Genomic DNA, 144,179 nt, shown 5'->3' with positions numbered 1-144,179 from the left:
CATTTCTATTTTTTGGAACAGCTTAAGAAGGATAGGTATTAACTCTGCTTTAAATGTCTGGTAGAATTCCCCAGGGAAGCCATCCGGTCCAGGACTCTGATTTGTTGGGAGATTTTTGATAACTGATTCAATTTCTTTACTAGTTATGGGCCTGTCCACATTTTCTATTTCTTCCCATTTGAGTTTTGGTAGTTTGTGGGTGTTTAGGAATTTGTCCATTTCTTCCAGGTTGTCCAGTTTGTTGGCATAGAATTTTTCATAGAATTCCCTTATAATTGCTTGTATTTCTGAGGGATTGGTTGTAATAAATCCATTTTCATTCATGATTTTATCCACTTGGGTCCTTTCTCTTTTCTTTTTGAGAAGCCTCGCTAGCGGTTTATCAATTTTTTTTATTTTTTCAAAAAAACCAACACTTAGTTTCATTGATCTGTTCTACTGTATTTGTTTTTGTTTTTTTGGATTCTATATTGTTTATTTCTGCTCTCATCTTTATTATTTCTCTTCTTCTGTATTTGGGGTTTCTTTGTTGTTCTGCTTCTAGTTCCTTTAGATGTGCTATTAGATTTTGTATTTGGGATTTTTCTTGTTTCTTGAGATAGACCTGGATTGCAATGTATTTTCCTCCTAGGACTGTCTTTGCTGCATGCCTTTGGATTGTTGTGTTTAGTTTTCATATATTTTTAAATTTATTCTTTAATTGCCTGGTTGACCCATTTGTTCTTTAGTAGGATGTTCTTTAACCTCCATGCATTAGGAGGTTTTCCAAACTTTTTCCTGTGGTTGGTTTCAAGTTTCATACCATTGTGATTTGAAAGTGTGCATGGTATGATCTCAATTCTTTTATATTTATTGAGGGCTGTTTTGTGACCCAATATGTGATCTGTCTTGGAGAACGTTCCATGTGCACTTGAGAAGAATGCATATTCTGCTGCTTTAGGATGAAAAATTCTAAATATAACTGTCAAGTCCATCTGGTCCAATGTATAATTCAGGGCCATTGTTTCTTTATTAATTTTTCTGTCTACATGATCATCCCATTGTTGTAAGTGGAGTATTAAAGTTCCTTGCAATTACTACATTCTTACCAATAAGATTGCTTATGTTTGTGATTAATTGTTTTATATATTTGGGTGCTATCAAATTTGCTGCATAGACATTTATAATTGTTAGCTCTTCTTGGGGCGCCTGGATGGCTCAGTCGGTTAAGCGTCCAACTTCAGCTCAGGTCACGATCTCCCGGTGCATGAGTTCGAGCCCCGCGTCGGGCTCTGGGCTGATGGCTTAGAGCCTGGAGCCTGCTTCCGATTCTGTGTCTCCCTCTCTCTCTGCCCCTGTTAGCTCTTCTTGATGGATAGAGCCCATAATTATTATATAATGCCCTTCTTCATCTCTTGTTATAGCCTTTAGTTTAAAATCTAGGTTGCCTGATATAAGTATGGCTACTCCAGCTTTCTTCTGACATCCAGTAGCATGATAGATGGTTCTCCATCACCTCACTTTCAATCTGAAGGTGTATTCAGGTCTAAAATGGGTCTCTTGTAGACAGCAAATAGATGGATCTTGCTTTTTTATCCATTCTGATACCCTATGTATGTATGTATGTAATTTTGATTGGAGCATTTAGTCCATTTACATTGTGTTATTATTGAAAGATATAGATTTAGAGTCATTGTGCTATCTTTACGTTTCATGCTGGTAGTGATGTCTCTTGTCCTTTTTGGTCCTTGCAACAGTTCACTCACAGAGTCCCCCTTAGGATTCTTATAGGGCTGGTTTAGTGGTGATGAATTCCTTCAGTTTTTGTTTATTTGGGAAAACCTTTATCTCTCCTTCTATTCTCAATGACAGGCTTGTTAGATAAAGGATTCTTGGCTGCATATATTTCCTATTCAACACATTGAAAATTTCTTGCCACTCCTTTCTGGCCTGCCAGGTTTCAGTAGCTAGGTCTGCTACTACCCTTATGGGTCTACCCTTGTATGTTAGGGCCTGTTTATCCCTATATGCTTTCAGAATTCTCTCTTTATCTTTGTATTTTGCCATTTTCACTATGATATGTCATGCAGAAGATCAATTCGAGTTATGTCTGAAGGGAATTCTCTGTGCCTCCTGGATTTCAATGTTTGTTTCTTTCCCCGGATTGGGGAAGTTCTCGGCTATGATTTTTTCAAGTATACCTTTGGCCCCTTTCTCTCTCTTCTTCTTCTGGAACTCCTTTGATATGGATATTATTCCATTTCATTGAATCACTTAGTTCTCTAATTCTCCCCTCATGATCCAGAATGTTTTTCTCTCTCTTTTTCTCAGCTTCTTCTTTTTCCATAATTTTATCTTCTAACTCACCTATTCTCTCCTCTGCCTCTTCAATCCTCACTGTGACCACCTCTATTGTATTTTGCGCCTCATTTATAGCAGTTTTCAATTCATTATTACTATTTTTTAGTTTCTTGATCTCTGTAGCAATGGATTCTCTGGCTGTTTCCTATGTTTTTTTTCAAGCCCAGCAATTAATCTCATGACTATTATTCTAAATTCTTGTTCAGTTATATTTTTTATATTTGTTTTGATCAATTCTTTAGCTATCATTTCTTCTTAGAATTTCTTTTGAGGAGAATTCTTTGGTTTCATCATTTTGGCTAGTTTTTGTCCTTTATGTGTTTTAAAAGCTTGTTATGTGCCCTGCACCTGTGAGCACTAATATATTAAAGAGGGGTCATACACTGTCCAGGGCCTGGCCCTTTAGGAGATGTTTTTTGAAGAGTGTTACTTGCTCTCTCTTGTTGTGACTTTGGATATTTTATTTCCCTACTCATAGTGATGTTTTGGACCCTCCACCAGGTGTGCTTTGATTTGTTTGTTGAAGTAGCCCTGGAAAGGAAAAACAAACAAACAAACAAGCAAAAAAAAAAAAAAAAAAACCCAACCTGGGGCTCCTGGGTGGCTCAGTTGGTTGAGCGTCCGACTTCAGCTCAGGTCATGATCTCACAGTTTGTGGTTTCGAGCCCCGAGTCAGGCTCTGTGCTGACAGCTCAGAGCCTAGAGCCTGCTTCAGATTCTGTGTCTCTCCCTCTCTCTGGCCCTCCCATGTTCATGCTCTGTGTCTCTCTGTCTCTCAATAATAAATAAATGTTAAAAAAAATTAAAAAACCCCAACCAAACAGAAAACAAAAACATGCAAACACACAAATAAACAAACAAACAAACAAAAACCCCAAAAGACAAAACACCAGCTACAAGTAAACAACAAGATGGAGGCAGTGCTGATGTAAGAGGCCTTATCCCAAACAAACAAGGAAAAGACAGGGGTGGGGAAAAAGAAAGAATAAAAACTGACCAGAGAAACTATATGGCTTAATCTAGAGAGAGAAAGGAAAATAAAGGAGGCAGAGAAAAAGAAAAAGAAAATAAAGTTATCCAGACAGAGAAACTATAGGGCTTAACCCAGAGAGAGAAAGGAAAATTAAGAAGGGGGTGGGGAAAAAGAAAATAAAGTTGTCCAGACAGAGAAACTATGTAGCTTAATCCAGACAGAGAGAACAGAGAATAAAGAAGGAGGTGTGCAACATGTATCAAGAGAATGGATTAAATACGTCTGCTTAAAGAAACCAACAACCAGAGTAACCAGTTTAGAGGGTAGAGAGAAGAAGGAGAAATGGAAGGAAGAACATATCTAAATAACAAGAATTGTCCTAGAATTATTCCAGGCAATGCAGCAGTGCTGGTCTGGAGCAGAGGGCCATCTGGTTCCTCAGCGTCTATCCCGCTCTGGTAAATACGCAGTTACCCAGGGCGGAGGGGCGTGGCTTGATGTGGGCAGGTTCCGCCTCCACAGTTCCACCTCCCAGAGACCCATCCCTGAGGCCCCACCTTAGTGGTGGTGGGGAGAAAAATGGCGACGATCCAGTGTCTCCTCCACAGACCCGGTGTCCCAAACCACTCTGTTTGAGACGTCCTCACTGTGCCTCAGGCACAAATGAGGCAGTTTGTCTCGCTTGCCCACTCCTGTGCATGGCCCTTGGCTGGGATGCAAACTCTGGCTCCACGTGCCCTGGTACTGGGGAAGCACCTCTCGGCACCCCACATGTGGTCCCTGGCTGGCGGAGGCAGGCAGGCTTTGTCCTGTCCCACAGCACTCCAGGGAGGGGATCGCTTTCTCTTACTGCGGATTGTGCCCCTGACCTAGCCACTGAGACGGGGGCTGGCTCCCCTTCTGCCCAGGTGAGTGACAAGGGCAGCCGGCCCCAGTCCGGAGAAATCCCTACAGTTAGAGCTCGGATCTTTCTCCCCGTCTGAGGTTTCTGTCTTGTCCAGATACGGTCCTATGCTTCCCCAGCCACTTTCTCTTCCCTTTGTCTCTCTGCAGAAGAGGATCCCTCCCCTCCATTCATTTTATCTCTGCCAGTTTGCAATCAGGCACCCATGGTCCCTCACGTTGTCCTGGTGGGTCCCTGGAAGCGTGACTGTCTCTTTTCCTCCTGGACTCTTGGGTTTCAAAGTCCTTTGGCTTTGACACTACTTTGTTTGGGAGAAGAGGGAGTTTCGGATACCCCTACATCTCCAGCATGTTGGCTCCTCCTCTCAGCACATGTTCCAGTAACTGAGAGATTGGGTAATTTTATTTAAATTCTATATTAAACACACACACACACACACACACACACACACACACACACACACAAAGCTGCAACCTCCTTAGACATATGTATCCTTCTAAATCACACAAAATTTTCACTTGCTTTTGCTTCCAGAGAAAATACCAAGGAAAAGTGCTTCATTTTCTATAATTAGAGAGCAAGGAGAGATGAGACTAAATAACTAAATCTTGGCCAGACCCCGGAACTTATGATGCTGCAAGCTGACAATATCTTGGGTGAGTGTATCACTCCTGCTGTCTCAATTTGCTTTTCAACTCAGTACTATGGTAGACTGCCTGATACTTAATATTCTGAGCCAGCTTTACAAACTTCCTAAAATGGTAATATGGGGTGGGAAATTCTGTCTTGAACAGCCATCCATAACTATACTAGACATATTGTGGCTGCTGCCCATAATGACTCCTGGGTCGTGCTATTAAAGGCAAGGTATTACTCTGCAAAGTTTATGGTAGTAGTCTTGCTGAAACAAGCAAATACCTTCTATTACATTAATGTTCTATTTAAATAACAAATAGCTGGCCTCTGGCTCCGCTTCACCCTCTTATGTGTGTCTGGGCCTTTGGGCTTGCATGCCGGTCAATATTTTTAGGCTGCTTCAAGCAGCCAGAACACCAGTTAATGCAAGATTACTCTGACAGCCCTTTTTAGATCCTGACACCTGATGCTTTCTCTATGTGCTTTGTAAGAGCAACGTTTATAATTTCTACCTTTAATGCAGTCGTAAAAGTCTGACGGTCTTTTCAGAAGTGAACTATGCTATAAAAAGGGAAAATTGAAGTAAATTAAGTCAGGGAGCTTTCTGAGTCTTCAAGTAAGATGTTGTATACTATCATGACATTTCAACCCACAGCTTGGTGCCATAGCTTATCAACTGAGCTGATGAGCTGTGTCTGCATTAAAGAAAGGGTGTAAGCCAGTCAAATACCTTTGTAAGCAGCTTGCTATGCCACAGTCTATTTTTCCAAGCACCTAATCAAGGGCATTTATTTCTGTGGTTGCAGTAAAAATGGAAATATCAATGGAGAGCAATTATTGATCAGAATTTGTTCAATATTGAGCTGGGAACCTTGCAGAAATCTTAAGCTTCCCCCCATTCACACATTCATAAAAGCTTTATCCTTTAGCAAACTCCTTCATAATTAGAAGCTTTTTTCATTTAGACACCAATAGACACCTTTCTTTATGTGCTTCTAGAAAAAATGGATTAACTTAAGTGGATACATGAAAAAGAGTATAGTGCATAAACTAATTATTATTGTAATTGCTATGCTATAATAGTGATGAGCAATTTTTCCTTTTTCTCTAAATGCCCTTTCTAACTGTATTCACTAGGGGAAATATTTCCATGACCTTGGAGAGAAACTTGCACATTTCTCATGACTTCATCCAACATACTGAGATAAGAAATAGATTTATGACTCCCTAAAGTTGCAAATGCAGCTTTAATTTAGAGATTACATGGTCTGGTCCAAGATATTAATTAAACGTTTCAATTTGCATTCAAAGGGAGGACTCCCCCCTCACCTGCCCATGCCCCTAAAGACTGTAGTAGTCTTCAGGAATGGGAGTGTTAGTTAGCTTTCGCTTCTCTATTCCACTCACCTCTTTTGTCTTTCCCACAACAACAGGAAGCGCTAACAAGAAGAGTTAAGGGCATAAGACAGTATTAAACCACATGATATCTTCATGTGAAATCACATTCATGATAATGAATCCCAAATTTGTGTGACTAGCTTGGATTTCTCCCTTAATCTATAGATTTGTATTTCCATGTAAATATAAATCCCATGCCCATTTGGATTCCTGATACTCATCCTAAATTTAAGAAAGCAAATCTGAACTAAACTCGCCTCACAAAAAAAAAAAAAAAAAAAAAAAAAAAAATCTTCCATTTGCCGTCTACTCCAGTTCAAGAAACCACCCTTCCAGTTGTTAAGGCCAAAATCTGTGGAGTCATTCTTGATTCTTTCTTCTTTACATGCATCTGATTTGTCAGGAAATCTCATTGGTTGCTACCTTCAATGAACATCCTCTCTTCCTGTCACTATTGGAATCCAAGGCATCACCTTCTCTCACCTAGAATATCGCCTCCTATCTCACTTCCTTGCCTCTACCCTTGTTCCTTTATTCTTAATGAGCAGTCAGTGTGACTCCAGTTCAACCCTGAGACAAATCTCTGTTTTATTCACACCAAAAGCCAAAATTATTAAAATGGTTTATAAAGGCCCAACATAATCTGGACCCCATTATCTCTTTGTTTTCATCTATGATTAACTTTCCCCACTAATTTAGCAACAGCCTCCTTCACCTTTTTCTTAATCCTTAACATGCTAGAAAAATTTCCATCTTTTGGGTCTTTGTATTGACTCTTTCCTCTACTTGGAATACTGTGTCTCTTCTTTGCTCATGTCTCTGTGACTTATCTTATTACTTCCTTTACATCTTTGCTCAGATTACTACCTTCTCAATGATGCCTTCACTGTGTACCTCAGCATTCCTAATCCCCATTGCTCTTACTTTTAATTTTATACTTATCATCTCTGTGCGCCCCCCATCCCTCACTAGCACAAAAGTTCTATGATGGCAATTATTTATGGTTGTCTGGCTTACTTTGAATCCATAGCACCTTAAACGGTACTTAACTCTGTCTGGGAACTCCATAAGCATTGATGGATTCAATTAGGCAATGCACTTTCTTAGGTATATTAGAAGTTTCCCATACTAGGACTTTTCTTCAACAGTTCCTTTGGCCTAGGCGGGTGTATCGGTTTTCTGGGTGGGTAGTGTTGGCTCCTTCTCACACTCTTGACAATCCATTGTCCACTCTAGCTTTTTAGTGCTGTGATGCCTCTTTCTTTATGTAGCCCTGTTCATTAGGACCAAGATGACCTCAGTGGTACACATATGATCCATGGAAAACATTCATTTCTTGTCCCAACAAATTGTAGGTGCAGGTAAAACCAACTCTGTCCTGCTAATATAGTCTACTTTATGTTCTCAAATGTGAATCAGACCGTATTAGAGTTCCCAGAAAAACAGAACCAATAGGAAAGTGGCACTAATCTCTGCAATTCCTCCATTAATGGGGTATTGCTTGGGGTTTGCTATTTTTCTAGGTGCAGGCAGTTCTAGAGGCTTTCACTAGGCCTTTCCTACCATAACAGCACGAACTCCACAGATCAAGGAATTAATGTGGGGATTCTGTCAATTGCTATGTCCATTCCAATTATATACTCCAAAACAGGATGGATTTGGTTGGGTTTGGAGGCTGTATTAGAGTTATCCAGAGAAACAGAACCAATAGTATATAAATTATATATCTATACACACACATATATGGCTCAGGTGTTGTGGAGACAGTGATTCCAACACATGACAGGCGAGGCTGGCAGGCTGGAGACTTAGATAGGAGTTGTATTTAAGTCCAAAGGCAGTCTGAGGGCAAACCAGGAAGAGCTGATATTGCAGATAAACTCTGAAGGTAGACTACTGGCAGAATTCCCTCTTGCTCACAAGAGGTCAGCCTTTTGTTCTATTTAGGCCTTTGACTAATTGGATGAAGCCCACCCATACTGTAGGGAATAATTTGCTTTACTCAAAGTCCATGGATTTAGGGGCCTCTGGATGGCTTACAGAGTAAAGTGTCACACTCTTGATTTGGGGTCAGGTCATGATCTCATGGTTCATGACATAGACCCCCACATGTGGCTCCATGCTATCAGCACAGGATTCTCTCTCTCCCTCTCTCTCTGTCCTTCCCCTGCTTGTGTGTGCTCTCTCTCTCTCAAAATAAATAAGTAAACTTAAAAAAAAAAAAAGTCCGTGGATTTTAATGTGACTCTCATCCAAAAACACCCTCACAGAAATATCTAGAATAATGTTTGACTAGCTATCTGGGCACTGTGGCCCAACCAGGCTGTCATATAAAATTAACCATCACAGTGATTTAGCAGACCTCTGTGAAATAAACTTGAGCTAAAACGCCATTGATCACCTGAATTCCATAAGCCCTACTCTGACCAATGGATTACAGAAATATTTGGTGTCTTCTTAAATTAGTGTCAGTTCAGAGCCATGGTCCAGTAATTCCTAAAAATTCTGATTGTTTCCTATCTCCCAATGCACTACACACCTTGCTAAAACACTTTGCTTTTGGGGAAAGCTGGGAGAAAGATTAATAGTCTTCCTTTCACTCAGGGGTTCTGTATCTGTAAACTATTCATATCTGGGAATTGTTCAAATCTATTTCTATGATTCAGGTAAAGTTTTGTTTATTTGACCTTGAACTCTTCCACTTTTAGAGAACAAGTAAGAATTTCATAGACTTTCCACATATTTCACTTCTAGGGATACCATGATCAATTAACCAATGTCATAGTGTCTCTGAGTCAAACTATTCTGATTACTGCTTTGACTCTGCTGTCTATTAAAGTAACAACATCCATCTTGTCTTTTGCAATTAAATACCTCCACTTAGCCTCTGCCATGCTGGGATATAATTATCCTCATTGCATTTAGGTTTCCCAGTTCAAAACACTCATCCTTAACATTCTGGTCCTCTAGAACCACTCTGCATACCAAAATCTGTATTAGTTAAGGTTCTCAAGAGAAACAGAATGAATAGGATATAGACATGGATACAAGTATAGATAAATAGAGAAAGAGAGATTTTAAGGAATTGGCTCACGCAACTGTGGTGCCTAGCAAGTCTGAATTCCATAGGGCAAGCTGGCAAGCTAGAGATTCAGGTAAGAGTTGATGTTCTGGTATTGAGTCTGAAGACTGGTAACTCAGGCAAAATTTCTAGTGTGGAGGCAAAATTCTTTCTTTGGGAAACTTCAGTCTTTGCTCTTAAGGCCTTCAATTGATTAGATAAGACCCACTCATATTATGGAGAGTTATCTGCTTTACTCAAAATCTACTGATTTAAATGTTAGTCAAAGGAAACAAACAAACAAACAAACAAACAACTTTACAGTAAAATCTAGACTGATGTTTGATCAAACAACTTGGCTCCATAGTCTAACCAAGTTAACAAGTAAAATTAACCATCACATAGACCTAATCATATGGGGAAACTGCAAGGAATGTATTTTTGGCTCTCTAAGTGGTACCATGGGAACTCTCTTAAGTAGACTTGAGGCAAAGTAGGTACTATTCTATTCTCTTCCTCATTTGGGGATTTGGGAACTCATAGCATGCAAGAGCCTTTTCAAAAATTTGTCTTCACAAATCCTTTGTTTGGCTTTCTGGCATGGTCTCTTTTAATCAGTTTTATTGAGGCATAACTAACATATTATATAATTCCCCAATTAAGTGTACAACTTAATGAGTTTTGACAGATTTATACAATCATGAAACTACTTACTTCTGTGATCTTGGGTAAGTTGCTTAAATTGCATTTTCTTCTTTTAAAAAAAAAATTTCTCATTTTCAAAGGACAAAATAAAATCTAAATTTCTCATGGAATTTATAGTGGAAATTCAGTAAGATATGGATATAAATCACCTAGTATAAGGCCTGGCATATACTAAGATTTTGATTAATGTTGGTTCCGCATTTGTCCATCTACAGATGACAAGGGCCAGGTTTCTTACATTTTAACATGACTAAGCAACTAATTACTCAGCGACTTCTAGATGCCGAGTAAATGTTCGTAGAGTGAATAAATAAGTCAAGTGCTATACACACACAGAAGAGAAAGCAATTAATTATAAAGTCATTAAGATCATAATATTTCCTCTCCTTCATCTCTATACTTGCCAAACAACTTTCTCAGATTAATTCAGTTCCCAAGAAAACTTGCCTGCTAGAAAAAGAAAATAGTATACTCTTGACTTGAAAATGTTAATCCAAGAGGCAATAATGTTTCTCATTATAAATCAAGAAATTGGCTTTCAAGTTACTAGTCAATCTCTAGTGAGTTTGATTAGCATAAGTTAATTCCCTAGAATCTGATCAACCTTGAATAAATGAATAGGAGAGAACTTTTGACGTGGGGAAGATAAGGATCAGTTCTTAGGCCCATGGAGATTTTGCAAGGAACCATAAAAAATACTAACAACTTCTAATGGGAAATTGGTAAGTCTGAGTTTAGCAGTGTGTGTACAGAGATATCAGGGCTGGGCCTGTCCTTTCCCTTTCCCTTAGTAGTGCTTCTAAATTGCTACTGAATTAAATATAAGCTCTTAACAAAAACATACAAGGCCCCACCACAAGCTGGTTGTTGACTGCATTATCTTCCACTAGGGATCCTTGTGGTCACTTCAGCCGTAACAGACGGATTATTGCTTCTTCTTGTCTCTAGCTTTGCTAGTGCTGACATGCCTTCTTTTCACCTTTACCTAAGCAACTAAATTGTGAAACAATGCTCAAGGCCTGGCTCAAGAACGCTTCCATCCTAGATCCTACCTTGATGAGGCTGGTTGGCTATAATTTGGGTTGGTTTTTGTCTTCACTTTGTTTTCTTTACTCTAATAGGTCTTTGAAACTTTCATCAGAGTATATATGACACTTTGTATTCAGGCAACTTATGAATTCAGGACCCTTTATAGTGCAATGATAGAAGCCCAATTGTGGATTCAGTTGAATAAATGCTTTCTGGTTCGCTGGAAGCCGTTAGTTAATTTTTGGTGTTCTTCAAAAGTTGGTTCTGATGATTTTTGTCAGTTATTTTATTGCTTTTATGAAAGGAAAAATTTTTGGATGTTCTTACTCTGTATTTGCACTGACGTTACCTCAGAGCCATTTTTATTTGTTTTACACATGACATCCCCATATAAATCTCCCTTTTAAAAATGAATCTTGCAAACACACATACACATACACAGTCAAAAACTTGATTCAGTGATTTCTAAGTTCTAAAATTCTGATAACCCTCTTCTCACTAATTTGAAAGTTATCTGTATAGTTACAAATCGTTTAAGTGTTAGAAATGTTAGATTTTTGGCTTTACATTTAATTTTTGCTTGTGTCCCATTTATATCTAAGATCATAAGTACTTCATTAGGCTTTTTAAAAAGTGAATATTAAAATTAGTTTGCATGGGCCGAAGTCATGAGGTGCTCTGTACTATGGGAGTGAGCTAAGTTAATTAAAATCTGAAAGACAGAGGCTGTGGCGAGTTGGGATGTAATAGAAATACATAAAAGGGCAAAAAATGTATTACCTTAAGAGAAATTGCCTTACATGGAGAAAAAAGTTTAAAAATACGTGTTCAATATTTCCCAGGAAAGGAAGATGCTGGATCAGGAGGATCCAAGCTAGTGTATATCTGCTTAACTATTCTCAGTTACAGATAAGTTTGATACAATGTATTTGCTGAGGTCTCAGTTGCCTCCTAAAACCAATATGTTCCTGTCCTTTGGATTTTGTGCTTATCAAGACATGGTTTGATTAATCATTTGGCCTGCTTAACACCAATATGCTGGTAGGACACGAGGTTAGGTATGGAGTGAGGGGAGGATGGGACCCTGGGATGGAATACAAACACTATGCTTATCTATTATTAGGCAACACAACAGCATTTTGGTTGCTAGAATGGTTTTGTGTGACTAACTTGGTGCTCAATTACCACTGAAAACTGGATCACCTTAGGATAAATAAGAAAATATGCAGCTTTTGGAATTTTAAGATGGAAATCCATACACCAAAAATGTGGTGCTCCAAACAATACTGTCCCTCAGAGGCCTTGCTGGTAGCCAGTTGATAATCCTGGATCATATTCCCATATCCATTCCTAACACTGAAATCATTTCTATTGAACAAAAACAAGAACAAACCAACTCACCAACAAAAACTCATCAACTGAGTTTAATTTTGTGATGCTCTAGTTTCAACTGGCTAAGTACTTAGGAAAAATCATTCAGATCCTTCCTTCCTTCCTTCCTTCCTTCCTTCCTTCCTTCCTTCCTTCCTTCCTTCCTTCCTGTATTTATTGAATGTCTACAGTGCCAGACACTGGTCTAGGTGTTTAATAAACAAGGCAGGTATGTTCTTTACTCATGGAATTTGTATTCTAGTAAAAGTAGAGGTAAAAGAAACAAGAAACAGAATTTCAGAAAAGGCTATAATGAAAACAAAGCAGGATAGCATAATACAATTTAACTAGATATGGGAAAAACCTACTTTGTGTAGATAAGAGAAAGTCTCTCAAAGATAGTGATATTTTACTAAGACTTTAATGAGGAGGAATGAGCCATGAAAATATGTGGGTGAGAGTATTCCAGAGAGGAAACAGCTTGTGAAAATGCCCTGAGGTGAAAACAAGCTTGACATTAAGGATTTTAAACCTACACAGATTTAAAACTCTATGGAATGAAATTCAAACTAACAGTATTTTGAAAATCCTAATTATGTATTTGGACTTGAGGTTAATTCAATCAGATATGGAGTACTAAACAGTCAATCATTTTGGTGGGGGAGGTATGCAATGAGATTCATCTTGTTTACTTGCAAGCTTTAGTGTAGATCGAAATGTGATTTAGGAGATTTCTTTCTGTGTGGTAATAAATGTGTTATCTTTGGTTTATGCTGGTATTGATAAAATAATCAGATATTATATGTCAATTTGTATTAGCTTAGTTGCAAATTAGCAAGCTAAACTCAAGGTTGGGCTGAAGTGGGCAATTTATTGACTCAAAGAATAAAAAAAAATTGGTTCAACACAAAGCTGGAGAAGGAATAACGCTGAGTCTCAGTGATGTTTAAGATTTTCTCTCCTCTTTTCTACCTGCAACTGGGTTTACTCCATTTTCTTCTACTATAGAGAGATTTTTACTGAATGACCAGCAGTTTCTGAGTTTCATACTTTTAAGCTTCTGCCACCAATAGCTACCACCATCTCTGAACACCAAACATCCCAGGCAAGGCCTTGGATTAGCTCAGCACATGTCTCACTACCTCCCCTGCAACAAGAAGGTGAAGCAGAGGTCCAGCTGTGCAGAAGCATGGTAGTTTTGCTGCTACAGTTCAAAGAACAAGGGTTTGCTTTTCCTTTAAATGGATAGAGAGTGGATGAGTTGGAAGCTGCTATGTAAATAAGACACTTGATATTCTATCCACCACCAATATCTATGTGAAAGCCTACATAAAGCACTAAATGAACTTCCAGTGTGGCCCTGTTTCTGTCCACAGTGACAGTAATAACAACAACCAAAACAAATACAACAAAAAGGATCAGTAAGCTCTTCTCATTGTTTAAAAACAAAGTGAACATGGGCAAAGGGAAAAAAATCTCAACATCCTAAAACTACCCAAATTGGATTTTTTTTTTTTTTTTTGGAGAGAGAGTGCACGCATGTGTGTATGAGCAGTAAAGGGAGGGAGGGAGAGAGAATCTTAATCAGGCTCCATGCACAGTGTGGAGCCAAACACAGGGCTCAGTCTCAGGAACCCAACATCACGACCTGACCCAAAATCAAGAGTGAACACTCAACAACTGAGCCACGTAGGCATCCCCAAATTGAATTTTTAAGACTGAGAGCAATTGTTCCAGATTTGAACAATAATAGGATCAGGGAACTCTGTCTACATATGAATGGAGGCATGGCTGTTTTGAATGTCTAAATAAATTATTGTGCCAGAATAATCACAAAAAATATTCCGATTTCCTGTGAAAGAGAGAACTAGTTTTATTTGTTCAAAATATTTAGAACCTATACCTCTGATTATTATAGGCTAAAATGTGTGCTTGTGTTTCTCTTTCAAATTTAAATTGTGTGGATAATTCCATCAAATCTATGCCTTACACTGCCAGTGATAATTAATATTATGTGTCATCTTGACTGGGCTAAAAGATGCCCAGATGGCTGGCAAAGCATTATTTCTGTGTGGGTCTGTGAGGGTGTTTCCAGAAGAAATTAGCATTTGAATTGGTAGACTGAGTAAAGAAGATCATCCTCATCAATGTGGGTGGGCATCATCCAATTCACTGAGGGGCCTGACCAGAACAAAAAGCCAAGGAAGGAAGGAAGGGAGAATTTGCCCTTTATGCTGAGACATCCATCTTTTCCTGTCCTCAGACTTCTGTGGTCCTGGGTCTGAGGCCATTCAGACTCAGTGCTGAATTACACCATTTGCTTTCCTGCCTTTCTCACGTGCAGATTGCAGATTATGGGACTTTTTGGCCTCTTTAATTGCATAAGCCGATTCCTAAAAGAAATCTCCTTTTGCATATATTTATATATCCTATTGGTTCTATTTTTCTGGAGAGTCCTAATACACTGCTTTACAGTAAAGTTAAGAGTTAGTTATTATGTAGTTGATTTGAGCATTGTAGATAAATACGATAATTCAGTTCCCAGAATGGAATTCTTCTATTTGCCAATCTATGCTGACTGCACCTGCAGGCTAACCACCAGTTCTGCTCTTCATGTGTGCAGTGTGCTTTTATTTAAAATGTTTGCTCTGTGTCTACGCACTCAGTGTAACTTCAATCCCACAGTGGAGGTGATGACATTCATTGTAACCCCCACCTTCAAACCTCAAAATATATTTTACTGATTATCAAAACATCTAATGATGTTTACTGCCATTAGGATAATGTGGCATTTTAGGAATTTGTCATTTATTTCTTTAATCTGTTAAGCTTTTTCAGATTAAAATGAAGAGGCAGCAATGAACAATAGGAAAATTATGCAACACACAATTTCGCACTAAGTAATAATCACACACCAATTACCTTAAGGGAGCAATCTCATTCTCTTTCTGCCTGCTCTTAGCTCCTCTAATTATGTCATTTTGGAAGCAGATAAACTTTATGAAGATTTAAGGTGCTTCAAAGTACCATCCTCTTTATTCATTTGTTCCTATTGAGCTCCACTAATAGAGCCTACAACATTGGGACAACAAATAGATAATGTTTATTCTATAGCAAATTTAAACCAAAAACGTGCTTCTCTGAGATTACCTATTTCAGTAAGCTGTGGGTTGGTCTGAGCATATTTCAATAGACCCTTTAAAAGGTATCTCTTGGTACAATCATTTCTTTCAGTACTGATCATGAGCCTTCTACACTAGGTTTTCTTGCATGATAATTGAGATGTGTCTAATCTAGACTGTTCTGTCCACCATAACCCAGACTCTTTTCAAGGAAGATGATCCTTCAGAACTGTCTAAGGTGCGTTGTGTGGGTTTAAAATAATTTCTAAACTCTGAAACATCTTGCAAATGAAGGGTTTGTTGTAGCTCCTCTGCCCCAAAGTTAAGATATAGAGTAGATTAAAGACACTGGTGCTTGCTTGAGGCTTGTTGTGAACTGAGTTAAGTCAGTAAGGCAGTCTGCCCCCTACGCCCCTAAGGTTACAGGCAGTAGGTATTTGATACAGTTTCATGTTCATGACCTCATTGTTAGGGGATGTTACAAGAATGTAAGCCTCTTGCCAAATTCACTGCTGAGCAGACACAAAAACTATCATTCTTGTAGTGTGACACTGTATGACCTCGGGCACTCTACTATGCTTGAATGGTTCTTTCTGAAATGGACTCTGAGTCAGCAACTTTCTAACTGGCTAAGGTGTGAGGAGTATTCATTACACCTGGGAGACCCAGGTCCCAAACAAGTTCTACACCAAAAGTGATGCTTTGAAGGCATTAAGCAGTTGCGCTTGGTGGATTTTTATATAGGGTTCATGAAAAGGAATTGGAGTTTGTAAAATATTTCTAGTCAACAAGAGGTTTGAATGCCACTTATTCTTACCAGTGGGGGGAAATTAACATTCCTTTTGTAAATTAATACCTTATTGTTAGAATATATTTAGAACAAATATTTGAAATGCTGGCATAGTCACTCTGGAATGTGAATTTTTGATTGCAGTACCTCCAGTACTAACTAGCTGTCCCTAGGGTGTAAATTAAAGTTAATTCACACACATAAACATGCACAGTGCACATACGCATAAACACATATCCACACAATATACTATTATTTATATGGAAGTATCTTAAAGTCACTTGTCTCACAGAAATTACAGCAAGGCAGTGAAACCATATTTCAGAACCTCCATAATCTAGAATTCTCTATAGTTACTGCTTTCTCTATCCCAATAAAACCAAATGTTGCCTCCTCTGTCTGTATCCATAACCCAGTGTACTCCGATAAACTGGGTTTCTGAATGAATTCTACTTGCAGTCCGTCTTCACTGACATTAAAAGCAATTGTTTGGTCACAAATCAACTTCAGTTGAAAGAAAACTATGTGCCAGGAGTTCCTGTGATCCATACTTAATTTCTTCTTCTACTGTCTTTTAATTCTTCCTCCCCAGTAAAAGAATCAGAAGAGAATTACCATCTGACTACGCAGTATCACAAACAAAAAGATACCAAATTTGGCTCTTGCCCCTCTCCTATCTTTTCCTTCAATTTTATCAAGGTATCAAATTATGCAGCAGTCTGGGTTTATACTGAACCCCGAATTCAGAAACGTGTGGCACCATAGTCACATCTCTACTGAGAAACTTACAGATATAAAAATGAGCATGCTGCTAGGTATTTTCACCAGCTAGACCCCCCCTGACCCCACCTTTACAGCCCACCTGCTTGCTCACTCACCGTTGCCTTACATTTTTCCTTAAACTCTGCTTTCCAGCTTCTCTCTTAACTCAGGCAGATGAAACCTGGAACCACCCTTCAGCTGATAGCAACAGCTGACAAGACCTCCTGCCAGCCCAGACCACCCAGACATTTTGAGTTAAACACCTGACTGGTGCCTGTGTATATGGACCTTGGAGTAATCTGTGCAATGACAGGCAGTTACCTTTTCCTCATCAGAATACTAAAATCTCTGCCCAGGGAGGACCCTCAGCCTCATTTACATAACCTACAATGTATGTATAGGCTTGTTTCCTTAGGGATCATGCACGACCTTGTGCCTGCCTCTACTGTGCTGTCAAGACACAAGGCTCCCCTATCTAAATATTAATCCTAAGTCTAACAAAAGGTACCATTCACCTTCTCTTGGGGAGTCACAGCTTTAAAAGCCATTCCTCATGATCTCCTTATTTATTGTAAATAGTTTGCTTTGTGTGACACCTCATCTGGTGTCCATTCTGTGACTCACCAAGAAGGGAACTCTTGTTGGTTTCGTTACAGTATGAACACTAAATTTCCTTAGTGTAGCGTGTCTTTTATTATACTGGCTCCCTAAAAATGAGATTCCAGAAAACTCTTTTTACTTGGTAATTCTGAGAATGAATTTTTGAAATAGTTTAATGAAGAATGCCCCATGGAAACATCAGGTGGCACATGTCACAGTGCCCTGCCTTTATAGTTCGTAGGAATGTCTCTTGCCAGATCTTTGAGGTCTCTGAGGACAGGAACTGGGTCTTGCTCATTTTTATATATATTGCTGAATATTTCATAGGTACTCAAAAATGTGCATTGAATAAAAGAGTAAATGAATGAATAAATGAACCAATGAAAGAAATAGATGAGAGTAGCTTATAGAAATGAAAGACAAGTAGAATGGTAAAAAACCCAAATAAAATTATTTAAATCTTTGATTACTAGGGGATAGATTAAATCTTTTTCTTTTTTCTTCCTGGAAATAGCAAGGAGTAAATTCTTACTCCTTGCTTTAAATGCCTCTGTCCTTCAAGGTCAGTAAAATCAAACAATTTAGTCTTGTGAAGATGGCTTAAAGTGACTTGGGTTAAAAGTGAAGATTTATTATGTTACTTTTTGTTATTTTAAGTAAGCAGGTGTAATGAGCAGTGACTTGAGGGAAACGAGAGAGTAAGGAGTGAGGATATCTGGGCGAATACTGTCCCAAGCAGACACATTGCAGGGGCACAGACCCTGAAGTCTGCTAAGGAAGCAGTGACTGGGGCCCAGCGAGTTGGGAGGAGAGGGGAGAGGCTCTCAGAGATCAGACTGAATAAAGACTTGGAATTTTACTCCGAATGATGTAGGAAGACTTTAAGGAGCTGGAGTAGAGGAATGTAATAATTGAGTGACATTTTCAAAGAATCATTCTGGTTACTGTGATATCAGGGTAGAGACACAAGAATGGAAATCAGAAACCTGGAGGAAATGGAAACAGATGGAAAAGATCATCTCAGAAAATGATAAACACAGGCAACAATGGTGATGTGATAGAGGCTGGGGATGGAGGGGCTATTTTTCACTTCAGATAACATCATAGGGTCAGTCTTTCATAGAAAGTAACTTAGTTTAGCTTAGACCTGAAGATGAGAGAAGCCAGCTATATGAATAAGTAGGGACTGGGGATTCTTGGCCGAAGAATAGCAAGGGGGTGCATTGCTCACTCTTGATCACACAGACAGCACTGCAAGAATTTTTCAGCTAACTCTAAGCCATCAAGCCACAATTTTAACCTTAAATGTGGCTCAAATTGGAAGGTGTGAGGTATAGCTGAAGTGTACAGGCTTCAGAACCAAGCTACTTTTACATTATTTCACAGTTTTCCCCTTATCAGTTTTTCTGACCTGATCAGTCACTAAACCCCTCTGAGCTTCTCTTTCCTGGCTTAAAAATGGGAATGATAAAACCAACTAGACAGGGGCGTCTAGGTGGCTCAGTTGGTTGAGTGTCGACTCTTGATTTCAGCTCAGGCCATAATCCCAGGGTCATGGGATTGAGCCCTGCACCGGGCTCCATGCTGTGCATGGATCCTGCTTAAGATTCTTTCTCCTTCTGCTCCTCTCCCACCCCATCTTGCACTCTTTCTCTAAAAATAAAATAAAATAAAATAAAATAAAATAAAATAAAATAAAATAGAATAAATCTATCAGTGCTCTTATGAGGATTAAACACATAAAGCACATAAAGCAGCTAGAATGTCTCCTGATATATGTTTTGTGTTCTTCTTAAAATGAAGAAAAGGGCAATGTGTCATCATACCTGGATAGAACAAAGATGGCTTTTCTTTGTAGTAGACATTGCTAACCTGGAGCTTAGGGAGGTGCTTTCCTCTGCTTCTCGGTGTTGGCTTCACATACAGATGGGTTCTGCCCACACTCTGTTGGTGGATGTGGGTGGGTTTAGAGTTGACAGTCATACAGTAGGAATGCTGCGTGGGCCACCTTTGGCCTAACCTTCCTTCTGGTTAACAGTTCACCTTTATGCTATGCCGGCCTAGAGTAGAAGATTCTTTGGTAAATTGAACAGGAAACATCCCCAGGCATAAGTCCAAGAGACCACAGGAGTGTGGAGACCACAGCTGATGCTCACTTAGGTGCTATCTGCAACAAAACATTTTTTTTTAAACACAAAACCTTAAGCTTACTGATCCATAATTTTAAATGTAAATATTAAATAAATGATGGAAAAGTTTTTGTTGGTTACGTTACTCTGAGAAAGTATTTTTAACATTTCAGTAGTGAGTATGAATCTCTGCCTGCATGCAGACTTTAGCACTTCAGAAACGTAACCTTTGTTTTTCTATAACTCAATAGAATTCTGTTTCAAGACCTCATTCCCCTGATGACAGGAACTAAAATCTCAATCAATTCAAGGTCCTGCCCCTTTCCACCAGGATAGTGGCTAAATTCTGTAGCTCATGTTGCAGGGCACAGCGATGTCTGGTTTCTGACTGTCATCTGTCCATGCAGACATTTTCTGTGATATCAGTTATCAGGTCTGGTTCTGGGTCATCAGTCCTGCAGATTTCTACTGTGCTCTCCTTTGCTCTAGGTCTGGCTCTCTCTGCTGCCTCAGAGCCCCTCCTGGCACATGAAAACCCATTGACTGCTCTCCCTGCCTACTCTAAAGCTTGGAAGCTGGGGGAAGGGGTGGGGCAAGGTGTTGTCAGGCATGTACTTTAGTGTTTGTACTTTAGTGTTCCTGGGGCCCCCTTTCTCAGGAATTTCGTCCACTTCTCAGTTCTCTCCAATCCCCTCTGATTTTCTTCTATCTAGACTTTTATATCTCAAAAGCTACAAACCGTACTAGGCATTTTTCTGGGTTATCTCATCTGTGTTATCATAAAGACAAGATGTCCACTTGCTTTAATTAGGAGAAGGGTTTGGATAATGAGAAATACCTTGGAAAAACTATTGATTAATATTTAAAAATATTACTCTGCTTCATTTCTATAGCACAATAATCTTGGCATGACCACTGCTTATGTGGAACAAATGCAATTAATGAAATAACCTTTTATTAACTTTAATCAAAGCTGGTCATACATGTAGAGAAAGGAGGATAGTCACTCCATAAACAGTAAGAAGGTCAATGTTCATTGTTGTGTCTCTAGTATGACTCCTGACTTTGCTTCCTCAATGTTCTTCTAAAGACAATGGAACTTTGTTTAGTGACTCAGATTACCATGGTTTAAAGGTGGCCTCCATCTCATATTCTTAGATGGTTCTGTCTAAATCATGTCCTCTAGTATCAAAAGCAAACTGGTTTAGATTTATTTTACACTAGTAAAACATGGTCCTAGAGATTATGATCATGAAAGACTCCAATATATGCTATATTAATTCTCTTTTAGCCAAAGCCAGTGATATAAACTCCTGAAACTAAAAGAAGAATATAATGGCTTAAATATTTGGAAGGAGTTTGATTCTGTTTATCAAAATTCACTGACACAGAAGACATTGTTGGAGCTTTCTTTGTTCTTGGGTCTGTCTCTTTCATCTTCATCTTTCAGCTCTTCTTCCTTCAGCATGTAGTTATAATTCTCAGACTTTCTGTGGTAGGTGAGATGACCAACCTTATGTGCTTATAGATTATTATTTAAGAAAAAAAAAGACTCTTTTTTTTTATTGTTACTCTCCAAACATCAGTTATCTAGAAGGCTTATATTTTCTTGGGTTATGTGTCCATTCGTAACTCAATCACTGGAACCAAAGTGATAGAGTTCTCTGATTGGTTGGTTTTTATGTATTTAAAAAAATTTTTTTAAATGCTTATTTATTTTTGAGAGAGAGAGAGAGCATGAACAGGAGACAAGCAGAGAGAGAGGGAGACACAGAATCTGAAGCAGGCTCCAGGCTCTGAGCTATCAGCAAAGAGCCTGACATGGGTCTCCAACTTACAGACTGGACCGTGAGTTCATGACCTGAGCCGAAGTCAGATGCTTAACTGACTGAGCCACCCAGGGGCCTCTGATTGGTTGATCTTAATCACTTACTCACAACTATAATTGACAGCTCCGCTAGGTCTACATGGAATGTGGAAACATTAATTTCTGATAGAAAAAGCAGTTTTCTTTTGCCAGAAGAATAAAGAAAGACTACAGTAACAAAACAGGTGTCTCTACAAATGGGAGGAGGGAGGGAGACTGAAGCTTTCTTTCCGTGTTTCTTTACAAATCTGGTTTTGTTTTGTTTTGTTTTTAATTTTTTTTAACGTTTATTTATTTTTGAGACAGAGAGAGACAGAGCATGAATGGGGGAGGGGCAGAGAGAGAGGGAGACACAGAATTGGAAGCAGGCTCCAGGCTCTGAGCCATCAGCCCAGAGCCCGACGCAGAGCTCGAACTCACCGACCATGAGATCGTGACCCTAGCTGAAGTCGGACGCTTAACCGACTGAGCCACCTAGGCGCCCCATGGTTTTGAAGTTTTGTCCACATTTATGATGTTCCATGAACTATGATGGGAAACCCCTAATACTCAAGGCATCCCGTAAGAAACAGCAATGGCTATTTCCATATCTTTTAATTAGTTTTTCACCTTGTTTTTAAAAATACTCTGAATTTTGTCATTAATGCATATTTTGTTATTTTTCTTCCTCTATATCCTGCTCCATCCTATATCATTAAATACAGAGGGGCTTTTTAAGTTTGCACAGTTGGTAGAGCAGGTGATTTAGTAAGCCTGATAAGATGGTGACAAATACCCGTTTGGGTGGCATTTGATCCATTGTGTTTTTAAAAATTATTTCCTAGTTTCTTTGGAGGTTACCTCATTCTAGGTGGAAAAAAAAAAGAATCCCAAGAGCTGAACTACAGGATCCTTCATCATATATCATACTCGTATCTCAGAATCTAATTCCTCTTCCTCACTTTGTTTCTTTGGCATGACACATGCTCCTGCCAAAGTCAGAATTATCAGTGATATGGAGAATGAGACTAAATCAGATTTACTGTAGCTTCTGGATAAAGCACCTCCATATCAGGCGGCAAATGTCAATATCATTGACCTCAAGGGAGATATGTGGTTTTTGCACATTGTAGCTTTGGGCTTGTCAGCCAGCAGCGAAGCATCAAAACACCTGCAGAGAGGGGTATTCTCATGATCAGAATGTAAAGTGCCATCACTGATCCAGACTCAGGAAGGGCTGTAACAATCCTGAGATTGTGCAGAGAAAACTGAACATGGGGTCAAGTATCTGAAATTCTAGCCCCGGATCTTCCTCTGCATTTGTAAGGGTTCATGCGTAACCACTGGACCGCTTTCTGCATTACTTTCATCTTTGTTTGCTGTAAATTTGATGGCAACCAATGACATCTGGACTAGACATTTCTGTTCTTTTATTTATGGCTGTAAGTCTTCCATCAATAATATTGTGCTGGTTAATTTTATCTATAACTTGATTGGGCTAAGGGATGCCCCCAGTTAGCTGTAAAACATTAGTTCTGAGAGTGTTTGTGGAAAAGATTAGCATTTGAATCAGTAGACAGAGTAAAGATTGTCCTCACTGATGCAGATGGGTATCATCATATCCACTGAGGATGTAGAGGAAGAGTAAATTCTTTCTGTCTTCTCGAGTTGAGACATCTTCTCCTGCCCTCCGACATTGGTGCTCCTGGTTCCTAGCCTTTGAACTCAGACTGGGACTCCCACCGTCCATCCCCTGATTCTCAGGGCTTCAGACTCTGACTGAATCACACCACCTGTTTTCCTTATTTGCCAGCTTGCAGATGACAGATCATGGGGCTTTTTGGCCTGCATAACCATGTGAGTCAATTCCTATAATAAATCTCCTCTTATCTATGTAGAGAGATACATATATCCTATTGGTTCTATTTCTCTGGAGAACCCTGACTACTACGAACAAAGCCTTGAGTAACATGGAAAGTCCCAGGACTTAAACTTTTATCTCTGTACTCTTGACACAGTGCTTATTCTTTCCCTTCTTTTTTTTTTTTCAATTTTTTTAATGTTCATTTATTTTTGAGAAAGAGAGAGAGAGCATGAGTGGGAGAGGGGCAGAGAGAGAGAGAGGGAGACACAGAATCTGAAGCAGCCTCCAGGCTCTGAGCTGTCAGCACAGCGTGGGGCTTGAACCCATGAACCATGAAATAATGACCTGAGCCGAAGTCAGACACTTAAGGGACTGAGACACCAAGGCACCCCTTATTCTTTCCCTTCTTTTTAGTTTTGTGATTATTGTAGGTACTCCTTTCTTTGCTAGTAAACCCTTTTCACTATCTAAAGCCACAAATTTCTTTTTTCTCTATGTCCTCTGTGTTTCTTTGTAAAAAGTTAGTAGGAGCTAATGTTTCATACACATATACTGTATGGCAAAATTTATGCAAAATGCTTTTACCCTCATTGCCTCTTTTATTTCTGGCTGCAACCTTATAATTTTGGAGACTATTCTTATTCTAATTTTGCTTAAGGAATGTACATGAGAATCTACATAAATGAATGAAGATTATGGAAAATGATAAGTATGTGTAAAGTAATAAAATGCAACATTTTCTAATTTTTAAGTTCTTTAAAAATAGTTGACTGTTTTTGGGGCACCTGGGTGGCTCACTCAGTTAAGTGTCTGACTTCAGCTCAGGTCATGATCTCATGGGTTCATGGGTTCAAGCCCCGTGTAGGGCTCTGTGCTGACAGCTCCGAGCCTGGAGCCTTGGATTCTGTGTCTCCCTCTCTCTCTGCCCCTCCCCCACTTGTGCTCTATCTCTCTTTCTCTCTCTCAAAATTAAATAAATGTTAAAAAAATTTTGAAAAAATAAAAAAAATAGTTGACTGTTTAAAGCAAAAACATAAAAATAAAAATAACCAAGGAGATTTATATATGTGTAAATGTGAAATGTATGATAACAAGACCACAAAAGAGATTAGGGAGGAAATGAAGGCTTCTTGTTTTAAGTTTCTTGTACTATACAGAAAGTGCTTAATATTATATGAAAATAAACCATGATAATTTGAAGATGTGTATTGTAAACCATAGAGCAATGACTGAAAAAAATCATACAGAAAGGCAGGGCTAATAAGCCTATAAAGAAAATTAGACAAAAACATAAAAAATATTGTTACTTTTTTAGAAGATATAAAAAGAAGGGAAGAGCCTGTTTTAATAATCTAGAAGGAAGATGGCAGTTTCTTGGATTGTGGTTGTTGTACAGGATATTGTAAGATGTAGTAGTGTTTTGTGCTGGTCTCAGCCTATCTATAACCAATGTGGTGGCTGGACTTGCCCTTGGGGTCCTTTTCTTTAAGGGTATTTTTTTTTTTAATTTTTTTTTTCAACGTTTATTTATTTTTGGGACAGAGAGAGACAGAGCATGAACAGGGGAGGGGCAGAGAGAGAGGGAGACACAGAATCGGAAACAGGCTCCAGGCTCCGAGCCATCAGCCCAGAGCCCGACGCGGGGCTCGAACTCCCGGACCGCGAGATCGTGACCTAGCTGAAGTCGGACGCTTAACCGACTGCGCCACCCAGGCGCCCCTAAGGGTATTTTTTTAAGGGTGTTTTTTTACATTTTATTTTTAAGTAATCTCTATACCCAACGTGGGGCTTGAATGTACAACCCCAAGATCAAGAGTCGCAGTCTCCCCCGACTGAGCCAGCCAGGCGCCCCTGTGGTTCATATTATGATTGCAAAACATTCTCAGCAGTAACTATTAGGAAACTTTGAAAACTCAAGGTTCATTACTTACAAGTCCTGTAAATTACATGGCACACCTGGGGCCACACAGTGAGGTTGCAGGGAATGGGGTGAGAGAGAGATACTTGGGCCTGGCGTGCTACCTTTATTGGGGTAGAGGGGGGGCCTAGGGTTTCACAGGCTCACTCTTTATTGGTAGATTTAAAACATAAGAGTGGAAACTTAAAGTGTGAAAAGAGAAAAAACAAGTAGCCCAATTGGTTATTTATGGAAATCAACCAAGATCTCTAAGAAAAAGTTGGGAGTGGCTCAGAATTTTTAGTAATTTGGGCATGGTTACAAAGTAAGTGGGGCACTCGGATTGGAATTAGATGATTTGACTTCTGAGTCCAAGCCTTATGATATAGTCTACAGTCATCATACAAGTTCTCTAACATATTGGCTCAGGACTGACTGAGGCCAGCCCAAACTGGCCTGCCATTACAGGAAGGGTTTATTCTTCACTATTTTGTGCCTCACTTGATTTTCCTGCTCATGCAGAGTGAAAGCAGAGGAAAAGAACACAAGCGCGCAATGATCCATCTTTATTTCTTACCTCTCAACTCTGCCGGAAGCCGAGCTATCCAACCAGCCTGATGGCAGGGCCCGGATGGTGGGCAGATCGGGACTGCAGGGCTGCTCACCAACAGTGAAGCTTCCTGTACTCCCACTTTTATGTAATTTGGCCTTAATAAAAGTCCCTGGGGAATTGTCTGTTGGGGAATTGCCCTCGACAGGCCCTCTGAAAAAAGAACCATTGGGGAAGGAAATAAGATTCCACAAGGAAATTGTGCAGCCCTACATCTAGTCCTTCCTAGCGGAAGGATAGCCCCATACATTTCCCAGCCAAGGGAGGAATAAATGGATTTAAAAGCCCCACTCCAGCAACAAAGGAGTGTATCTATGGGCACAAGTTACTCCAACCCCTAGGACCACTTGGCCCCCAGGAGGCATTCCAGATGATAGTTGAACCTAGTCAGTTAAGGTATAGAATGCTTCATTAGTTCCTAGGTGCATTGTCTCTCTGAGAATGCGTAAGACATGGGTTCCCAAGGCCCTCTTGGCCCCCTCCTGGCACCTCGGACAGAGGCGAATACTTTTGTTCCTCAAACCACAAATGGTTCGGGGAAACAACTAAGAGGTCATGTCCCTGTAACTGTTCCGCTTGAGGTGTTGAGAGATAGATGACCTTTCATGAAAACAGCAAAGCAAATGCTTTATAGATTATAGATAAACGTAGATACATAATGAAAATAATGTAAGAAATTAATCAATAAGCAAAGGGCAGGAGGGAATGTTATGAGAAAATAGCCATGTTATTCCTTAAAGGGTGATTATACATAGGGACATTTTTAGAATTAGGTAATGCCAGAAAACATAGATGACGCACTCTACAAAGAAATTGCTAACAAATACAATGCCACATTTGCCACAATAAAGTGGCCAGTCCAACACACTGCTGTTGTCGGTGTCCATTTTTATTTTCATTTTATTTTGTTTTCACTTTTTCACCGATGCCGTTCATCCTTTGGGAACCCCTGGACCTGCTGGAGCTGGACTCCAGCAAGACTGCATTTGCTGACTTAGCTCCAGGAGAGGCAAGTCTTAACCCAAGTGCAGATTTTATAGCCGGCTTCAAAGATCCATCCGGACTCCTGCTGCCCTGCACTTATCCGTGGCAGTCACAGATCCTGGCTCTTATGATGGGAACGTCCCTGGCTCAAGTCATAATTACAAAGGACATTGCTACTGAACCCGAGGTTTCTAAGCAACAGATAAAGAGCCAATTTGGCTGCATATCCTGTCCTTCTACCACGTCCGTGGTGCTTGTTATAGAGACTCTTGGCTACTTTGCTGTGTGTCCATCTGCTAAAATGGCAACATGCCCTCCTGTTCTGTATCTGGATTCCTGCCAATGGCCACGGTTGCCAGGCCATGACAGACGCCTACAGATCAACACAAGTGTTAGATCTTTTCTAGCTCTGTCTCTTCTAGCAGCCGCAGACCTTGTACGACATGATGTACAGATGATAAATGTCATCTGCCAAATAACATGACTATTTGCGAATGGGATTAGGGGAAGGAGCTGCGGTGAGGACAGGCTGTACCACATGTGAAACCTGGAGTGTCAAAATCCTCTATATCTTTGATGGCAGAACGGGTCTAGCTAGAGGGGAAGAGGAAAGCTCAGGACAGCAAGGCATGCCAATTGGTTACAAAACCTCAGACAAACACAGACCTTGGAATAGCAGGCATTACTGTGAACCTCCTCCAATATAGGCGACTTGCCGAAAGCAGAATCTGACAAAGTTCGGAGAAGTCTGTGTAATGAACTAACTTCTCTTTATAATAGAGAAGATAAGCAGAGGATCTAAAATCTCATCTTCGTGTCTGAAACCTACGGGAAATTTTTTTCAACAGCCTTAGTTCTAGGCATTTGAAGCTCAGACAAATGCACTTCTGTATATTGCTTGTGAACCTGCTTATTTTATAATAAGCTGCAGAGTGATCGAACAGAGGATACCGCTTTTTCAGATACCCTTTACTCTTATGGATCAAGAATAGGACGGGGCAAAAAACTTATTTGGTCTTTTAATCAAAAGTTTGATAATTAAGTCTGCAATAATTTTAGTATTAAAGGTATTAAATAGTTATCAAAAACACTATAGGCTAACATGTTTAAAGAGTATATACGAGTGCCTGAGTGGCTCAGTTGGTTAAGTGTCCAACTCTTGGTTTTGAGTCACAGTTCGTGAGTTTGAGACCCACGTCGGGTGCTGTGCTGACAGTGCAAGCCTTCTTAAGATTCTCTCTCCTCCCTCTTTCTCTGCCCTTCCTATGGTCTCTGTCTATCTTTCTCAAAATAAATAGATAAACTTAAGAAAATACAAAGAGTATAATTTGATGAAACACTATAGCATTTTTGAGATATTTTGTAGCAACATTTGAGATATTTAATGCTGTTTTGATGAGTCCTAACAAGAAGAAAAAAATGCAAAAGCAGTTTTTGTGTCAACATTTTTGGGCACCTACTGCTTGCTGGATATTACATATACAGACACACACTATTCATACCGACGACTGCATGTGATAGATAGCTTTACCTTATTAATAATAGTAAGACAAAAATAATTATTAAATAATATATTATTATTGGTTCCAGTTACCTGAAGTAATTTTGTGAGGTTATTTGTTGTCCCCCAGGTACTTATACTCTAAGTTTAGGTGTAATCTAGGGAATTATTAAGTGTAAGTGGAATGTCAGGCAGATTTAGAACAACTTTGTTTCACACTTCTGTTCTAGTAGCAACAAATAGACTTGTAGGTTTCTGAGGGAAATAAGGGAGTTAGGTTTTATATATTTAATTGTATAAGTTGGACTGTAAGCTATGTATTGACAAGGAACACTTTTGTCTTACTCATTAGAACACTTTTGTCTTCCTAGTTCCAAGAACAGGAACCAGGCATTGAATTTGTTGAATGAATAAATAAATGAGTAGTGAGATCAGTGATAACTGGCAATTTCTTCTAAATTTATTTGTTGTAAAATTAATATTCTCTGCAAACACACACACACACACACACACATATATAACACACACATACACACTTTTTTTTTTTCCCCAGGAGAAGGTGCTGAGAGACCCATTAGGAGGATAAGATAATAACAGTCCAGGTCAGAAAGAACAAAAGCATGAGGCAAGGCTGTTGGCAGGGGGATAGAGCAGGAAATGTCGGAATAGCACCTTCTGAAGAAAGTTGAGAAGTATTTACCCATGAAATGCATGCTATGAAGGCAGCAGGAGAAAGGAGGAACAGTTGAGGGTCCTCCCAGATATCCAGTAGACACCCTGGAAGACAGGATAATGCCTTGACAATAGCATTAAATGCTTTGAAATGCTTTGAAAAAGGAACACTGAGTTCAAAACTCAGTCTCAGGTCTGGAAGCATCAGACAACAGTCAAGAGTATGGACAACTGAGGGACGCCTGGGTGGCTCAGTCAGTTAAGCGTCCGACTTCAGCTCAGGTCGTGATCTTATAGTTTGCATTGGCTTTGGAGACAAGAAGATCCTTGTTATCTCTGGATCTTCAAGCAACTTACACGACTGTCTGACTCTCATGTGAAGCAGGTCATTTCTAGGGGACCCAGGAGAGGACAGTTGTAGGGGAGAGGCTGCTGCTGTCTGTGGTGGTTGTGAGGATGAAATTAGAGAAACAGAATGTCAGTTGTAGGTCACTAAAAAAACCAGTTCCCTTCTCTTTCCCTTCCTCATACACAAATCTGTTACCACCAACCCATTTCCCCTCTCCCTCAGCCCCTTACACATGGCTTATAAGGAAAGGCTTTGTTATAAATTAAATGGAAAGTTGGAGCCCCGCGTTGGGCTCTGTGCTGACAGCTCAGAGTCTGGAGCCTGCTTCAGATTCTGTGTCTCCTTCTCTCTCTGCCCCTCCCCCACTCATGCTCTGTCTCTGTGTCTCAAAAATAAATAAATATTAAAAAATTAAAAAAAAGAGTGTGTACAACTGAGTCCCACTTGACCTTTTTTGTCACAGTTGCCACTTTTCTCAGCCCCTCAGAGACCTGCAAATGCTTGGCCCATAGTACGTGCTCAGTGAACGCAAACTGATTAAGGAAATGAATGTGTTTACCCAAGTTTCTCTGGAGGCTATGACTTCTCAAAAATACCAACAGCACCTGCCATATAATAGGAAATTACTGAAGAACAGTGGCTTCCTAAATAGACTCAGAGATTATGATTAGGGGCTTTTCAGTCTTTTAAGGGCTAGCCTTGAAGCAAAACCAAATTAAATGATAGATGTGTGTTTCCTGCACACAGATGACATTTATTCCCCTGACTCTTTGGTATTGCCTTAAAGGTCCTATTAGTTTTTGTTTTTATTACTGAGTTTTAAATGGTAACATTTCAGATGACATTTTCCTATCAGAAAGTTTGTTGCCATTAGCAAGTATAAGTAGTCACTCAGTGTTTCCCAAGTTATCCACATGTTTTCCCACATTATTTATATTTTATCAATAATTAATGAAGCCGTCTTAATGAAATAGCTTTATCTCCTATTAAATAAGACTTGAAAAAATTTAATGTTTTTTTTTTAATTTTTGAGAGAGAGAGAGAGATACAGCGAGAGTGGAGGGAGGGGTAGAGAAAGAGAGGGAGATACAGAATGTGAAGCAGGCTCCAGGCTCCGAGCTGTCAGCACAGAACCCGATGCCCCAGGGCTCAAACTCACAACTGTGAGATCAAAACCTGAGCCGTAGTCAGACGCTTAACCGACTGAGCCGCCCAGGCGCCCCTGTTTCCCACTAAATAAGACTTTTAATTGAGCTGTGATAAATGTATCCTCCAGGTTTCCCTTTTATTTATTCACATTTCTTTGTAACCTCCGTTTAATGGATGGTCACCAGGAACCCAAAGGATCTGAATCATTCACTAGAGGTATTGGGGTAGGAAAATAAAAGTAGAAAAGATCTTAAGTGATTTTTTCCTTGACAGAAAAGAATGTACCACTGAGATCAAACTGGATGGAAAAGACAGATTCTAAAACCATCCCCACTTCTGTACCTGGACTAATCTGTCTGTTGTGTCAACTGTGACAGTTGGCTTTTTTTTTTTTTTTGGAACGCAAGTGCCCGATTTAAGCTTTGATTGCTCAGGCATCCACTTCAAAGACGGCTATCTCAGATAAACACTTGGACAGCTACAAAACCAGAAGAGCATGCTGCCTGCCCTCCCACGCCAGGCCCTTTTGCTTTAGAGATCTTGCTGATTTTGAGATCTGACCTTTGAACTGCTGGTGGTTGGGGTTTTTTTTTCCTCCCTCTTCCCGAGCTTTTAATTCCCGCTTTTCTGTTTTAAATTCACAAATAAAGAGAGAGCCCATGAGCACCCTTGACTCTGATGAAAGCAGACCCCAGACTCTACCCCGCTCCCCGCGTTTGCCCTCTACTGTGACTTCTGCGCTCCAGGACTTGTAAGTAATCAAGCCTCCTCCCCCCGACACGCCAATTTCCTAATGGTTATCGCTGAGGACATCTTGCAGTCATACTGAGAACCACGAAGACTAGTCCAGCCACAGTACTGGTTAGTGAGGGGCTGAGAGCGGCACACAACATTGTCCCACTGGTGAGTAAAGTTCTTTTCCTCCCCTGTAGATAATCTTTATTCACGTCACTCTCTACATCTGGATTATCCAATTCTTAATAATTGTTCAGCACTGAGTTCAGTTCCTCATGCCATTATGAAACATTTCATGTTCATTACAATCCATGATTTATCAAACACCAGTGGGCAAGCCATGACATTATATTTATTTGACAATTCTATATGAGAAATGTTAGAATAAAGGATTGGAAAATAGTGCTACAAAAATGAATAGCTTTTTCTTTCCTTCTGCTTATCATTTTTGCCACTTAAATATGTTGCTTGTTGCATTTTTTGTTGTTGTTGTAAAATTTAACTTTTGTAAAATTGAGTCTGTTTTCATGGCAGAAAAAAATGTAGAAGGGATAGTAACAGAGGGAGTGATGGAAAGTATGTGTATAGGTCGATTATTGGTTAAGAAATGCAGTTAGGGGCACCTGGGTGGCTCAGGGGATTAAGCGTCTGACTTGATTTCGGTTGAGGTCATGATCTCAGGGTTGTGGGATCCGTACAGGGCATGAAGCCTGCTTGAGATTCTCTCTCCCTCTGCCACGTACCTGCTTGCACGGCATGCAGGCGCTCTCCCTCTCTCTTTCTGAAACTAACTATTCATTTACAAACAAATAAATGCAGTTAATCTGCTAGTCTGCCTGGGATTTAGGGACTAAGACACTGGATGGCTTCTGTGTGTGTGTACATGTGTTTCCTTTTCCTTTTTCTTTTTGAAAAAGGTGAAATCTAGTTCTTGGTTAGGAAGAGTTGAATGTTAAGAACTGTGGGCCCACCCACCACCTGTACACCTGCACACCTGCCTTCTTCTCATGATTCCCCCCCACATGCATATTGAGTGACAAAGAATCATCATATGGGTTTAGGCCTTATAATGTGAAGTAAATAAATCCCATATGGTCCCCTGACATCTCTTTCTAATTAACTGTATTAGCTAAATCTTTCTGTTTCACGTGTTCATTTGGCTCCCTTAAGAAAAAGGGAGCCAAAGCCATGTATCATGACCTTTGGAAAGACCCACAAAACAGGATCAGAATGATTGCCCTGAGCCTCCAAACAAAGAGGTAACTTTCTGTGGTTTCCTTCTTCAATACCTTCTTCTTTCCCAAAAGCAAATTAGTAGCTGATAAAATATGCTATCATAAATGGGAACCTTTATGGTAATGGGGCTGCTAAGGAACAATTTGCTAGGATGGAAAGTCAAGAACTCCTTATTCAGAGATCACTTATAGTTATGCTATTAAAACTGGGTGACTCAGTCAGTTATGCATCCAACTGGATTTGGGCTCAGGTCATGATCTCATGGTTTGAGAGTTCGAGCCCCTTGTGGGGCTCCACGCTGGCAGTGCAGAGCCTACTTGGGATTCTCTCTCTCTCCCTCTCTCTCTCTGCCCCACCCCTGTTCATGCTTCCTCTCTTTCTCTCTCCCAAAATAAATAAATAAAAACTTAAAATAAATAAAATTAAATAAAACTGTTTGAAGAAGGTATGAACTCCTGAGTTCTAAAGGGCCATGGTGAAATGGTTTTCATTGGTGGTCAAAGAAGTACAGGTGGGAAGAGTCCTCTTAGGACTCTGGATTTCAACAGATCAGCTATGGTACATAGATGTCAGACAAATTTTTCAGTATTGGGCCAGCTGTCAAATTTTATATGATGTGTTTAATTTGTGTTAGAAGCAACAGAGGATGTGTATTCCTACTTGGCATACAGTAGATGGAGATTTGAGCTGAAGGCTTTGTGCAAGGTTGTACATAGGTGCGTCCCATTTGCTGTAAGGCAAAAAAGGGTAGTATGGCATGGAAATGGCATATTTACAGGAACACAAGGGATCTCTGTTAAGTGAAAGGAGTAACGTAGTCAAGTGTTCTATTCAGTAATGAAAGGGCACTGAAAAGGGGCTGAAGAAATAGTAGATACCTGTGAACAAAATATAATCTTCAAGTTAGGTTGCAAATTCTAGAACTTAGTGTGTGTTTAAGAATATAGAAGACTGAGCATCACCATCTTAATGTTCTTGGAGAGATTTTGTGGGATAGAGAAGATAGCTCTGGGAAGGACTGTTGGACACCTAAGACTAAGATGATGAGTTATGTTCCTTTGAGGCCTCTTATGGTTGTTCCAGTCCATGGTCACCAGAGCTCTTGCCAATGAATGATGTTGGTCTTAAGAGAGCCAGCTGAGTAGGGTATAGCTTGGTGCAAACTCACAGTGCTTATGCACTGGGGATCTAAGTATGGGGACATAAAACAGGATAACTTTAACTATTTTAGTGTTCTGGGGAGAACACAGACAAATACTAGGTGCCCTGCTATACATACTATACCAGGAGGTAAGTCCATGACTCTATGGAATTACATAGAGGGTGCCTGACATACCAGTGGCATGGTGGGTGCCGGAGAAGGCTGCCCAGAGGAGAGGAATTTAAAAGGAAACCAAGGAGAAGAAATTAGCAGGGAAGAATCAAAGGTTTGATTACAGTGTGGAAAATGCCTTGCTGAGGAATGGAATATTTCAGACAGAAGGAAAATTAAAATATATACCATATTAATGAATGACATTTTCATCACCCTCTCCAGAGGACAATTTATTTTTTATTATTTTATTTTATTTTTAAGTAACCTCTACACTCAACGTGAGGCTCAAAACCACAACCCTGGGATCAAGAGCCACATGCTCTACCAACCAAGCCAGCCAGGCACCCCATCATCACATTTTTTTAATGTTTACAGTATGACTAGGTTCATAGTTTGGTTTATGATATGTGTAATTAAGACCAATTTACTTATTTTCTCTCTTGATCGGCTAAAAAAATGTTATTCTTTTAAAAAAAAATTTTTTAATGTTTATTCATTATTGAGAGACAGAGACAGAGCATGAGCATGGGAGGGGCAAAGAGAGAGGGAGACACAGAATCTGAAGCAGGCTCTAGGCTCTGAGCTGTCAGCACAGAGCCGGACGTGGGGCTCGAACTCACAAACAGCGACATCATGACCTGAGCTGAAGTTGGACGCTTAACTGACTGAGCCACCTAGGCTACCCCCAAAATGTTATTCTTCTAATTATCCTTGGATAATTTCTTTTAACTTGGCTTTGTAGAAGTAAAAAGGAGTGAAGGTGTTGGCAGACCAGGGAGTTTTGCCCTGATGAAATGATCCAATGATCAAAAACACCTGAGGATCAAAATCAGCAAAATCAAAAGATATGCTGTCTTAAAAGATTGGGTACATTTGGTTCTTTGGGGATGATGTGAAATAAGCCCTGGAGTCAGGGAATCAGGGTTCAAATCCCAGATAATCTCCATGATTTTGGAAAAATATATGATCTCTGTATGTATCACTTTATTTTATCTTATCTCATTTTGTTTGGAAAATGCAGGGAGCTAGACTTGATGATTGATCGTATACCTTTCAGTTTTTTATCTAATTTTGTATTTAATTCAATTGTCTTGTGATGACAGCATCTAGCAACATTAAAAAAAAAAAAAGATCTGTCTTCCTTTAAGTGTGGGCTAAAGATAGAAAGGTAGCTATAACGTGATGGTTTATTGTCTAGGTTTTGAAAATGAACTGAGTTCAGACCTTGGCTCTGTAACTTAATAGCTTTGAGAACCTATTATTTACCTATTTATTACCCTTATTAGTAAAGTGGCTATAATGGAAATACCTTATGTCATGGGGCTGTTGTGAGGAATACAGGTCTTAATACATGGAAAGCTTTGGCATCGGTATCTAGCATATAGTAAATTCTCATAAATGTTCTTACAAGTATTCACTATCTTATTTGAGATGTTTAATAAATATTTCAGGCTGAGATTAAAAGGCCATTTTGATAAAAATGACAAAAGTGCTAAAAATGGAAAGTGATGAGTTGGACACCTTTTAACAGCCACTTTGGTTTTTAGCCAACGTTCACCAGTGAATAGAAGAAAAGACACAGTCTGTCTTCCAACATATGGGAAACAGTTTTGGAAAAGGTGTGGAACAAAACTATAATAAATGAGGAAATAAGGCTGGAAAGTCAGTGATCAGAACATCCTAGATGGAGGGGAGAAAGTCCTTGGAATTTGAGGTGAAGCATGAAATGACTAATGACAGAAGGATGCTCATGCAGCATGTAAGAGTCAAGGGTCAACTCCTCTTTCTCTGCTTCTACATAATATTATTTAATATTAACAGTAATCTCCTTAAAGCCTGGTTTGGTTTTCCCAAGAGAGTCTAACACAATCTGGATTATTGTACATTAGGAAGTGGGTGGATGTACAGCTTGCTTGTTTGTTTTGGGGTGCTTGGGGCTGGAAAATCAAGATCTCTGCTCACGATCAGTGTGCCACAGCAAGCAGGTCCGTGGGCCAAGTGAAGTCAAGTGTGTTGCCAGAGTGGAAAACCAGGACTGTAATGACAAAATGGCTGAGATCATGGCTGGAAACAGGGTGCCAAGAAAAACAAGCAAGCAACAAGGAGGAGGAGTAACAAGGTTGGATCCAGGAGGTGGGGGACTTAGGGCAGACAAGTATAATTAAGCACGGTGATTAAGAATAGGGCTCTGTTATTCCTCTGCCTGGGATTCCAATTTGTAATCTCACGAGTGTGAGGCATTTGTGTGAGCTGGGACCTTGTTAAGCCTAGTTTTTCAAAAGTGATAGTGCTGGCTGACTCATAATCTTTGCCACTCAAGGGATGTTGGCACTGAAGAAATGCCAACTCTTCCCCTCCCCCGTTCCCTTTGCCTCACCCCTCCTGTGAGCGAAGGCTGAGCATATATAGGGATTGGAAAGCGTGACACAGAACATGGTAATGTGGATTGTCACTCCTTTACTTTATTTGGAAGAACAGAATAGCACCTGAAACATGGCGGTGGGTAGGCATATACTGAGAAGGGCATTTGGAAAACATGCTTGGTGAAAAGTCTGCGACATTGCATTCTTTTGTGATAATCCAGGAAAAGGAATAGGCGTGAACCTTCTCCTTCTGTGGAGAAGAAAGGAGTCTGGGGATGATTCCCTAGGCGGTAGGCAGTAGGGAGCTTTTGGGGGCAATTTAGGGTAGTTACTCAATGAAGCCAAGCTACAGTTCAGGGATATATGTGGCCTATGCTTGGATGAGCTAAAAGACAATCTGCTGTAAACGTCTGTTGTAAATGTCTGTTTGATGGGAAGGAAAAGGGTGAAGTAGGGTAATGGTAGTGCAGACGGAAAGAATGGAGGAAGACAAGATGTAGTGGTTTGAGGGGCGCCTGGGTGGCTCAGTCGATTAAGCGTCCAGCTTCGGCTCAGGTCATGATCTCGTGGTCCATGAGTTCGAGCCCCGCATCGGGCTCTGTGCTGACAGCTCAGAGGCTGGAGCTTGTTTCGGATTCTGTGTCTCCTTCTCTCTCTGACCCTCCCCGGTTCATGCTCTGTCTCTCTCTGTCTCAAAAATAAATAAATGTCAAAAAATTAAGAAAAAGAAAGATGTAGTGGTTTGAAGGTTGGACAAGTGGTGTTTATATATGAGCTTCTGTCTAACTTAGTTCTTCATGAGAAGGAACTTGTTGGTTATGTGTCTCAGCAAAATTGAGGAAGGTTAATTTGTCCTTCTAACTGTTCTATCTAGGGTCTCTGTCTTACCATCCCATTTTTTCTTTTTCTTTCAAAGTTTTCCCTGTGAGAAAGAATGAACAGATTCACACAAATTGGTAAAGGCATAATTTGTTAATAAGGCATAGTATATTCATAAAAGCTTTCTTTGGGGCCCTTGGCTGGCTCAGTAGGTAGAGCAAGCGACTCTTAAGCTCAAGCCCCATGTTGGGCATGGATCCTAGTTAAAATTAAAAAAAAAAAAGCTTATTTTGCTACAAAAGGCACTGCATCTAAAATGCTTAGCACAATGTCTGGCTCATGGTAAACCTCCAGTATATTAGCTATTACTACTAGTAATAGTTAGAACAGCAATAATGGTCCTTATAGTATAATCATTATTATTGCCTTTTATGTGAAAATGATTTTAGCCTGGCAGGAAAAGTGATTATTCTCCAAGCTAGCATCATTCTAGGGAGCTCTGATAGATAGCTAATTAATGGCAGAGGCAACCATTAAAATGATAGATATAAAGACAAGGTACCACCAGGTCTAAGAGAACATACTTTTTAAAGATCTGTCTTCTGATATCATTTTAAGAGGCCAAAAATTCATGAGAAGAAAAGTTAGGCTGAATTATGATATAATTCTCATTGTAGCTGTGTTATGGTGGTCTAATTTATTTTCCTCTTTTCTTGATGTCTAAATTTTTCTGATTTTTTTTTTTTTTTTGTAATTGAGTCATAAGTTGGATTCTGCCGGTTACCTTGGATTCTGCCCTGATACCTTCAGTAAGTTATTTATGCTTTCTAAACCTGAACTTAATAATTTAAAAATGGAAATAATAATATTCCCTCATAAAATTGTTTTGAGCAGCAGGTAAAGGGACGCCTATCAAGACCTTGAGCGTAGTAGCTGATACATCATAAGTGCTCAAGGTATTTTGTCACAATAAATCCTTAATGTTAGAAGTTAAGACTTATGACATAAAATAACAAATTATACAGTACAATTCAGCTAATTTATCTAATTTGTTCATTAAGGATTTATACATTTATTAATTTGTTTAACAAATATATATTAGGCATCTACTATGTGTGTTAGCATTGTTTTAGGTGCTGGGAACACAGAAGTGTCAAAAGCAGACAAAAACCCTCACCCTCATGATACTTAAAGTCCTAATAAATTTATTTTGTTGTAAGTACAAGAAGGTGGAAATAAACAAACACGAAGTGTACAAAACCAAGCCAGCGTGTGCTTCCATGGGAAATATACCTAGGTCTGAGGAGTTTCCTCAGATCTCATGATTTAGGTGTCCGCTTTAGCTGGTCAGCAGAGGATGATGTATGATATACAGGCTGGGAGGTTTTAAAACATGTGTCTGGGATGCTGACATATATCAACTGGGCTCAAAGTCCTTTAAAGATACTGAATGCTCCATGAATGAAATGGTTTCTAGGTAATTTAAAATCTTTGTGACTCTCTTTCTAAAATTCTATTTAAGTAATGTGTTATCACTGCAAGGAGAAAAGGGAAAAAAAAAAGACAATCAATGAACAGGAACAAAAGATAATGAATCAAAAGTGGCATGAATGAGTAAAAGGAGCTCAAATTGAAAGGAGCAAGACAGCTGCCAAGCCTGAGAAAGGGGGGAGGGGCAGCAAAGATTTACATTTATGAGGATTTTAAAAAAATGTATCAGACAAACTAATTAAAACTACACATTTTAATTGGAGTTAATTAGATTGGGTAGCTGAATGAAGGACGTGGTGGGGAAAACCCTGCACTCTTTTCTCTCCTATGAAACACACTAAAGGATGATGAAGCAGTGGCAGTTAATCAGGACAAAGCCCTCTCTGAATCTCAGAATGTCAGAACCCAAGGTTTTTATTTTTTTAATTTTTTTTTTTAATTTTTTTTTTTCAACGTTTATTTATTTTTGGGACAGAGAGAGACAGAGCATGAACGGGGGAGGGGCAGAGAGAGAGGGAGACACAGAATCGGAAACAGGCTCCAGGCTCTGAGCCATCAGCCCAGAGCCTGACGCGGGGCTCGAACTCACGGACTGTGAGATCATGACCTGGCTGAAGTCGGACACTTAACCGACTGCGCCACCCAGGCGCCCCAGAACCCAAGGTTTTTAAATCAACTGTCTAACACCTTCACTTGACAGATGGGGACTCCAAGAGCAGGGAAGAACCCAAGGTCACCCACGGTGCCAATCCGGGGAAGGACTTGTGCCCAATTTCCCAAATTAGAACTTTTCCTACCCTACACTATTGCAGCTGAAATGGGTGTGTGCCACTCCAGAAACAAACAGAAGAGATTTTCAAGTCAATGCCATTTAGAAACAAAGTTACCAGGTGTATCTGGAAATAACTGTTTTGACCAGGGAATCCACATAATCAAAATAGCAGTTGGGCATTCCTTGCCCTGGTGTGAACATGAAGTGGTTGCAAAGAAATGAGGGAAGGAGCAATGAAGCTGGCTTTTTTTAAACATTAATTTTTTTTTAAAAATCTCTACATCCAACGTGGGGCTCAGACTAACAACCCCAAGATCAGGAGTTGTGTGCTGTACCACCTGAGCTAGCCAGGCACCTCGTGAAGCTGGCTTTGATTGTAAAAGCTAACGTGAGATCCAGTTTGCTTATATCCCTAAGGTGACCTAAATATTTTCTTCTCTCTGTGCCCTGTGAAGGACCTTTTGTGCTGAATTGCATGACTGTTTAACAAAGTAATTTATTTTCTCTGTTTTGGTGTAAAGAAAAACTAATTATTTTGGCAGTGAAATATCCGTGAAATTCAATGGAAAGAAAGGAAGGTGTTTTTAATAAATGGCATTCAAACTACTAGATGTCCAATGGAAAAAGAAGTGAACATTGACACCTACCTCAGACTGTATACAAAAGTTAATATGAGATAGATCATAGATCTGAATGTGAGGGCTGAGGGAAAACATTGGACTGTGGTTTTGAAACATTGCAGGAAAACTTCGGAGGATGTCTTTGTGACCTTAGTGTAGGTGAAGATATTAAGCATTAAGCAGCAACAACAACAACAAAGAAATGATAAATTGGGCTTTATCAAAGTTAAAAACTACTCATCACAAAGCACCAGTAAAAGAGGGAGCAAATAGATGGGAGAGAAATATTCATAATATAATTCATAATACATGTATATTACATAATACATGACAAAGCTCTCATATCCTTAAAAAATATACAATTCTGATGGATCAGTGAGAAAAAGACATCATCCCTACACTTATAGCTGAATACTTGAATAGACACTTAAAAAAGAAGATATCCAAATGGCCCATAAGCATGTGAAGAAAACGTTTGATACCATTACTCACAAGAAAGTGCAAATTAAAACCACAATATCGGTTCAGTGGGATCCCAGCAGCAGCTGCAGCGGCTCTCGTCTTTTCTAACTGTCCTTGCTATCTCCCTTTCGCTTCCGGAAACATGGCCCCTGGTGTGGCAGCCTCTGATCGTGTCATCAGTCTTCGATGACATGAAGGTTCATAATTCCTCAACACCAGAGGAGGTGAAGAAGCGCAAGAAGGCGGTACTCTTCTGCCTGAGCGAGGACAAGAAGAACATCATCCTGGAGGAGGGCAAGGAGATCCTGGTGAGTGATGTGGGCCAGACCGTAGACGACCCCTATGCCACCTTTGTCAAGTTGCTGCCAGACAAGGACTGCCGCAATGCCCTCTGTGATGCCCCCTACCAGACCAAGGAGAGCAAGAAGGAGGACCTGGTGTTTATCTTCCGGGCACCTGAATGTGCACCCCTTAAGAGCAAAGTGATTTATGCCAGCTCCAAGGACGCCATCAAGAAGAAGCTGACAGGGATCAAGCGTGAATTACAAGCAAACTGCTATGAGGAGGTCAAGGACCAGTGCACCCTGGCCGAGAAACTGGGGGGCAGTGCCTCATCTCCTTTGTGAGCCCCTTCCAGCCCCCTGCCTGGAGCATCTGGCAGCCCCAGACCTGCCCGTGGGGGTTGCAGGCTGCCCCCTTCCTGCCAGACCGTAGGGGCTGGGGGGATCCCAACAGGGGGAGGGCAATCCCTTCACCCCAGTTGCCAAACAGTCACCTCACCCCCTGGACCTTCCTCCTTCCTCCATCCCTGACGGTTCTGGCCTTTCCAAACAGTTCTGATTCCTCTTGGGTTGAAGACAACCAAGTTTCCCCCAGGCACTCCAGTTTAGGGGGGGCTGTATTTTTTTTTTAACAATACCCCATTCCCCACCTGTTCCTCCCTTTTCCCATGCTGCCAACTTCTAAGTGCAATAGTGACTCTGTGCTTGTCAGTTTACTTCTGTGTATAAATGGAATGTTGTGGAGATGACTCCTCCTTGCACTGCTGGTTCACCTCCCTTTGCCCCTGGTCTTTGCCACTCATGGAGGCAGGACCAGTAAGGGACCTTCAATTAAAAAACAAAAACCACACACACACACACACACACACACACACACACACACACACAATATCACTGCACTTGAATCAGAATGGCAAACAATTAAAATTTTTTCAATGTTTATTTATTTTTGAGAGAGAGAGACAGAGCACGAGTGGCAGAGGAGCAGAGAGGGAGACACAGAATCCGAAGCAGGCTCCAGGCTCTGAGCTGTCAGCACAGGGCCAGACGTGGGGCTGGAACTCATGAACCATGAGATCCTGACCTGAGCCGAAGTTGGACACTTAACTGATTGAGCCACCCAGGTGCCCCACGAATGGTGAAAAGTGAAAAATGAAAAACAAAACAGAAACAAAAGCTAACGATACCAAATGTTGGGGCAAGTGAAACTCTTACGTATTGCTCTTGAAACTGTACAATAGCTCTAATATTTTGGAAAACTTTCTAATAAAGTTAAATGTGCACTCACCTAATAACCTAGCCATGCCACTCCTAGGTAAAAAGTAAAAAGCTGATGTGTTCATAAAAAGACTTGTACAAAATGTACACAGTAGCTTTAATTGTAACAATCCTAAGATGAAAACAACCTACATATTTAGCAACAAGAGAATGAATGGATAATGACAACAGGTTACTGTGAAGTAACAAAAAAGAAAAAACACAATGTGGTCAACTATCAGAAATGATTGTGAACAAAATAGGTCATACACAAGAGTCCATACTGTATGGTTATGTGTTTTGAATTTCAAGAACAAACAAAATTAATCTATGGTGATAGAAATTAGCATAGTGACTACTTCTGGATGATTTAGTAGTAGCCACATTGAGGGGAATAGGCAGGAGGGGACTTTCTAGAAGATGGACATGGTATAAATCTTGATCTGGGTAGTGGTCATGTGGTGTATATAAAGAGCAGCACAAGAGCAGGATGTAGAACAGGTTTTACATTAGACTGTATGTAAATTATACCTCAATTTAAAAAAAAATTGTAGGGAAATGATCAAATGGAAAATTTGAAATGGTGTAGCAGACCTCGGTAAACTTTTGGCACTTTTCCCCCCAGAGACTGATGTCTTTTCCCTCCTTGTTCTCTTCCTCTCCCCTCTTTCCCTACCTTCTCCTTCCCTCTCCCCTTCTCCTGCCCTTCCTTCTCCCCCTCTTTGTAAGCTGCTTATGTATAGGTGGGTTTTTTTTTTGTTTTCTTTTGTCTATTGGATGAACCTAATTGATAGGAAAAGGGTGACCCAAAAAGGGTCACCTTAGACAAGTTAACCATATATTGTCCAAAAAGCAAGACATTTCTGAGAATGTAAGGATGCTCTAAAACTAATTAGATATTTTAAAACTATTTGTTTATTACCCCCAAATTGTTCTTAATATGCTTAGACTATCTTCAAACTATTTTCAAAAATAAATTAAAAAATAAAAATAACAGATATTCCTAAAAGTTAAAGCAAATAAATAGATATCGCCCTATCCTTCATTATGTTGGCTGAGCAATAAAAAATAAGATAAGCATAACAATTATTCTTAGTATATTTTCACATACTTTAATCAGTTTCTTGGATGTACCTATCTTTAAGGTTGTGTCACTGATATTTTTCTGAAAAATGTATTTTAATATAGTCTTATTAAAGCTTTGATAAAAGCTTTGGGTTAATAAATTTGAAAGTGCTGACATCTTCAATTGACTTTCCTTTGGTGACTCATGTTTTTAACTGGAAAAAAAAATCTCTCCTGTGTACAGAGGTACTGGGTAGGCTCAGAGAAAATGGTTCTAGATGAAGTATATTCTCAATTTAAGTTTTGTTTGTATTGAAATGTGTAAGTAGTTCCACTCAAATATTTTCACTGTACTGTCTTTGTGTCTTTATTCATATTTCACCTTACATATTTTTACAAGACAAAATCATACAATTAGTTTTCTCTGTTTATGATTGTTTTTTGCAAGTTTAATCAAAATTAGATGTTTAGCACAGAAACCCTTCTCAGGTTTATTCCAATTTTGCACAGAATATAAATATATTGAATTGAAAATAAGAGCTCCATTAAAAGACTCTTCAAAAGCCAAGCTATATTAAAATGCCCTTATAGAATTTCAGAATACAGAATTATATTTGTACATATCTTTTGATTGCCACTAACCCCACTAGCTGGTGGTCTGGTGGATTTTTACACTTTGCATGCTGTGGCGCAGGAAAAGTGACTAATGTGTCCAGTAGCTGAGAGGTATCACAGAATCAAATAATTGTCCACTGGTACCTCAATCCAGAGGAGTTAGCTTTCCCTGGTGTTTTGAGTCTGAGGTTCCTTTGTTTTATGAACAGCTGTCCTTGAAATGGAGTTCCTGAGAAAGATCATGAAACCAGAGAGGGATTATCACTAGTCATATTTCAAATTTATCTTCCTACTATAGCGAGTATTCTGTTAATTGCCCATGTGGCTCATACACTGCCGGGAGAGACCATGGCAGAGATTGGGAGCAGTTAGTGGAGGGGAGTCTGCCAAATCCATTCTAGCATATTCTTATACAGTTATTAATAATGAAACTTCATACGAGATGAGAAACATGAAACAAAAACTAACCTGGATGGGAAGTCAAACACGTCAATGCAGACTGTTTTAGATACGGTAGGGTGTATGGTCACTGTAGCTTTGGGGCCTAGGTCAAGCTGGGAAGGTCATCACCTTTAGAGTTGCCTGGAAATACACAGAGCCAAGGAGGATAGATTAAAGCATGGCTAAGGGGAAGAATGAATTGAGTATCTTAGGGGGACTAGAACAGGCATCAAGCTGTAGAAGGGCTAGTGAAGCATGATAATAAACATTGTGGTCAGTACCAATTTAGGAAAAGGCTCAGGACATGTAGTGAAAAGTATGTGGCAAGGCATATGTGATTGGAAGCTAACTATGTGAACCCTAAGCACGAGGTAGGATATAATAAGTATTAACAATAACAATAACAAAATAACTTATTTATTGGGCCAGTTACTCTACTAGGCATCTAATCAATACAACTATCAGCAAGATTTGCATTAATATCTCCATGACACAGATGAGAAATATGGAAATAAAGGAGAGGTAAGGAATGATTAGAGGAAGAATGCAGGCGTTGAATCCCAGATCTGTTCTGCTCCAAAATACACATGCTTTCTACTATGACACTCTCATCTCCCTATTTGTGTTACATGGAACTAAACTGAAATTTTGCAACCTGAGCTGCCCATCCCACTATTGTTATCCATCCTCTCAAATTTGACCTTTACATTGACTCAGGCTTGGATTCAAAGCAGCTGAGTTACTTGAATATATAGGAGTCATGTTGGCTTACTCTTTTAGAATCCATGTCTGTTTCACACTTAACTCCATTCTGACATACTTGCTGTAATCTCTACTTCCTTGTAGAGTCTGGGATGTAGTTCAGGCCCTTGTTTCACCTGTGAGCTCCCTTATTTTGGATCCTGGACCAAAGAAATCTGGGGCCCCTTCTCAAACTTTGGCATTTAAAATTTTTGTTAAAAATAAACTGAAACCATGGGGTGCCTGGGGGCTCAGGCTAAGCATCCAACTCTTGGTTTTGGCTCAGGTCATGATCTCACAGTTCGTGGGTTCGAACCCCACATCAGGGTCTGTGCTGACAGTGCAGAGCTTGCTTGGGATTCTCTCTCTCCCTGTCTGTGTGCCCCTGCCCTTTCCCTGGTCTCTCTCTCTGTCTCTCTAAGAAAAAATAAATAAATAAAAAGAATCATAATTATTGAGCTCTGTACAGCCCCTTTAGGAAAATTCATTTTCCCCTCCAGTGACATAGAAAAAAGCACCATAAAAAGAAGACAGAAGATGGGGCACCCATGTGGCTCAGTCGGTTAAGCGGCTAACTCTTGATTTCTGCTCAGGTCATCATCTCACGGTTCGTGACATGGAGCCCGGTGCTGGGCTCCACACTGACAGTGCAGAGCTTGCTTGGGATTCTCTCCCTGCCCCTACACTGCTTGTGTGCTCTCTCTCCCCCCCTCTCAAAATAAATAATAAACATTAAAAAAAAAGGAAAAAAGAAGAATTCTTAACCTATTCATGGTTTTAGACCTGAATTTAGCTTTGTCCTGCTCTTAAAACATCTGATCTCACTTCATTGCTACGTCTCCTATTTCTTGTTTTATCTTTGTTGGGACTTGGCATTATTTTCCTGGGTTTTCTCTTGACCATATTAGTTTATTTTCTCCTTAAAGCCTCTTTAAATTGGTACCTCCCTCTGAGTAGCACATTCACAAAATTTGCTTCAGTGTCCAAGATGAGATAATCCCCGAGTAAATGCAACCTGATTCAAAACTGATAGCTCTAATTGAGAGGCTATGTATAATTGTTTGACAATAACACTAAGAGAATTAAAAATCAAATACTGCTGTGGCCTCAAATAGCTTCAACCCAGTGATATCTGCCTGTATCTAATGTCCTGATAAAATTTGCTTGTAAAAAGCAAGTAGAGGGTTAAAGCTTGGGCCTTATCTATATCCACATAAAGAAAATTAATGAAACTATAAACTTTTAGGGCCGATGACCTGGCAGACTGCAGATAGAAGTCAGTCTTCTCAAGAAACAAGGGATGATGTTATGAAAAAAACATCTGGTAGAGTCTTTAAAAGTCTGCACACTGTTTAAGGTTCTCATTAACTATAGGACAAGCATCTTCTCTTTCAGAAGTTTAAGCAGGAACAACCACCATGATGGACTTCAGGGGCCTGTGTGGTGGCCTAGCTGAGAGATGGGCAGCAGGAAAAGCCTGAATCTGTCAGTTTGGGGACCTCATGGGCCCTTGCCCTAGGAAGAGATGCAAACTGTCCATGTGAACAATAGCCATCTCTCTGCTTGTAGGGTAAAAGCCACTGCATTTTTATCTCATCACTTGTGATTTTTCTCTTTTTACAATGTATTAATCGTTTCATTTGTTGCTTACTCTCTTTATCACATAATAATTGTTCAACCTTGGACAAGAGTTGCAATCTCTTTGAGCCTGTATTTGAAGGTATAAAATCAGAGGATTGTATTAATCAGGTTTTCTCAACCTTGGCGTTACTGACATTTGGGGCTGGATAATTCTTTGTTGCGAGGAGGGGGCAGTCCTGTGTGTTGTAGATGTTTAGCAGCATCTTTAGCCTCTACTCAGTAGATGCCAGTAGGCTGCCCCCTCCTCAGGTATGACAACCAGAAATGTTTGCAGGCACTGCATACATTCCTGAGGTCACAACTGCTGCTGGTTTTGAACCACCGTTCTCAAAGGTCTCTAACTTCCCTTCTACTTTGTATATTCTGTCATATATATTCTATTGCTTGGAAATACATTCTTACCTTTTCACTAGATAAAATCATGAGGATGAGGGGCACAGTGATCTAAGCTCAGAATTAATAATTCATGCTTTTTGGGAAATCTGGCTTTGGGCATTTGTTTCTTCTTCATATAAAGTTTATTTTCTCATTTACAAAGTAGTGTACTGTTGTTCGCTATTATATTAAACAACAGAAAAGTATCATGAAGAAAAATGTCAATTTATCTAAATAACTAAGGAAATAAATAACTAAGTAACTAGATAACTAAATAACTAAGTTATCTAAATAACTAAGGAAAGTCACATCAATATTCTGGCATTTTTTGTAGGATTTTTTGACCTAAATTCTTCAATAAAGATCTACAATCATATTTAGTGGAATTTTGAACCTGTTGGTAAACTTGCCTGAGAAATGGGGAATTTTTGTGCAGTGTCACAGCATTATTCCCATAGAACAGGATAATAATTTCAAATGAGAATTGTTAAAAAATTTGTATTTATTCACTTTCAGAGAGAGAGAGGCAGAGAGGGGGAGAGAAGGAGAACCCAAAGCAGGCTCCATTGTGTCAGTGCCAAGCCCAATGTCCATGACCCGTGAGATCATGACCTGAACCAAAATCTAGAGGTGGATGCTTAACGAATTGAGTTACCCAGGCACCTCTAAAATGAGAATGTTTACTTTTAAGCTTCATTTTAGTGTTATTGTGAAAAGAATTCTAAATACGTCTTGTGGGTTCAGTGCTGTGTTAGGCTTAGTTACTCACTGGCATTGGCACTATGCTGATGATTTATTAGAGTCCCATAGGAACATCTTTCAGGATTTTTTTACTCTGTGAATTTTTTATTCTGGGTTTCCTATTTTGCCTTCCTATTTGCCCGAGTTAAGTGAGTGACACATTCTTAGTTCTTTTATATTTGAGAATGTCTTTTTTTCTGTTATTAATGTGTAAGAGATAAATTGGCTGACTGTAGTCTCTAAAGTTTATATCGTTTCCCTTCTCAAATTCTCTGTAAATTACTTCATTGTTTTCTGACATTAAACATCTTAAGATGGGATCTGAGGAGGCATAGTTCTTGTTTTTTTGTACATTAACTGTTTTTGTTTTGTTTTGTTTTGTTTGTTTTTGTTTTTGTTTTTGTTTTGCACAGATACTTGGTGGATTTTTTTCCTTATTCATCTAGTTCAAAGATTTTTCTGGGATATATCTAATGAGGCATTGTGCCTTATTCATTTTCTTGCAATATATTGAGTTCTCTATACATAGATTCTGCTTTGTTCAGTTGTGAATGGAATTTTAGACTTTTTTTGTGTCATCTTCTTGGATTTCTCTCTTAATAGCATTATTCTAATGACCTAGCCTATAGGATGGAGGTGGGAGGTGAGGGAAGAATTAGAGTGACCATACATGCCAATTTTTCCAGGTCAGTCCTGGTTTCTGTTGGTTGTCCTGGTGTAAATATTAATTAAAATATTAATAAGCTCTCTCAAAAGTGTCCAGTTTGAACTGTTCATTCCATTGGCTGCTCACCCCAGGATGGTTATTACTCTATAGTCCATGGGTGGTGAAGCTCTGTCCTTCCTGCTCCATTACAGTAACAGGGAAGGAAATGGTCTACCCAGGGCAAAGTGGGGACACACCGTTGGCGTTCTTGGAGGAGAGAAAGCGGATAGCAATCCCTGGCCTTCTTGCATTCTGAGCCATTCTTTCCCCTGGTGAACATGTCTGTGATACATTACCTTCTCTCACATCTAGAGCTATCGTACACAGAATGACTGAAAATAAAAGGTAGAAAAAGGCAGAACAGGCAAATAGCAGCTAAATGAAAGTTTGGTATACTTATAAAGTCAGACCAAAAAAAAAAAAAAAACCAAAACAAAACAAAACAAACAAACAAACAAAAAACGGAGACAAAAACAAATTACCAAAAAATGCCAAGCATCAGTGAAAGTTACTGTATACTGATAATGATCAAGAGTATCTAAAGCTCCTGAATACCTATGCAGTTAACAATATAATGTCAAAATACACATAGTTCTAATATAGGTAATAATGGGAAGATATAGATAAAATATCCATGGTAGGTGAAAGATTTTAACAACTCCTCAAAAAATGAAACATCGAGATGACAAGATAAAAATTAATCAGCTCAATATAAAATATGCCTATATAGTTTTACACCAATAAACATAGAATACTCATTCTCTTTAACGCACCTGCCACTGTCAAAAACATTAAATTTACACAGATGTTTTAGATGAGCTGCCCTGGAAACAGCAGGTGAGGTGGAGAGTTGCATGCAGAGTGTTTATCGGGATATACACACTCTAAGGGACTTGCCCGTACACAGGTGATAGTGGCAGATTAGGAAACTGACCTACAGTGAAGTTGCAAGTGAACCTTAAGCAACGCTTACAGAAACTCTGGGTTGGGGAGGACCTTCAGAGATAAGGGGACTCTGTATTCCACTGGCTGCAAGTTGCACCAGGGAAGAGTTATAACCTTGAGAGAGACATTTCCTTGCATCTCAAAGTGATTTCCATTGAGAGACATGCTGGAAGTCATAGGCGGCTGATATTCCCAGCAGCTGGGGAATATGTGAGTCAGCCCTGAAGAGCCCAGTTTATCAAAGCATCGCGGCTTCCATTATACTAGATCACAAAGAAAGCCTCAACACATTCAAAAGAATGAGTGTGGTACAGACTGTATTCTCTGGTAACAAGACACGAATGCATTAGAATTAGAAATCAGTAACCAAAAAATAGCTTAAAATCCCATATGCTTTGAAACTTAAAACCAGACAAAACAAACTATGAAATTATCATCTGGTTAGAGAGGAAGCCATGAAGATAAAATGATGAAATACTTAGAATTCAATGGCAATAAAAACACCACATGTGGAAATTTGTGAGATGAATGTGAAGTAGTACTTGATAAAAAAAATTTTAAAGCTTTGACTATGTTTATGAGGAAACAGCAATGATTTAAAACAAGTGAGCAACAAAAGAAGCTAAAAAATTGGAATAAACACAAAGAATCAGGAAAAAAAGAAATAGTAAAGTTAAGGACAAGAGTAAAAATAAGGAGGGGGATTAAAAGAGGTAAAATTAATAAAACAAAAGCACAGTTTTTGGAAAAGTCTAAAAAGATTGGTAAACCTTTGGTAAGACTGAGGGGGAAAAAGGAGAAGGACAGGAGGAGATTTAAAAAAAAAGAATGACAAAAGGGGAGATAATTACATCTATGTGAAGAGATTTATTATTGTAAAAGAATATTACAAAGTATTAGTACATTTGAAAGATGAAATTGACAATGAAAAAATAAAATGGAATAATGGACATAAGAAGAAATAGAAAAGGGAACAGTAACAGTGCAGATGAAATTATAACATCTTTCTCCCAAAAACCACACACAGATGTTATTAGGGAGCTAATATTTATCTAATACAAGTTGTGCTAGAAAATTTTTTTAAAAATAGGAAAATTATCTAATTCATTTTATGAGGCTAATACAGTCTTGATTCTAGAATTGAATAAGGGACAAAATGAGGAAAAGAAGAGAATAATTTCACTCATAAACATATCTGAAAATATCCTAAACAAAATAATGCAAGACCAAACCAAGTAGGCTAAAGTGAATAATATTTACAAAAATAAGTATATGAAGATGGCTCAGCTTAGAAGATCTATCAAGATCAAAACATGGAGGGGCGCCTGGGTGGCGCAGTCGGTTAAGCATCCGACTTCAGCCAGGTCACGATCTCGCGGTCCGTGAGTTCGAGCCCCGCGTCAGGCTCTGGGATGATGGCTTGGAGCCTGGAGTCTGTTTCCGATTCTGTGTCTCCCTCTCTCTCTGCCCCTCCCCCGTTCATGCTCTGTCTCTCTCTGTCCCAAAAAATAAATAAAAACGTTGAAAAAAAATAAATAAAAAAAAAGATCAAAACATGGAAAACAAAAACATTAAGTCAATGGAAAAAACAGTAAGAAAAAATCTGAGAAATCTAGGTGGGAAAGAGTTCCTAAACTTAATTTGAAAAATACTAGCCACAGGAGAAAAACCTGTGATGGATTTTATTATAATTTGTCATATGAATATACTTAAGGAGAACAATTCAAATAACCATGCCAGATTCAGAAAAGTATTTGAAAAAGCTGTCCACTTATTTATGATGAAAGAATTCTCAGGAAACTAAGATGCTGAAGATACATATTCCCTTTGAAGTTAAGACAGTGATTCCTCTGTCACTTCAACTGTCTGTCCACATACTGGAGATTCTGACAAATGCACATACTATAATTAAGAAAAATGTATTTAAAAAAATTAGAATTGCCATTATTTGCAGATGATTTAATTTTCCATAGAAAATACAATAAAACCAATAATAATCTGCAAAAACCAATATGAACATTTGGAAAGTTGTGGAATACAATGTGCCACAAAATTAATGCCACTTCTCAATATCAAAAAGAGTGAAATAAAATAAGAGAGAGAAAGATGTTGTTTGATAAATTAAAAAAATATTGTTTAGGAATTAACCTATTTAGAGATGCATATAAGCTATAGTGCAGAAAAAAAAAAAGAAAAAAAACCCTCTAACAGTGCATAAAAGAACATCTGAAGACCATATTTGTAGCTGGGACAGTTTAACATGTGAAGATATTAATCATCCTTTCATCTTTAAATTCAATTTTGATTCTAATCAAATAGAAAATTTTAAGTAATTCAAAATTTAAATGGAAAAGTAAATATTCTCAAATATATCAGGTAATTTTGAAAATAAGACTTACCAGATAGTAAGACAGTACAAAGTCATCATAATTTAAAAACTGAGGTCCTGTTAATGGAATACAGATTTCAGTGGAACAGAGCAGAGAGCCCAGAAACAGATCTTTGCAGATATGGGAACTTGGTGTATGGTAGGAGTGGCATCAGAAATTGGTGTGGAATAAATTATATTCATTGTATGGATAATTATATAAAATACATACATATATCAATGTTTACTTGGTTATATAAGTATATAAATACATTATTATATTTAATATATTTACATCATTAATATCATTAATACCTTATTAGTAACACATTAATTGTATCATAAGATATTATTTATATGAAGTTATTATGTGTTTATATATAAATTACATATAATTAATAATTATTAATATATTAATATAATGTATAATTATATGCAATATATGTTCCATGGTTATATAGTTATATAATTATATAGAGTGGGAAGGACTTCTACCATACATCCAGTAAAGTCAAGTTTGTGCACATGACTTACTTTAGTCAACAAAATGCAACAACTGTCAACATTTCAATTAGAGACAGGTCAAGGAGAAGATCATGGACATGTAGCATGTTGGGAAATAAATCTTTATTGTAGGCAAGTTAATGGAGTCATTTGTTACCGCAGCATAATCTAATCCATACCGATATAATACGTTAAATATGACATATGCCTATGATGGACTATGATGTATACTTCAGAAGCAATAAACTACATTTACAAATGTAAATGTACATTTACTATAAAAAAGAGCAGTTGATCTAAGCTCCATAACAATGAGTTGAAGGTAGACGTGTGAAACCATGAGATGGTACAAGCATGAAACTATGAGATCTATGGAAAACATAATTTGTTTAAATTAAAAACTACACACAAACAGTAACACTTTTTTTGGTAAAGCTGTTTTTTTTGGCAGATGTGCCAGAAGCAGAGAATGTGGAAGAACTAGTGTTTGAAGAGATAATAGTTGAGAAATAAAGTGTGTGTGTGTGTGTGTGTGTGTGTATATACACACACATTATATATATGTATATATACACAAACACAGGTATACATATACATATTTATATATTTTCAATTTGAGAATCATATTGGGAAAATATCATATTGAGTTTTTAGGAGGATGAAAAAAATTCACTTTAGTGAATTTCACTGCATAGTGAAACTTCAGAAACCAAAAATAATGAGAAAATAACAATATTTTTACGAAGTAGGAAAGGGAAGTCCAATTACCTACTAAATAATAAAATTTTATTTTCTTCAATAAAAGTTGATGCCAGGAGATAGTGAAATATTATATTTGTAAATTCTTCTTCAGGCATGTAATTTAGTGGCTACCTTTTAAAATCAATAAAATTGGAAAAAGGAAACGTAAGTGGATTTTTTTCATCATGAACATATATTCCAGTCCTCACCATTTCTCACTACTTAATTACTTGACTTAATCAATTAGTTGCCCATATCTGCTGTCTCACTTCCTTACACTTTCTCTTTTGCTCATTATGCTCAGTAATATGGCCTCCCAGCTGTTTCTGGTACATATGAAAGTTGAACTCATCTTAGCTCTTTCCTCCATGGTTGGAATATTCTCCTGTCTTGCAGTATCCATCTGAATTTATTTCTGATCTCATCATTCAGTTTTCAGCTTCCACCCTCAGAAATGTAGTCTTTGTTCACCCTAACTGGAGTAGCCAGCCAATGTTCTTTCAATTACATGACTTGTCTATTTTTCCATTTAAACACCACAAGAGAAGGCATTTAGTCTATCTGTTCATGGCTATATCTGTAAAATATAGAATAAAGCTTGAGACATAGTAAGCACTCCATAGTTATTTACCTAAATTAGTGAATAACTTAGCAAAATGCTGTAGCAAATCTGGGAGTAATAATAACTTGATTTCTATTTTTTTAAGTTTATTTATTTATTTTGAGAGAGAGACACGAGCAAGGAAGAGGCAGAGAGACAAGAGAAAGAATCCCAAGCTGGCTCCACACTGTCAGTGCAGAGCTTGACTGCTCTGGGTGGGGGTGGGGGGTGGGGGTGGGGGTGTGCGGTTGATTTCATGAACCTTGAGATCATGACCTGAGCCCAAATCACGAGTCAGATGCTTAACCGACTAAGCCACCCAGTGCCCCAACTTGATTTCTAATATACAAAGAACTTCACATTTATTATCTTATTTAGTCCTTGTGACAATTCTTATGAAAAAGAGGAAACAGAATAAAATGAACAAAGGCCATCCTGGTTGGCAGAGTAATTAATTATCCCCATTTTCCTGAGGAGGAAACCAAGAGTTAAAGTAGTCAAATGATTTACTAAGATCACAAACTGCTAGTGATGAGGCTTGTGGTAGGCAAAATAATGTCCCTTCTCCCCATGTCCATTTCTGATTCCTGGAAGCTGTGAAAATATTACCTTACATGGAAACAGGGACCTTGCAAATGCAATTAAGTTAAAGACCTTGAGATGGAGTGATTATACTGGATGATCTGCGCGGGCTCTATCTAATTTTATGAATCCTTAAAAGGATTTTAGTGTCTGAGTTCAGGGTCAGAGGGAATGTGACTGTGGAAAAATGATTGAAGAGATTCAAAATTGCTGACTTTGAGGCTGGAGGAAGGGAACCCCAAGACAAAAAAATGGAGGCAGCCTCTAGAAATTGGAAAAATCAAGGAAATATGATTTTCTCCCAGTAAGACCTGGGTCAGACTTGTAATCTACAGAATTTTAAGATAAATTTGTTCTTTTAAGCCACTAAATTCCTGTTAGTTTATTACATGGTAAGAAAAAGTGAATATAGGGCTGAAATTAGAACTCAGATCAGCTGACTCCTTATGTGGTGCTCATTCCACTACACTACATCTCATCTTTAGAAATTCACCATTCCCCTAACTCAATGGCAAACAGAATAAGTACTGAGTGAACGAACAGTGCTGTGACAGGGAAATGTCTCCTAGCTTGGAGATATTGTAGTACACATATATAAAGTGTATGTGACAGATTCTTTAATTAGCAAGCTATTTTTTTTTATTTCAAAAAAAGATAACAACATCATGAAACAGGGCTATATAGAGCAATGAAGGAGGAGTCAGAAATCTGAGCAGTGTATTTTGAGTAGATTTTATTTGAATCCATTTATCATTCTCATTATGTTCATCACAATGAGAAAAGAGCTCTGTTGTTATTATAATCTATGTCATTGTAATGTAATATACAGCATTGTTCTGAAAAGCAGAGCCAAATAGCACCTTCTTTTTTTCTTTTTAGCAGGCTTTTTCTTTCTTTTTTTTTTTTTCTTTCATTTTCATGCAGGTTTGGGAGATAGGCTAGGCCAATAAGGAAAAGGAGAAAGAAGAAAGAGAACTAAATGGATGAAGGAAAGGCCAGAAAGGGTCAAAGCTGAAAGGGCGGGCCTACACCGGCCGACTCCATCTTGTTCTGTGTCCTTCACCTTGACCACACCTCCTCCCCTTGAGTAACCCCCCCCTCACCTGCCTAACAGGACTGGGACCCTTCCCCAGGACCCCTCCCCAGCCAATCGGCTGAGGCCATAGCCATTACCTCACCAACTGCCTCTAGGCCCCAATAAAACCTTTGTCCTTTTGAAACTCGCTCTCTCCCCCTGGTATCTCACCCCTGCGTCCGTGCAGGTAGGGGATTGAGCTGGAGCTAGCTCGAATAAAGGCTCTTTGCTTTTGCATCGGACTTGGCTCCCTAGCGGTCTTTGGGGATCACGAATTCTGGGCATAACAAAAGCAATGTGAAACCAAAGCATACACTGATGAAATATGCATATGTGTTTGGGATACTGTTGGATGGGCTGGAGCTGGTTTGTTGCTTACCACATTCCTGAAACGAAGCAGTTAACATGGTCTTAGGAGATATTTTTGAAAGTAAATTTATTAATTTGAAAACTCCTAAGAAGATAAGTAAATTAAATCATATTTAGTTGTGTGACATTGTTTAAGCTAATGGAAGAAAAGACTAGAAAAGCATTTAGTAAAAATATAACTATTAGTCAATAAAAGAAATGTTTAGATCCTTGAAATAGAGTCTATTACAGAAAAAATCCTGACATGACTAGTCCTTTTAGAATGACAGGTAACTTGACTGTCAAGTGGTCAAGTAAAGAAGTTTATTTAGTGTGATTGATACATTTGAATACATATGCATACCACCGTCCTGAATAGGAGGTATGATGGTAGCGTTTACATTGGAAGTTATTTTTTAAATTATTTAAAATATTCAGAGTAAATAATGTAGGTTATGTGCATACAAGTTAACTCCAGTGTACATTTTAGTGGTTGTTAAGATTTGAAAAACCCACTGAAAATGTGTTAATGGGTGTCTGTAGTGCCTTTATCACACATATACACTCTCAAGTATGATGTTTTTAGTATATAGCAATAGCATTATGAAGGTCTATATAAGAAGGCTTTGCTAGCATAATCAGCATTAGAAATATCTTTTTATTAATTGTTTATTTATTTTGAGTGAAAGAGAGAGAGAGAGAGAGAGAGAAAGAATGTGAGCGGGGGAGGGGCAGAGAGCAAGGGGGAAAGAATCCCAAGGAGGCTTCATGCTCAGCTCAGAGCCTGAAGCGGGGCTCTATCATGGTATCATGACCTGAGCTGAAATCAAGGGTCAGATGCTTAACCAGCTGAGCCACCCAGGCATCCCAGAAATAAATGGTGTCAAAATTGAGTAATGATAACAATGACATGTTTGGGCAAATTGGGTGGATTTGTATATTGATAATAAAACCAGATTAAATATTTTCTTACTTTTGATAAATCAAGTGATAGACCATATTTCTTTAAACATTTTTTTTTCAACGTTTGTTTATTTTTGGGACAGAGAGAGACAGAGCATGAACGGGGGAGGGGCAGAGAGAGAGGGAGACACAGAATCGGAAACAGGCTCCAGGCTCTGAGCCATCAGCCCAGAGCCTGACGCGGGGCTCGAACTCCCGGACCGCGAGATCGTGACCTGGCTGAAGTCGGACGCTTAACCGACTGCGCCACCCAGGCGCCCCAGATAGACCATATTTCATGTAGTCACTCAGCAAATGCCAGGAATCTTCTATGAATTATTTATCGTGAGTCTGGCACTATGTTGAACTCTAAGATTACAGAGATGAATAAACCATAGATGTCACACTTACAGAACTCATTGTCCAATAAAGCAAATATTTTGGGAAAAAATATCACAGATACTCTGCTGTAACTTGACAAGGGGATTCCCTCAAACATCAACTCTTATGAAAAATAAAGTAAGATTCTTGTAAAATTCCTGAACTCAGTCTGCACAGAGATAGCCTTCCTAAAATCCAAGGGTTGAGCCTATATTTTTCCATCACAGGTGTAATTTGAAGGAAACTAGGGCTGCTTGTCTGTTCCAGCTTCAACAAGGATAGAGAAAATTATGGTGTTAAGGCTTTCCTGGACCTCGTCACTGATTCTACTTATAAATCATGGGAAGTTGGACCCAAAAAACACTAGAAGGTAGGATATCCACTGTCTACCCCAGCAATGCTTCACAAGATGTGATGGCCTGCAATGTCCCTTTCCCCATGTGAATATGAAAAGTTAGCTCACCTTCTGTCCACTATAAAAACAGGATAGGTGAAGTAGCTAATTACCAACTGAGTAATACCAAATTTCTCATTATTGTGGGGACATATATATTGAATTATAATTTACATATAAAGTACTGCAATAGGAAATACAGTCTTAAGTAAGAGCACAAGTCCATAGAGGAGAGACTCTCTAACTCTGTCCAGAGGAATAGAATTGTACAGAAAGGGTCTGTATTTGAGTGCAGACTTGATACATGAGTAGGTGGTCAGCAGGCAGAAGATGGAAGGATGCAGAAAGGAAAGCTTGTCCCAGGCAAAAAGAACATCCTACAAAAGCAATGATGGGCTGGAGCACAGACCGCCAGGAGACGTGTTTATTTATGTGTTTTGGAGTAGAAGGGCTAGTTAAAGCAGTAAAGGCAGGTGTAAGTTTAGAAGGATACTATGTACTGACACTAGTCTCTGTCCATAGAGAGCAACACATCACTCTGTGCAGTTTGGAGTGGGGAGGTTGGGAGGAAAGACTAACAACATGTATTCCAGGGCAAAGATGTAAGAACCTGGATTAAGCTGGATGTACTGCATATTGTAATAGAGTTGCTAGACTTAAAAACATCAAACAAAACTCTCCAAAACAAAAACAAGAGTTCGGTTAAAGTCAACTTTCAGGTAAACAATGAATAATCTTTAGTATGGATATGTCGCAGGCAACATTTGGGATATACTTACACTAAAAATGTGTTGTTTACATGATATTCAGTTTTAACTGAGTATCCTGTATATGTTTTCTAGTAACCCTAATATTGAAGAAAAGAAGAAAAGAGTTTATAAAATGTCTCTTTGGTCTAACTTTACCTCTGAAAGCAGCAACTTCTTTCAAAACAATAGAAATGTACGCAATGCAAACTAAGTTGCATTAAACTACCCTGTGCCGTTTGAATGTGATTAATTCTGGTGTATTTCAAGCAATGCCCCTTCCTTTGAAAACTTTGGGAGCTCTTTCATTGACCAAAATGCATAATTCCCATTCTTCTTTAAAGTACTCTCTCTCTCTCTCTCTCTCTCTCTCTCTCTCTCTCTGCCTAATTGCAAACAAAAACATTTACTGAGAATAGATTACAGGGAAAGCACAGTAGTGCCAACATCATTGACAATGCCCTTAATGCCATAAAAGTAATAGTTATGTCTGTGGGCTAAAATCCCTTTTCACTTTGAGTATTTTTTAGGGGGACTGTACAGCCCCACTCCCCCTAAATAGGAATTATTATTTCTATGTGTAGAAGTCTATAGTCATATACTGCTCAAATTTTTCTTTTAGTTGTATGTAGTTTGATGTATAGCCTTATACTGGAGTCAATCAATCAGCAAGAACTTGCTGAGGCTGTGAAAAGAACTAGCTCTTACTGATCATTTACTGAGTACTAGGAAGCATGTTATGTGCTTTGCCTCTGTTTTCCCTGCATCTTATCCCTGTGAGGTGGATATTATTAGCCCCACTTTCTTATTTATTATTTAAAATTTTTGAGTGTTTATTCATCTTTGAGGGGAGGGGAGGGGCAAAGAGGGAGGGAGGCACAGAATCCAAAGCAGGCTCCAGGCTCTGAGCTGTCAGGACAGAGCCTGATGTGGGGCTCAAACTCATGGACCACTAGATCATGACCTGAGCCGAAGCCAGACACTTAACCGACTGAGTCACCCAGGCACCCCAGCCCCTCTTTTAAGTAAGGAAATTAGGTCTCAGAGAAGGAAGGTAACTTGCCCAAAGTCACACTGTTGGGCAGAGTGGGAATTTGAGACTGGGTTATTATTAATATATATGGCCTTCTGGATTACTCTAGAGCAATAGTTCTCAACTGGAGTGATCTTGCACCTCAGGGGACAGTTGGCAATACCTAAGAACATTTTTATTATCTTGAATGAGGATAAGGATATGCTTCTGGTATTTAGTGGGTAGAGGACAGGGATACTTCTAGAAACTCTACAATGACATGACAGTCCCCATGGTAAATAATGCTGAAATGGAAAAATTCTGCTCTAGAGTGTTGAATTGTACTCAAATCTATAGTGAAACAAATTTAGAGTAGACTTAAGACTTTTCCAACCATGTAATTTATCCCAGTGTGAAACAGAATATGTGCAAGGCTGAGTTTCCCAACACTCTATTAAGTATCCAACTGTAGGCTGGATGAATACCAGTTAGGCCTTTTGTTGACAGGCTTCAGCCATTGGGTGACAGTATGAAACTGATGAACTCTGAGCTGCTATGGTTTCCCCATGTTCTATGTCACGTGTGATAAAATAATTTAAAATATATTTATAAAGCACATTAACTAGGTTGAGTTTTTCCCTGTTTTAAATTAACCTAGCTTAGAAGAAAATAAAAGAAATATAGCTCCAAGTATAGAAAACTTCATAAGGCTTTTGGAGGAATCAAAATTAGAAATAATCATGGATGCCTGGGTGGCTCAGTTGGTTAAGCATCCAACTGTTGATCTCAACTCAGGTCTTGATCTCAGGGTAGTGAGTTCAAGCCCTGGGTTGAGCTCCATGCTGGGCATGAAACCTACTAAAAAAACAAATAAACAAAAAGAATCATATAGGAGAAGTACAGAGTATTTTAGCACAATGTAATCTGAATTACACATGCCTGTTAAAATTTAAGAAAGCAGCAAAAGATATCTGGCTTTCAGCTTTCACAGGGGACTGCCTCTGAATACCAATATTCCAAAATCTTTGTCCATTCTCTTCAATTCCTCCAACCACCTTTATTCAGATGTTATTGTCTTTTGCTTGGAATATAGCTATTCTCTCCTAACTGATCTTTCTCACTTCAGGTTAGCTTAAGAAATTGATCATTTCCATTATTCACATCAAAACTTGATAGTTATTACTTTTTCAGTAACATATTATATCAGATTCACTACAATAATAGAATTTTCTTTTCTATCTACCTTGAGTTACAAAATCTAGCTCATTGTCTGTTACCAGCAAAAGTCTGCATAATATGGATGTTTTGATCTACAGCATTTTATACTGAGTCTCTTATACAATGTATTCATTAAATTCCTTTTGATTTAAGCTTTTCATCAGTATGCCTCATTATTTGTCTAGCTTCAGAACCCTGGCAATATTAGCAAATAAAACACCAAATGGAAAGAATTATTTAAACAAACATCACTTTACTAATCAAATATTGGAGAACATATTTCCTTTCCCCAAAATGTTTTTTAAATTCAAATATGACATGTACAGTAAAAAAGTGATTATTTATAAGTGTAGAGGATGATGACTTTTGACAAGCTTATTATTATGGCCACTTTTTTTTTAAGAGGTTTCTTTTCTTTTTTAAGTTTATTTATTTTGAGAGAGACAGAGAGAGACAGAGAGAGACAGAGAGAGACAGAGAGAGAGACAGAGAAAACATGAGTGGCGGTGGGGTAGATAGAGGAGAAAGAATCCAAAGCAGGCTCCATATTCTCAGAGCAGAGTCTAATGTGGGGCTCAAACTTATGAACTGTGAGATCACAACCTGACCCGAAATCAAGCGCTGGCTTATCAATTACATATAATTGAGTTCTTCTGGGAAAAGGCAGTGCCTTCAAGCAGGTCTGAAGTGGTTTGAGAGAGCAATGAGGGTAGACTGGACTGGCTTATTGTTGCTAGGAATGAGGTTAGGGTGCAAATTCCTGAGGTCCAACAGAGGTTTGCATGGTTTGAATCTCCTGCCTGTGTGAAAGAAGTATCACCCAGGCTTTCTTATGAGCTTACCCACATATGGAGCACAAGAGAATGAAGCTCATGAGGCAGGGAGGCTTCAAATGTGTTGGCAAAGATAAAAAAAAAATGGAATCAGGCTCCTCCTTATGTACCATGTAACCATCATCCCAATCAACATAGGGACCATTTTATCATTCAGAAATTTCCCTCATGCTTCCTTCCAGCCAGTCCCTACCTCATACCCCAAACTCCAGTATTCTTATTTCTATCAGGAAAGATTCACATACATGCTCTTGTGTGTCTTTTCTCAACATACTGCTTTTTTTTTGGGGGGGGGGGAAAGCTTTATTTATTTGAAAAGTTTTAGATTTACAGAAAAACTGTGAAGGTAATACAGTGAGTTCCTGTATATTCCACACCTAGTGTCCCAAATTATTAACATCTTACATTTCTATGGTATTTTGTTGTAATTACTGAACCAATATTAATACATTATTATTAACTGGAGCCCACCTGTTATTCAAATGACCTTTGTTTTTACCTAATGTTCCTTGTCTATTCCAGGATCCCATTCAGGATATCACATTACAATTTAGTTGTCATATCTTTTTATGGCTCTTTTTGGCTATGGCAGTTTCTCAGACTTTCCTTTTTTCTTAATGACCTTGACAGTTTTGAGGAGTACTGGTCAGATATATTTAGAATGTCTCTCTATTGAAATTTATCTAACATTTTATCACGACTAGACTAGGATTAGAATACATACTATTTGCATGACTTACTATGGTTGATGTTGACTTTGATCACCTGCCTGAGGTTGTGTTTTTCAGTTTTTCCACTATAAATTCACCCTTTGCCTCCTCCCTTTCCATACTGTCCTCTCTGCAAGGAAGTCACAATGTTCAGGCCATACTTAAGAGGAATTCTACCCCACCTCCTACAGGGAAAGGATCTACATAAATTATTTAGACTCCTTCTGCATGGGAGATTTATCTCTTCTCCATTTCCTTATTTGTTCAATAGCTATATCATATGGATTCATGGATATTTATTTTGTACTTTGGATTATAATCCAATACTGCGCTATTGATTTATTGTTGCTCAAATTGTTCCAGATTAGCCTATTGTAAACTCTTTCAGTTGGCCAGCTGTATTGGTCTGCTCAGGCTGTCATAACATAATAGACTGGGTGGCTTAAACAACAGAAATGTGTTTTTCACAGCTCTGGAGGCTGGGAATTCTATGATCAAGGTGCCAGCCCCCTTCTCACTGTGCCCTCACAAGACCTTTTCTCAGTGCGTGAATGTGGACAAAAAGGGAGCTCTTTCTCTTCCTCTTCTTATAAAGCCCACCAATCCTATTGAATTAGGATCCTATCCTTAATGATTTCTTTAATCTTCATTACCTCCCCCAAACCCTATCTCCAAATGTAGTCACATTGAAGTGTAGGGAAGGAAAACGTTTTCGTTGACCCTCTTAGTGTCCCTGGCTGGGTCTGAAAATTAAACTTACAAAGAAAGATCAGCAGGGGAAAGGTGGTTACATTTTTTAATGTAAGTTTTTTGTGATAAGGGAAACTTCATAAGGAAAAGAAGACCCAAAGACAAAGATCTGTGTGTTTTTATGCTGTGTGATGAAGAGTGGACGTTTGTGGAGAAATACTATAGGCTGAGTATAAGACATTTGCGATACACCTGGAGAAACTTAGCAAGACCTATTTGTTAGAATTCTTCTTAATGTCCCTTTGCCTTTGTCCTCCCTCACGCCCATGCCATCTCCTCTCTGTTTCTAAAATGACATCTTTAAATATACACATGATAACAACAATAACAACTGATATTTATGGAGCATTTATACAGTGTGAGTAAGGCAAGTGAGATAGACTCATTAACTTGATTTAGTCTCCAAACATAATATTGTTTCATTTTTATGCATGACTCCTCAGACGCTAAGTTGATTGTCTCATGTCACTTTGCTAGAATTTTCACTATGTTCTAAGCCACCATGTCAAACTTGTCACTTCTTTACTTAAAAAAAAAAATCTCTGCATATTACTTAAATATGATTAATCAAGACATACAGAAATCTTAGTCTGTCCCAAGTCTGCTCTACCAGTATTATCTATTACCTTTCCTTTGTTTTAATGTGGTGTTTCTTCCTATTATTCCAATATATCACACTATTTCTCTCCTACAAACCTTCGCCCAGTATTCTGCTCTTTGACTTGAGTACTGTCGTTTTGTCCATTCAGGAAGTTTTTTCAAATGGTGGATGCTTTATAATTTCCTCCCATGCCCTAGTAGCAGTTTATGAATGATACTATGACTGGTTATACCATTTTGATTGCTTATGTAATTTGTTTTATACAATAGTCATGATTCTCAAAGTGTGGTCTGAGGACTGCATAAGGTAAAAATTATTTTCATAACAATAGTAAGACATTATTTACATTTTTTACTTGCATTTTCTCCTGAGTTGTCCAGGGTCTACATGATACGTGATGTCATAAAGATTGAATGCAAAAATGGATAGGAAAATCCAGCTGTCTCTATTAGGCCAGACATTAGGTAGATTTTCAAAAATATAAAATATCATCCTTGTTGATGTTTTTTTGAAAATGAACTTGTTATTCACAAAATATGTTATTTTGCTAGCATGTAATGGGCTTAATTTTGCTATTTAAAAATATCTCAGTTGAAATTTTTAATGTGATAAATGTCAATAAATATAAACCACATATATGAAAGTTCTTTAGGGTCCTCAATAATTTTTAAGAGTATAAAGTGATCTTGAGAACAAAAAGCTTGGAACTGCAGTAGGATAACATATATATTTATGGACATAAAGTGTATATATTATTCATTCATATAAGGCCTGAATGTAGCTCAGAGCCTACCCCAAACCAATAGCTTTTGTATGTCTGTTTGCCAAGAAAAAAGTAAAGTTGAAAAAACAACATAAATTGATATCCTAACCTAATTATCAATGTGATTAAATTTGAATCATTGTGTAATAACTGATGACTTAAACGATGATCCCTGGTTTCATTATTGTCTTTCAATGCATTCGTCAACAAGCCTCAAGTATTTAGAAGCTAAAATAGCATAGAAGCTACCACAGTGCAATACTCATGATAATCATTTTTAAAACTAAGTTGTTAGGGGTGCCTGGGTGGCTCAGTCGGTTGAGTGACCAACTTCGGCTCAGGTCATGATCTCACGGTTCGTGAGTTCGAGCCCTGCGTCTGTGCTGACAGCTCAGAGCCTGGAGCCTGCTTCAGATTCTGTGTCTCCCTCTCTCTCTGCCCCTCCCCCACTCATGCTCTGTCTCTCTCTGTCTCAGAAATAAATAAACATTAAAAAAACAAGCAAAACTAAGTTGCTAGACCAAACTCTAAAAGAAGGGTCACAAAATTCCAGTCGAAGTGATGATGATAAACATTTCAGGTAACTACAAACTAGTAGACTTTCGTCTTGGTTCATATAAAAGAAAATATACCATATTTGATGCTAATTTCCTTATGTTCTTCTAGGATTGATTCACTCTTTGCTAGACATATGCAAATAAAGCAACATATGAAAACTTTAGTTGTTCATAGTCATCATTATTACTGGCTATATTTGGAAGCAAAACAGAAAAACACACATAGCTGTCCAGCCTAAGCCATGTCTAAGAGTGCCTAAAGAATTAGTACATTGCCCTGGATGATTACAAGTTACAAAAGATGGTCCAGAAATGTAGACTTTAACGTTCAAACTACAGTGGATAGTGTGCTAAAGGGGTTAATTCATTTTGTACTTCTTGAGTATTAGATCACAAGTGGACCTAGGAAATTTGGTCTTCATGTTAACTCTTCAAAATATCCCAGTAAAGATTAGAAATAAATAACGTGACAATGGAATGAAAAACTGACATGTTTCCCTCCAGCTTGGTGCACTGGCTTAAGTTTTCATACATGATTACAAAATTTTGCAAATTTCCCACGTTTAGGGAGGCCTCAAGTTTGTTTTTGTCTGAGATTAAGATGTGCCATGCATACTTTACTACATGTCAAATGAATCCCAAGAGTCATAGATTCCAACTTTTGCTGATGATGCTGCCAAATGAGCAGGGTCTCATAGCAGTAGGCATAGCCTTCAGACTGGACTTTCTGTGCCAGTGGGAGTCAGCCATCCATCAGTCCTCTCTGGAACCACCCCTGCACACCTTCCCTGTGCTGTGGTATATTCTGGGTACTCTGAGTCAGTCCTCATATATAGAATGCCTCCAGTTATTTTTCGCTAAATTAACTGATTAAAATTTTTGTCAACTGCTGGGTTTTAGACTTCTTGATTTAGCCATTGTTTAATGTAATGGTGGAAATTAGTAATATAGATTGTTTGTGGGCAAAATCCCCAGGAAACTTGAAAAGTGTTTCTGAATATTGTGAAAAAAAAATCTAAGAATCACTCATAGGACAGTAAACAAGTTAAAGTTGTGCCTTGGTGACAGTTTTCCTACTACAATAGTGTGCAATTTATGAGGTGTGGAGCTAATATGGATTAGGCAACACACATCAGTGCAGACCTTGTTAAGTAACTATTGGGATTGTGACACCACAGTTTGGGCTATTTAACTTGAGGAGATATATATAGTGTTGTGAACAAAGTATATTTTAGGAGTAGATCTAAATTGAAAGAAGTTCCTACAATAACACTCTATCTTAATCAATTTACAGGTCCTCTTTGAAAGTAGAATGAGTGATTTTATTGCATGTTGGGCATTTAAAAGAAGCATTTATTTGTTTTTGTTTTTGTTTTCTCTTCCTTAGCTACTCTTTGATTCTACTCAACGGTGGTGCCAGTTACCATTACATTATTTTTGTTTTGTTATGTTCTTTATTTTTGTTGTTCCAAGCACCACACAAGATAGTGCCTCTCCAGGACTGGGTGAAAGGGAACAGTTACATAAGATTGATATAGTACATTGATTTCCTTCACTTACTTTGTTTCAGACACTTACAGCAGTCTGTGCCAACATGAATAAAAGTTGATTCCCAAATCTGAGTTAAGAAGAGTAACATTTTGTCCTGAAAGTTTGACTAATTTTTTCTACCTAAAGAATTTAACAGTTTCAGTCCTGCATGTTGCAATTCTTCCATAAATAAACCCTAATATTTATGAGAAAAAGAATTACAAAGGATTCTGAGATGTGATATATCAGGTCTATGCAGTTAATTTTTTATATGTGGGAAATTTAGATATTTGCATGAAACCATATAATTTATTTCATATTATTTTAAATCTGGATCCATCAGTGATCAAGCACAAAGGTTAGCCTTGTTTCTCTTTCTGTAATATTATCTAAAAGAAAGTATATATAGGAAAAAGCAAAATGAAGTGATTAATTTTGAAGGAGGTATGGCAATCATGGATTTAAGATTTTCCAGGGATTATCCAGGTCACTAAATTTCACAATTTAGAAGGCTGGTCTGAAGTCCCTCTAATATTTTTCAAAGTACCACATTCCCAGAGTTGATTGAAAACCATTACTATAATGTCTTGCAGCTCTTTTCATTAAGGAGTGGTGTCTACATTCCCATCCCTTGAATTTGGGCTTGTCTTGCACCTTGCTTTGATCAGCAGAATGTAACCTCAGTGTTACGGCTTTTTAACTGTTACTTATTTTAAGGACTTAACTTTTTAGAGCAGTTTTATGTTCACAGCAAAATTGAGAGGAAGGTTCAGAGATATCCCATATACCCCTGCCCTCACACATGTATAGTCTCCCCTATCACCAACCACACTCGCCAGAATGGCACATTGGTTTGTTTGTTTGTTTTACCAAGGATGAACCTTCGTAAAAAAAGGTTGACAGATCATAATAACCCAAAGTCCATCTTTTACCTTAGGGTTTGCTCTTGGTGTTGTACAGTCTATGGATTTAGACAAATGTGTGATGGCATATATTCATCACTACAATAGCAACAGAGTATTTTTACTGCCCCCAAATTCTCTGTGTTCCACTTATTTACCTCTCTCACCCAACCCCTGGCGATCATGGATCTTTTTGTCTCCATGGTTTTGCCTTTTCCAGAATGCCATATAGTTGGAATCATAGAGTGTACACTTTTCAGACTGGCTTCTTTCACTTAGTAATATGCCTTTAAAGTTTCTCTATGTCTTTTCATGGCTTGATAGTTTATTTCAAGTGCTGAATAATTCCATCATCTGGATGTACCACACTTTATTTATCCATTGGTCTCCCGAAGGGCATCTTGGTTGTTTCCAGGTTTTGGCAATTATGAATAAAGTTGCTATAAACATCAATGTGCAGGTTTTTGTGCAGACACAAGTTTTCAACTCCTCTGCACAAATACCAAGGAGCCCATCTGTTAGATCATATGGTTAAGAGTATGTTTAGTTTTGTAACAAATCTTCACGAACTGTCTTCCAATGTGGCTGTACTATTTTGCATCCCACCAGTAATGTGTGAGAGTTCCTGTTGCTTCACATCCTTGCCAGTGTTTAGTGTTGTCAGTGTTTCAGATTTTGGGTATCTAATAGGCATGTAGTCATATCTCACTGTGGTTTTAAGTTTTATTTCCCTAATGGCATATGATGTGAAGTATCTTTTTATATGCTTATTTGTCATTTGTATATCTACTTTGGTGATGTGTCTGTTAAGGTCTTTGGCCTGTTTTTTAATTGGGTTGTGTATTTTCTTGTATATATGTATGTATGTGTGTGTGTATTTGAGAGAGAGAGTGTTTGTGTGAGTGGGGGAGGGGCAGAGGAAGAGGGAGAGAGAGAATCTCAAGCAGGCTCCATGCTCAGCACAAATCCCAACATGGGGCTTGATCCCATGACCATGAGATCATGACTTGAACTGAAATCAAGAGTCAGATGTTTAACCAACCAACTGAGCCACTAAGGCACCCTGGGTTGCATATTTTCTAATTGTTGAGTTTTAGGAATTCTTTGTATATTTTGGATGACAGTTGTTTATCAGAAATATCTTTTGCAAATATTTACTCCCTGCCTATGGCTTGCCTTCAAATTCTCTTGACATTGTATTTTGCTGAGCAGAAGTTTTTAATTTTAATGAAGTTTAGCTTATCAATTATTTATTTATGGATTTTGCCTTTGGCATTTCATCTAAAAAGTTATTATAATACCCAAGGTCATCTAGACTTTCTCATGTGTTATTGTCTAAGAGTTTTATAGTTTTGCATCTTAAAAAATGCATAGATTTGCATCTAAATCTATTATCACATTTTTAGTTGATTTTTGTGAATATTGTAAAGTCTGAGTTTAGGTTCATTTTTTAACATGTATATATTCAGTTGTTGCAGCACCATTTGTTGAAGAGGCTTGCTCCATTGCCTTTTCTCATTTATCAAAGATTAGTTGACTATATTTATGTGGCTCTATTTCTAGGCTCTCTGCTTTGTTCTATTGATCTATTTATCTATTCTTTCACCAAAGCACATTGTCTTGATTACTGTAGCTGTAGAGTAAGTCTTGAGGTTGGAAGACCATCGGTCCTCCAACTTTGTTCTTCTCCTTCAATATTGTATTGGCTATTCTGTCTTTTGACTCTCCATTTAAATGTGTAGTCATTTTGTTGATATCTACAAAATAACTTGCTATCAGTTTGAATGGCATTGCATTGAATCCATAGACCAAGTTCGGAAGAACTGACATCATGGCAAATATTGAGTCTTCTTTTTTTTTTTAATGTTTTTATTTTATTTTTGAGAGAGAGAAAGAGAGAGAGAGAGAGAGACAGCACAAGCAGGGGAGGGGCAGACACAGAATCTGAAACAGGCTCCAAGTTCTGAATTGTCAGCATGGAGCCTGACATGGGTCTCGAACCCACACCTGTGAGATCATGACCTGAGCTGAAGTCAGAGACTTAACTGACTGAGCCACCCAGGTGCCCCAAATATTGAGTCTTCTTATTCATGAACATGAAATATCTCTCCGTTTATTTAGTTTTTTTTAATCATTCATTAGAGTTTTGTGCTTTTTCTCATATAGATGTTGTACATATTTTATTAGATTTATACCTAAGTATTTCACTTTCAGTAAATTGTATTGTGCTTTTAATTTCATTATTAAAATTTTTTTTGATTTTTTTTTCTTATTTATTTTTGAGAGAGAGAAACAGGGTGTGAGTGGGGGAAGGACAGAGAGAGAGGGAGACACAGAATCTGAAGCAGGCTCCAGTCTCTGAGCTGTCAGCACAGAGCCCAATACAGGGCTCAAAGTCAAGAACCATGAGATCATGACCTGGGCTGAAGTTGGACACTTAACCGACTGAGCCACCCAGGCGCTCCTCACCCTTTTTTTTTAATTTTTAAAATTAACCTTAAATTACACTTGTTCATTGCTATATACAGGGAAGTGATTGACTTTTGTATGTTAACTTTGTAGCCTTCAACCTTGCTATAATCAAGGAGATTTTTTGTTGATATTTTTGGGGAGGGGGATATTCTACATAGATGATCATGTCATCTGTAAACAAAGACACTTTTTATTTCTTTCTTCGCAGTCAGTCCAGCTTTTATTTCCTTTTCTTATTGCATTAGCATGGAGCTCCAGTGCAAAGGAAGGAGTGGTGAGAAGGGACATTCTTGCCATCTACCTGATGTTTGTGGGAAAGCTTTGAGTTCCTCATCAAGTATGACATCAGTTGTAGGTTTTTTGAAGATTTTTTAAAAATCAGATTGAAAAAAATTCCTTTCTATTCTTAGTTTACTGAGAGTTTTTATCATGAATGGGTGTAAGATTTTTGCCAAATACTTTTTCCACTCTTATTGATATGATCATATGATTTTTCTTTTTTAGTCTGTTGATGTGATGGATTACATGAATTGATTTTCAAATGTTCAACCAGCCTGGCATAACTGGGATAAATCCCACTTAGTCATGTTATATTATTTTTTAAATACATAGTTACATTCAATTTTCTTATATTGTTGATTTTCCAGTTTCATTGGTGCTATCGATTCTGTAATATTGTTGAGGATTTTTGTATTTATGTTTATGAGAGATGTTGGTCTGTAGTTTCCTTCTAATGTCTTTGGTTTGGTATTAGGGCAATGTGGGCCTCATATAATGAGTTAGGAAGCATTATCCCTGCTTCTATCTTCTGAAAGAGATTATAGAGAATGGATATAATTTTTTCCTTAAATGTTTGCCAGTGAATTCATCTGGGTCTGGTGCTTTCTGTTTTGGAAGATTATTAATTATTGATTCAATTTATTTACTAGGTATAGACCTATTCAGATGATCTATTTCTTCTTGGATGAGCTTTGGAAGATTGGTTTTTCAAGGAATAGTCCATTTAATCTAGGTTATCAAATTTGTGGGCATAGAATTATTCATCGTATTCCTTTATTTATCTTTTAATTTTCATAGTATCTGTTGTGATTTCCCTGCTTTAATTTCTGGTATTAGTAATTTATATCCTCTCTCTTTTTTCCTAGGTAGCCTGAGTAGAGGTTTATTGATCTTATGGATCTTTCAAAGAACCATTCTTTGGTTTCATTAATTTCCATTTTTAATAATTTGCAGTTTTCTTATTCATTGATTTCTGCTCTAATTTTTATTATGTCTTTTCTTCTGCTTACTCTGAGTTTAATTTGCTCTTCTTTTTCTAGTTTCCTAAAGTGGATACTTAGATTACTGATTTTTCTAATGTATTCACTCAATGCTTTGTTTCCACCTAAGTACTGCTTTCACTGCAGTAGACTGGAGTTGATTATTCCCCTTCTCCTAAATGGAAGACTAGAGCTAGCTGGAGTTGGGTAGTTCCCTTTACCCAGGTCAGTAATTCCCTGATAATACTCCAAGAGGTTAGACTCTGCTTAACTAGTTCTTTGAGGGCAGACTTTGTTAAGAACAGAGTATGCTAGCATATTTCAAAATGGTTTCTTTTCCCTCTTCTGCCAGAAGCATGAAGGGATTATTCTCTGGTATTTACTGTGGAAACAAGTATGAGCCCCTAGAGATAGAACTCACAAAATTCTGGAGGCCCCTATGACGGCATCTCCCTGGAATTTTTAACTCTCAGACTTGTCTATACTGAGCCTCGAGTGGTATCATCAGTTACCCCAGCATTGGTTCCTACAGCAGTTTCTGCACTTGAGCCTCCGCTCTGGTAAAATTGTTATGCCCTGTAGTTGCCTGTTAGTGTCTCCAGTCTTAGGGGCAGTGGTGTGTGTGTCCTCATCTATCTTACAAATTCTAGAAGAGTTGTGGAGTTTTTATCTGTTTAGCTTTTTGTTTGGGGGATGGAGTGGTGGCTTCCAAGCTCTTCATATGCGGAATGGGAAACCAGAAGCACAGTTTCTATTTGACCTCTTGAAAGACAGCCTTGAAGAGGAAAAAAAAAAAAGCCAAGGATAAAAGGTCACATGAAAATACAGATCCAGCCATTCTAGCTGTAACCAAGTAAGTCCATCCCCAAGGTGACCCCCACACTCCACCCCCAACTGAATGCCACACATAAATGAGCTCAGGTAAACCAGCATGAATTGTGAGAAATAATAAATTGTTGATTTAAAGCCATTAGGTATTGTGTTATAAGGTAGGCAACTGAAAGAGATAGTGATACCTGAAAGTGGGATATAATCAGTAAGGGGTATACTCTCATAGATCTGTCTTTTGCCCAAATGATCACGTCATTTGAAAAACTGTATTAAAATGGTCATTGCTAAAGACACTGAAACCTCATATATTTCTAAACATTATAGGAATCATTGGGACATTTGTTATATTTCTTTCTTTTTTTAGCTTTATTGAGGTATAATTGACAAAATTGTAAGATATTTAAAATATACAGTGTGATAATTTGGTACATGTATACATTGTGGAAGGATTCTACACATTGCGTTAATTAACAAATCCATCACCTCAGATACTTATTGATTTTTGGTGAGACCACTTTAGTTCTACTCGCTTAGCAAATTTCACTGATACAATATAGTGTTATCAACTATAGTTACCAGGTTATATGTTAGATCCTCAGACCTTATTCATCTTATAACTAGAAGTTTATACCCTTTTACCAACCTCTTCCTTTTTCTCCCCCTCTTCCCCAGCTCTTGGCAGCCACTTTTCTACTCTTGTTTCTATGAGTTCATTTTTTCTCTTTTTTTTAGATACTGTGCAATATTTGTCTCTTCTGTTCTGTCTTATTTCAATTAGCATAATGCCCTCCAATTTCATCCATGTTGTTACAAATGGCAAGATTTCCTTTTTTATGGGAATAATATTCCATTGTGTGTGTTTTCTTTATCCACTCATCTGTCATCAGATGCTTAGGTTGTTTCAGTATCTTGGCTCTTGTGAGTAGTGTTGCCATAAACAAGGGAGTATAGATGTCTTTCTGAGATAATAATTTTGTTTCCTTTAGATATATACCCACAAGTGGGATCACTGGATCGCAGGGTAGTTCTATTTTTAATTTGGGGGGGAACCTCCATACTGTTTTCCATAATGTATATATCACTTTGCATTCCCACCAGTAGTGCACAAGGGCTCCCTTTTCTCAACATCCTTACCTACATTTGTTATCTTTTGTCTTTTTGATAATAGACATCCCAACAGGTGTGAAGTGATACCTCACTGTGGTTGGCATTTCCCTGATAATTAGTAATGTTGAGCATTTTTTCATGTACCTGTGACCATGTGTATGTCTTCTTTGGCGAAAAAAAAAAAGTCTACTCAGGTCCTTTGCCCATTTTTTAATTGGGCTATTTGTTTTTTAGTTTTTTGCTGTCAAGTTGTATGAGTACCTTGGATACCTTGGGTATCAGCCCCTTACTGGATATGTGGTTTCCAAATATTTTCTCCTATTCACTAAATTTTCTTTTTCATTTTGTTGATGGCTTCCATTGCTCTGATGAAGTTTTTTATGTTATATTCATTTTCATAATTTTTTCTGAACATTAATCTATAAATCTATTCTTATTTTTTTCTTTCATGTATATCTGAGAGTTTTCTTGTAGCTTTTATGTGAAAATATCCATTGTGAATTTCTTTTCCTTTTCTGTGTCAGCTTATCATATCTGCCCATATTGCCTTTCAATATTCTCTCTGATTTCTTAGAGGCACAGAAGGCTTCTGATTTGTGTTAGCCCCCAATATTCCCTCCATCCTTCATTGGTTTAATGTTTAGAAGCAAATGAGCCATTAAGATAATAATCCCTGTTCTTACATTTTTTTCCTGAGGCTTGTTAGCTTGTATTCTTTTCACTGAATCTAGTCATTGCTTTCATCAAGTCAGAAGTCAAGTTATTGTAAAGGTTTCTTACAGTTTTTTTCCCCCCTTTCTGATGCTCACCATTCTGACTTCATTTTCATTGACCCTCTGCTTCAGCCTCATTGCTAGACATAATTACATTTCTGTTTCAGGATAGTTGAACGGTTAAAACTGCTGGCTCTGCAATTAGAGCCAGCCTCTACTCCTTACTACCTATGTGATTTTGGTTAAGTAATTAATCTTCTCATCTGTATAATAGAACATTACTAGTAGTAATAATAACAACAAACATTTATTAAGCACTTACATTTGTTAGCTATTTCTGTATAATAATCTATCCAGTGTTCCAGTGACCCTATGAATTGACTAGTATTCACCTTCCTATTTTAAGATGATAGAATTGAGGATCAGACGTATGGATTTATTTATATTGGAGATGTTGGAAGTACTATTGACACTAGTCCCAGGTAGCACAGGGAGCACATAAATTGTGTTTGCTTAAACCAGTCAAAGGCATTGAAATTAAGCAATAGTATTCAGTGGGACAAGGTGCCTCTGGGACAGAACAACTGGAATAATGCAGTATCTAAAGCATATACCTGGCCACAAATATCCAAGCATCTCCTGACATGTTCTTTAGGACCTAGGTCTGGTAGGCAGGCTTGAATAAAGTTGCATCTATTGCCAGGATATATTTGCTGCAGAGGTACAGAGAGTATGAAGAAGCTCTGGACACACAACTCACTCGCTTCTATCCTGGCTTGATATTTGTGAACTGTCCGCCCTACCAGCCATTATTTCCAAGAAGATATAGTTTGTAGTCAAGAGATCTCTCAGTTATAGCCCCCAACATGGAGCAAGACAGTTAGTTCGTTCTCAATATAAAATTGTTGAATGAAAGAACAAATGAACTCCAGACCAGTGGTCAGACCACTTAAATTTGCTTCCCAGTTTGTTGAGGTTTTATCTGCCAAAGACGTGATTTATTAAAGGTGGTTGCATCTGCTTCCAAGAAGGGGGAGGAATAATCCCTGCTCTATCTCAATAATAGGCTTAGCAACAAGATTAAATGAGATAATGGATGTGAGCATGTTTGTGACATTTTTAAATGTCTATTATTAATTGAGATGGGTTTTAATCTCCACTCAGCATTTTAACTTCCCTCATTACCATGATGAGTCCCATTAATCTTTGCTTGCATTGCTGCCCCTTATTTTCCTCCTTTGCAGAATATTCTCAGTCTATGGTCTCTATGGCATATCATACCATATCTTTGCTAAATACCTTATAAAAGAACACCGTATGTCCTTCCAGTTAGAGTTCTGCAGTTAAAAAAATTAGATAATAAAATAAAATAACTTTTTGATCTTTTGTCAGTTTTAACATGTCCTTGAGGTCATTGAAGTTAAGGCAGTGTTTAGGGCCATTGACTAAGATTCCAGCCAATTCCATGCCCTGGAATGTCTGAAGCTTTCTTCACAATTTTTCCTAACACCTGGGGACATTTACTCTCAATTTCTCCTTGTTTGGGTCCTTCCTGTGCACATTTTTTTTTGTTGCTTGCTTTGGTTTGTTTCCCTGGCATCCACCTGAACCCAGGAATAAATACCTCTTTGAATTTCCCAAAAGAATATCTTCACACAACAGTGTTAGTGTTTACTTCAGAGTTTTTAGGGGAAGTTAAAAAAATGTAGAATTTACTAAAGAGTTTTTAGGGGAAGTTAAAAAAAAAAGACTCTTAAGCAATTCTGTTTTCTCAAACCTTCTTTGCTGCTGCTGCTTCCGGGTTCTTGTCGCCCTCTCTTCCCCCAGTATCCTTATGCCTTTCCTTCCTCTCTCCTTCTGCATAGCTCCACCTGTGCAGCTCCTCACCCAGTGAAATTCCCCATTCTTCTTCTATTGTGCAGGACAGTTGACCTCTTTTCTGAATCAACCTTGTGACAGCCAACACCTAGACCCTGTAAATTATGTTGGAAATCTGGAAGGCCTGAAGTTCACACCAAACACCTACCAGCCTATTCTTACTGTTAATGATAGAGCTTTCTCTCTGAGAGAAATCCTTATGAGTAAAACTTTCTCCATATCATTACTGGCATAGTTCACTTTGAGTCTAGTGGGCTGGGCTGTCTTTTTTTTTCCCCCACAGACTGAAAAACGGATTGGACATGAACAGTCACAGACTAGAAAAAAAAGATTTACTGATTGTGATGTTGAAGATTTATTGACACCATTTCCTAGGTATCATTCTAAGGGCTTTAGTTAATTACTCATTTAGTTCTTCCAGTAACCCCATGAGATAGGTAGTAGGTTTTCGAAATATTTATTTATTTATTTTGAGAGAGAGACAGAGAGCACAAGTAGGGGAGGGGCACAGGGACAGGGAGAGAGTATCCCAAGCAGGCTCCCTGCCGACAGGGGCTCGATCCCACAAACTGCAGGATCATGACCTGAGTTGAAATCAAGAGTTGGACACTCAACTGACTGAGCCACTCAGGTGCTCCAGTAGTAGTATTTTTACTTTTTAAAAAATGTTGATTTATTTATTTTGAGAGAGAGAGAGAGTAGGGGTGGAGCAAAGAGAGAGAGAGCAGGAGAGAGAGAATCCCAAGCAGGATCCATGCCCTTAGCACAGAGCCTCACTGATGAGGGCTCAATTTCACAAACCTTGAGATCATGACCTGAGCCGAAATGAGGAGTCAGATGCTTAACTGATTGAGCCACCCAGGCACCTCTATTTTCATTTTTAAAGATATAGAAGTTGAGAAATATTGGGGTTAAGTAGCTTGCATAAAGTCAGAGTTAGTAAATGGCAGAGACATCATCAAACCCAGGATGTCTACCTCCAGAATCCATATGAGCTCATAATTACTATCCTATATGCTAACAAACTATATTTCCCTTTCCATAGTGTTGACATTTCACCCATCAGTCCATGGTTGGCTGAGCCACCATGGTGATAACCTGCAGTGTTGAATAGTAACATGTGCATCAGCAGTTCCTCTGAAACAATAAGGCTTTCTCTTATAGGCCGCTGGGTGCCATTAAGATTTTTAGTGATCTGGGGCGCCTGGGTGGCGCAGTCGGTTAAGCGTCCGACTTCAGCCAGGTCACGATCTCGCGGTCCGGGAGTTCGAGCCCCGCGTCAGGCTCTGGGCTGATGGCTCAGAGCCTGGAGCCTGTTTCCGATTCTGTGTCTCCCTCTCTCTCTGCCCCTCCCCCATTCATGCTCTGTCTCTCTCTGTCCCCAAAATAAATAAACGTTGAAAAAAAAATTAAAAAAAAAAAAAAGATTTTTAGTGATCTATTCACAACCCTTGGCACTTAAGTTTAACTAGTATTGCTCCTTGGTCCAACATATAAACACTCTTAGAGGTAGAAAGATATATTACTGTTAAAAAGGTTAGGTAATATTGCCATGGAATCATATCTTTTTTTATTCTGAATTCTTTTTTAATTTTTTGTTTCTTGCTTTTTTTAAGCTTTTATTCAATTTATTTTTTTAATTTACATCCAAGTTAGTTACCATATAGTGCAACAATGATTTCAGGAGTAGACTCCTTAATGCCCCTTACTCATTTAGCCCATCCCCTCTCCCACAATCCCTCCAGTAACCCTCTATTTGTTCTCCATATTTAAGAGTCTCTTATATTTTTGTACCCCTCCCTGTTTTTATATTACTTTTGCTTCCCTTCCCTTATGTTCATCTGTTTTGTATCTTAAAGACCTCATATGAGTGAAGTCATATGATTTTTGTCTTTCTCTGACTGACTAATTTCGCTTAGCATAATACCCTCTAGTTCCATCCATGTAGTTGCAAATGGCAAGATTTCACTCTTTTTGACTGCCAAGTAATACTCCATTGTGTGTGTGTATATATATATATATATATATATATATATATATATATATACCACATCTTCTTTATCCATTCATCCATTGCTGCACATTTGGGCTCTTTCCATACTTTGGCTATTGTTGATAGTGCTGGTATAAACATGGTAGTGCATGTGCCTCTTTGAAACAGCATCCCTATATCCCTTGGATAAATACCTAGTAGTGCAATTGCTGGGTCATAGGGTAGTTCTATTTTTAATTTTCTCAGGAACCTCCACACTGCTTTCCAGAGTGGCTGCACCAGCTTGCATTCCCACCAGCAGTGCAAAAGAGATCCTCTTTCTCTGCATCCTCACCAACATCTGTTGTTGAATGAGTTGTTCATGTTAGCCATTCTGACAGGTGTGAGGTAGTATCTGATTGTGGTTTTGATGTGTATTTCCCTGATGATGAGTGATGTTGAGCATTTTTTCATGTGTCAGTTGGCCATCTGGATGTCTTCTTTGGAGAAGTGTCTATTCATGTCTTTTGTCTGTTTCTTCACTGGATTATTTGTTTTTTGGGTGTTAAATTTGAGAAGTTCTTTATAGATTTTGGATACTAACCCTTTATCTGATATGTCATTTGCAAATATCTTCCTGCATTCTGTCGGTTGCCTTTTAGTTTTGCTGATTATTTCCTTCACTGTGCAGAAGCTTTTTATTTTGATGCGGTCCCAGTAGTTCATTTTTGCTGTTGTTTTTTTTTGCCTCCAGAGACGTGTTGAGAAAGAAGTTGCTGTGGCCAAGGTCAAAGAGGTTTTTGCCTGCTTTCTCCTCGAGGATTTTGATGGCTTCCTGTCTTACGTTTAGGTCTTTTATGCATTTTGAGTTTATTTTTGTGTATGGTGTAAGAAAGTGGTCCAGGTTCATTCTTCTGCATGTCGCTGTACAGTTTTCCCAGCACCATTTGCTGAGACTGTCTTTATTCTATTGGATATTCTTTCCTGCTTTGTCAAAGATTGGTTGGCCATATGTTTGTGGGTCCATTTCTGTGTTCTCTATTCTGTTCCATTGATCCGAGTGTCTGTTCTTGTGCCAGTACCATACTGTCTTGATGATTACAGCTTTGTAATACAGCTTAAAGTCCGGGATTGTGATGCCTCCAGCTTTGGTTTTCTTTTTCAAGATTGCTTTGGCTATTTGGGGTCTTTTCTGGTTCCATACAAATTTTAGGATTGTTTGTTCTAGCTCTGTGAAGAGTGCTGATGTTGTTTTGATAGGGATTGCATTGAATATGTAGATTACTTTGGGTAGTATTGACATTTTAACAATATTTGTTCTTCCTATCCAGGAGCATGGAATATTTTCCCATTTTTGTGTGTGTTTTCTTCAATTTCTTTCATAAGCTTTCTGTAGTTTTCAGTGTATAAATTTTTTACCTTCTGGCTAGATTTATTCCTGGGTATTTTATGGTTTTTTGTGCAACTGTAAATGGGATCGATTCCTTGATTTCTCTTTCTGTCACTTCATTGTTGGTGTATAGGAATGCAACCGATTTCTGTGCATTGATTTTATATCCTGCAACTTTGCTGAATTCATGAATCAATTCTAGCAGTTTTTTGGTGGAATCTTTTTGGTTTTCCATATAGAGTATTATGTCATCTGTGAAGAGTGAAATTTTGACCACCTTCTGGCCAATTTGGATGCCTTTTATTTCTTTGTGTTGTCTGATTGCTGCGGCTAAGACTTCCAATACTATGTTGAATAACAGTGGCGAGAGTGGGCATCCCTGTCTTGTTCCTGACCTTAGGGGGAAAGCTCTCAGTTTTTCCCCACTGAGGATGATATTAGCATTGAGGCTTTCATATATGACTTTTATGATCTCGAGGTATGCTCCTTCTATCCCTACTTTCTTGAGGGTTTTTTTTAATCAAGAAAGGATGCTGTATTTTGTCAAATGCTTTCTCTGCATCTATTGAAAGGATCATGGGGTTCTTGTCCTTGATTTTATTGATGATAAGTCACATTGATTGTTTTGTGGATATTGAACCAACCCTGCATCCCAGGTATAAATCCCACTTGGTTGTGGTGAATAATTTTTTTAATGTATTGTTGGATCTGGTTGGCTAATATCTTGTTGAGGATTTTTGCCTCCATGTTCATCAGGGAAATTGGTGTATAGTTCTCCTTTTTAGTGGGGTCTTTATTTGGTTTTGGAATTAAAGTAATGCTGTCTTCATAGAAAGAGTTTGGAACTTTTCCTTCCATTTCTGTTTTGTGGAACAGTTTCAAGAGAATAGGTGTGAACTCTTCCTTAAATGTTTGCTAGAATTCCCCTGGAAAGTCATCTGGTCCTGGACTCTGGTTTTTTGGGGGATATTTTTGATTACTAATTCGATTTCTTTACTGGTTATGGGTCTGTTCACATTTTCTACTTCTTCCTGTTTCAGTTTTGGTAGTGTATATGTTTCTAGGAATTTGTCCATTTCATCCAGATAGCCCATTTCATTGGCATATAATTGCTCATAATATTCTCTTATTATTGCTTTTATTTCTGCTGTGTTGGTTGTGATCTCTCATCTTTCATTCTGGATTTTATTTATTTGGGTCCTTTCCTTTTTCTTTTTGATCAAACTGTCTAGTGGTTGATCAATTTTGTTAATGCTTTCAAAGAATCAGCTCTGTTTTCATTGATCTGTTCTACTGTTTTGTTTTTGTTTTTGTTTTTGTTTTTTGTTTTTTGTTTTGGTTTTGATAGATGTATTTCTGCTCTAATCTTTATTATTTCTTGTCTTCTGCTGGATTTGGGTTATATTTGCTGTTCTTTTTCCAGCTCTTTAAGGTGTAAGGTTAGGTTGTGTATCTGAGACCTTTCTTCCTTCCTTCTTCCTTCCAGGGAGGCCTGGATTGCTATATACTTTCCTCATATGACCATCTTTGCTGCATCCCAGAGGTTTTGGGCTGTGGTGTTATCATTTTCATTGGCTTCCGTTGTACTTTTTAATTTCCTCTTTAACTTCTTGGTTAGCCCATTCATTCTTTAGTAGGATGTTCTTTAATCTCCAAGTATTTTCTGTCTTTCCAAATTTTTTCTTGTGGTTTATTTCAAGTTTCATAGCATTGTGGTCTGAATATATGCACGGTATGATCACAATCTTTTTGTACTTGTTGAGGGCTGATTTGTGTCCCAGCATGTGATCTATTCTGGAAAACATTCCATATACACTGGAGAAGAATGTATATTCTTTTTTTTTTTCTTCTTTTCTCCCCTTAGAGATTCCCTTTTAAAATTTCTTGCAGGGCTGGTTTAGTGGTCATAAACTCCTTTAATTTTTGTTTGTCTGGAAAACTTTTAATCTTTCCTTCTATTCTGAGAGTCAGCTTTGCTGGATAAAGAATTCTTTGCTGCATATTTTTCCAATTCAGCACACTGAATATATCCTGCCACTCCTTTCCGGCCTGCCAAGTTCTGTCATAGGTCTGCTGGAAACCTGATCTGTCTTCCCTTGCTGCTTTCATGATCCTGTCCTTGCCAGAGTATTGTGTGAATTTGACTATGATATGCCTTTTTGATGGTCAGTTTTTACTGAGTCTAATGGGAGTTCTCTGTGCTTCTTAGATTTTGATATCTGTGTCTTTCCCCAGGTTAGGAAAGGTTTTTTTGTTTTTTTGTTTTGTTTTGTTTTGTTTTGTTTTTTTTTGCCATGATTTGCTCACATAAACCTTCTACCCCCTTATCTCTCTCTTCTTTTTATGTAACCCCTATGATTCTGATGTTATTCCTTTTTAATGAGCCACTGATTTCTCTAATTCTTAAGTCGTGCTCTTTTGCCTAGGTCTCTCTTTTTTTCTGCTTCATTATTCTTGGAAGTTTGTCCTCTATATTGCTGATTCACTGTTCTGCCTCATCCATCTTTGCCGCTGTGGCATCCATTCGAGATTGCAGCTCAGTTATAGCATTTTTTATTTCATCCTGACAAGTCTTTACTTCTTTTATCTCTGTAGAGAGGGGTTCTAATCTATTTTCGACCCCAGCTAGTTATTATTATCATGATTCTAAATTCTGGTTCAGACGTCTTGCTTGTATCTGTGTTGGTTAAGTGTCTGTGTTGGCTGTAGTTTCTTCCTGCTCTTTCTTTTCAGGTGAATTCCTTCATTTCGTTATTTTGAAGGTAGAAAAGGGATTGATAAGGTAAAAAAAAATAAAATTAAACAATTGAAAATAACAAGCACACAGAAGTCAAATAAATGATGCTTGATTCCAGGTGTGTTTTGGTTTGGTTATTGAAAGGAGCTTGATAGATTAGAGAAAAAAGGGGAAAAAAAGGGAAACATTTGAAAATTTGAGAAAATGAATACAATGAAATAGAATAAAATGAAATGATGGAAGTAAAATAGAATTTTAAAAATTTACAAAAAAGTAGAAAATATAATAGAAAAAAGAAATAATTTTTAATAAAAATTGAAAATAAAATAGGGGCGCCCGGGTGGCTCAGTCAGTTAAGTGGCCGACTTCAGCTCAGGTCGTGATCTCACGGTTCGTGAGTTCAAGCCCCGCATTGGGCTCTGTGCTGACAGCTCAGAGCCTGGAGCCTGCTTCAGATTCTGTGTCTCCCTCTCTCTCTGCCCCTTCCCTGCTCATGCTCTGTCTCTCTCTGTCTCAAAAATAAATAAACATTAAAAAAAGAAAATAAAATAATTTTTTTCTCTTTTTGTATTCAATAAAAAGAAATGAAAAAGGAAAAAGAAAAAAGAAAAGAAAATTGAATAGATGGACCAGCAAACAGACTGAAATACGATTGAAATTAAATAAGTTTCCCCTAGAAGTCCAAATGTGAGGCACTTTATATTTATAGTCCATAAACTAAGCAGGCAGAGAGACTTGTGGTGTTCCTGAAGAGCGAGGTTGGCCCAGTTGGGTGGGGCTTAGTGTAATGGCTTTGCTCTCCGCTAGATGGTGCTGCTTAGCCTACTGGGGTAGATTGTTGTGGCCCCTCTAAGTTTGTATGTGTATGCACAGGAGGGGTGAAAATGGCGTTACCCAGCTACCCAGTCTCTAACTCTGTGCTTTCCCCAACCAGCAATCATGCACCTAACCTTTGTGTCTGCTTGTCTACTTCCCACTTTTACTCTGTCTGTTAGCAAGCAGTCAGGGTGCCAGGAAGCACCTTCCTATTGAGTTTTATCTCAATTGCAGCTGTGTTTCCTGACCCCTCACTTCTGACGGACTGAGGCTTTGTCCCGCTCAGATCCTCTGTGGGAGGGTCTCACCGAGCAATGGCCAGGTGCGGGCCACACGCAGGAACTTTTGTGGGACCATGCTGATGCCCAGAGACTGTAGCTGGGTGCCATCCCGCCCCAGAAAAAGTTCACACAATTGTGTAGCAGCAGCGTTTCAGGGATCATGGAAGATCACAACACACGTCTGGCACCAGGCTTCACCCTTAATGACCTTGTTCCAGCACCAGCGAATGTGGTTGTTCCCCGGGGTCCACTGGGATTTGGTGTCCACATAGCCTCTACCAAATGTCCTTCCAGAAGTGGGACCATTTCTCCCCATGTGGCCCAAGGACTTCCCGGACCCCACTCTGCTCTTGGGGATTTGCCCTTCTCGCCAGAGCTTCACCAGGTATTGAGCTGCGGAGTTTCAGACTCTGCACTCCCCGTTTCCCTTCTCCTTTCTCCCTTTTTAGTTCAGTCCCTGCAGCTGTTTCCACTTTTCCACTTTCTCTCCAGCTGCTTTTTTGGGGGGATGCTTTTCCTGAACTCTCCCCCGTCTCTGTCCTCTCTCCTCAAGCAAAAACAGCTACCTGCCCTCCGTGGCTTCTCTCTCCCCCAGTTCACCTCTCTGAGCCGCATACTTGCTGAGTTCTGTGGTTCAGGTTGTGCAGATTGTTGTGTTAATCCTGAAATCAGTTTTTTAGGTGTGTAGGATGGTTTAGTGTTGATATGGCCGTATTTCATGGACGCTAGACGCAAAAGAAACTTCTATGCCATACTGCCTTCATGGCTCCTCCCACCATGGAATTGTATCTTAAGATAACTGTTACTTACAAGAAGTTTCTCATTTTGGTTATTAATTTATTTATTTGGAATCAGAGTATAGGTTATAAGATAGATTTTTAGTTCCAGACACAAGAGCCCTAATTCTGATTTCCTTGTTTACTGGTAGAACTGTCTGAGACTCAATTCCTCATATGTAAAATGGGGGAAAACAATTTTTATTATTTTGAAGGCATGGTGAGGGTAAAGCAAGATAATAGTTGTGAAGTAATTAGCACAATGTGTTTAGCACAAAATAACTGCCATTTTTTGGGTCCTTATCATGTGACAACCACCAAACTCAGCATTTTATATACATTATCATATTGCATCTTGTACATCATAAGCTCTCATTAAATTGGAGCGTTTATTTATTGATGTGGATTTTTAATGGCTGGACAAGTTAGCCTTGGCATTTCTTTTCTCCCTTTGAAGAGACTTTGAAGTCCATAGGTACACAGAAGTTGGATGTAACAAATTTATTAGGGTTGTCCTCTTCAGAGTAAGATTTTATGTACAGTATTGATCTGATGACATGCAGATGGATGCAGAAAGATGAATGTCGAAAATAATAGTACAATGGTATCAGATAATATCAGACTTCAGAATATACTGGGAGGATGTTATTCCTGCACTTCCAACCTCTGACAAGTTTTCTCTCTGGAACACTCATTGTATTTCTTTTCTTTTTTTCTTTATGTTGATTTTTCTTTTTCTTTTTTTAAATTTTAATGTTTATTTATTTTTGAGAGAGACAGAGCATGAGTGGGGGAGGGGCAGAGAGAAAGGGAGACACAGAATCTGAAGCAGGCTCCAGCCTCTGAGTTGTCATCATAGAGGCCAGCTTGGGGCTCAAATCCATGACTTGAGCTGAAGGTGGATGCTTAACCGACTGAACCACCCAGGGACCCCATTCATTGTATTTCTGATAGTCCATGCTAAAAGCACAAACATAGCTTTCTCCTTTTCTACTTTGGTTTGCTTAGACTTCCATCATCTCTTGGCAAACAAGAGATGGAGAAGAAATAGCAAGATTAAGTTTCCCACTAGGTGGCAAAGAGGCACTACATTGATTTGCAGCTTTTCTCTGTGCAACATAAAAATGGGAGAGAAAAACCATGTCAGCTGTAGGCTGCCTTGGAATGAATATATATAAATGTTTATATATATGTATATATACATATTTCTGCAGATTTTGCCCTTGGGAGAGAAATTGACTTATAATGATTACAAATCAGAAAGTGTGAGAAGGATAGAATTATTGAGGTAAGTAAGATTAGGGAATTTTAAAACTGTAAATGTTTAAACTTATCTTCAGGGAAGACAGAGTAGGAAATTCTAAATTGGTACCTTCGGTGCATTTACTAGCTGCCTTTTAGCTTGCTGGAGTATCTCTGGAGCCTTCTGTTATTTATTTCAGCAGCCAAATATGCTTCTGAAAGCAGGAAGGCACAGTGGTTACCTCTGGATCTGTGAACTTGATTTATCTTTGTTTAAAAATGTTTTAATATTTCCAAATTTTCTGGAGTTTCTTTTTCTTTTTAATTTTTTTTTAATCTTGTGGACTCTGGGCCATGAGGAAAGCTAGTACCGCAAGTACAAAGCATTTCTAAACTCTTCTGATTGCTCGCCTAGGGTAAGGTGACAGAACCCAGAACAGGGAGTTCCTTGCAGGCTTTATGGACAAGTCTGAGGTCGGGGCAGGTGGATTTGTATATTTCCCTCTGTTGAAAATATGAATGGAGGATAGAGGAGATGAGTCATGAAGTACAGTGTCTTCTCCAAGTTCCCATTTTCTCAAGTGGCAACTGAATTGGTCAATATAACTTGACTGTTGGTTTAGTTTTGATTCCCTTGAGAGCTGAGCTTGATTCAGTCTCTCTACCCTCAGTTTTCTCATCTGTTAAATAGAAATAATAGTAGGACCCCCTTAAATGCTGCGGAGGATTGAATGAGATGATAACAATAAAAGGGATCCTGATAACTAACAACTTCGAAATGCTCACTTTGTAGCAGCTAGTGTGTGAAGACAGGACAGTTTAAATTCATCCCATGAGACTAAGACATTTATTTATGACTTTGGGTCAGGAAATTAATTTAACGTAGCCTCTTCTCTACTGTGTATTTATTGTGCTCATGTACAAAATAAAACACAGTAAAATGAAGTCAAATAACATACACCAAGCAAACTAATAAAACAAGGAAAGAGTACATGTGAGTGGATGCAGGTATATTTAGGTTCACACAGATATCATCAGTTGTATTTAAATCCTTGGGGAAGGTGTGGCTTGGTTTCCAGCTGGGAGCTCCCACTATACAGAGATCTCTTAGACCCTTTCCTGGTCTAACATTCTGTGATCAAGATCTAAGCACTTTAGTGAACTTATTGCAACCTATCCTGACAAATTTCATTTGCAATTTAGAGCCTTTGACTCCATGCCCAGGTGTCACGCATGATGGCTCTCCTACTTAAATTTGCCACCTTTCGCTTGGTTCTTTCTAGTCACCAACACTCATTTAAATTTTTCCCCAGGATACGTTTATTTCTTCCCCCCATGATACATTTAACTTACCGCAGAGTTTACTTACCTGTTATATTTAGTTGTCTGCCTCCTCCAACTAAAATATAAGATCCTTGAGGGGAGGGCTTTTTGTTTGTTTTGTTCACTTCTATATCCTCAGATCATAAAGTGTAATTTTTCATTGAATACTTGGTGACTAAACAAATCAAGGACTGAATGAACACCTGAAGGACGAGGGGACAAAAGACAATGGAAGGATCCTGAATTTCACGTTTTATTGATGTTATAGTTTTATCTGTGCCTGTAGAGTTGTTTAACGTATTTACTAAATTGATATTATTGAGCCATGCATGATTACGTGTCAGGAACCTCAGGAAGCTCACATTCTAGTGTGTCAGACAGACAATGAATAATAAATAACTGAGCTAAAGAATTATATTTGAGGATGATCCGAGACCTCTCTAGAATTTTACAGGGATGTTAAGCACTGCAACCTATTTAGAAATTGGCGAGGTAACTAGGAAAGTTATCCTGAGATTGTGTTTGTGTGAGAGTTACACTGTTTATAATATACATTTTATGTGATTTGACTTGGCTTTGAGAGTGCTGATACAGATTATAGGGGGCCATATGTCTTCTTCCCTAAACTATTACATATGATACCTTTGATAAGTTCTATTAAGGAAATAATAAAGATGATGTGATCACTTATATTGGGGGATGCAATTTTAGGATAGTCTCCCTGAGATGCTACATTTTAAGCTGAAGCAAGAAGGATGGGAATGAGTTATTCAAGCAGCAAGATGAAGGAAGAGAGTGTCAGGCAGAGGGACCAGAACATGTAAAGGCTCAGAGGTGAAGAAGTACATCAGGAACAGAAATGTGACCAGTGCAGAAAGAGGGGAGAAGATTACATGGGTAAAGTTTTAGGGATGCAGTTGCAAATCATAAGAGTTCTTACAGTCTGTGGTGATAAGTTTTCTGTTTATTCTAAGGACAAATGGGAAGACATCCACTGGCTTTAAGCCAGCGAGTCACATGATTTGATCTGCATTATGTAACAATCTCTCTGGCTACTCTGAGGAAAAATGGTTTGGTGGGGAGCAAGAGAAGGCAGCTTATTTAGGAGGCCATTGTATTGGTTCAGGTAAATAGTGATGGAGGCTTAGACCAGGGAAGTGGCAGTGGAAAGGGAAGAAGTGGGGACTGGGGATACCAGTTGGTGGTAGAACCAAGAACACTTGCTAATGGGTTCAATGTAGGGGTAAGGGGAAGAAAAAGACTCAAGGATGATTCTTGAATTTTTGGCTTCATTAATGAGGTGGATATTGTCCCCATAAACTGATGGTGGAAGACTGGGAGAAAAACATGCAATTAAAAAAAAAAACCTGGAAGGAAGTTGGGCACCTGCATCAGTCATTCAGAATGGTAGCTACTAATTGTTTCATGTTAGTTGTGGAGTTATACTAAATCCTATGGCTCTGGTATTCTTGACAAAGAGAGTATTCACAAAGTAGTGGAAATGGAAGCCAGATTAGAATGTTCCTGTCTCTGGATAACTACACTTCTCCCTATCTCACAAAGAAAATAAATACTCCCTCTAGGCATTTAGATCATGGCCCTATTATAGCACATTCCACATTGAACTTAATTTATTTAGTTACTCTGCTACTTGTCTGTGTAGATTGTGAGGATTTTGGAGGACTAGAGATCATTTAGCATTCAGTCATAAGTCCATGGTACCTGGCACATAGTTGGTGCTCGAGAATGAATGAATGAGTAATTGCGTGGCTGACATAAATAAAATGGCAGAGTCGTATGCTTCTCAGAGATTTCCTATGAGACAATATTTGGTTTTGATCCTCTGGATATCAAACATTTGAAATGAAATGCATATAAGGTCTTAGCTGAGTGAGGCACTAGTAACCTTTTTTGAAAATTCAGATGAGTATGGTGTTGAAGTGGTCTCAGGGTTAACTTTTATAATAAATGGCTTTGTCTTTCAGAATAGAGTGGCTACAAGATCCATCAATTTAGGCTCAGTCTTATCTTCAGAAATCTTCTTTTATACCTGACAAGTGTTTAGAGCTAGCTCTCTTTGCTTGTGACTATGATGTTACACTATGGCTAGAGGAATTGTATATGACTTCCTGGTGGCATCAAATACCTTCTCAAGTGGAGTTAGAAGGAAGGTTGAAGGCTGGGATTCTGAGGACAGAGTAGCTGATAAATGTTCTCACCCACCTATACTTTTGCAGCCAGTCCCCTATTATGTATTTGAAGGCAATTTTTTAAAGTTTATTTATTTTGAGAGAGAGAGAGAGCACATGCATGTGAGTTGGGGAGGGGCAGAGAGAGGGAGAGAGAGAATCCCAAGCAGGTTCTGCACTGTTAGTTCAATTTCAGGAACCATGAAATCAGGACTTCAGCAGAAATCAAGAGTTGGATGCTCAACCAACTGAGCCACCCAGGCACCTGTAGTAGGCAAATTTTTGTTGGCCCCTAGAAGGACTCTGCCAAAATGAAAAACAACAAATGGTTTTGCATGATCTCAGTCAAATCATTATTGTAAAAAGATGGTTAAATTTAGCCCCATCTCAGCTTTTGTCTCAGGCTGGATATCTTTGAAACGTAGTGTCATTATCTGCAAAGCAGGGGTGTGTGACACTCATATATCTTCTAGGGTATGACTCTTCAAACTTAAATGAGCATATACATCCCCTAGAAAGTTTGTTGATATGCAGATTCTGATTTCGTAGGTCTGGACTGGGACCTAAAATTCTCCATTTCTGGCTGATGCTGATATAGGTGGTCCACAGATCATACTTTAAATAACAACGCTCCAGAGCTCTATAGGTGAAGGAACATCTAGATCAAAGATGGGTGTTTGTGCAGACCCATGATTTTTAATAGTGGCTTAATACTTCATCTTATGAACATACCATAATTTAGTTAATCAATTCCATATTCCTGGAAATGTACCCTTTGGCTTTTAAAAATATTATTCTAATGAACTTCCTTGTATATAAATATTTGTGCTACTGGTTATTCATTTATTTATTTTTGGATACATCACTAGAAGTATAATTGGTTTTTCAAAGTACACATTTCCGGGTGCAATTTAGCATATAGTCTCAAATTGGCAAGAATTTTCAAATGAACTCTTTGATGAAGTTATTCTGTGTAATGCCATCTTTGCAGCTTTCCCTGCCTACAGACTCATGCGGCATTCTGACACCAATGACATTTTTAATAATGCCTTAAGTAACATTTTATTCTAGCTACCTGATCATGCCCTAACTTTTTTATGCTAGTTAGATATTTTAAGTGTTGAGTTTGTGAAGAATCATCGCTGTTGCTGAGGAAAGAATTTATAAGAGCATCCTTGGTGCAGAATGCAAATATGGCATATGACACATAGATAATGTATGGAACCTCAAATCAGCCAAAATGGCTTTATTTCTTAAGATACACACCCAACTCAATCAGTTGATTAAACATTATCCAAAACAGCTGGCAGCTGACAGGAATGACTTCTTTCAGAATAACTTTTATTCTCTCAATTTAAATATAAAGAGAAAAAAAGGGAAAAATCCTCAATTACAGCTTAACACACACAATAATAATAATTTGGAGGCCCATTGTGTTTTTGACTAAGTAAAAAGGATTTATCTGAATAGCACAGTGTTGGTCTGGTCCTCCACTCCAACACTGTTTAGTTTGTCCTGGGTCCTTTCTTTCCTGGTATCTAATATCTGGATCTCTTCTGCTCTGAATTGTCAAATGGCAAAAAATGGAAGAGTGTGTGCTCTTTTGAAAATCATAATGCTAGGGCAAAAGCCATGTAGTGGCAAGAATTTGTTTTGGAGTCAGTACCCCTACAATGAAATATCTATGCAATATAGGTCATCAGGGGTTTAACACCATGATCAAATGAGAGAATGTCAGTGAAACTATTTTATAAGCTGAAGCATTATTCACAGCAGTGAATGCCATTATTACCTTGAGGCGCAGTAGGGGCAGATAAACTATGTGGGGTAAACGCATCACTTACCTCCTTGTTTCTATCAAGTATCCACATTGTTCTTCCTATGGGTACCTTCCACTTATTCTCCACTTCAAAGCCTACACACATCTCATTTCATCCAGGTTTTCAAAGACTTCCTAGCCCTTGCTGATTGTCCTTTCTCAGAATTTATACAACATAATTTTCTGCCACTTTCTTGTTATATGCTCTTTTAGATGATCTTTCTGTAGGGGCTGAATTGCATCCCCCTAAAAAAAAAAAAATATATATATATATATATATATACATATATATATATATATATACATATATATATATATGTATATATATATATATACATATATATATATGTATATATATATATATATTGAAGTCTTAACACCTAGTATCTCAGAATGTGACTGTACTTGCAGATGGGGACTTTAAAGAGGTGATTAAATTAAAATGAGGTCCTTAGGGTAGGCCAGAATCCTGTCTGACTGGTGTTCTTCTAAGAAGACGAAATTTGGACATACGAAGGCACCAGCATGTGCATGCACAGAGGAAAGGTGATATAGAAGACAAAATAAGAAGGCAGCCAGGAGAAAGGCCTCAGAAGAAATCAAACTTTAATCTCAGACCTCTAGCCCTTAGAACTGTTGTTTAAGTCACCCGACCTGTAGTATTTTGTTATGACAGCCCTAGAAAATGAATACACTTTTCTTCTGAATTAGATTACAATTTCCTTGAAGGGACCACCAACCTCTTGCAGTTCTTTATACTTCTAGTGCTTAGCTGATAGTACATCTTGAATAATTATTTTAATTACACTTAATCTTGTGACTGAATGGCAAATGAAGCACACAATGATAAATGTGTTTATCAGGGGAGCCTGGCTTGCTCAGTTAGAAGAGCATGCAACTCCTGACCTCAGTGTTGTGAGCTTGAGCTCCATGGTGGGTGTAGAGATTACAAAATATAAATAAATAAATAAACTTAAAAAATATGTTTATCAGAATAGCTGATCAATATGCTCCATGCTTGTGGCTTTCTTGATCCATGTATTTTGAAATAAATAAATAAATAAATAAATAAATAAATAAATAAATAAAAGTCCTATTTCTCAGTTATCTAGTGGATTTAAATGACAAGAATAGTCTTAGGCAATTCTATATGGATTGTCTAATCTGACCTTGTGAACAACTTTCTGAAATGGGCTAAGCAGGCATTTAAACACATCATTATACAGCATGTAAGATTTTGTTTGAGCGACCTGTTCAAGTCAGATAGCTAGAAAATAGCTTAGATCCTGATCCAGGTCTTCCTATTCCAGATTCATCTTGCCTTCCCTCCTGGTCTCCCACCTGCCTGGGACAACTGTGTTTTAAGAAAAAGGTCCCAGAAGTAGGAGTTAGGAGACTTAGATTTTAGAAATAATTCAGCTTCAAGTACTTGGACTTATTCATTCATTCAACTCAATTTTGTTAATAGCTTCCTATGTAAAATGTACCAGGTAGATAATACTTAACTTGCAGATTCAGGTTTCTTGTCTGTTAAATGGAAAATAATATCTGATGTGCATACCTTACAGGAAGATTTTGAGGATAAATGTAAGAAATGCACATATTCAATTCAGAAGAAAGGATGATTCATTTCCACTGTCAGGGTCCTTTGTGGTTGCATATGCAATGGTTGTCCTCATGGCCAGAGCACGTGTGGAGACTTCATCATTTATAAAGCTGATTCTCCATAGGCAATGAACATGGGAATGTGGTCATATATTTCCATTTGGAACATTAACCAAGGGGGAGGGAGAAAATTGTGTTGGATCCTAGGCTGCCAGGCAAAAATAAGACCTAAATGTTTGAGATGGTAACTGTGGAGGAAATAGGGCCAAGAAGAGAGAATTCTTTTTTCTCTATGTTCTTTATGTCTCTCTTGGTCTTTGGGGCCTCAGTCTGGCCATATGCTCAAATGAGAGGTTTCAGAAAAGACCTAATACAAATTATAAGTAGCAAATTAATGTCTAGTACGGTCCTCTGAGGGTTTATAGGATAATATACTTGGTGTGGGAAGAAAAGAGTAGAACTTCTATTTATATTTTTATATCTCATCATTTACAATAGTTTTTCTTTTATGAATTATATATGATTATATATATAATAAGTGAATAATATTTCGACATTGGGGAATACATGAACAAAATGTGGTTATTGTTAAGAGTTTGTAGTCCTCAAAATATGGAGTCTGATGGCAGAGTATAGAAAATACTTGATTGGGAGCATGGGTTCTGGATCTACTATTTTCTCAACTCACCATTTATTACTTGTGCACTCTTGTAAGTCAACCTTTCTGATTCTTGGTCTTCTTCGCAATAAAATGGGTATAATATTTGCCATGACTATCCCATGGGGTTGAGATTAAATTAAATAATTTTATTTTCTACTCACAGTAAACACTTCATGTTTATACCTTCTAGATGATATATTTTATTTATGAAAATTGATGGGAAGCACTTTGTAAATTCTACACACACACACAAATGTAATATCTCATTAGAAAGCCCATGCACTATATTCCTACATTATATGGGAGTAATGTTGGATTATGTGAGGTATGAGTAAACAGCATAAGAATTTTAGGTAGATCAGAGCAACTAAACTTTTCATGAGAAAACAGAACCAAATCTTATTTAAAAATATATGTATGTATTATACACCATTCTGATAAACTTAAGAAGAAGGCATACAGCTATTACTTTTAAAACATCAAATTATTAAATTGGCCTAATATATCTAAAGAATCATCTTAATTATGTGAACTTGAATTTTATTACATTAAAAAATGTATCTGAGATAGTGGTCTCTGCTGTTTTGTTGTTTTGTTTGTTCGTTTTTGTTTTTGTTTTTGTTTTTGTTTTAGTTCTTAAGCTTAACCAAGAAGCAGCTATTAGTGGTTCAGTTGTTTTATTTTCCCAGAATTTGGGGAACATTAGATTTTTATAAATACTTATTTATCTTTATAAACCATAGTTTCTTTAATTTAAAAGATGTTATAATTTATATTATTGTCTTGGCGTAAGAAAACATATGTATACAATGAGAGTTAGAAGGTTTTATCAATTATAGATACATAGATACACAGAGCTCTTATGGTTTCTATTCTGCAGCTAAATGTTTATGTTTAAACAGAGAAATATATAAATTTACCAATCCAAATTATAAAGATCCATTTTTTTCCCCATTTGGCACACAATTCTGAATTGATTAGAGCTTACAATTGATAAAGAAACAGAGTGCCACATCAGATTTTCTACTTTTATCAAACAGAGGGTAAATCTCCATCATCTATCTGACCAAGATCCCGAATGGTTGCATCATTAAACCAAATACTCCACCATTATTGCTGCCAGTAAAGAATAACTTGTAGACCATGTGCAAACCAGAAACAAAAACAAATACTCCAAATCATAAAAGAATATACCAAATAAGCCTGGGGAAACAGAGAGCCAGCAATGATAAAGTTCTATTGCTTGGGATTCACTCTGGAAGCTCAGAAGACATATGCCTGACTTGAAGCAGGTGCACTTCTCAACTTGCCAGTTTAATTGGCTCTGTCAGATTAGTCCACTTAGTATCCTGGTGGAAAAGCCTCCAAAACTGCTGAAGTATGATTTTAAAAAGTTAAAAACATGACCCTCATACAAACATCAAAAACACCCATCAGAAACTTTATTCAACTCATTAGAGGACCAGTAAGATGTTAAGACCAGTTCAGAGTGCATTTATACATACGACTTAACAGAGAATTGCTAGGATAAGATTGTTGGATTAGCTACAAAACCAATGTCCTCCAGGCCAAAAAAGGTAACCCCTGGATTCACCTCTTGCACAGAAAAAATTATTTGGATCTTTACCAGACAAAATTCTATAAGCTAACATGTTGAATTTCTAAGTCTGGAAACTTTAATACAGTAAAATAAAGATATCTATCTATATCTATATCTATATCTATATCTATATCTATATCTATATCTATATCTATATCTATATCTATATCTATATCATCTATATCTATATCATCTATATCTATATCATCTATATCTATATCTATATATCTATATAGTTTTTTAATGTTTATTTGTTTCTGAGAGAGAGAGGTAGAGATAGAGAGAGAGCATGAGCAGGGGAAGGGCAGAGAGAGAAGGAGACATAGAATCTGAAGCAGGCTCCAGGCTCCAAGCTGTCAGCACAGAGCCTGATGTGAGGCTCGAACCTACGATCCTCCAGATTATGACCTGAGCAGAAGTCCGATGCTTACCCAACTAAGCCACCCAGGTTCCCTAATTGCATTATACTTTTAAGGGACTGTACCCACAACAACAGCCATCTGATGAAGAGGTCATATCTCCTACTTGGATTAGCTACGGACTATGTGGAAAGATACAAGTTATGGAGTGACAACCTTTCAGTGCTTTTTTCTTTTTAATTTTATTTTTTATTTTTTAAAATTTATATCCAGATTAGTTAGCATATCATCCAACAATGATTTCAGGAGTAGATTCCTTAGTGCCCCTTACCCATTTAGCCCTCCCCCCCCACAACCCCTACAGTAACCTTCAGTTTGTTCTCCATATTTATGAGTCTCTTCTGTTTTGTCCCCCTCCCTGTTTTTATATTATTTTTGTTTCCCTTCCCTTATGTTCATCTGTTTTGTCTCTGAAAGTCCTCATATGAGTGAAGTCATATGATTTTTGTCTTTCTCTGACTAATTTCACTTAGCATAATGCCCCCCCAGTTCCATCCACGTAGCTGCAAATGGCAAGATTTCATTCTTTTTGATTGCTGAGTAATATTCCATTGTGTAGGTATATATATATATATATATATATATATATATATATATACACACACACACACCACATCTTCTTTATCCATTCATCCATCGATGGACATTTGGGCTCTTTCCATACTTTGGCTATTGGTGATAGTGCTGCTATCAACATGGGGGTGCATGTGTCCCTTTCAAACAGCACACCTGTATCCCTTGGATAAATGCCTAGTAGTGCAATTGCTGGGTCATAGGGTAGTTCTATTTTAGTTTTTTGAGGAACCTCCATACTGTTTTCCAGAGTGGCTGCACCAGCTTGCATTCCCACCAACAATGTAAAAGAGATCCTCTTTCTCCACATCCTCGCCAACATCTATTGTTGCCTGAGTTGTTCATGTTTGCCATTCTGACAGGTGTCAGGTGATATCTCATTGTGGTTTTGATGTGTATTTCCCTGATGATGAGTGATGTTGAGCATTTTTTCATGTGTCGATTGGCCATCTGGATGTCTTCTTTGGAGAAGTGTCTATTCATGTCTTTTGTCTGTCTTTTCACTGGATTATTTGTTTTTTGGGTGTTGAGTTTGAGAAGTTCTTTGTAGATTTTGGATACTAACCCTTTATCTGATATGTCATTTGCAAAAATCTTCTCCCATTCTGTCAGTTCCCTTTTAGTTTTGCTTATTGTTTCCTTCACTGTGCAGAAGCTTTTTATTTTGATGAGGTCCCAGTAGTTCATTTTTGCTTTTGTTTCCCTTGCCTCTGGAGACGTGCTGAGTAAGAAGTTGCTGCGGCCAAGATCAAAGAGGTTTTTGCTTACTTTTTCCTCGAGGATTTGGATGGCTTCCTGTCTTACATTGAGGTCTTTCATCCATTTTGAGTTTATTTTTGTGTATGGTGTACGAAAGTGGTCCAGGTTCATTCTTCTGCATGTCGTTGTCCAGTTTTCCCAGCACCACTTGCGGAAGAGACTGTCTTTATTCTATTGGATATTCATTCCTTCTTTGTCAAAGATTCGTTGCCATATGTTTCTGGGTCCATTTCTGTGTTCTCTATTCTGTTCCATTGATCTGAGTGTCTGTTCTTGTGCCAGTACCATACTGTCTTGATGATTACAGCTTTGCAGTATAGCTTGAAGTCTGGGGTTGTGATGCCTCCAGCTTCACGTTTCTTTTTCAAGATTTCTTTGGCTATTTGGGGTCTTTTCTGGTTCCATACAAATTTTAGAATTATTTGTCTGAGCTCTGTGAAGAATGCAGGTGTTATTTTGATGGGGATTGCATTGAATATGTAGATTGCTTTCGGTAGTATTGACATTTTAACGATATTTGCTCTTCCTATCCAGGAGCATGGAATATTTTCCCATTTTTTTGTGTCTTCTTCAATTTCTTTCATAAGGTTTCTATAGTTTTCAGCGTAGTTTTTCACCTCTTTGGTTATATTTATTCCTAGGTATTTTATGGTTTTTTGTGCAACTGTAAATGGGATCGATTCCTTGATTTCTCTTTCTGTCACTTCATTGTTGGTGTATAGGAATGCAACCGATTTCTATGCATTGATTTTATATCCTGCAACTTTGCTGAATTCATGAATCAATTCTAGCAGTTTTTTGGTGGAATCTTTTCGGTTTTCCATATAGAGTATGATGTTGAAGAATGAAAGTTTGACCTCCTCCTGGCTGATTTGGATGCCTTTTATTTCTTTGTGTTGTCTGATTGCAGAGGCTAAGACTTCCAATACTATGTTGAATAACAGTGGCAGGAGTGGACATCCCTGTCTTTTTCCTGACCTTAGGGGGAAAGCTCTCAGTTTTTCCCCATTGAGGATGATGTTAGCGTTGGGTTGTTCATATATGACTTTTATGATCTTGAGGTATGCTCCTTCTATCCCTACTTTCTTGAGGGTTTTTATCAAGAAATGATGCTGTATTTTGTCAAATGCTTTGTCTGCATCTATTGAGAGGATCATATGGTTCTTGTCCTTTGTTTTATTGATGTGATGAATCACATTAAGTGTTTTGCAGATATTGAACCAGCCCTGCATCCCAGTATAAATCCCACTTGGTCGTGGTGAATAATTTTTTTAATGTATTATTGGATCCGGCTGGCTAATATCTTGTTGAGGATTTTTCCTCCATGTTCATCAGGGAAGTTGGTATATAGTTCTCCTTTTTAGTGAGGTCTTTGTCTGGTTTTGGATTCAAAGTAATGCTGGCTTCATAGAAAGAGTTTGGAACTTTGCTTCCATTTCTATTTTTTGGAACAGCTTCAAGGGAATAGGTGTTAACTCTTCTTCAAATGTGTGGTAGAATTCTCCTGGAAAGCCATCTGGCCCTGGAGTCTTGTTTTTTGGGGGGGAAATTTTTGATTACTAATTTGATTTCTTTACTGGTTATGGGTCTGTTCAAATTTTTCTACTTCTTCCTGTTTCAGTTTTGGTAGTTTATATGTTCCTAGGAATTTGTCCATTTCTTCCAGATTGCCCATTTCATTGGCGTATAATTGCTCATAATATTCTCTTATTATTGTTTTTATTTCTGCTGTGTTGGTTATGATCTCTCCTCTTTCATTCTGGATTGTATTTATTTGGGCCCTTTCCTTTTTCTTTTTGAGCAAACTGTCTAGTGGTTTATCAATTTTGTTAATGCTTTCAAAGAACCAGCTTCTGGTTTCATTGAGCTGTTCTATTGTTTTTTTTGGTTTCGATAACATTGATTTCTGCTCTAATCTTTATTATTTCTTGTCTTCTGCTGGTTTGGGGTTTTATTTGCTGTCCTTTTTCCAGCTCCTTAAGGCATAAGGTTAGGTTGTGTATCTGAGACTTTCTTCCTTCTTTAGGAAGTCCTGAATTGCTATATACTTTTCCTCTTTTGACCATTTTTGCTGCATCCCAGAGGTTTGGGGTTGTGGTGTTATCATTTTCATTGACTTCCATATACTTTTTAATTTCCTCTTTAACTTCTTGGTTAGCCCATTCATTCTTTAGTAGGATGTTCTTAAGTCTTAAGTATTTGTTACATTTCCAAATTTTTTCTTGTGGTTGATTTAGAGTTTCATAGCGTTTGGTCTGAAAATGTGCACGGTATGATCTTGATTTTTTTGTACTTACTTAGGGTTTATTTGTGTCCTAGTATCTGGTCTATTCTGGAGGACGTTCCATGTGCAATGGAGAAGAATGTATATTCTGCTGCTTTAGGATGAAATGTTCTGAATATATCTGTTAAGTCCATCTGGTCCAGTGTGTCATTTAAAGCCATTGTTTCCTTGTTGGTTTTTTGATTAGATGACCTGTCCATTGCTGTGAGTGGGGTGTTGAAGTCTCCTACTATTATGGTATTACTATCGATGAGTTTCTTTATATTTGTGATTAATTGATTTATATATTTGGGTGCTTCCACCTTTGGTGCATAAATGTTTACAATTGTTAGGTCTTCTTGGTGGATAGACCCCTTGATTATGATATAATTCCCTTCTGCATCTCTTGATACAATCTTTATTTTAAAGTCTAGATTGTCTGATATAAGTATGGCTACTCCGGCTTTGTTTTGTCGACCATTAGCGTGATAGATGGTTCTCCATCTCCTTATTTTCAATCTGAAGGTGTCTTTAGGTCTAAAGTGTGTCTCTTGTAAACAGCATATAGATGGATCTTGTTTTCTTATTCATTCTGTTACCCTATGTCTTTTGATTGGAGCATTGAGCCCATTGTCATTTAGGGTGAGTACCGAAAGATATGAATTTATTGCCATTATGATGCTTGTAGAGTTGGAGTTTCTGGTGGTGTTCTCTGGTCCTTTCTATTCTTTGTTGCTTTGGGTTTTTTTTTTTTTTTTGTCTTTTCTCCCCTCAGAGAGTCCCCCTTAAAATATCTTGCAGGGCTGGTTTAGTGGTCACGACCTCCTTTAATTTTTGTTTGTCTGGGAAACTTTTAATCTCTCCTTCTATTTTGAATGACAGCCTTGCTGGATAAAGAATTCTTGGCTGCTTCGTTATTCTCTATAAGTTTGTCCTCTATATCGCTGATTCTCTGTTCTGCCTCGTCCATCCTTGTCTCTGCTGCATCCATCCATGATTGCAGCTCAGTTATAGCATTTTTAATTTCATTCTGGCTGTTTTTTAGTTCTTTTATCTCTGCAGAAAGGGATTCTAATCTGTTTTTGACCCCAGCTAGTATTCTTATTATCGTGATTCTAAATTCTGGTTCATACATCTTGCTTGTATCTGTGTTGGTTAAATCCCTGGCTGTCTTTCCTTCGTGGTCTTTCTTTGAGGTGGATTCCTTCATTTTGTTATTTTGAAGGGAGAAAAGGAATTAATGAGGTAGAAAAATTGAAATTAAAAAAATTAAAATTAAAAAAATATTAAAATTAAAAATCAAAAACCCCCCCACACACACCAAAATCGAATAGATGATGCTAGATCCTAGGTGTGTTTTCTTCTGGGTGTTGAAAGTGGTTTGACAGATTAGAGAAAAAAAAGGGGGAAGAAAAAAAAAGGAAATCATTTGTGAATTTGAAAAAATGAATACACTGAAGTAGACTAAAATGAGATGATGGGGGTAAAATAGAATTTGAAAAAAATATACACAATAGTAAAGAATATAGTAAAAAAAATTAAAGAAAAATATTTTTAATAATAATTAAAAATAAATATGAATTTTTTTGTATTTAAGAAAAAAAAGAAATGAAAAAGAGAAAAAAGATCATTTGAAAATTTGAAAAAGTGAATACACTGTAGTGGACTAAAATAAAATGATGGAAGTGAAATAGAATTTGAAAAATTACATAAAAGCAAAAAATATAGTAAAAGTTAAATAAAAATATTTTTAATAGAAATTGAAAGTAAAAATGAAGTTTTTCTCTTTCTGCATTCAAGAAAAAGAAAAGGAACAAAAAAGAGAAAAAAAGAAAAAGAAGGATAAAAAAGGAAAATTTGTAAAGGTGAATACACTGAAGTAGACTAGAATAAAATGATGGAAGTAAAATAGAATTTAAAAAATTTACACAAAAGTAAAAAATGTAGTAATAAAAATTAAAGAAAAATTTTTGTAATAAAAATTTAAAGTAAAAATGAATTTTTTCTCTTTCTGTATTCAAGAAGAAAAGAATTGTAAAAGAGAAAGAGAAAAAAGAAAAGAAAGAAAATTGAATAGATGAACCTGCTAACAGATTGAAGTGGGACTGAAATTGCTTCGTTTTCCCCTAGAAGTCAGTCTATGTAGCTCTTTATAGTCCGTAAATTAAGCCGGTGGGGAGACTTGTGTTCTTGAAGAGTGAAGTTGGCCCAGTTGGTCAGGACTCAGTGTAACAGCTCTGCTCGCCACTAGATGGCGTTGCTAGCCTACTGGGGTGGATTGTTGCGGTGCTCATTGGTGCGCATGCGCATGTGCGGAAGCGGTGCAAAATGGGGCCATCCAGCCACCCAGTCTGTTCTCCCGGATCAGCAAATCGCGCACCGGTCCTCCGACTTCAGCTCTCGTCCACTCCCCGCTTTTTCACTCTCCATGACCAGGCCCCAGGCAGTACCTCTCTCCCAAGCTTTGTCTCAGATGCCACTGTTTTCCCCGGCCCCTTACTTCCGAAGGACTGCGGCTTTGACCCGTTCTGCCCCTCTGCAGGAGGGTTTCACTGAGCAATGGCCAAATGAGCAATGGCGAATGTCGGCTGCATCCAGGAATGCCCACTGGACCCTGCTGTTGCCGGTGCCCCGAGATTGCAGCCAGGTGCCAGCCTGCCCCAGAAAAAATTGCGAGACAGTGTAGCCTCAGTGTTTCAGGGACCATGGAAAATTGCAACACACATCTGGCACCAGGCTTCACCCTCAACGACCTTGCCCCAGCACCAGCAAATGTGGCCACCTTCCAGGGTCTGCTGGGACCAGGTGGCTTCGACAGTCTCTACCAAATGTCCTTCCAGCAGTGGAACCGCTTCTCCCCATGTGGCCCGAGAACCTCCCGGACCCCACTCTGTTCCTGGGGATTCGCCCTTCCCACCAGAGCACCGCCAGGTATGGAGTTGCGGGGTTGCAGCCTTTGTGCTCCCCTTGTTTACAGTCTTAATGGAATTGAAACCCTTTCCTTTCTCCTTTCTCCCTTTTTAGTTTAGTCCCTGCGGCTGTTTCCAATTTTCCACTTTCTCTCAGCTGGTTTTGTGGAGGGGTGCTTTTCCTGTATTCTCCCCCCCACCCCCCGCCCCACATCCCCATCTCAGTCCTCTCTCCACCTGCAAGAGCACCTCCCTGCCCACCACGGCCTCTAGCTCCCCAAGTTCACCTCTCCGCACTGCCTACCTGCTGAATTCTGTGTTTCAGGTAGTGCAGATTGTTGTGTTAATCCTCCAATCAGTTTTCTAGGTGTGCAGGATGGTTTAGTGTTGGTCTGGCTGTATTTCATGGGTGCAAGACACACAAAAAACTTCCATGCTGTTTCGCCATCTTGGCTCCTCCTGACAACCTTTCAGTTCTGATGGAACAAAATAGATAAGTTGCCAGGGTGGGGTTATGAGTTATGGTTATGTTTTCTCATCATGAGGGCGCTAGCCTGAATTCTCTTTCTTGGCTGCATTTCAAGGAGCAGATAATAGACCATTGAAGATTAGGCAGCAATGGACAAAAAGTAGGTGAACAAAGAGAGACACTGACCATTGGCTGAGACCACACAAGCTAGGACCCATTATTGTCCTTGCATATAGTGTGGTATATTTAGTGGACTAGTGTTTTTTTTGCTTTGTTACAATGATTGTCCTCTTGCTTAGCTGACAAGTGGTCAGGACTGGTAACTTGGTGCACAGCAAATCCACAGGAGGAGAAACACATTAACATGGCTGGAAGGGGAAGATGTAGGTTATATTTTAAAATGGGATCCTGATAGATGCTGCTAAAGATGATGAACAGATAGTTCTAATGGAGAGATGGTTATTCTGTCCCAATCACACATGTCTTTCAGTCCCAGTTCTTAGTCTCAGTAACAGCAACAATTTTTCCTAGTTTTAAGTGTGATTGTACACATATTTTGTAAATTTTTTATCATCACTCATTGTTCAATCACTTTTCCCTAAACATATAATTTTTGTGAATTGCCTTTGCATCTCAATTGTTTCTTTGTTTGTGAAGGAAAATGGTGGATTGTTAAGGTTTGGTTTTAAGCTTTAGATCTTCCATAAATTACCATCTCAAAGTTCAGTTTATTACCTGTTATTGTTATTATCAATACCTGGATTAGCACTATCATACTAGAGCCTGTGTAAGAGAGAGGTGAAAATAATCGTATAAAGTTGATACTTGTCTCCAGAGAATTTGGCAAGGAAAAAAGACGTTATGTTGATGTCTCATTTCTGAGAGTCAGGAGTTCAAATGCTAGAAAATACTGGAAGGATATGGTGTTTTCTGATCTCCCTTACCTGGATCATTTAGGGTCTAAAAAGGGTGATAGGCTCGGACAGGGGTGCCCCAACCCTGAGGTTAGGTGAGAAAACCAATGGGGTTGCCACTTGTGTTTGGAGTTTGAAGCTGGAAGCAAGGGTAGTGTGGAGGGAGTGACCGAAGGCAGGCTCACAAGAGCTTCTGAAAGGGCTCGAGTAAACATTTAAACATGGTTTTAATATCTTCCCCTTCACTGAAGAAATCAGCTATGATAAATAGGTTGTAGCAGTAAGTCTTAAGCAGAGGCAGAACAAATGTGATTTCAGGAGCTCTAGACTGTCCCTTCATTTCCCTAAAACCCTCCTATTGGTTGTGGAGGCCAGAAATCCTCTGGATGGGGGGGGTTGGTCCACATGTAATAGCCACCACTGATGGGGTACTAGCCTGGCTGAGGGACATAGAGAAACTGGAGAATGTCCAAAGGCCTGAAACAAAATAGAAAGATCCCAAGTCTGTAGCAGGGTCTAGATTATGATGCCACAGGATGGATGCACTATAGAACAGATCAAGGAGACCAGCAGGAGGGCAAATCCTGAGGGTGTTGACCACAGCTGGCTGACTCTTAGGAGCTTCTTGCATTATGATGTTTGACAAATAAATTGCTCTTTAGGGGCCAGGAAGATGATGGACAGTCCCAGATTGTGTTCTATACTCTGTTAGAAACAAAACCTCCCCAAAGGGGTCACTATTAAGCTGTGATTTGGTATGACGGCATTTCTCAGATCCTTCCAGAAAAGTGTGGGAGAGAGCATAGGTGAGGTACAAGAGGACTCTGACTGGGCTTTGCACAGGCTGTACCAGGCACCTTTCCCGAGGTGGGAAAGGGTGTGTGAAGGTGGGGGTGGGGGGAAGGAGGCAAAGAGGACTTGTATCTGTTTCATAACTTTTCCTGAAGCAAGTTCTTGTTCTTAAGGAAAGGCTGGAGATCCTGCCCAGTGCAGTGGATTGACTATGAAAAGACCTATATTCAAATCCCCTTTTATTCATCAGCAAATGTAGGATCTTCTCTGATAGGAATAATGAAACAAAACCTGTCTACCTCAGAGGCTATTTGAAATATTCAAATGAGATTATCCAGTTTAATAAATAGGTCATTAAACAGTACTGGAATATAAAAGGATTATTATTGCTCCTAACAGCTCAGTTGTTCATGTGTTCAACTAACACCTACTGAGTATCTCCTGTGTGTGAACACGAATAAGATAATTCCTGCCCAAAGGAAGCTAATTATACGAATATCATTATTATGTAAACATTCTCCAAATTCCTTCTCATCTACACACATACAAGCCCCATTTATAATAACCTCTTTTAAATTCAAAATTTTAAATTTATGGTAAAATTTCACTAACCATTAATGAATTATGTTGCACATTTTAATTTAGGTTACAGCCCAAACAAATCTTCCAAAGGTTATGCCAAAGAAACGAACAATTGGTAGTTATTTTAAGATACCATAAATAACTCATCAAACACTGGGAGCTGCCAACATTATTAACTTGGGCCCTTGGTTAGCACCACAGAAAGTGTGAAGGCAATTGCAAAAATTGAAAACTAGCACTTTGATTCGAAGGCATCTTCTATGAACAACTGGAGTCTTGAATGAAAGACTATGTATTTGAACAAATGACACCCCTATGAGCGACAATTTTGAAAACCACTCTTAGACAAGATTGCAATGTGATATATGAAAATGGTCCCTAGTTCTGTCTTATCCCTGGGCTGTGGAACCAGGGGAGACATTGAAAGTGAGCTGTCCCCTTTGCTGCCTTGTCAGATCAAAGTCTATTTATTCCAGCCTTTTTTGCTGTTTTGAGCCACAAGAGGCAAGAGCAACACAGGCTGGTCTTTCTTTAGTTCCTAGACTGAGCAGGCGCTCTGCCAAGGAGGAAAATCTCCCTGTTCTCTTGAAGCAGTGCTTATCACAACCTCATTTTCCCCTTAGAACTTCTCTTAATAAGAGCATCTTTCTCCTTACCCTATGACCTGAAGAAACCGAGGAGGCAGTGGGGAGTGGTCACCTCATCCCCCTTCAAATGATGACCCATTCACCCATGGGTCACCAACTTTCTATGATAATTAAAACTATTTCTTTGGAGGGGCTCTTGGGTGGCTCAGTCAGTTGAGTGCCCAACTTCAGCTCAGGTCCTGATCTCATGGTTCGTGGGATCAAGCCCTGAGCTGGGCTCTGGGCTGACTGCATGGGAGTCTGCTTGGGATTCTCTCCCTCCTTCTCTCTCTCTCTCTCTCTCTCTCTCTCTCTCTCTCTCTCTCTCTCTCAAAATAAATAAGTAAAGTGTAAACAAAATTAAAAAAACACTTTTCCTTCAGTTAAGAGATTAGGTTGTAAATTCATCATTAAGGAAGTACTTCCTATGCTATGATTATCTTCTAGGATGATCAGGAGGCAACACTATAATATGGAGAGAGCATGGACTTCAATGAATCATGACTACACTGTTGATAGGTTATAAAGTGTGGAAAGTGCCTTGCAAATACAATGCTGGTATCCTCCATCACAATCCATTCTTCACACTTCAAGCAGGGGTATTTTTCAAGTCTGACAGATGGTCCCTCATAATTAAGCACAAACTGGTTAATGAGACAGCCAAGGTCCTGCACAGTTTGAGCAAGGCTCACTTCTCACGCCTTACCGACCCCAACTCTTCCCAACCCTTCATCATCCAGGTATTTTCACATGGATCTCTAGACACGCTTTGTCTTAGGGGTCTTCAGGTGTAACCTCATGCCAGAATCTATCCCAATTCCTTCTTTATTCAACTATACTTGTACTTGTTCTTCTGACTTCACCAGATTTTCTTAGAATTCTTTGACTTTTCGAAATCTGGGTTAGGTGCTCCTTCCAAAGGTCTTCTTTCCATTTCATAACACTTACTCTATTGATAGCAACTGCCTGCTGACTTGTCTGCCTACACCCAATACCTGTATTAGCAAGTCCATATAATGAGACATGGTAGTCATCAGTAGCAGGTTGTCTGGGGAGAATCTGTTTCCTGGTTCATAGACTACTGTCCTTTCTTTAGTAAGAACACGAATCCCATTCACGAGCCTCCCCTGTCATGACCTAATCACCTCTGAAAGACCCCACTTCTATAAACACCACATTCAGGTTTAGGTTTTAGCACACATTTTTTTTTTCAATATATGAAATTTATTGTCAAATTGGTTTCCATACAACACCCAGTGCTCATCCCAAAAGGTGCCCTCCTCAATACGCATCACCCACCCTCCCCTCCCTCCCACCCCCATTGACCCTCAGTTTGTTCTCAGTTTTTGTTTTTTTTTTAATTTTTTTTTTTCAACGTTTATTTATTTTTGGGACAGAGAGAGACAGAGCATGAACGGGGGAGGGGCAGAGAGAGAGGGAGACACAGAATCGGAAACAGGCTCCAGGCTCTGAGCCATCAGCCCAGAGCCCGACGCGGGGCTCGAACTCTCGGACCGCGAGATCGTGACCTGGCTGAAGTCGGACGCTTAACCGACTGCGCCACCCAGGCGCCCCTGTTCTCAGTTTTTAACAGTCTCTTATAGCACACATTTTAAGGAGACACAAACATTCAGCCTACTGCAGTTTTCCGGGGGGGTGGGGGGAATCTGATGACTACTGCTCAGAAAAATCACTTTTTGGCTTTATTGAAAAATGCAGACTTCCAGGCCCCACCAACCCTACTGAATCTCAATTTCTGGAGGTTGAGTTTATAAATTTGAATGGCTAACAAGATACCAACTAATTCATATGCACACTAAGGTTTGACAGTGACTGGTAGAGTAAGTATTCAAATGAATATTTGATACTTAATTGAAACAAAACCGGATTTCTTTGTTTTCAAAATGCATCCCAATCCCTGGCTTTTCCGTTGGCAAAGGCAGAGTGCAATGCTCTGCCAGCTTCCGAAGATTATTTTAATCAATTATGAAATGCTTCCCTGGTAGATGAACAGTTTCCTCCAGACATCACTGCTGTGTGCCATGCAAGCATGCCTGCATGTGTGAGACGGAAACATCTGCAGATCTAATACAACAGTTAATTATTTAAGGACCCTTTTTGCCTTCTCATTCATGTGGTGGATTGCGACTCCAAAGCCACACACAGTATTCTTGTGCACACAGAACACCTGTGCTGTGTGCGACAGTCTGAGCCCTATGGAACAGGTATGAGGGAGAGATCAGTTTTCAATACCACAAACCATGTCGTCTTTATGAAAATTTCCACCATATATTAGGTACTATTCCTTTCCAAAGATGTTTCCCCCTTTGTTATATAAAGTCATATTTTTACGTTTATTTATTTATCTTGAGAGAGAGCATGTGGAAGAGGAGCAAAGAGAGAGGGAGAGAGAGAATTCCAAACAGGCTCCACACTGGCAGTGTAGAGCCCAACATGGGGCTCAAGCCTGCAAACTGTGCAATATTGACCTGAGCCAAAACCAAGAGCCAGACGCTTAACCAGCTGAGCCACCCACGTGCCCCTCAAGTCATTTCTTAGGGGCATATATTCTGCAGTGAATTCTAATAGAACATACTTGGTGCTGCTTCCATATAAATCTTATATAAAGAATAGCTCATTGGATGGTTAGTAATGACCCGTCTTAGGGGATGAATAGGAAAAAATAAACAGAGCAGCCATAATGGAGAGAAAGTTACTATACATGAAGTCTGTCTGGATGGAATGGAAATTAGGAGGAGAAATCTAAAATAGGCCTATTTTCTAGAAAATATGTCTTCAAAGACATTGCCAGCTTTGCAGCATGCCCAACTTAATTACTGGATTTGCATTCCAGAGTACATTTACTACTGTGATACGTTTGAAAATCATATACAGTAAAATCTCAAGCAGAATGTATAATTCTGCACTGCGTCTCAGAGAGGAGGAGTCAGCACCCAAACCAAAGACACAAGTCTGTATCAGGAATTGAATTCTTAAAAATAATGAACAGGGTATGCGTTAGGTTCAGTACCTCATTCAGTCCTTCTACAGGTGTTAGAATTAGTGCTTATAAAATAATCAGTAAGCATTTAGTGAATGCCCTCTGTGTGCTACTCGCCATGCTAAGCAGCAAACGTATCTGACAAATAAGGCACCTTCACTTCCCCAAGAAGTTCAGGCTGGTAGGGGAAACTGCTAGCAAACAATCAAGATATGATTAGGGAAGAATAGAAATGAAGAGAATGTGCTGACAGCTGAATGGGAGCCAAGAGGAAGGGAGATGGTTCTGGAAAGAGCATCTCAAGTCTCTTCTTGCTTAGGTAAAAAGCAGAGCTCCTACATTTTGATGAGACTTTTCTAACAACTCTGTGTGCTGCTTAGTTGTTTAAAAAGCCCATTTGTAGCCCTGGGTCAGGGAAAACCTTATATCCCAAATGCAGAGCTTTTATCTTAGACTGTGCAACCTTAGGCACAAGATATTTGACTAATGGGGAAGATCATTCCGGGGAGTCTTTACCTGAAACACGTTTCTTTCCCAGTTTTAAAACCGGAGATGCCTATAAAAGCAATCTTTCCAGAGCAGGAAAAGTGAGTCACCATAAATATCTCACAGAGCAGGATTGCCCTTTTTGGCAATCCTTAAGTTTGTGAATTTCTGCAATAACTAATAGGAACTTCATTTGTAAGTTTCATTGTAGCCAAGGAAAAGTCCACAAGCCTATATGGCTGGACTTTGAACAGTTGCAGTTTAAGAGATGGATCCTCTATGGAAGTAAATCAGACTTGATGTTAAAATTCACCTGCCAGAATTGGCCTGAGAGGAAAATGCACAAAAGCAGAAGTGAAAGGAAAAGATCAAGACTGACACCCATGAAGTGTCACAACTCCTGGCCACATACGCCCTGTGATAATTACATTGATAGAGCCACACCATTCCAAAGTAAGTTTCAATAAAATATACATCATTTTTCTAAAAGATAAGCTCTCAGGTGTTTTGTGTATATAAAATACACACTTTATGGAGGAGGAAGGGATGTCTACAGAACTAAAACTCTGGATAATTACATCTTGTTAAACAGTGTTGTCTGGTATCTTCTTGCTTATGTTAGTGATTAGGGAATGACTTAGTTCTGGATGTGGAGTTAGTTACCTACAGGAAACAACAAAAGGACCACTTGAAGAAAACACTCCTTAAGGCCAACCTGAGCTCAGGTGTAAGCAACACATCTTTTTGGGTAGAACCTTTTCCTGTTTTAAATGTTTATTTATTTGTTTGTTTATTTTGAGAGAGAGAGGGAGCGCGAGCGCTATTAGCATCTGCAGTGACAGCAGGGTTCGAACCCACGATCCGTGAGGTCATAACCTGAGCCGAAATCAAGAATTAGAAGCTTGACCCACTGAGTCACCCAGGTGCCCTGAACCTTTGTTTAAAGTGTGCTAAATACACCCCTCTTCCAATTTTGATATGATGAGTAAGACAAGAATCATGGTTCCCATTTTATAGATTAAGAGACCAGATTTTTGAGAGGTTAAGTCACCAGTCCGATATTTAAACTCTAACGAGGGGCACCTGGGTGGCTCAGTCGGTTAAGTGTCTGACTTCGGCTCAGGTCATGATTTCACAGTGTGGGTTCAAGCCCTGCATCGGGCTCTGTGCTGATAGCTCAGAGCCTGGAGCCTGCTTCGGATTCTGTGTCTCCCTCTCTCTCTCTGCTCCTCCCCCACTCACACTCTGTCTCTCTCTCTCTCTCTCTCTCTCAAAAATAAATAAACATAAAAAAAATTGAATTCTAATGATTCTTATTCCCTTGTAGGCAGGAGTCTCCAAGCAGGCTTGGAGAAAGTAAGTGACTTGCCTAAGGGCAGTATTAACAGAGCCGGCAATGACAGAGACAGCAATGCCTTAATTCAGATCCTCCCAACAAGCTGACCAGCACTACATTCGTGTAGGTTAGGGTTTTGTTGTTTAACTTTTGCTACATTGCATGGTTTCTTTTTCTACATTTTAGAGAGTCTTGATTTCAAAGTATTAGCCATGCACACTAGTACGGTACTCTGCTGGGGCTCAGTTTGCCCAATTTCAGCCTCCAGTGAATATTCATGATTGCATTGTGGAAAGTTAGTAATCTTTGGAACTTAAGAGCTGATAAAGGAATTGCTGATACATTAAGTCCTTAAATGCAGTAGCCTGGGAGCAAATAAAGCAGATTACCCCACAGACAAGCAGTAGATGTCAGGTTAGCTGCATATTACAGAGATGTAAAGCCAGCAAGAGGCTGTTTTGGCACTTTCTTAATTTATTTTTCACAAAGTAATTATGATAATATTAATCTTTTAACATTAGGAATCTCCCTGACAGTTTTATTTACCCTCTAGGAAATGTCTCAGAAGATTCCCTTTTGTACAGTTCTGGGACATACATAGGGAGCGCTTTTGTGGAAGTGAAAACACTTGCAACTAAGAAAAAGGAAAAATAAAAGAGGTTTAATAATCTGAGAATAACATTCTCTTTTCCCAGCTCTTCTCTCTTCCCAAAGTACATCCAGCCATCAAAGTAGGGATGTGCCTGTTTTCACCATAGGTGATTAAGACCCTCTGATGAACAGAGAAATGATTCTGAAACAAAAGAACAAGGAATCCTGGTGATGAAAGGCATTCAGTTATTGGAAATGAATTATGGAAGCTTTTTATATGTGTGCTTGTTTATAATTCTGCCGTGCTCACTGCATGCTGTTGCATATGAATAATTGGGCCTTGTTATCTGTGGCTGCTGAGGGCATAGTAGGGAATAGGGCTGAGGGTTGATTTTCTGAACAGACTTTAAGGTCATGAGGCTTAATTTTAAAACAATGAAGACAATCATGCAGGCAAGCAGGAACATTTAGCAATTCATCGGCCTTCTCTCTCTGGGGATTTAACAGTTAGCTAAAAGGTAGAAGAGCTTAAATGCTCTGACTTCGGCATACAGACTTTCTTGTAATAAGTTCCTTCTGTTAAGGGGGTTTGGTTTTTTGGACCATCCTTTCTTATTCTTTGTTACTTTCTGGTGTGAGTTAAACAAGCTATAATTTTAAAAAATGAGATGTCAGCCAGGTTTCTAGAAATCTGAGGTGGTTAGAAATTATCCACAGGTGCTATTTCTGTTTCCCATGGATATTATACATAATATATAATTCCAGAAAAGTCAGATTCAACTCTGACCCTTTAGACACACACAATGAGGACAGGGGCTTTTGAGGTGATAAATATTGAGCTGCTAAAAGAATTTGAGGTATCATATTTCTCTTTCCCAGATAGTTGTATGACTTCATAAAATTAATAAAATGTCTCAAGTGACTATGATCTGACCATTTGTGTATGTCTAGATAAACAGTTTCCATGAAAGCTACCATTTACTGTGTTTTTCTCTCTTTCTTTTTAAATTCAAGTTAGTTAACATACAATGTAGAATTGGTTTCAGGAGTAGAACCCAGTGATGCATCACTTACACGTAACACCCAGTGCTCATCCCAACAGGTGCCCTCCTTAATGCCCATCACTCACTTAGCCCATCCCCCCATCCACCTAACCTCCAGCAACCCTCAGTTCTCTATATTTTTCTTATGGGCCAGAGGACCAGCTGAGCACTTTATTAATTACCCCTAATCTTCAAAACAATCCTTCAGAATACATGTTTTTCACTTTCCAAGTGATAAAATTGAAACTCAGAATCATTAAGTTATATACCTGAGGTACAAGCTATATACCCAAGGTATATAACTACTAATGAATGTTGAAGCCAAAACTTAATCCCACATCTGATTCCAAAGGTAAGTGCATTGTAGCTAAGGCTTTCGTGTGATTAGGGCACCACACATGTATTTTATTTATTTATTTATTTATTTATTTAAAAAAATTTTTTTTCAACGTTTATTTATTTTTTTTTTTTTGGGACAGAGAGAGACAGAGCATGAACGGGGGAGGGGCAGAGAGAGAGGGAGACACAGAATCGGAAACAGGCTCCAGGCTCTGAGCCATCAGCCCAGAGCCCGACTCGAGCGGGGCTCAAACTCACGGACCGCGAGATCGTGACCTGGCTGAAGTCGGACGCTTAACCGACTGCGCCACCCAGGCGCCCCACCACACATGTATTTTAATAGAAAGTTTGACTTAATGTGATTAGTCCAAGGAAAAAACCTGAAAACCAATTTATAAAATCTATCCATCCATCTATCTGTTTATCTATCATCCATCTATCATCTATTCTATTTTAAAGAATAAGGGGCCAATTGAAGTCTTCTTAAAAAAATAATACTTTATCTGAGTGATAAACTGGTCCTTCATGGCAATGAAGAGAGAATGACATCAGGACATCACAGTCATAAATGAGTGACTCAGTCCTAAGTACCTTAAGGGCCATTATCCCTTGAGTGGAAATGCCTGGTGATTGTTGTAGAACGAGATCAGTCCCAGGCTGTGCCACCAGCACCAGCCTGCCAGGCAACTCTCGAAAACAAAGAGAGTCTCATTTATGCCTGGGAGCCAGAATCTCACCCAGAATGAATCAGCCTCACAGTCTCATTGTCAGCCTGATGGTTTTAATTGTGAAATCGGAAGTTTAATTTGCCATGCTTGGATAACAATGCAATTCCAGGAAAGCATATGCAGCAAGTGATCAATGAGAGACAAGTATAGAAAGTTAATTGTAAGTAATCCTTGAATGCTGATGTAAATCAGAACAGTAGGAAAATTTCAACTTCACTTATCTTCTCTCATTATTTGATATCTTAGAGATCCAGGGAAAATAATAAATCATATCAAATTAATTCTTACATCACTTTTATCTATTATAGTTCAGAAACACACATATTTTTGTTCATTGTTTTCATTTTCTGCTGACTGAATTAGCAAAGGCCATTTAGGTTTAAATTTTTCTATTTGATTTCCACAGTACCACTATGACATATTATTCCCATCTTGCAGATAAGGAAACTGATACCCAACTCTGATGAATAAAGTAGATAGCTGTCAATAAGTCAAGAACTAGTGCTAGAGGCAGGACTCAAACCCAGGTGCATCTGTTTTCAAAGCCCATATTTTTCTACAACCCCCACATTGACTCCCATGCAGCTTACAAATAATGAAGTGAGCAGACCACTAAGAGATGCTCATGGTAAAATGATGTGAAGAAACCATGTCATATTAGGAACAACTAAGAGATTGTCCATATTCATGTCAGCTAAGAGAATACTCAGAGAAACATAAAGATTGCCTTTAAATTTGTGAAAGATAGGGGCACCTGGGTGGCTCAGTCCATCAAGCATCCGACTCTTGGTTTCAGCTCAGGTCATGATCTCATGGTTTGTGAATTTAAGCCCCGGGTCGGGCTCTGTGCTGACTGCTCAGAGCCTGGAGCCTGCTTTGGATTCTGTGTCTCCCTTTCTCTGTCCCTCCCCTGCTCACTCTCTCTCTCTCTCTCTCAAAAATAAATAAGAATTAAAAAATTTAAATTTGTGAAAGATAATCACATGTAAGAGAGGAGTTTTTCTTTATGATGTCAATAGGGAATACTCAAAAAGCAGCTTATAATGTTTGTTAGGAGTGTGGGCTTTGAAGTGTATTGGAACTAAGATTAGCCTCAGCTTTCTTACTCACTAGTTGGTACAAGTAAGGTAACTCTTCATGTTATTATTTATACAATGTGCTTTTTAAAAGTATTACTATTTGGTGGAACTACTGAAAACATATTTTAGCACCATATACCAAAGACCTACCAAACACCCGGGGACACCCAAAAATGGAGTGGAGTTGTTTATGAGTATTGACTTTCTCATCTCCAGTGGAGTTCAAGTTAGGTTAGGTGTCTGATCAAAGGACTAGAGAGGGTTTCAGACACTGAATGGAAGAAACCATTGATTAGATTAAAGCAGCAGTTCCCAGAAAATTTGATTTCACCAAGTAGGAAAAGTTATAAGAATGTATTATTTTACCAAGTAAGTATATATAGAAATTAAACAATAACAATAATTAATTTTACCTATAATTACCATTTAATGCAAGAAAAAAATTCCATATTAAGTTTGAAGTACATAATCTTAGAAAATAGACATTTCCTTAAATTGAATAAATATAGCTTGGTTAAAAATTTACTGCAATGTCCTTATTTTTCTCATTTTGCTTTGGACCAATGACACATTTGTCATGCTTGAATATCTGTGGATCATCATTTAGAAAGCATTGGAGTAGATGTCTTTGACAAGTTATCTCAACGTTAAGATTTGAAATACTAAACTATGTTGTAAGCCAGTCAATCTCTCTTCTGTCTGATGGGGCACTAGTCCAAATTGTTAGAAGCAAATAGACTTCAAGGTAGATGTACCAGGGGTGCTTTCTATAGCTTTATTAACCAGAAATGGTTAATAAAGTCAAGTCATACCTAATTCACCAAATCACTTTAAATCCTTTTGATAAGGGTGAGACCATGTTTAGCTCTGACCCCAAAGCAATTTGTCAGAGCCCCCTGCTTTTATGTTGTTATGTTATGTTATGTTATGTTATGTTATGTTTAGTTATGTTCCCTCTGCTTTATTTTAACCTGAGGTCTCACATCACGAAGATGCAGTAATGAACAAAGGAAGGGATTCTGAGAAGGCTGAGAGTACATCTAAGTAGTTAATATGTGTTGGCCAATTCACAAACATGCGTAGCAGAGGCCATTCTCTTTACTTCCTATGCCCAAAGCGCATAACATTTCCATGTCTGAAATCAACAGATTCCATGTGTATATAGAACTATTTTATGCTTTGTAATCTTATCCCATGTAAATGAAGAAATTTCAAATTTCTTATGTCACAAATAAAAACATCTTGGCAGTGACATCTATTTCAATTCAATTTGCTTAGTTTTCAAACAAAGAAAGTGAAACCCAGAGCTGATAAGGGACTTGGTCAATGTCACACAGCAAGTCCAAACAAGGAGTTTAGACTCCCAACCCTCAGTCCAGTGATCTTTCTATCAGACCATGTTGCCACTTGGATCTCTAAAGTTCATGTATAATGTTTTCAGAAAGATGTTTTTTCTCAGAATGTTCGAAATGTCAAAAAGTAATCAATGTAGTTGAGATAAACAGGTTAAAATATTGATAACCTTCATTTAAATTCTGGCTATGTTAGTTGTATAATTCTGAGCAAGTGACAATCTCCCAGAGCTTTATTTTACCATCTGTAAAGTGAAATACCTACCTAATAGTGTTGGCCTTGATAAGTGAATGATGTAGTATGTATAAAATTCTTAGCCCAGAGCTAGATCCATTATCAGTGCTCCACACATTTTCATTTTTATTATCAACATTTATAGTTTCTTCAGAAATTTCAGAATTTCAAGCTTCAAAGTTTTTCAAACTTCAAATGTCTCACTTTATTAAAGGAAATCGTAGTTGTTTTTTCCTCCAAATTTTTACTTAAATTCTAGTTTGTTAACATATAGTGTAATATTGGTTTCAGTAGTAGAATTTAGTGATTCATCACTTACATACAACACCTGGTGCTCATCACAAGTGCCCTCCTTAATACCCATTTAGCCAATCCCCCACCTTCTTCCCTCTGTCAACCCTCAATTTGTTCTCTGTCATTAAGAGTTTCTTATGGTTTGCTTCTCTATCTTTCCCCCTAACCCTTTCCCATATGTTTATCTGTTTTGTTTCCTAATTTCCACATATAAGTGAAATCATATGGTGTTTGTCTTTCTCTGACTGACTTATTTCACTTAGCATAGTGCACTCTGTCTCCATCCATGCCATTGCAAATGGCAAGATTTCATTCTTTTTGATGGCTGAATAATATTCCATTATATACATATACCATATCTTCTTTATTCATTCATCAGTAGATGGACACTTGGGCTCTTTTCATAGTTATAGCAGCATTATATAGCTATATATAGCAGCAACAATGGTTATTGTTGATAATGCTGCTATAAACATAAAGGTGCATGTACCCTTTCAAATCTGTATTTTTTTACCCTTTGGGTAAATATCTAGTAGTTCAACTGCTGGATTATAGGGTAGTTCTATTTTTAACTTTTTGAGGAATCTCCATACTGTTTTCCAGAGTGGCTGCGCCAGGGAAACTATTCACAGTTTAATGAATGCCAAAGATGTCCATGGAGAGGACTGGAACCAGTTTATCACTATTGATAAAGCTCCTATGAAAAAGCTTATATACATATAATATATACACAGAACTTATTATATATAAGTTTTGTCATGGGAGCATCTGAATATATTTCTATATTTTGGCACACTGAGAAAGTACAAAGTGCCATAGAGTGCTAGCCAACCTATTTTGCTAAATGGCATTATCCTCTACTCAAGCCAAAACCATGGGATTTAACCCAAATTGTGTCCATTTCTTTTTTGCATATATACAGTCAATCTCCATGTTCAATTTTAATTCCCAAATACTTTTTATATCTGTTCCTATTTTCCATTTTATGGGCAACTGCCTTAGTTCCGATTCTTCATGGCTTTCACTGGCTTGCTCCCAAAGTCTAGTCACCACGTTCATACTTTAGTCCCGTCCTACTGTGATCCACCTCCCCACTGCTGCCAAAATGGCCTAATGTTAACATTAGGCCTTGTCATTTCCCTGGTCAAAATTCACAGGTGACATCCTGTCACCTACGAGACTACCTAGCATCCTCCATGAGGCATACAAATGCAAGGGCTCTTCTTGAGTCGTTTTCAGCATGCTTATCCAGCCTCCTCTCTTGCAGTCATACCTCAGTACCTAGCCCCACGCTCAGCATGTGGTAGGCATTTAAGAAATGATAGCCAAGTGAATAGGTGAATAAATTACTGAATAATGAATGAACACATCAAAATTTCACACGTTTTCATTCCTCTGGTCTTTTGAGCAAATAGTTGCCTTGCAACCTGGTAGAAATCATTGCGACACACTGTCAATAGTTTCAGGTTTCCTTCAGCACAGTTGTATTTCCTCCTTCCAGCGCATTGCTATATGAATTCTAGACTCTTCATGCTTTACATGGAGCTCTAGTGCTATAGAATAGCCATACCATTCATTCAGTTTATTGTGGCTATATTTGTATGATTAAATAATCTTCTATAACCCATATTAAATGGCTATGGAGTATTCATTCCTGAGGATATATTATAGTTCATTTAGCCAATGTCCTATTGTCAGAACTTCAGGTCATTTCCATATGTTCATTTTATAAAATGTGCTTATGTGGTATGCATATTTCTTTAGGGAAAACAATTCCTGGAATGAATGAAATTTGTTGGGTTTTTAGGCATTCGTTGTATGTTGCCAAATGCCCTCTTGAATGGTTTTTTAACATTGTATATAACTATCACCAGGTTAAAGAGTGCCAAGTAAGAGATTTTTAAAAATTTTACTTAGTTATTATTTGAGAGAGACAGAGACAGTGCAAGGGGGGGGGGGGCGGCGGCGGGCAGAGAAAGAAGGAGAGACAGAAAGAAAGAAAGAATCCCAAGCAGGCTCCGTGCCACTAGCACAGAGCCTGATGCAGGGCTCGAACTCACAAACCATGAGATCATGATCATGACACATGAAGTCCATGTGGTGTGCATATTTCTTTGGATGCACTATACCATGTGTTGTGCATATTCAGTCGGATGCTTAACCAAATGAGCCAGCCAGGTGCCCCAGTAAAAGATTTTTAATGATAGAAGATTAAGTACCACAAGAATTACTGGGAGTGTATTTTTTTGTGTTATGATAAATCTAGTGATAATATTGGTGCACTGATACCTAGTAATTCAGTGGTTGAGTTTTAATGTTTTTTCAATATCATTGTCTCTCTCTCCCTTCTTTCCTCCATCTCTCTGTCTCTGTTTTTCTCATTGTTTATATTCTCTTTATATATTCTCATTCTCTCATAAGTCAGTAAGAACTATTTTTGCTCTTCTCTTTGGATTAATAAATCTATAATTTTCTCCTGATAAAAAATGTTTATATATCAGTGACTATTCTTCACTATTTTGAATATACTTATCTCAAGTGGAGTTCAGAGCCCTGTTTTGGGTTGTGTACAAAGAGGAACCTGCAACACTGATCAATGTCTACTTTCGGAAACAGCCTTTTTTGTTTAATCTTTGTATGTTTGCCCCTCCCAAGTAAGTCTTGTTTATAAACAGAGTCAGAAAACTAAAACTGTTAAACATTTTCCCTTCTAAAATCATGCCTCACTCTTAAAACTTTACAAAATAGACATTTCAAAAATAATAGATACAAATGACATCTCATTTATTCTTTTCTCATGAGACAAATGCTCTGAGACCTTAGGCTTAAGGATGGAATAATATTTAATTAATAATGTAAAATATTAATTCTGTGAAGCTGCTATTCTAATGGTCATAATTTTTTTCTATTACAGTTGACACTGTGCTTGCAATTACAGTAGGGAGTTATGAATACAGAAGGACCGCGAGGACCTTATGAATACTAAACCTCTTCCACCGATGCTCAGGCCATTTCCACTGCCTCTTCCTTGTAGGCAAAGAGATGCAGCTAGTTTATGTTATTTTTCCTTATTTTAGTGGCCACCACTACTCTGTCCTTTGGAGATCTGATCCTCATAAGTCTAGCTGTAAGGAGTTACAGGCTACCCAAGTCCTGCTCCTTTAACAATTTTCCAGAAATAAGCCAGGGTGGTAATGAAAATAACAAACAGAGAGTAGTTACAGACCTTTATGAAGTCTTAGCAAGTCTTAGCAAGGTCTCATAACGCTGGGGCTGCAGCACCATTCCCTTTCTTACGTGGCAACCTGAAATGCCAGTAGCCTTCGGAGCCTTTTCAAGATTGTCCTAACGTACACCTGGGCTTCTTTCTTTCACCCAGAAGGAATGGAAGGCTTTGGTGATTCCTGTGAAACCCCATTAAGCTTCAGTTTTTAAATGGCCATATAATCCCATGTTTCCAAGAGACACACAGTTGCTTGTGGTCCCTGATTTTATTTACATCGGGAACCTTCATGAAAAAGACCTCTACTTCGCCCTATCCTCTTTGGTCACCCATAGGTATTGCCCATTTGGGTGCATGTTGGAGTACCTTTAAAATAATTCGCAGAGGAAAGACATTTTCTATTAGAAGAAAATTAATATCAATAGGAATGGCAGACTTTTCACATAAGATCCTGAAAGGGGAAAATTGTCCAGTACTTAACAATGAAGGACAGGTCCTTTCCATTCTGGGCTCTTTGCGTCAAGGAGTAAAAGATGACAAATTCCATTACTGTGGGATGTCAGTTTAAAGGTTGATGAGAAAGCTTACCATCATTCCATACTGAAAATGCCCACTCAGAAGGAGAGAGTCTGTTTTCTCTGTTCTCTACCTTTAATAACTCCAGCTCTGACCAAAGTTAGTGGATTCTTAGAAGTTCTTAAGAGCACAGCTGTCTATTATCATGAAGATGGAGTATTCATGAAACCAAAAGATTTGGAATGCCCCCGCCTATAATACATTTTCTTTATTTTACAATAAAATGAATTCTTCATTTTCTCTCAAAACTATTTTTTAGGCTGTCTTTTGTATGTTTGTGTATCTTTGTATCAAATGTATCTTTTGTTCAGTTAAATTAATCTACAAATATCTATGTCTGCAATTATGGTGAATGATGAAATGTGTTATTAGAGAGGAACTAAGATCTTTTTTCTATGGAGTATAGGAGCTGATGGGTATATAGATGAATGGAAAACATCAGGGCCATTTTGCTAGAAAGTTCACCTCATTATTCATGATAATCACCCCCAATCTGAAGGGAGTAACAATTTCTATTTCTTCTAACTCACCTAATTTTCTCCAATCAAGGAGTCAGAACAAACTGGCCATCAAAGAAAACATTAAGGGTCCAAACTATTAAGAATCTACATCATTTGTGGAACTCAACTGAGCTTTTTCTGTCTCAGCAGAATCTAACACCTAGTGACATTTGAGTTAGGTGTTTCAAAATGACCCACTAGGTGTGTGGACTTTTTCCCAAACCCATTTGGCCTGAGTGGTATCTGAAAAATCTACCATTAGTTAATTTTGGATATACTAAAGGCTATTCAAAGGATATTCAAAGGATCCCATTGAACTGTAGCTTTCTTTGCTGGGAGACTTAATATTCTTCTATTATTGTCTATTACTATTAATCAACTTTTGAAGAAATCTGTTTGGGACACTAAGACACAAATGAATGTGACACATGTTAGTGAAAAAAGCACACTGCATGGTGATGTGACACGTTGAAAGGAGAGCCATGGGGACAGAGATATAAGTACTTGGGTTTGACTCTCTCACAACTGGAAAAGATAAAGTGATGAAATATGAAGAGACTACCAACAGAAAAATGGGTTAGCCATATGCTCAGCTAAAAATCAAAGATTTTATTAGCCTAAGGGGAATTCACATAACTGGAAACACTATCAAGCCTCTACTGTATAATTCTTAAAATAAGAGAAATCAGAAATCGGAATTATAGAAAGCAACACGTTTTTATTTATTAAGAATTACACTTTTTAGGGAAATGTTTCAATTAAAAGGAAAGAGGGATACTTTGGGGGCATTTACTGGTATTAATGGCAGCCCATTAAAAGGTGGAGGGAGACAAGGAAAGAAAACTTTTGGTCAGAACTTGAGTAGTGCTAACATTCTCTATATTTCTATAATAAAGAACACACTAGAGTCTTTTCTTGGCTTTTAGAACATTAGATGTCTAGAGAGTAGCAATCCGAGGTAAATGGCAGAAATGGCAGAGTAGTATTTTGCCTTACAGAATATACCAATGTATTTCTCAGTTTTAAGACAGAATTTGAGCAAGAGTAGGTATTTGGCAGTAGCCTGGCTTAGTTTATTATTTTATCCATAATGAGCAATAAAAATCTCTCCTGTCATTTCTTCCTCAGTCAGTTTTTCTGGAGGTGATAGGTCCTAGATTATAGGAAACCAGGGACTGAGAGAGATCACTTCTGCAAATGCCTGTGATCAGTCCTTCAATGTCATACTGGAGGGTCTCTCTACTAGGAAGGACATAGGAAATCCAGCAGTCTGAATTTTCAGCCTGTGAACTCAGAATTTCTCCATGGAAGCAAAGTCGAGAAATGAAACCTGGCAGTCAGTAGCAGCCTGAAATCTGTCACAGACATGGGTATGTTTGGCAGTACAGTGCATATAATCAACTTAATAAAAAATAATTTGATGCTTTTAGACATGGCATGCACTTTCCGTTTGACAGGGACTCCACTTCTTTCTGCTTTCTTATACTTAATGTGATTCAGATATTGTAGGTACTTGCTGGACCTTGTAGACATTGGAGCTTGTGACCTGGTGAAACTCTACGAGGCAGAGCAAGACAAAATATTAATCCCCTCCCTCTCCTTTTCTCCTGTCTTTCCTTTTCTTTGTATTTGTCTCAGTTCACCTCCTTTCCCTTTTCTACCCTTGTTAATCTCAGGCTTCATTCTAATCAGTTAGTTTCCTATCAGAATGACTATCACCATGGGAATGAACTGTGTTATTGAGGCAGAAAAGAAGGGTTAGGTAGAAAGAAACCTATTTCATGCTGTATGTTTGTTGGCTATTATTTTATTATTTAGAAAATAATTGAAAAAACTGAGCATGATTTTTTGAAATAGTTAATGAACACTACACTTCTTTCTTTCCTTTTTGCCTTGATCACTAAGGAAGCTTGGTGTTAAATTCTATGGTCATAGCTGGATGTGTCATTAGCCTCATTTTTTATTTATTTAAAAAAATTTTTTTAAGTTTATTTATTTATTTTGAGAGAGAGAGTGTGTGTGTGAGCAGGCTAGGGACAGAGAGAGAGGGGAGAGAGAATCCCAAGAAGGTTCTGCATAGAGCCCGATGCAGAGTTCAAACTCATGAACCGTGAGATCATGACCTGAGCCAAAATCAAGAGTCTGGCGCTTAACTGACTGAGCCACCTAGACGCCCCTAGCCTAGGTTTTTAGTATAATTACCTGTTCCCTCAATTGTGTAGCTCTTTTCACTTTAAAATGATCATTGTTGCACTTACCGCATGCCTCTGGTGTCATTCAGATGGCTGCATATTCTGTGCTATTGGGAAATATTGTCGAATTTCTCTCCTCTTGAGTCAAGACTGGCCTTCGCAACTTGTTTGACCACTAGAATGTGATGGAAGTCATGCTCTGGGACTTGACGTTTCCCAGTTTTTGCCCAGGCCTCTTGGATGACAGAGGAAAGCTAGCACCATGTAAGAAGTCTGACTACCCAAAGATTGGTATACTGTGAGGAAACTGCCTGGGGAGAATCCATGGAGAGAGAGAGAGAGAGAGAGAGAGAGAGAGACTGAGCCAGCTTCAGCTGTTCTAGTCATAGCAACAGTGCCAGACATATGAATGAAGAAACCACTTTGGACGTTCCTTCCCGAGCCCATGTGTCATGGAGAAGACTCAAGGCAACCCTAGATAACCCAAATCTTTAGATATATGGCCCCATCATTTGGAAGTAGAGACAAGCCATCCTATGGTTTTATTCCCAAGATCCTGATACATACAATTGTGAATAAAATGGTTGTATTTTATGCCATTAAATCTTGGGGTAGTTTGACACCCAGCGATAGATAACTAAAACTTGGATTGTGCCCGACTTTTGTTGTAAGCCACTTAAAATCCTTTGTAGATGTAGACATTTTGCAAGTAATTAAATCATGTCACATTTACTTACTGATAATCAGAAGGAAATCCTTTGGGTGCTGAACATTACAGTTTAAGTTTATATTTTTCCTTCTTTTAAAATTTTTTATCTTGCCCTAAATTTTATCTTGTTTTTTGAATAGGCTTCATACCCACCTGAGAGCCTAATGTGGGGCTTGAATTCACAACCCCAGGGTCAAGAACTGAGCTAAGATCAAGAGTCAGACACTTAACTGACTGAGCCACCCATGTACCCCTCTTTCTCTAAATCTTTGATTAGGAGGATAATTACTTATATAAATTCACCAAGTTTGCATACAGGAACACGTTGGTTGTTTGAATTGTGTGAAAGCATAAGGGACAGTCTCTTGTCTGTCCTTGTTATGCTGGGTGGAGGCACAGGGAATACCCAGCACTGCATTTAACAACTCCAGTCATGGTTTTGTCACAACTGTGCCATACTCACTGGGTAGCACCATCTACACTGACGTGATAATGTTTAAGTCTCCATAAAGCAACGTCTCTTTCTTAAAAATGCTCTGAACATAAAGATAGTCCTCTCCAGTTGGACACTTTGGATTTTGCAACAGGAATACTACAATTGGGGAGTTTATGCAAGTAGCTTTTCTAACATGTACAAAAATGAACAGGATATAAATTATACTCCATGGACAACCTGCACTCCATCTCATGACCATTACAGTGATGAAATATTCTAGTAAATCACAGTCTATGTGGTGTCCTTGGGACTTTTGCAATCTCAGCTGCTGCAACTGTATAATGTACATTGATTTCTGCTTGGGATTCAATGGCAAGTAAAGCTGTTTAATCATGTGGCTCCTGACTAGTTAATAAAGAATCTGTCTCATTTAATAAGTTTGTTTTAGATAAGACTACCATCGTTGCTATGATCCTGCATCCTATCTGCATATCCTATCCTATCCTATCCTGTATTTCCGCTCCTTTTGGAGGTGGGGGTGTGGTAATAAATGAGGCTTCAGATGAGACAACGCAACTGTAATCTTTCTGCTTTCCTTAACCATCTCTATCATTTGCAAGGCTGTCCACCAGTCCACCAGTGAAAGCCACTTAATCATCTGCTGCATAATTGTAAATACCTTTCTGTGCCTTGAAAATCACCATTAAGTAACAGAAATCCTGGTACCCCCATTGTTGCAAACTAAAGCCTATGCTGCAATTATAGAAGGCAGGCACCCTATTGCTATAATTTTCCACCCAATCACATCTCATTAGAATTCAATTTTGCTAAAACCACATGACATAAAAGTCACTAATAAGCTGCTGCATTCTGCCGAGTATTGGCAAAAGATGAAATCAGATACAACTGCATTAATGTTGTGTGATGGGAGGCTGGTAATAGGATTAGAAACAGCCAAAAAGGTTAGGAGGAAACCTTCTGAGAAAGTCACTCCTGATGTTCAGAGAATCAATTAGCCAGGTTCATTTGAGGACAGAAGATGTGCATTGACTGAGGGCATGTGAAGAAGAGGGGCCGAAGGGACAGGATTGATTTCTGTTAGAAAGAAATTGTCTGTCAACTTCCAAGTATAGATTTCAGAAAAGATGCTCTTCTGTCAATACAAGGTAAATGACTCTGCTGTCCTCAAACCTCTCTTGGCTCCCCATTGACTTTGATTTCTTGGTTATCTAAAAATAAGTTAAACCTGTTTCATGTATTTTCACCTGGGCATTCATATAGACTTGGCCTTTGGCAGGAACAAGTATAGAAGAAGTCTTAGACACATCTCTAGAGATCTCTTGGAGTTCTTTAAAGTTGGAAGGGACTTGTGCTGGAGGTGGGGGCCCCTGGATGTGCTCTAGGTGACAGTAGACATTTACCCTCTAGCTGAGGTCATATGTTCCTATCCACTGAGATTTGCTTGTCCCATTTCTAAGCTGGCATGTCTATGTCCTGGACTTCCTTCTTTTAGCTAAGCCACAGAAAAATGGAGAAATAATATACCAACATTTTGCATAGGAGCTCTGCCTCTGGAAACCTCTGGCCTGTAAGGATGTGTGAGATGGGGAGCATGCCCTGTCACGTATCAGGAAGCTCCATTCAGGGCAGTTATACTGATACTATAAATTTTAATACTGAGACTTGATCTCTGAGAACAAAAGGATCAGGTTTGATTCTGTGAATCTTTGGTCATATGAGATGGTTGTAATAGTAAATATAAATGGTTTTGAGCTCTCCAACTTTCAAGGGGAGTCGCTTGGTCTGATCTGGGATAAGATGCCTAAAAAAACTTGAAATACCAGAATAAAATCCACTGACAACCCTACATGGTGATTGTTCAACCTTGTTATAGAGGTCAATACTTGTTGTGAGTGGGTATTTTATTCATCAGTGTACTTTGTGCTCAGTAAGATCTGGTTTGGGATCCAGGCTCAGTCACTTAACTGTACAGGCTTATTTAATCCCTGTAAGCCTAAATTCTCTCATCTGTGCTATCAGAATAACAGGGGTGTCAGGGCGCCTGGGTGGCTCAGTCAGTTAACGTCTGACTCCTGATCTTGGCTCAGTTCATGATCTCATGATTCATGAGTTCCAGCCCCACGTTGGACTCTGTGCTGACAGTGCGGAGCCTGCTTGGAATTCTCTCTCCCTCTCTCTCTGCCCCTACCCCACTCATTCTCTCTCTCAAAATAAATGAATAAACTTAAAAAGAATTAAGAATAACAGGGCAGCTACCTCATAATAATTGTGAACATTAAATGAGACAAAGCATATAAACAAGGCACCTGGCAGGAAGCCGAGGGTCTTGACAGGCTTTTCCATCTATGAGATAAACAATAGTTAACGCCTCTAGGAAGGGAAAAAGCAGTCTCCAAGAGGTTTCAGCTGAGTGCTAGCTTGACACTGACAATTAGTCTGCGGACTTCTGTTCAACACCAATAGGTAGTGAGAATAAAGAAAGAAAATGACATAGGCCCTGCCCTTGAGAGCTTACCTGCCAGCAGGAGACAGCGACACCTAAACAGTTATGTTACACAGTCACTCCTAAATGCCTGAAGCATTGTTCCTAGAAAACACTAGTTAATCCCGGCCTGATCACAGCACCTAGTGGATGGAGGACAAACAAAATAAACAAAATGAAAAGGATGAGGAATCCTTTTCCTCAAGGGAAGTGAATCAAATATTTTAGATGATTCTCTAAGTCCAGGTAGTTCAACCAGAGTAAGACAATATTTCCAAGAGCTTGGTAACCATTTTGACTTTAATATTTCTATCTTGTAATGGATATAAGAGGTTTTTTTTTAAACTGACATCCTTCATTGAGTGCTAATAAATGCCAAGTACTAGGCTAAGTGATAAATACATACACACATACACATACTATACATGTTAATGTGACAAATAATTCTAGTCAGTAGTTTTAGTATTTCTTGCTTATTTACTCTTCTGAGGAAACTGAGAAGCATTGACTTCCCAAGTGACACATATCATTTAGGTAGCAGAAATCTGCCCCAATCTGAGCTGCCTGCTTTTACTGAGGCTGCGACTGAAAAGAATCTTGAACATCAGAGTCTCAAATGCTACCATTTTAGCTGTTTATGATGCTCAGATACCACGAAATTTCTTACAGCTTGGAAATAATCATTTTAAGGCATGGCCACTCAGGGTATGTGACTTAATAAGGTTCCATTTTTATAAGCACAATGCAGCTGCATGTGTGGGCTTAACTGAAAACTGCAAAGTTGAGATTTTGGTGCTGTCTTGTGGGGAGTAAATTTATGCTGCCAATTGAATCTGGGAGATGGTGTGTTTTCTGAAAAATGTCAAAATGCATTTCATATTTATGGTTTAGATGAGGAGCCATCAGAAGTCCTATAAACACATTTTGTGTTTTAGTCAGGTATTTACAGCCTGGTAGGTCGGATGCCATGGAAACTGCCAAATCCTCAAGAAGTGGCAAGGGTCTAATGAAAAGGAAAGGGTTAGGTGGGATCCCAGAATGGAGAAGAGGGAGAGGAGAGGTATGAAGGTGACGGATTCTCTGCAAGGCTCCGTAGCTGGGTGACCTTCAATGACAGGAGCCGGTATGTCAGCTAGAGACGATGCAGTGGTGAGCAGTCATGCTTCATAATTGAGGGCTCTTGCTGATTGACTTCCAGGTCAGGGGAGAGTCTGTGCTCACCAAGGCAGGGCTCGCAAATTGGCCCAGTGCATCACGGGAATGCATTCTCTCCCTTAGGGATTGTGCCAGAGGCTGGATATTTAAGGACAAGGGCTCTCATTAGAAAATTGATGATTTTCTTATGGTGAGATGATTCTAACTGCAGCCTCCTCTCCAATGCCAGGGGGGTTAGGAGTGAGGGTTGGGGAGTGGGAAGAAAATGAAAGACAGCTTTCCACACTGCCCCTGTTAATGTTGAAGTATACGTGCTGAACATTCGTAGCGGGCTCTAGGAGACAGCTTGTACAGACTGACACCAATCTAATAAATATACACATAAGCTCTGAGAATCTGTGCTAGGTATTGGGTTGAGGGAAGGGGCGTGGGTGAGAGGAGTTTCCTGTTCTCAGATTTTACTGTCCCCAAGGAGATAAAACAGATTTGCAAATGACTGGAGTAGAAAGCTGAATAAAGTACTTGACAGGGGAGGATTCAGACACATTCACTGAATCTCTGCTAGGCACATTCACAGGTTACTGCATTTAATCTGCACAACAGCTTTGTGTAGAAGAGATTATCATCAGACCTACTTTACTGGAGAGGAAACGAAGGCTTAAAGAGGTTGGCTAGATGATCCCTGGTTGAGCCAGACTTCAAAATTAGGATCCCCCCAAATAGAAGGCATCTAGGGTGCCTCTAGACTCTGATGTTGCACAGGTGAATTGGGAAGCAGAGCTGGAATTAGAAGGAGGGTGAGGAGTGCCTGGGGGTCTAAGTCTGTTAAGTGTGGGACTCATGGTTTTGGCTCAGGTCATGATCTCAATGTTCATGGGTTCGAGCCCCGAGCTGGGCTTCAGCTGATGGCACAGAGCCTGCTTGGGATTCTCTCTGCCCCTCCCCCTGTTAGTGCCCTCTCTCTCTCAGAATAAATAAATAAACTTAAAAAAAAAAAAAGGAAGGTGAGATTCTCTCTAGTAGAGGGAAGAAGGCCTTTTGATGGAAGTGGTATTTGAAACTTGAAGTTTGAATCATGGCTATAATTTTGGAAAGTGCAAATGAAGAAGTATTTGGAGTAGGGGTAAGGGAGTAAAGGGTAATCTGATAAAAGGAAGAGACAAATAACCCTAGTTAACCTGCCAAAGATAAACATTATTAAATATTATATATAACAATAAGATTTCAGTATTTCCTAGTGATATTTTTCAATTAATTTTTGTTGTGAATCCTAGCTTTTCCAGATAGTCTCTACTTTCTAAACTCCTGGAGGGCAAGGATTGTGATTTAAGTTACATTCTTTGCCCTCCGTCTTATACAGTGTGAGCTCATTATGATTTATCTGACAATTCTCAAAATTTAGAGCTGTTAAGTTTTGGAAGGAGATAAGAGACACCTGATCTCACAGTCTTGTTTTATATATGGGGCCCTGCAGTGACAAAGCCTGACTTATTCAAGGACGGAGGGGTTTTTATAGCTTTCATGTGATGAAGGTGATGATGATGATGATGATGATGATGATGATGATGATGGAGAAAAACAAAGAGGAGGAGAAAGAGGAGGAAGAAGGGGATAAAGGAGGAGGAGGAGGAAGAGGAAGAAGAAAAGAAAAATACATATGGAGTGACTCATCCTTTTTCCACTGGACTTCTTGGAGAAGGTTTTCCTGAGAATGCACAAAAATTCACCCTGATCTACCCATTTGATCTTTTCACAGGTCCCTATTATAATAAAGGTGGTGAGCTTTAGGGAAAAGAACATGGCTTCTCACTGGGAAAGAACAAAAGCAAAATGGTTTATTTAGAGTATGAACAGACGGCCTCAGCTGTCTTGAAATATGAATTCTATAACAACCTAACACTTATAGCAATTGTGCCTTAAAGATTTCAAGTGACCTTAACAGGCCTCAAACATCAAATTCTTTCCTCTTTGAAAGCTTATCTTTCCTCCTTGTCTACCATGATGCTATAATTTTCAAGTTGTCCTCCTTTATCTCTGATATCTGTTGTTCCACTGACTTTTGTGGTAGAAACACCTAGATTTGAATTCCTGTGTTATAATTTACCAGCTGTGTGATTCTGAGATAGATATCGAACCTTCTGGATCCTGAATTTTCTCATCAGCAAACCGATAAGTAGCATACTATTCGGGGATTATAAGAAGTGCCTAATACATTATACATCGTTAGTAAATGTTTCTTCCCAGACATATGCTACATTGTTGGTCTATCTAAAGGCAAGTCCTTTTATTGCTTAGATTGCTCAACCCCATTGATTCATAAGTCAAATCTGTGCTTTTTAATTTCTTTCACACCTTTCTCATATGACTCTCACATTAAGCCATTGAAGCAAGCAGGGGATGTTTATTCTCCAGGTGGTCAAGTAATCCTAGAGAGGTCAAATGGCTTGCAGAAGACATCATCACAAATCAATGCTAAAGCAGAAATTGGAATCCAGGTATCACTGACTGCTGGCTTTAGTCATTTCCTCCCACATTATGTCAACTTCCTTTCCTGGAATATTCAGATGCTTCTAGGAAACAGCATTTCCCTCATTCAGTTACCTGAGCCAGTTAACTTTTATAGGGTTATGATTCTTAGCTACACAGGAGACCCGGCCTGGAGTGGTTCAAGCCTTATGATACCATTTATGACAAGCATTTGCAAGTATATGACTTTGAATGACCTAGCCTGGGTTGGTATACATTTAATATATTCGGTGCACAGCCTCCTGCCTCTTGTTTATGCTGTTGTACATCCTAATTTGTTATAGTGTCAACTCCTTGATTTCATGAGTATGACTTCTCATTTAGGGCTTAAATGATATGATTAACCCAAGTTTAGAGTCCATGTTTGCCATTGATAGTATTTGTTCTTCTGAATTCTCAATAGTTTTGTATAGTTTTGAGTTGCATTTCCCCACATCGAGGTGCTGACATCTAGTCATCTCTTCAAGAAAACCATAGGCCCTTAGAAAGTATTTTTATTCTCATTTACTTAGGTAGTAAAAATATGCTATGTAGTAGGGAAAGGAGTTGCTATTAGTAAATAAGTCAGTTGACATAGAGTGGTCCTACCTCCCCAGACATTGGGTAAGTCATTCCTTCAAAGACCCAGTTATTTCTCTGAAATGTAGAACTGAATACCTGTCCCAATAACCTCAAATGGTTTGTGTCAGTTCCAAAGAAGGTAAAACATGAGAATGCATTGTAAACACAAAATTGCTTCACAAAGCATGACGTATCTTCAGCATAAGGAGACCAAAGATTGAAATGGCCCTTACTTCACCCTGGAGAGACAATGTGTATAGTGGTTTAGCTTCCAGTTGGTGGAATCAGATAACTTAAGTTTGAATTCTGACTCTATAGTTTCTGGGTGTGTACTTTAGGCCAGTTACCTAATGTCTCTCTACCCCAACTGTTTTCCTCATGTGTTAGGTAGATAATGGGAAGACAATAAAAGTAACTATAGAGTTATGTTAAATCACATGAGTTAACATGGAAAGTACCTGGGAAGATGAAAGGCCATTAGTAACTGCTCAGTATACATTAGCACTCAAGCCCTGAGGTCACTTTTATAACAAACTAAAAAAAAATTTGTAACCAGAGTAGAAAAAGTGATTTTAAAAGTCCCTCATAGGAAGTGGGAGATATAGGCTTCCAGTTATGGAATGAATAAGTCACAGGAATAAAAGATACAGCATGAGGAATATAGTCTGTGGTATAGTGACAATGTTGTGTGGTGACAGATGGTAGTTAACTAGTGGTGAGCAGAGCATAAGGTATAGAGATGTTGAGTTACTATGTTGAACACCTGAATACAATGCATACAATGTCACATTGTGGGTCAACTATACTTCAATGAAAAAAATAATATAAATAAATAAAATAAATAAATAAATAAATAAATAAATAAATAAATAAATAACCAACCTTTTGTCCCTTGTACAATGATTTAAGATTCATGTAAAGTTCACCCAGATCAGATGATGTCTGCTGAGAGTCTAGGAGACTTATATGTAGGTTTCTGAGCACTCTCCATCTAGACCCACAGTATCTACAGGGGAATAATGAGGTGGAAACAGATGGAGAATAGATACAGGAAGTAGATAAAGGTCCCCTATAGAAACTGCTCAGACATTTGGCTAGGAGTAGCTCTGTACCCATAAATACACCTGCAGTGCCACAGAGCAATTTGAAATCTTAAACTTCATGCAGAAAGCTCTCAGGGTGACCTATATACTACATTGGCTTACTTTCAATTAAACAAAGCAAGATTTTTCCACTATCTGAACATTTCTAAAACTGGTAGGCAATACATAAAGTTATTTGTATTTGAAAGTATAATATTTGAAAATTCAAAAAAGATTAGGAACAAAAGAGACCTTAATCATTATTTAAAGCATGAATAGCCATTTATCACAATATCATAATCAAGTTAGGGCAAGAATCTAGCTCTCCCTGAGTGCATGTCAAGTGACCCTGTATGCATATAATTTGCTGTCTAGATATGCTTGTCTGGCTTTAATAACTCTGAATTCTGGCATTCAGTAAAATGTATATACTCTCTTTAAAGCAGACCCAAACTTAACGTTTCTTACACTGTCCTAAAGGACTGAGGTCATGTAGAGAATGGAGAGAGTAGGGACCCAAATGTCAACATCGGAGCCTACTGAACTTCCCTCCTCCCATGTGTACAGTGAATAGACAGCTACACATGGAGCAACATCCTTTTAGACATAGCCAGAGACCACCTGAAAGGCTTCTGCATATTGGGAGATTGAAGCAGTAATCAAAACCTCCTAATAAACAAAAACCAGAACTAAATAGTTTCATTGATGAATTCTACCAAACATTTCAAGAAAAATTTATATCAACCCTTCCTAAACTATTTTAAAAAATAGATGAGTTGGGGGGAGCACCTGGGTGGCTCAGTCAGTCAAGCATCTGACTCCTGATTTCAGCTCAGGTCATGATCTCATGGTTCATGGGGTAGATCCCTGCATTGGGCTCTGTGCTGAAAGTGCAGACCCTGCTTGGGATTCTCTCTCTCCCTCTCTCTTTGTACCTCCCTTGCTCGCAGTCTCTTTCTTTCTAAATAAATAAATAAACCTTAAAAAAAAAATAGAAAAGGGAACACTTCCCAGTTCATTTTACAAGGCCAGCATTGCCCTGATGCCAAAAGCCAAAGAAGGACACTACAAGAAAAGAAAATTATGAGCCATATTACTAATGAACATAGAAGCAAAGATCCTCAATAAAATATTAGCACAAATTCAACAGTGTCTTGAATGATCATATACTATGATCAAGTGGGATTTATTCCTTATGCAACGATGGTTCAACTATGCCAGTTGATAAATGTGATATATCACATTATTAAAATGGAGGGAAATTCATATGACCATCTTAATAGGTGCAAAACAAAATTTGACAAAATACAATATCCATTCATGATAAAAAAAAAACTCTCAAAAAACTGAGTATAGAAGGAACATACCTCAACATAAGATGGCCACATATGTCAAGCCCAGCACTAAGATCGTAATGGCAAAAAGGCCAACCTAACACAGCATGTATCATACCGAATTGCACTTGGACTATTTAGTTTTCTTTTTGCCAAACTGGATGACCATAAACTCTATCAAGTGAGGGAAATATCTTTGCCAATGTTGTACCACTAAAGCCTAAGACAGAGTCTAATACATAGTAGGTTTTCAGTAAACAGTTATTAAATGAAAGAGTGAATGAATATAAACATATCATGCAAGGAGGAAAATTAGTTGTTTCCCACTGGAGTTTCAGGGAGTCTTGTCCAAGTCAATGATTTCCTAGATAGAATGATTACTCTCCCTACTCTTGTTGTGTCTCTATTTATTGAACTGCCCTCTATCCATGAAAGGAAACATAAGCTTGGCATGGACTTGGGATGCAGTGGTAGAAGGGGTCTTAATGGCTCAAGTTCTGTACAGAAGAGGTAGAATAGTCCAAGCAAGGGACATTTTATTTGTGCCCAGAGGTCTTAAGAGATTGAGTAAGATTTATTTCTAGATATATGTTTCTATATTAATGATTGTGACCTGCATGAACACATGGCTTGTTATCCTGGATTGGAAGGTTTGGGCAAGGAGATGTGGTTCTTTGGAGGAATGCACACCATGTGGAAGTGGCTGAATAAGATTTTCTCTGGTCTAAATGGTTTTTCAATTCTATGATACATGTAGAAATTACTAGAGAACAAGATTACTTTTGATTACAACCCAAAATATTTGTGAGATGAATGAATCTCTTGAAATAGTGTGATTTTATGGAACATTTGGAGTTGCTGTTTATCTTTTCTTGCTTTTAAAATAGATACAACTCTGTTTTCTGGAGTTTGTTTCCTATAGATTGTGAATTTTTGAACCAGAGTATAGATAGAGCTTGCTTAAACAACAATAAAGAGAAACTACATTTAGCCACATCACCTAAAAACGTGAAGTATACTTCATTTCCATCTTCCTGACAGGAAGGGAGATTTTAAGCCTCCAAAAGAAGTACTTGTAAAAATGTGTAAATTCCTCAGATTGAAATACATTATCCTACAGTAACTTTTAAAACAAAGGAACATTACATATTTTCAATATACTTTTTATTTTTTAATTTTTAAAAAAATGTTTAATGTTTATTCATTTTTGAGAGAGAGAAAGAGAGAGAGAGAGAGAGAGGCAAGTGGGGGAGGTGCAGAGAAAGAGGGAGACACAGAACTCGAAGCAATTTCTGGCTCTGAGCTGTCAGCACAAAGCCCAATGCAGGGCTCAAACCCACGAACTGCCAGATCATGTCCTGAGCTGAAGTTGGAGGCTTAACCAACTGAGCCACCCAGATGCCCCTCAATATACTTTTTAAACATCAACTTATTCCATATACATCTCCTGTGAAGCTAGAAGTCTACTAATTCTTTTAATAATAATAATACTTTAAAAATGGTAGCTGAAACCAGCTCAACTTGTAAGAAAGAGCTCAGTGAGCTAATAACAGGTGGAATTGGAACAAAGGCTTCTACTTGCCTCATTCTATTTCTCATCCTCTAGACCATGCTACAGCTCTCAGCCATGTAACAGATGATGATAGCTGGTTGGTCTAATAGCACCAAGCTTTAAAATGTCTTTTCCATATTTAAATCCTCATGATGTCATTTTTCTTTCTAATATGTCCTAGTAGAAAGTTTCCATAGGTCTTCATTTTAGAAGTTTCATGTACTGGAGATAAGTGGCTTGGAGAAAACCCAGAATTAAAATTGGGATTGTCGAATGTGAATTAAAACTCCATCCAAACCCCTGCATTTCAGAACATTTTCTATGCTTGATCCATTCCATAACATTGCTATTGGAATCCCTCTCCATTAACAATAGTTGGGATTCAGCTATTAAAACCATGTTTGGAAGTTATAAGTCAATCTGGAAGACCAAGGAACATAGTGCACAGTTGCTTTTCAGAGAATATCCCACTAGAGCTCAGAGTTTCTGCTTTTTAGAGAGCCACTATGATTGTATGGGTCTTTAAGAAGGAAAAATCTTAACTTCTGGATTATTCTACTCTGACCCATTGACCAGCCTCCTGAGAAATGAATTCTTGAATCGAGGTGAGTTTTGTCAAGGCTAGAGACACTTCATGATAAACTTTCTGGGGCTTAAGATGCCTCTGATCTCAGGAGTTATCCTTTGTTAATAGAGAATATTAGAATCTCCAAGCTGGGTGTGCTGGGGAAGGGGGAAGAAAAGAAGTGTTGAAATGCATTTTTCTATAGATGCAAAACTGCCCTCTTCTGTAGCACACTCTTGCACATTTGGCTCATCTGTTCAAGGTCCTCAAATCACCATCTCTGAGCTTATATATTGTGAACATTTCCCTCTACCATGTCATCTGTCCCAAAATGTTGCCCACCCTCCAACTGGAATCCTGTTGCTTAGTTTTAACAAGTACTGCCAACCCCTGATGCATTTCTACTTCACTTCTTCTCTTGCTATTTTCCCAAAGTGAGTGAATTGCCTCTCTTTTGCTATCATTTTGTAGTGTCCTGTGTTACCGTTTTATTCTTCCTTTTGTGTTAGAATCTTTCAATGTACTTCTTTTTCCCTTTGAAAACTGTCCAGAAGACCTAACTTGTCATGTGAATAGACCAATGGATGAGAAGAAAAATCCTAGTGAGTCTGAACTGAAGAGTACTTAGAATTCCCAAATTCCCTTCCTTTTATGGATGAGGGAACAGTGTTCTAGAGGGACTGGGTGATTTGGTGAATGGCAACTGATGCATTAGTTGCAAAACAAACGCTTGAACCCAAATTTTCCAACTCCTGTATTTTTATGAGTTTGATTCTTAATATGCACAACAAACACACATTCTATTAAAGTTCATTTCTGTGAACTTTGTGTTGTCTTAATGGGCTAAAAACAATAAGCCATTGTTTCTTTTATGAACAGTAAACAATATGTAATGATAAGGCAATATGATTTTTAAATGATTTTTTAAATGTTTATTTATTTTTGAGAGAGAGAGACAAACAGACAGACAGAGCATGTGTAGGGGAGGGGCAGACAGAGAGGGAGACTCAGAATCTGAAGCAGGCTCCAGGCTCTGAGCTGTCAGCACAGAGCCCAATGTGAGGAACAAATTTGTGAACCTTGAGATCATGACCTAAGCCGAAGTTGGATGCTTAACAGACTGAGCCACCCAGGTGTCCCTAAGTGGTTTTTTAATATCGTAGTTCACACACTGAAACAAGTCACAGATGAAGTAGTGTGGAATTTGCTTAGAACATTGTTTGACTTTTTAGTGACTGTTTAATATCAGAGTTTATACATTGAAACAAGTTAGTTTTCTAGGTACTTCCCTTGGAAATGTATACTTAACCAAGTAGTGTGGAATTTGCTTAGAACACTGAAATGTAGATGATTCAAGTACTGGAAATATTTTGAGCAGAAAAATGAACAGTTTCTAATGCCCCTGGGATTTTATCATGAACAGGTGGGTTGTGTTAGGATCAGGAGAGGTTTCTCATTCTCATGTGAAAAACGCACAGCTGGGCCATGGAAGGATTAGAGGAGAAACTCTTACATCCTCTTCTGCAATTTATCACCAGTGACTTCCTGTAAAGCAAAAAGGAGACTCAAAGCCCACAACATAGTTGTATTATTGGAAGGGTCAGTGAGGTCCCTTCCATGGGCCTTAAAAAGGATGGTTATAAATATAGCAACAAAACCAAACCCAGGGTGCTTATGATATATAGAATTATATACAAAGAAAGAGTTAAATAAGGACAATGATGGGGACATGTTTTCAAGTGCATACTTCACAGTGGACAGTTACTTTGCACTCTTTTTTCAGAATCAAGTCCGACAGCCTGAAGTGGTATACTCCCTGAGAGCTGCTCTTTTTAATATAGAAGCCTGAGTTCAAACCTTGATTGCCTGGAATTGAACTTCCATGTAAAGAATTGTTCCGGATAGTCTACTTTGCTGAATCTTCAGATCCTATGACCTGGGAAACCTGCAGAGAATAAACTTCTGAGGTGAAGGTATTTGTCTTATACAAAAAAACATACTATTTACTTATAAATTGTTGCTACCACCTGTGGAGTTCAGTGAATATAACTTAAGAATCTTTTGGATAGTTAAAAAAAAACACAGTCCTAAATTTATGTATTTTCTGTACTTCTCTCACTTACTGAACATAAAGATAATTTGTTTAGTAATGAGGAAAAGAGCAGCACTTGATTTTTCGTTTGGAAATAATATGGGCTTGAGTAACAGAGAAGTTATTTTCAGATTTGAGGAGCTATCAACTATTTCAGAAATAAATTAGTTCAAGCTCTTCATTTTGTAGATGAGGAATGTGACACCTGGAAAGGTGATAAGATTTGCACAAGGTCACAGTGAAGTCTAGTCACAGAGCTGGAATGAGTGTGTGTTTAGATATTTTGCAGCAACAAAGCATGGGTATGTAATGATTTATCAACCTGGGTCAAGTTGTTTGGTGGAGAGGGGCTTTCTCAGTTTTGGTATATTATGGATATATATGCACACATGCACACACACATGCATACCCATATATGTCTACATTACGTTTTGTACTTGTATCAGATCTTTGGTAACTCTTTCTTGGTTTTTGTAATTTCTAAGCATTATCCAGTGACCTTGGATTAACAGTTAAATATGATATTTAAGGTCTATATTTCATTATATCTCTGGGTTTCTCAGATAGGAATCACAACGGAGGGCCAAATTGTTAGGCTTCCCTTGGGGAATTAGTGAGGCAGTGGCAAGGAAAAAATGAAGGGAGCAAAATTCATTTAATTCTAGTCTTATTGTTCACTGGGAGTACCTTGATAAAACCCAGATATCAATGGGAAGATTTGCACCTCAAACTTGCGTAGACACATAATTTCTCTATCCTTCCCTAAACTCCCTAGGTGTTCCAATCTCTGGAAGCTTCCCAGCAAAAGTCTTAGTGAGTTGGGGTGTACATCCATGATCCATACCTGGGATTAGTGAGAGAGGAACTGGATGGACACCTGGAATAGAGACGAAAGGAATATTATGTGGCAAGAACAGGCTTCAAGCAGAGAAGTGAGAGAGCTTCAGAGATTTCACATTCTTGTCAGTTCTTGTGCCACCCATATTCCTAATTTCCAGGCCTCCTAACTCTCTCAGGTCCTCTTATACCTCAGACTGCAAATCAGTGAGTTAATTTGAAGAAGATTTTGTAAATAAGGACATTGACACCTAGAAAGTCTAAGTAACTTGCCCAAGGTCACTGATCAGGAGTATTTGTAATTTTGGTTCTAGAGTCTCTCCTATTTAGGGGGTACCAGGAAAAGCCCAACAGCCTGATTGGACTTGGCCTTATCACACCTTCTTTAATGGGATTTGAAATATCCTCCGTGTAATATCTTCCGTTATCTTTGTCGCTCAGACCTTGTCTCTTTGATTTCCCAGTCTAGTTGTTTATTCTGTGGGTGGAATCCATTTTCCATAGTTATCCACTCAGAGGCAAAGCCATTCTTCCAATGGGAGCACAGAAAAACATGGGGCACCAAACTTTATTTTTCTGTTAGGTAGACCAGGAGGCACCACAACAATTTGAGGCAAGTGTCATAGACTTGGAAGTCAGGTGACCTAAGTCAGGTGATCTGAATGAACTAGAGCAACCACTTAGCCTCTCTCAGTCTTCATATATAAATTAAAGATAATAAATGAGCTGCAGTGAGGGTGAAATTACATAAAATATATGTTACCTGGTATGTCATAGGCACTCAGTAAGAACATTATCTTCTCCTTCCCATCCCTAACTACCTCACAGGTTATTTTGAGGCTGGAATGATGTAATGGATGTAAAGACATGTCAAGAAGTTAAAGTGCATTTTACAAGAATTAGAAATCATTTTTATTTATCTGAAACATTGGGAAGTTAAAAATTGCCTTCTCTGAAATGGCATTTAAGATAAATCTTCTGGTTGTGAAGCAACTTTAATCCAAAAAACATTTGCCTACCAGATAAATATAGCAAATCATCATGAGAGATGAGGCAGAGTTTTTCTGCACTTGGCCTAATGCTTCCAAACAGAATGGTAACGGTTCTGATAAGTTGTCCATATCTACAGTGTGCAGCCCCATCTATCTCTCCTGTCTTTGAACTTGGGAAACATTTTAATCAGGCCTAGGATTTTTGTTGAAACGAATTTTCCTGCAAAGGAGCCACTTGTTTCCTGGCTATGCTGTGGGATTCTGTTTTATGTTCGAACCCATCATGTGTCCTGGGCTCTCAGTAATATTTAGTCATTTACTTTCCATATTTGGGGGTTGGGCTTAAAGCACATAAGCAGTCTTGATGTGTAGCTAGAGCATTGAATTTATACCTTTTCTTGAATATTTCAAAGTCATTTATGAGTTACTGCTTGCAAAAATCACCATGACATTATTTTCTTGCATATTTGCTTTTTGCAAGTATATATATTTAGAGGAGAAAAAAGTTATTCTTAAATAATTTCCTGGACCTTTTTTTTTTCATGTTTTGAAAGAGTAACTGATGGAACCAAAAGAGACTTCTTTGAGCAGAATGTGTGTTTTTTTATGCTAGAAATGAGCAAGGGCTAAATTAAGGGATCGTCAGGAGCTGGAAGTGATGCTCCTCCCTTCCATCTGAGCTTTCTCTTTCTTTTTACTTTCTCAGCATCTCCTATGTCTGAGCAACAAGCACTGTTCTCTCCAGCTGCGAGACACTTTTCCTGTTTAGTTCTTCTTCCATCATTAGTATTTCAAGTGTCAAACTAGAACTTCAAAATTTGTAGCCATGGCAAATGGTTTTCCTTGAGGGACATTCACAATCCCTGTTGTATACATCTTGGTTCTTGGTTGCAAACAATAGAAACTGTCTTTGGTTAATGGAAACAGGGATGGAATTAATAGGAAAAATATGATGGAGATCACAAAAGGTAAGGGAAGGAGGAGAAGATGAGCCTTAGTAATATGGCCAAAGACCAAATAGGTGGCCAGAACACCAACAAAAATAACATCATTGGAACCACCTACTTAAAGTATCACTGCAGCTTCTGTTGGAGATTGAGTGCCAGCATTGAGGGCCAGAGCTGGTACTGACTAATACTGCTGGACCCATGATACCACTAGCAGTGAACTAAATTTTCAATTGTCTTTTCTTCTGTGTGCCATTTACTCAAAGTGTTCAATTAAATAAGACCAAGTCACACACCCAGGCCCTAGCTTTCAGCCACTATAAGTGAGCAGTGAGGGCCTTGCTTCTTACCAAGACACCAGAAATGGAAGATTCCGTAGTTTAAGGAATTGTGTTCAGATGTTGAGCAGACAATGGAATATCCACTACATTCTAATTAAAACAGCATTTGTGGGAGGTGCCTGGGTGGCTCAGTGGGTTAAGCATCTGGCTTTTGATTTCAGCTCAGGTCATGATCTCACAGTTCATGGGATTGAGCCCCGTGTTGGGCTCTATGCTGAAAGCATGGAGCCTGCTTGGCATTCTCTCTCTCCCTCTCTCTCTCTGCTCCTCCCCCACTTGTGCTCTCCCTCTCTTTCTCAAAAAAATAAATAAATAAAAATAAATTAATTAATTAAAATTAAAAAACAGCATTTCCGGGAACTTCTTCCTCTGGGATTCTGGAGTTGAACACTGCCTTTAAAGCAGGAATGCCATTTAGAGAGAAGTAGGCCAGTGTCCCTACCCCCATCACCTGGACTCAGAGATTCTGCCCAGGATTATAGCTAGGCCTTGAGAACAGAGAGCTCCAAAAAGCTCTTCTCAAATTCAAGCCTCAAGGAAATCAGGAAAAAAAATGTAGACTTGGGTAGTAAGCAGTTAAGAGGAAGCCCACAGTTCCATGAGAAGTGTAAGGCAAACCATAGGCCAACTAGTTTGCTAAAGAGAGCCAGGGAAAGAGGCAGCTGAAACAAGCCCTTGAGGGTTCAGAGTAAACCTCAAATAGTGACCTCAACCCTTCCAAAGGAGCCCACATTTAATTGAATCAGACTGAACAGTAATTTATGACCCAGAGAATTGTCAAAAACAATAAAGAATCAGCCAGCAATTGGAGCCTAACAGCTGCCTATGATCAGGGAAAATGGCAGCCAAGGGTAGCTCAGAGCAAACACACCAAGACTGTATCCTGAGGAATAAGGGAGGGCTAACATTGTGAGGGAAGTAGACTAAGCTAAAACAGTCTAGGCTGTCACTAAACAAATAAGCTAGCAAACAGCAATGGCAAGCTTCAGAGTCAGGGGTGGGGAAAGTGAGCGTTGGGTGGGAATCAATATCCAGAGTTGCTACAATATGTTATTCAAAATGTCCACTTTTCAACCAAAAAACTACAAGGCATACAAAGAAACAGAAAAGTGATTCATACCTAGAGGGGAAAAGAACAGGTAACAGAAACCTTTGAGAAGGTCCAGATGTTGAAATGAACAGATTTCAAAACGGCCATTATAAATGTGTTCAAATAATTAAAAAAAAAAACATACTTAAAGAAGTAACTCAGGTTATGACTTATAGCACAAAGGAGGTGGATGGGAGCAAAGCTCTACTGGATTAAGAAAATTCAGATCTGCAGAAATAAATGAATAGAACCAGAAATGATAGGTAATAAGAGTAATATAACAAATGTTACAAATACCTGCTTGCTCTCCCTTCTCTTAGATTTTCTAGGACACCATACTTAAGTAAAGTGATGATTATAGCAATGTATCGTTGAGTTTGCAACATAAATAGATACAATGTATATAATAATAATAGCATGAAAAGGGTAAGAGGGAGTAGATCTATAAAGGTACAATGTTTCTATATCTCACTGGGATTAATTTAGCATAAATCCAGAGTCTGGTAAATTTAGATTTATGGGGTAAGCCCTACAGGAACCACTAAGAAAATAACTAAAATATATATAGTAAAAATATTATTAAAGGAATATAAACATTACACTAGAAAATACTCACTTAATGCAAAAGCAAGCCACAAAAGAGAAATAGAAAAAACAAAAAAATGATATGAGACACAGGAAACAAAAGTAAAATGGCATATATAAATCTAACTATATAAGTAAAAAGTGTATAATTCTTACTATACATCTCAACTGAAGCTGTACGATAAAAAGCCTGTCTTTATATATGTGATGGCTTTCCCAATCAAAAGCTTTTTATTTTTCTGGGTGCCTGGGTGGCTCAGTCGGTTAAGGATCTGACTTCAACTCAGGTCATGATCTCACTGTTTTGTGAGTTCGAGCCCCATGTTGCACTCTGTGCTGACAGCTCAGAGCCTGGAGCCTGTTTCAGATTCTAGGTCTCCCTATCTTTCTCTCTGCCCCTCCCCCACTCGCACTCTGTCTGTCTGTCTGTCTCTCTCTCTCTCAAAAATAAATAAACATTAAAAACAAAAAGATTTTTCCCCACATTTTCTACTAATGTAAGCAAAATGAAATAATGTTTAATTTTGAAAAATACTATGGTTAGAGTATGAATCCATAACAAAAATTGTCAGTGACAGATATTTTGTTTTCTTTGCTATGAATCAAACTTTCCAAAGCAGGGAACAAATTACCAATGCCACACAATTAGATAGAAAAAGGAAAAGCAATATGTGAATACATAATTTTCAACCAGTTTCAGGATTTATGAATAATAATGGCAGCACTTACATTGCACACTGTCTAGGTAGCAAGGACTCTTCTAAGAGCTTTCCATGTATCAACTCATTTAATTCTCAAAACTCTGTGAGACAAGAACCGTTACTGTATCCTTTTTTTTTCCCCCTAGATGAAGAAACAGAAGCACAGAAAGGTTGAGTGATTTTCCTAATATCACACAGCCAGAAAATGGAGCTAGAACTTGAACTCAGCAGTCTGGCCTTAGAATCTCTGCAGTCAAACACTATATTCTTCATATTAAGGTATGTGGTTCTTTTTTGCTTTAAATCATATTGTTATGTAGATGACTCTGAGTTGAAACTTAGAATGATTATATAATTTGATCAAAGTCATGTAGATAGAGAACTATTTCCTCAGTACTCAGGAATTTTAGGGGATGTGTGAAACAAAAAGAACCATAGAGACCATTTAGTCTCCTTTGTTTCATAGATGGTGAGACAGAGAGGCAAATTGAACATCATGTTACTGCTTAGTGGTGAAGCTTAGCCTTAATTTCTTTCCTGGGTCTTAGTCCCATACATTTTTCATCCATAATAAATGGAAAAGTTGCAAGAAAGATTTTCCAATGCAGTTATCAGTTGAGCACAATTCAGGAGAATTTTTACACTATTAGTGACATTCAGTACCAGAAGGAGTTAGTTTGTAAAGGAAGAAAGTCTTTGTTACCAGATGTTTCCAAGTAGATGTAGACATAGATTGTCCTTCTGCAAGGGATGTTATAGAAAGGAGGGAAACATGGGTCACCTGGGTGGCTTTGTTCGTTGAGCGTCTGACTTTGGCTCAGGTCATGATCTCACAGTTTGTGAGTTTGAGCCCCGCATCAGGCTCTGTGCTGACAGCTCAGAGCCTGGAGCCTGCTTCAAGTTCTGTGTCTCCCCTTCTCTCTATCCCTCCCCTGCCTGCGCTCTGTCTCTCTTTCTCTCTGTCTGTCTCTTTCTCTCTCTCAAAAACAAATTAAAAAAAAAACATTAAAAAATTAAAAGAAAAAAAAGGAGGGAACCAGAGCTAGAAACTACCTAAGCTTTGCCCTGACTCGCTCTACAATTCCATGTTTTCTGAGTTTTCCTTTTAACTGTGTCTATCTCTCTATGAAGAAAACACATTATTTTTTAAGGTCTTTTTTAAATTTTTTTAAGTAATCTCTACACCCAGTGTGGGGCTGAAACTCATGACCCTAAGATCAAGAGTCACACACTCTTCCAACTGAGCCAGGCAGACGGCCCTAAACACATTATTTTTTAATGTAAATACAGAAAAAATACAAATATAAAAATTTATCCTTAGTTAATTGTGCAATGCATGACCTACACCACACAGAAGTTCATGAAAATACACGGTACATACCACTGCTAACTGTTGTATTTTTCTTCCACTTCTTCTTCAGTACCCATTTGTTTTTTGTTTCTTCCCCATGTGGCAGTCAGATAATATTAATTCTGCTTTCATCCCATTTATACTATTTCAATATATTAATAATAGTTGCAACTATTTTAATGGCTTCACATAACTTCATACAAAAGTTACCCATAGGTCTGTAGAGCAAGGGCTTGGGTACTGCTTTAAAAGTCTACAAGTTATTGGGGCGCCTGGGTGGCGCAGTCGGTTAAGCATCCGACTTCAGCCAGGTCACGATCTCGCGGTCCGTGAGTTCGAGCCCCGCGTCGGGCTCTGGGCTGATGGCTCAGAGCCTGGAGCCTGTTTCCGATTCTGTGTCTCCCTCTCTCTCTGCCCCTCTCCCGTTCATGCTCTGTCTCTCTCTGTCCCCCCCCCCCAAAAAAAACAAAAAAAAACGTTAAAAGTCTACAAGTTATCTGAAGGAGGACCTCAAGATTAAATAGACTCAGATTTTGTAGTTGTTGATCAACCTGCCTGTCTTAGTTATTGGGCAATACAGCATTTTAGTCATAAAAGGCAATAGTTGTGATACTATAATGGATCAAACGGTGGTCCTTACTGAGAAGATAGCTCCACGTCATAACCTCCAGAGCCCATGGATGTGGCTCTATTTGGAAAAACAGTTTTTGCAGATATGATTAAATGAAGAATCGAGATGAGACCATCCTAGGGCCAGGCAGGCCCTAAATCCCAATGACTCATGTCCTTAAGAGAGACAGATGAGGAGATGACATGGACACATGGGAGGAAGCTTTGTGAAAATAAAGCCATTGATTGGATTTTTGCAGTCACAGCCAAGGAATACCTGGAGTCACCAGAAGCTATAAGAATGGAGGAAAGATTCTCCCCAACAGCCTCCTGAGGGAGTGTGGTCCTCCCAACCCTTGATTTTGCACTTCTTGCTTCCAGAAATGTGAGGCGAGAAATTTCTGTTTCTGTTTTTGCTTTGTTTTTATTTTTTTTTTAAATGTTTATTTACTTTGAGAGAGAGAGAGTCAGAGTGAGAGCAGGGAGGAGCAGAGAGAGAGGGAGACACAGAATCAGAAGCAGGCTTCCAGCTCTGAGCTGTCAGCCCAGAGCACAACACTGGGCTTGAACCCGTAAACCGTGAGATCGTGACCTGAGCCGAAGTGGGATGCCCAAGAGCCACTCAGGCATTCCAAGAAATTTCTGTTGTTTTAAGCCACTGGTTTGCCACAATTTGTTATGGCAGCCCCAGGAAACTAATAAACATCCTTATATCTACTTTATCATGATCAGAACTGCCAATTGGTCATTATCACCTGAGTTTCAGAAAGGGGACCTTAAAAGGCAAATTGAAGCTACATGACACTAGATTTTGTTAATTATGACTCTTAGATTTTTTAATAGTTTTTTTTAAAGTTTACATATTAATTTTGAGAGAGAGAGAGAGGGACAGTGTGTGCATATGAGCACTGTCAGCGCAGAGCCCGAAGTGGGTCCCGAACCCACGAACCATGAGATCATGACCTGAACTGAAGCCAAGAGCTAGTTGCTTAACCAACTGAGCCACGCAGGTGCCCCAATGACACTTAGTTTTAAAAAATTACTTCTGAAATGTGATCCGTATCCAGCGAAGAAAGTTTGTCTTTGTTCTGGAGAGTGAAGCCACTCAGATATGGGGTTATAATGAAGTGAAAATCTGATCCCAGTATGATGGAAAATGGAAGGAGCCAAGGCATACAAAACACAACATTTAAATAATCCAATGTCTGGATTATTTAATAAAGTGTAGGGCTTCCTCCTTCCCTCCCCCATTTCTAAGTTATTACGTACAAATAACAAACCAACTTGATTATCAACAGCACGTCGTTACCATTTTCACTCATGCAGAGCAGGGTTTCCCATAAATATTCATGGAAAAATTTTCCTTTCACACATTCAAAATCCTTGCT

At 38.5% G+C, this 144,179-nt stretch overlaps 1 long non-coding RNA gene and 1 pseudogene across 1 annotated transcript; both read left to right on the top strand.

Moving 5' to 3' along the window:
- Positions 1-31,155: 31,155 nt before the first annotated feature.
- LOC123380543 lies at positions 31,156-141,633 on the top strand. Its single transcript, XR_006586449.1, has 3 exons — positions 31,156-31,595; positions 135,030-135,219; positions 140,978-141,633. It is a non-coding gene; the product is annotated as an uncharacterized LOC123380543 (long non-coding RNA).
- Positions 39,893-41,656, top strand: LOC123380542 (annotated as a pseudogene).
- Positions 141,634-144,179: the final 2,546 nt, after the last annotated feature.

Source organism: Felis catus, chromosome D1 (assembly GCF_018350175.1).
Source record: "Felis catus isolate Fca126 chromosome D1, F.catus_Fca126_mat1.0, whole genome shotgun sequence".
NCBI classification, from domain to species: domain Eukaryota; kingdom Metazoa; phylum Chordata; class Mammalia; order Carnivora; family Felidae; genus Felis; species Felis catus.
The sequence above is the reverse complement of the archived record's forward strand: the minus strand, read 5'-3'. Positions and strand labels throughout refer to the sequence as shown.